Genomic DNA, 105,878 nt, shown 5'->3' with positions numbered 1-105,878 from the left:
AAAGATGATATTTATAACTCATGAGACTTTGTCAGTATTAGTATAGATAGAAGAAATAGATTAGATAGATAGATAGATAGATAATAGTAGGGAGGACAGGGTGAGTTGAAGATTAAGGGGTCATATCTGGAGAATAAAATTAAGGGATGAGAGAGGATTATACTGGAGAAAAGAAAGGGAGAGGTAGAATGGGGTAAATTATCTCACAAAAAAAACAAAGAAAAGAAAAGTCTCTTACAGTGGAGGGGAAACGGGGGGTGAGAGGGAATGAGTGAATCTTATTCTCATAGGATTTGGCTTAAGGAGGGAATAACATACACATTCAATTGGGTATGGAAATCTGTCTTACCCTACAGGAAAATAGGGGGAAAAGAGAGGATGATAGAGAGGAGGGCAGATTGGGAAAGGGGTAATCAGAAGCAAATACTTCTGAGGAGGGACAGGGTCAAAAGAAAGAATAGAATAAATGGGAGGGCAGGATAGGATTAAGGGAAATAGAGTTAGTTTTTCACAACATGTCTACTATGGAAGTGTTTTGCATAACTGTGTATAACCTATATTGAGTTGTTTGCCTTTTCAATGAGGGTGGGTGGGGAGGGAGGAAGGGAGAAAATTTAAAACCTAAAGTTTTAAAAACATATGTTTAAAAAAGTGTTTTCACATGCTACTGGGAAATAAGAAATACAGGAAATGGGGTACAGAAGTCTATCCTGCCCTACAGGAAAATAGAAGGGGAAGGGGATAAGAGAAGGGGGGAGAGATAGAAGAGAGGACAGACTAGGGGAAGGGATATTCAGAATGCATGCCATCTTGGGGTGGGGGGAGGGGTGAGATGGGGTGAAAATTTGGAACTCAAAATCTTGTGGAAGTAAATGTTGAAAACTAAAAATAAATAAATTTATATTTAAAAAAATTAAAAAAAATGAGGCAACTCAATGACTCAGTGGTCGCAGCTCTAGACCTGGAGTCAGACTAGATCTGAGTTCAAAGCTAGTTTCATATACTTACTAGCTGGGAGACACTAGGCAAGTCATTTAACCTCTCCCTCAGTTTCCTAATCTGTAAAATGGGGATAATAGTAGCACCTACTTCCAGGGTTATCACAAGGATAAAATGGCATAATACTTATACAACACTTGGCAAATCATGCTAATATGATGACTATGATCCCTCTAAGTTTTCTCTGCTCTAGTGCCTCCAGTGAGATCTCTATAGCATTGTTCTATGCAAACCCTCAGGAATAACCCAGAAAATTGCAGAGTAGCAAATGTGCTAGGATATTTAAAGGTTCTAGAGATTAGAAAGGCCACCATTGTTCAGAGAGTTTGGTGGATGTGGAGAATTATATATTGTGGTCTCCTTTGTCCTGTGTGACTGCCTGCCTTTTTATAAGCTGCTCTGCTACCAGAGCTGTCTTCTAGTTCAAGCCCTCTGAGTCCAAGGTAGAATTGATGGAGAATTAAGGGCATGCCACTAAGCTGAAATGAGAACCTCCACCATCCCAGTGGTGTAGACTAAGTCTGGCAGGGTCACAGAGCTAATAAGTATCTGATTGTGTGTGGCTTGTCAATAGGGAGTATATACAATATACAATAGAGAGTATATACAGCAGAGACTGAAAGATGCAATGTGAAAGTGGTGGCTGCATTATTTAGGCTTGTTTCTCTTCCCCTTATGTCAGCATTGTGGTGGTTTGGGGGTGGGGCAGAGGGGGAAGAGGGGAGTCATCCTGTGTTGCTACAGAGCCCATGGACATCATGCAAAGATGGAATGTAAACTCCTTGAGGGTGGGGATTGTTTCAATTTGTCTGTTTCCTCAGGACCCAATATGGTTGGCACATAGTAGACCCTTAATAAATGTTTTTTATTCAATAATCTAACTGTTGTTCATCCTTTGTTTTGGAGAGGACTGATGGCATCACAGGTGATGTCTTGACTTATAAATTGAATATTAAGTGAGGCAGAGTTGCACAAAGTCATCAGCCTCACTCTCTCTTCCAGAGTCATCGAAGTCCAGTGGCAGAATAAAAGTCAAGAAAACTGGTGATGATGGGGCAGCCAGGTGGTGCAGTGGATAGAGCACTGGCCCTGGATTCAGGAGGATGTGAGTTCAAATCCAGCTTCAGATACATAACACTAACTCTGTGACCCTAGGCAAGTCACTTAACCCCATTACCTAACCAAAACAAAAACAAAAACAAACAAGAAAACTGGTGATGGCCCAGGATGAAGTGGATGACCTTGGCATCTTCCGTATCTGACCAAGCTGTAAGCTCTACAGTAACTGCTTCAGTCATCTTCACAGCCATTGGAACAAATTGTTCTCATCTGCCTATTCTGCCAGGGGAAGTCTTCACATGCTTGGGTTAGACATCCCCCAACTCACCAAAAGGTTTGACACCTGTCAGTCACCTTCAACCTGGTTTAACCTGTCTGCTGAGACAGTTTTACTAGGGTGTGGCCACTGCACATGCTACAGCTTCTTGGAGCCACAGGTGGGAGTTCAGTGAAGGTAGACACCAAAGGTGGATGAGCAGCCCTGAAAAGGACTGGACAAGCCCTCACACCCAGAGGTGCTAGTCCTCCCAGAACACTCCATACACCCCAATAACCTAAGAAATATTTATGAAGTACAACTATGTCCCATAAACTGTGCTGAGAGCTGGGGATACGGTTAATAAAAAGAAAGACATTCCTTGCCCTCAAGGATCCTATACCTTTAAGGGGAAAACAACACAGAACGAGGCAGGAAAGCTGGCAGGTGAGGTGGGAAGGTGGGAGAGGGAGAAGACACCAGAGGGACCCAGTGCTAGGGCATTTTGTTCTTTGGAGTTGAAACAGGGCAGGGCAGCAGACGCAAAACAGAGTTTTTTGTTGATTGATTGATTGAATCATGATAGTAAGCAAGTAATGATGATGTTGTGGAATCATAGCCAGCCTAGGCTGTTTATCTAATTGGTGAGCTCACTTTTGGATCTGTCCCCTCTATAAGTGCGCTGGCAATTTCACTGGCAAAGGCAGAAGTCAGGTGACACAGAGACTTGATTCAATTGTCCTCATATCAATCACTAGGAGTTATGTACCACAGATAGACAGACAGACAGACAGACAGACAGACAGACAGACAGACAGACAGACAGATAGATAGATAGATAGATAGATAGATAGATAGATAGATAGATAGATAGATGGAGACTCTCTCTCTCTGGGTATATATATATATATATATACACACACACACATACATATATACATATATATATATACACATAAAGTATCTACAGAGAGAGAAAGAGAGAGAGCAAACATTCTTTAAGCATCTACTATATGCCAGTCACATTGATAAGTGTAGGGATGCAAATATTGTATAAGCAAATGAGACAATCTTTGCTGTCATGATGTCATAATGATGGCTAGCATTTATATAGAGCTTTAAGAAATACTAAAGCTCTATTAAAAACACTTTATGTATATCATTATCTCATTTGATCCTCACAACAATCCTGGGAGGTAGGTATATTATTATATCTCTTCTATAGGTAAGGAAACTGAAGCTGAAAAAGATTAAGTGATTTGCACAGGGTCACAGAGCTGATAAGTATCTGAGGCAGGATTTGAACTCAAGCCTTTCTAACCTCAACTGTCCTTCCATTATGGCACCAACTTAAGCTCAAGGACCTTACAGTCTCTGTTGTTGTTGTTGTTGAGTCATTTCAGTCATATCTGTGAACCCACTTGGGGTTTTCTTGGCAAAGATGCTGGGGTAATATGCCATTTCCTTCTCTAGCTCATTTTATAGAGGAGGAAACTGAGGCAAATAGGGTTAAATGACTTGTCCAAGGTCAAACAGCTAGTAAGTGTCTGAGGTCAGATTTGAACTCAAGAAGATGAGGCTTCCTGACTCCAAGCTCAGCACTCTACTGCACTACCTCGCTGCCCAGACAATATATAAAATACATAAAAACTGGAAAAGGGGGGAAAGAGGGGGAGTGGAGTGAAAATAGAGGTGGAGATTTACAAAGATGAAGTGTTCATCCTCATTTCAGTATAAAATTCTCAGAGCTGAGGGACCCAGAGACTGAGTCCAGGATATCAGTCAGTTGGAAGTGGAGTTGATGGTCTCACTAGAGGTAGCATAGTTTGAAGCAGATTGGGAAGTGATGAATCAAATGGAACTTAGGTAAGAATTCAAAATAAGACATAATTTGAAACCAGTGCAGAAGATGGCTATAAGTCACGATCTTAACCATAGAAGACATTTTAAGGCAACCAGTTGGACTCATTCTTGCTAGTCAGTGTTGTATGCACTGAAACATCTTCTTGCCTATTCTTAGCATCTAGTACTGGATAAGAGAGTAGTAGGAAGGGAGATAGTCCTAATGCTATCCCTTAATTTAAATTGCCACGTTAGATAGAGAACTGAATTTAGAATCAGGAAAACCTGAATTTGAATCCAGCCTCTGACACTTACTAGCTGTGTAACCCTGGGCAATTCACTTAACTGCTTTCAGACCATTTCCCCATCTTTAAAATGGGGATAATAATAGCATCAATCACAAAAGGTTGGCATGAAAATCAATGAAGATCATATATGCAACACACTTTGCAAATCTTAATGTGCAATCTTAATGTTGGCTATTATTATTATTATTATTAAAATATACTCCTATGGTGAATGATTAGAGTCAGTTACCTGACATCCATGAGATCCAACACCAGGGATCCAACATTCAAAGATTACTAAATATATTGTGGTCCCTAGGAGGCATGGAACTTGTGAGTCATGGGGATTAACCAGCTAAATATTGATGTTTATCTATATCTATAACCAAATTTGGTTATAGACTGAAATGTTCTCAGATTTTATATTAGAACTGGCCAGCAGTTCGTTCCAGTTCTATCCACAGCATAGGATGTATAGCAACTGCAATCAGCATGCCAAGTCAATGAAAGGATTTAGTGTCTAATTAAAATCACGAACTGTTAGAGCTGCCAGAGGCATTAGAGGTCTTCTAGTCTCATATTACAAATGAGGAATCTGAGGCCCAGAGAGGTGAAATAACAGAGGCAGTAAAGCAGTATGGTTCGGGGGAAAGAGTCCCATATTTGTCCCAGAAGACCTTGGTTCAAATACTGTCTTTGCTACCTACATGACATGAAACTAGTCACCTCCCTTCTATGCTTCTCAGTTTCATCATCTATAAAAAGGAATGCATCAATATGAAAAAATGCTCCAAATAACTATTAGAGACATATATATTTTAAAAAAACCTTTGAGGTTCTGCTTCACACCCATCAGATTGGCAAAGATCTATATAAAAAAGGAAAATGACAAGTGATGGGGGTGCTGTGGGAAAACAGGCACATCAATGCACTGTTGGCGGAGCTGTGACTTGGTCTAGCCTTTTGAGAAAACAATTTGGAGTCATTCCCCCAAAGTCACTAAATTGTGCATGCCCTTTGACCCAACAATACCACTACTAGGTCTATGAGGTCTATACCCTAAAGAGATCAAAGAAAGAGGGGAAAAGACTCATATGGACAAAAATATTTTAGCAACCTTTTGTAAGAACTGGAAATGAAAACGATGCCCATCAACTAGGGAATAGCTGAGAAAATTATGACTTATAAATGTAATGAAATGTTATTGTTTCATAAGAAATGATGAGCTAGGTTCAGAGAAACCTAGGAAGAGATATAGGAACTGATGCAAAGTGAAGTAAGTAGAACCAGCAGAACAATGTATACAACAACAAAATTGGAAAGACAAGCAATTTGGAAAGACTGAAGAACTCTGATCAATGCAGTTACCAACCATGATTCCAGAGGACTGGTGATCAAGCATGCTACCCAAGAAATGATGGACTCGAGATGCAGATGGAGACATACATTTTTGAGACATGACCAAAGCCAGAATTTCTTTAGCTTGGCAATATATATTTGTTACAAGGATTTTCTTTTGCTTTCTTCCTTTTTCCCAATGGTAGGGAAAGGTAGGAAGGAGAGAAAATAGGTGGTTGTTCATTGAAAAAAAATAATAAAACGAATGGGTTAAACTAGATGGTCTCTGAGGCCCCTTTCAACTCTAAATCTGTGATTCTATGATTTACCCAAGAACATGCAACTAGTAAGTGCCAAAGCAAAGATCTCTGCCATTCTTTCCACCATAAAGCAAAGGAATAAGCAATGTGCTAAGTACCACAAGGATGCTATGCCTGGCACCGTTTTGAACACTATCAGCCCCTGCCCTCCAGGAGTGGACAACATCACTGACAACAAAGACATTCAAGATGTAGATTAAATAAACATGCCTGTTAATCATTTTCATCATAATAAATCAGAAGGTTGAGCACAGAGAGGGAGATGAGTGAAGAGGGTGTGGTGGGAGTGCCAATCAAGCTGAGTTATGAAAGGTAACAGCCCTCATCTAGAAGTCGGGGGGAGTTGGAAGCACCTTACAATTATTGTGTCTTTTAATTACAATGTGACATTTGTCATGCAAAATTGTTTAAGAGAACCCTATGATTAGGCACATTAGATTGTTGACTTGAATGTTAACCTTCATGGCAAGGCCACTCCCTAGGACTATGACTAATGCCGAACCCAGCCACAGATTATTTATGTGTTTAATGTATGTCCCCAATCTATGAGTCCTGTTGTTTTGCCTTCAGAGCTATCTCTATGCATAAGCAGTATAGATGTCTGCCTGCATGATGTGCAATCAGAGACACAACAATTCCCGATTAAATGGAGCTCCACTAGGTCTGCTATAAATTCTAGAAGTTTCCAAGGTTCAGTTACTCATTGGAGTGGCTGTAGTCACTAAATCCTTTCACTGATTTGGCATGCTAATTGCAGTTGCTATACATCCTATGCTGTGGATAGAACTGGAGCTAACTGCTGGCCAGTTAATAAGGTAGTAAGGCTTCCAGAAAGCCTTGATTGAAATGCAAATAAGAGATAAACACATGAATCTATTAATATAGTAACACAATCTTTGCATATTAGATCTATTAGTTGTCATCTTAGAAAGTAGTATCTTCCTAAGGGATGCACTGTTGGTCAAGTAAAATTTGATCAGAGGGAAAGATGATTGATGTTTCTGATGGATTTGGGCACATCCTGGGGAGGGGGTATTATAGGAAACGAAGGGTCAGCTTGAGGTTGATTAGTTGTTGTCCTTTGTTCTTGAAGAGGACCAAAATGACAGTCAAATTACAGTGTATCTGACCATGACTGATCAGACCAATGTGAGCTCAGGAATGCTCTACCCCAGGTCGGGCACAAATAGTCCATGTGAACATTTGGGATGGATTCTCTAAATTTGTGCATCTTGCACTTCACATGACAAGGTGTACAAGGGTCTGAACAGATAAGGCAGTGAGAGTAAGATTGGAGGGGACAGATTCAAGAGATGTTCTGGAGATGAAACAGACTTAGCAAATGATGGGATATGAAAGGATGAAGAAGAAGGAAAACTAAGGTTTGAAGCATGGTTGACTGGGAGGATGGTAGTACCATCAACAGAAATAGAGGACTAAGGTGGAAGGGCAGGTTTTGGAGGGTAAGTGATGAATTCATAGAATGTAGAGTTGGAAAGCCCTTAGTCTCTGAAATGTTTGCACCAATCTACAGTACCACCAACAATGTATTGTTCGGTTGTTTCACTTGTGTCTGACTCTTCATGACCCTATTTTGGGGGGTTTCTTGGCAAAGATACTGGAATGGTTTGCCATTTCCTTCTCTAGATCATTTTACAGATAAAGAACTGAGGGTCACACAGCTAGTAAATGTCTAAGGCCAGATTTGAACTCATGAAGATGGAATTCCTGATTCTAGGCCCAGTGCATCATCCCCTGTACCACCTAGCTGCCCCAACAATACGTTAGGGTTTATTCTTGTTTTCTCATTTCTCCAAGATTCTTTTCTTATTTTTTATATTCTGGTAGTCATGTGGTAGTAACTTAAGGTTGTCTTGACTTGTTTTTCTTTGACAAACATTTTTTAATGTGGTTATTAGCAGTTTGTATTTACTTCTATGAAAACTGTTAATATCATTTGGGGAATATAGATCAACTTTATAGATGCCTGAATTTTTATAAGATACTTCTATTATATACAGGGTACTCTAAAATCAGTGCATTTTAAGTTAATAAAGCTATTAAATAGCTATTAAAGCTTAGAACTTCACTAAGACTTTCCTTGTGTCTATTGTTAATATTTTTTCACTATCTGTTTATTTTCCTTTAATTTTAAAGGTAGTGCTTTTGTCACATAACATTCCTTCGTGTATAATCAAACATCTAGTTTGCTTTCTGATAATTTCTACCTTTTGTTTGATAAAAATGTCCCTTCTCTTTCTAGTTGAAACAATTTCCTTCCCCCTCCCTAGTTTTCATTGGAGAACAGTCCATTTTAATTCAACTTTATAACTGAGTTTTATCTTTTTCAATCATTCTATCAGAAGGTGATACACACTTTCTCATTCTTATTCTTTTCTGTCCCCTCTCCTCAGATTAAGACATTTTAAATTTCCCTCTCTTCCTATCTACTCCGAAAATACATAATATCTGAGCTATTATAACATCTTCTCTGAATGACACTTTGTTAGTAAGAGCAGAAAAAATTTCCCTCTCTTGGTAGTAAAATTCCAAATGAGGAAATGTCCACATGTGACCCACGACCCAGGTCCACTTGCCTGTGTTCACATGGTTTAGGTTCTACCTTGTGGGGCAGCCAATGTCTAGGCAGCAAGGTGAGCAGTAAAGTGCTGGACATGGAGTCAGGAAGGCATGAGTTTCAAATTCTGACTTGGACCCTTATTCACTATGTGACCCCGGATGAGTACCTCCCTCAGCCTCAGCTTCCCCATCTATAAAATAAAATCTGCCTCACAGATGTTGTGTGAGGACAAACTAAATAGCATACGTAAAATGTTTTATAAACCTTAAAGCCCTATATATGTGCTAGTTATAATAATAGCTAGTAACAGTATAACATTAATAACAAGTAATATTAATTTATAATTAATGATACTACTACTAATAATGTTTCTTTGGCTTACTTTTCTACCATCCAGATTTGCTCTTGAGAAATTCAGACTATAATCAAATTTATCTCACATCTAGGACCCCAAAGATGCAAGTAAAAGGGTCCCCAACTCTTTTACAAACATTCAATAATAACACATATGGGGCACAAAATGGCCTTTATTTCACCTCACAGAAAAATGCAGAATGTTCCATAAATCATTCATACAATTCTCTCCCTCTCTGGTGAGTCCTGGACAGAGACAGAGACAGAGAGAGACAAAGACAGACAGACAGACAGAGACAGAGAGAAGAAGGGAGAGAGGGAGACAGGAGACACAGAAAGAGAGAAGAGAGAACAAACACAGAAAGAGAGAGAGAGACAGAGAGAGACAGAGAGAGAGAGAGAGAGAGAGAGAGAGAGAGAGAGACAGAGACAGAGACAGAGACAGAGAGACAGACAGAGACAGACAGAGAGCCAGAGAGAGAGAGATCCATGACCCTATTCAGTCTCCTAGGCTCCTAGTCCCCTCCTATTCTTTGGACTTCCTTTGGAAGATACATAAATTTGGAGTTGCTAGACAGGCAACCCCTTGGCATTTCAGTGAATCACTTCAGTGAATCATTCCAGAAAGCCATATAGCCCTCTAGCTTAATGGCATTGCCTTCTAAGGTTACCTTTCATCCATTCCGTATGTATCTTATATGTACCAATTTGAAAGGTAGCATGAATAGAGAGCTGTCTTTAGAACCATGACCACCCAAGTTCAAGTTCTTTCTCAGAAACATCCTTACAATATGACCCTGGATAAATTCCTTAAAGTTGCAATGCTCTAGGTCCCACAGTCCTGAGTCTAGGCTAGTGGTATGGTCTGGGAACCCATAGGGTCCTCAAGACCCTTTCAAGGGTCCTTGAGGTAAAAAAAATATTTTCATAATAATACTAAAGCATTTTAATTTCTAATATGGTAAGTATTGATTATATAATTCACATAAACAAAAACTCTTTGGAGGGTCTTCAAAAACTCTTAAGCATATAAAGTTCCTCACCAAGAGCTTTCTGTAAGAATAAAACCACAGGTCCAGTCTATATGTCTGTGTGCCCATTTATTTACATGATGTCTCCCCTGTTAGAATGTAAGCTCTTTGAGGGCAGGGACTGGTTTTTTTTTCTTTTCTTTGTATCTCTAATGCTTGGCAGAGTACCTGGCACATAGAACGTGTTTAATAAATGTGTGTTAATGGATTGGTAGATTAATTGATTGATTGGTATTACCCTAAAGGCTTGGACTCTCTATAGAAGGAAAGCAAACTTAGTGTTTCTGGAAAAACAATTCCCTTCCCAACAGAACTTCACTGTTCAAAAATTTGCAGTAATAGTGAAGGCCAAAGTCCAAGTCTCTTGCCACAATTCCAGCTCTGGAGACCACATGTGCAGGCTGCTTCTCTGCAAGGAGCTGGGAGCTGGTACTGCCCAGGAGCACAGCTCCCCTCTCTGTGTCTCCCCTCCCCTCCACCTCTCCCCCCCCCCCCGTCTCTGTTCTCTGTTCTCTCTTCTCTCGTTCTGTGTCTCTCTGTCTCCCTCCCTCTCTCTGTCTCTGTCTCTGTTTTTTCTTCTCTCTGGGTCTCTGTCTTTCTCTGTCTTTCTCTCCGTCTCTCTCTTTCTCTCTTCCTGTGTCTGTCTCTGTTCTCTTCTCTCTTTCTGTGTCTCTCTGTCTCTGTCTCTCTCCCTCTGTCTGTATGTCTCTGTCTCTCTCTACCTCTGTGTGTGTGTATGTCTGTTCTCTCTTTCTGTGTCACTGTCTCCCTCCCTCCCTCTCTCTGTATCTCTCTTTCTGGCTGGCATTCAGAATTCAGGAACTCTAGCTTCTCCACCACTGACTTGACCGATGCCATCTCTTGGGTCAATAGATCTTCAAGTTGAGGGGTAGAAGGGTGGAGGAGATCATTAGTAGGTCCCCTGAGGAGAGCTGTACCTCAGTTTGGTTAACCCTAAGGGACTATAGTCTACTCTCCAGGCTCTTACTTGTGCTAAATTCTCTAGATCTCTCTGACAAGGGAAAAAGGTAGGGGAAGGCAGGGAGAAAGACTGCTACTGACTCCCTTTTTATTGACCTAGCACCAAAAAATATCTCTGACAGAAAAAAAATGCATCAACTAATTTATCCCCAATTGATCCACAATGATCCAAGTCAATCATTGTTAATGAGATAAAATTAAAATCCTACTCAAAGACTTACCCCACTATAAGATCACTAAGTTCATCCCAGATCACCCCACTCTAAATATTTCTTTTTAATTTTTTTATTTTATTATGTGTCTAACAAACATCACCCAACATGAACATTTCAATAAACAAAGGACAAAGAAAGTAATGAGGACTGCACGTGAAACTATGAGCTTTGCTTTTTTTAAGCACCTACTACATTCAACATGATATTAACAAAACGGACCTTTTTTTATAAGCTTTCTAAGCTTCCTTCTGCTCTCTTTTGTGTATTTTTCAATGTTCTATTGATGTTCTTTTTTTTCCTTGCATTCTTGCCTACTATCTTGCTTCCCTGGCCTCAAATAGAAACTTTGCCTTTTAACCAATAAGTATAGTCAATGAATGAATAGATAAATAAATAAATAAATGAATAAACAAATAAACAATTAAATATCAGCTTTATCCATAAAATACATACATTGCTCTTTCTGCATGTCTACTACATCATCTTTATGCAAAGAAGTGGGAAGTATGCTATTCACGTCTTTGTTTGTTTGTTTTTAGGCAATTGGTGTTAAGTGACTTGCCCAGGGTCACACAGCTAAGAAGTGTCAAGTGTTGGTCTGAGGCTGGATTTGAACTCAGGTCCTCCTGACTTCAGGGCTGAAGCTCTATCCACTGTGCCACCCAGCTGCCCCTTATTCATGTCTTTTGAAGTCATGATTAGTCACTATATTGATCAGAACTCTGAAGTTTTGTCAAGTGAAAGATCCCTACGTTGGATCCACACATCTGAAAATGTATGTTCTATTCTGTACCCCTATTCTATTACTCCTGTGTTAAGAGGAAGGAGATGTACTTTATCATTGGTTTTCTGGAGTCATGAATGCTTTGATATAAGGTTTAAGTCTTTCCAATTTGTTTTCCTTTACATTACTGTGGAGTAATGTCCAATGAGACTAAAAAGGTAAATTGAGGCAAGGTTGTGAAGAGCTTCAATACTAAACAAAGGAGTTTATCTTTTTCACCTAGAGGCAACCGGAAGCTCCTGGATTTGATTGAATAGGGAATTTTATGGTTGGATCTGCTCTTAGTGAAAGGTTAAGACAAAGCATGGAGGTAGCTAGGTACGGGTCCTGGAATAAGGAAGATCAGAGTTAAAATTGGGCCTCAGCCACTTACTAGCTGTGTGACCGTGGGCAAGTCATTTACCTCCTATTTGCCTCAGTTCCTCATCTGTAAAATGGGTACACACTAGAGAAGGAAATGGCAAAGCACTCCAGTATCTTTGCCAAGAAAACCCCACGGATAAAAGTTTACAGGGTCACATAGAGTCAGACGTGACTGAATGATTGAACAACAACAAGACAAAGTATGGAGGCAGCAGTGGACAGAGCACTGGGCTTAGAGTTAGGAAGACCTGAGTTCAAATCCAGATTCACATTTACTAGCTGTGTGATTCTGGGCAAGTCAATTAACCTCTATTTGCCTCAATCCACTGGAGAAAGCAATGGTAAGCCACTCCAGTATCTTTACAAAGAAAACCCCATGGACAGGGTTGATGTGCTATGGTCCTCAGGGTCACGAAGAGTTAGATACAACCAAATAACAACAACAACAACAAAGTATAAGAAATAAAAAGGCCTTTTTTTCAAATTTTCACTTATTAATTAATCAATTTGTTTGTTTGTTTATTTATTTTGCTCTGTGAAAGGTGAGGTATCCTACCCCACCCTGCCTTTTCTTTAGAGGACTTGAACAGAAAGAAATCCTAAAGAGTATGCATACTCTCAGAGCAGTGTGATTCTTCTAAGGGAGAATATTCATAGCCAAGGACGTTATTGTAGCTGAACACCCACCGCCTCAACTTTGTGCTCATGTAGGGAAACTTTATGTCAGTCTCACACGTGCTGCTTCTCACTTCACTGAATCACAGACCTCACCTGGAAAACCTGAGAACTTCACCCTATAACAACACCCAGAGTGTTGTCACCAACTCTTCTTGCCAGCACGCAGCTCATAAAACACAGTGAGGGAAGGTTTATTCATAGGTTAAAGAAAGCAAATAGATCTCTTATCAGAGAGCATGAAAAACATTGTCATCTACCAATGAACAAAACTTCCCCAGTGACCTAGATAGCCTCAGTCATTTACAGTCATGCTGTACCAGGCATAGATAGCTTTAGGGATTTTCTCACATGGTACTGTGAGGGATGCTACTCAAATTAAAAAAAAACACAGAGGTATCCAAGGAGAAAAAGAAAGTTAATTTATTATTATTATTGTTTCAAATCTTGAAATTCAGGTGTCCCTCCACCAGTATACTCTGATGAAAGGAGAGAGTACAGAAGCTAAAAACCAAATCAAATAGCCCTTACGGGCAAATCCCCCCTTCCACCAACTGGCCAATGTTGTGGCTCACAATCTATGGAAACAGAAAACAAAACAAAGAGAACAATATACGTGTCTGTATTTAGCCCCTTAGTTTGCTGAAGTAATACCAAAGAAGCAATTAAAGATGTGCAGTCAAGCTAGACACAGTACTATATAGCCAGGTCACCATGACCGAAATATAGCAACAGGTACAAGAAGATACGGGGGGGGAGGGGTGTGGAGGGGTGTACTTCTTCAGGAGTTTCAGGGTTGGAAAACTTTAACTACTGAACAATGGCATGGGGCAGGGGGAGGGGTACTTGGGGTTGAATTCCTGTAAATTTCTAGTAAATCGAAACTTAGACCTGTTGGGCTGCTATGCCTGCCTTGAGTCTAATACAATTTCTATTTATTCTTCTAAGAAGTTTTCACAGGACCTCTCATCCCACTCAGCCTCATCCCAAGCCTTAATTACACTGAGGAGTCTTCACTGGGACATCCCATTCAGTACCTATGCAGATTTCTGCACAGTCATCATGGCAATAATCCCAGAAAACTCCCAGCAGCAACATTGTCGTTGCCTGCACTTTCTAGGCTCTTTTCAGCGTGGGTCAACACAGGCCCTTTTCCCAGAGAAAGTCTCGGTTACAATGTGGCAGAGGATAGATAGTATTTCCGTTTTCCTTCTGGCAATATCATAGTTCAAGTGAAGTAGAGTTCCCCGCCCTACTCCATTTTGAAGTTCCTCCCTCGTGCTCCTCCCTTGCTGACTGCTCACCTCACACAAAAGTGTACCAAGGAGTGAGAAATATGCTTTATCCCTTTCATCTTCTAGTCAGTCTCCATCACCCACTCTGGGTTGGGACAAGGTAACTTCACACTCCAAGGCCCCTTTTCCTCAACTCCTATGCAATGTGTTTCTCACCTTCTTCTGGACTTCCAATGAGCTTGCAAAAGTATCCCAGTTTCTTCCCATTTGCTTCTCAAATTAAGGAGTCTTTGTCATTCTATATATGTTCACAAGAGCAGTATTCAAAATCTCCTAACCTGCAAGAGGAGAATCTAGCTTTCCCTGGGAATTAATCCATCCTCAAGAAAGTAGAAGAAAGAAGGAAAAATGAAGTTCCTGATACATTTATTTTTTAAAATAAATTCTATCTTCTCTCTTTCAAACAGGCTTAGCAAGAAAGTGCGTATGTTCAGAGTTTTCCCTGATATTTGGAAATGGAAATGCTTGTAAATACCTCTTTCTTTGAGCTTTTTATTCCCATTGTATCTAAGGCTATTTGAGAACTTTGGGGGCAGCTGCATAGGTAGGTTGGGTGATGTTTGTCTAAGGCCATGAAAATTTATAGTTCTTTTCCTTAGCCTACTGAGAACACACCCACCCTACACAGCATGAGGTCCAAAGATAAAAGGAAAATGGGTCAACCTGGTCAGTAAGATAACCAAGGGGAGGGGACAGAAGAGATGGAGCCTGCCTGGGGCCCCAAAAGGGAAAGTGGAAACAAGACATTGACCTTCGAAGGCTCTTAAAGCGCATACTACCCCTTCAACTATCCGCCTGGACAACAAAGTGGCAGTCCAGAAACAATAGTCTGAGAGCCAGTGAGCTTCTTCTTAACAGCCAGATAGATAAAAGGAACTTGAAGACATGGGACAAGGTAAGCTGGATGTGAGGCCTATGTAGACTGTCTTTTGATACATGAGAAGTTACCATTAGAAGTAAAGATATCGATGGTAGTGATGGAATTGGGAGGTGAATTTCTCATCCTCATTTATGAGGAGTCAAAAATACTTAAGAAATTAAATATGAATGTATGTCTTTATCCTTTCTGGAGGTAGAGGAGGGTGGGGAATAAGGAGTAAAGAAAGGAACAGCAGACATTTGACACTTACTAGCTGTGTGACCCTGGGCAAGTCACTTCACCCGGATCGCCTCATCAAAAAGCAAAAACAAAACAAAACAAAAGAAAGGAACAGCAATGGTCTGCTGCCATGGAAATTGTCCAGAGAGTGACCTAGCTTTGTAGATATTTACCTGGACTACTTGATGGAAGCATTTGACCATGAGACTAACACTTAAGAGGGAAAACATAAATAAATGATATTGTAAAAATTCAGAATTATCTTGATTTAGTGTGCTATTTCTGACTGTTTTTTGTTTTTAATATGGTTAGTTATATTAATAATTTTTCTAATTTTGAACTATATACATATCTCTGATATAAATCTAATTTGATCATAGTAAGTATTTTTTGGAGATATTGCTGTAGTCTTTTTTGCTAGGATTTTATTTAAAATGTTAAAATAGATATTCATCATACTCTGTCTTTATTTTATCCTTCCTCGACTTGGAACTTTATTTGTCTCATTTTTAAAAAGGAGCTTGGTAGAGCACTTTCTATCTCAAATTTTTAGAAAAATATGCATTATATAGGTATTTATTTATTGTTTAAACATTTGGTAGTATTTGCCTGTAAATCTGTCTGGGCCACGGTCTTTTCTTTGGCAGTTCCTTTACAGTTATTTCAATTTCCTTTTCTGAAATTGAATTGTTTAAGGCACTCAGCTACTTCTGAACATAAAGGTGCATGTTAATATATTGACTTCACATTTATAAAGAAAAAAAAGACGAAAGTCTCTTACTAACAGTAGAGGTGTGTTAGATTGTAAACTCCTTGAGAATAGGGATTATCTTTTGTCTTTCTTTGTATCCCAGGGGATTAACATAGTGTTGTTGGGTCATTTCAGACTCTTTGTGGGTTTTATTGGCAAAAATACTGGAGCGGCTTGCTGTTTATTTTTCCAACAAATTTTACAGATAAGGAATGGAGGCAAAAAGGGTTAAGTGAGCTGCCCAGGGTCACACAACTAGTAAGCGTTTGAAGCCAGATTTGAACTCATGAAGATGAGTGTTCCTGAATCCAGACTCACGGCACCTTGAGAGTAGGGATTTTTTTTTTTTAAATCGGGGGATTAACGTAGTGCCTGGAACCTAGTACACACTTAATAACTGACTGCCCATTTAATTTAAAGTTTTGTGCCAAAGTGAAAATCCAAACACAGTAGAGAGAAGACCCCTGAAACTGTGATTTCATTGATGTTGAAGTCCTAATGTGGAAAGTCCCTCCACCTATACAGCTCTACAACGATTCTATAACTTGCGTTGTTGTTCAGTCCTGTGCCCATTCTTCTTTATGACCCCGTTTGGGGCTTTCTCGGCAAAGATACTATAGTAGTTTGCCATTTCCTTCTCCAGCCCACTTTACACATGAGGAACTGAAGCAGACAGGGTTAAGTGACTTGCCCAGGGTCACACAGCTAGTAAGTGTCTGAGCCAGATTGGAACTCAGGAAGATGAGTTTTTCTGACTTCAGGCCCAGCACTTCATCCACTGCATCATTTAGTTGGGGGCCATCTCCAGCTGTCCTGATCTATATCCTGCCACTGGACCCAGATGGCTCCGGAAGAGAAAGTGAGGGCAGTGACTTTGCACAGTCCTCCCTCACTTAAATCCAATTCACTTGTAAGTCATAGCATCATCTTCCTGTTGTCATGGTCCTCTTCGAGAACAAAAAATAAATAACAACCACAGCAGCAATAGTTGGCAATTACTAAACACCTGTGGATTACTTCATGACTATAAATACACAATGATCTGCTGACCCCTGGACTTCTTAGTTGTCATTACGAGTATGTCGTTACTTGTTCATGTCATTACAAGCTCATCACAGTGTCCTCCCACAGTAGAGGGAGGGCATCTTATCTAACTACCCAGGAGAAACCAATTCCCCACCTCCCTCTACTTCCTCTCCTTAGTCTGGAATCTTACACAATGAGAGTAGAGGAATGGAATAAGCATTTATTAAACATCTACTATGCTAAGCATTTTACAAATATTATCTCATTAGATAATAATAATTTAAAAATCCCTTGTTTTAAGCTATTGCTGACTCATACTCATTTGTCAAATTTCTGGCTCTCTCTCTGTCACGATTCCACAAAACCAATCCTGCCCAATCTTGCATTTGTATAATTTGTTTTTTCTACTTAAGTAAATTATCTGGCACCATCTGTCCCTATTTTCATCTTCTCTATCTGCCCAGTTCTCCAACTTACCAAGGTCATGTTTGAATTTAAATGTAATTCTCCAAGACAAGCCACTCTGCTCAATTTGGTATCACCAGCAAATTTATGGGCCTCTTTCATTAGCTACATCATCAATAAAAAGAGAAGGAGAAGAAAAAGGAAGAAAATGATAGATAAAAATTAAATGATTCACCCTCACTTTCTTAATCTCTAACCTCTTCACCTCTTTTTGTCATTCTTCTGGCTTAAAGGTAAAGAATTGCAGGGATTGTGAAAGATGCCAGTTTGAATGAGGTGGGCTCTTGAATTTGCCTTTTTTTATTTAATTTTTTTCAATAAACAAGCATTTATTTTTTTTCTCTCCACCTCCATCGAGCCATTAAAAAAAAACACAACACCTTGTATGTGTTATAAGGCCTGTCGGCCTACATCTAGCGTGTTAGTGCCATTGTGTGGCTTAAGGGAGGCAGAATGGTTTTCAGGTTTAATCTAATTTCTGATTGCTGTTTTATTATTGGGGGAAAAGAGGACTGACCTCAAGCTTTATATCGAAGGCTTGACTCTTTTCCCACCAAATACCAGTTCCACAATGAACACACATAAAGAAGAGGCAAGAAACCCATTTATCCAAATGGGTAGCAAAACAGAAATATTAGAAAGTATACATAGGAGACAATACAGAATAAAGGAACTCTTCCACTGGGAGTGAGGTAACTTAATTCAACCATGAGAGAGAGAGTCCTAGGTCTCCCTCAAAGTTCACCAAAACTTTGGAAGTTCACCAAAGTTTCTAGCTTAGCAAGCTGGGGACAGGGACATAATGGAAGCTGCCAGATCCTCTCATGTTGTCTTCTTCCCAGAGTCTTACTCACCTTTCAGCAACCTGAAGTGAGGTTGGTATCTTCCATCTTCTCTCTCGAGGCTGTAAGCCAAAAGAGCCTGCTGCAATTGCAGCACCTAAAGCTTGAAGAGAACTGAAGGGAAGGAAAATTTGAAGAGATCTTAAGCTCTCTTCTCTCATGTTCTTGTCAGCTCCACCAATCCTTCACACAGACACAGCGCATTGATCTCCACCAACAAGGAGAGAAGCCCATGCTAATGGGCTTTGGGACTGGGATTATATATGAAATATGCATAATTAAGAAAAATAAATTCCTGCATTGACCATGTGAAAACGTATGTCTCATTCTGCATTTTGAGTCCATCATCTCTCTGGCAAGATATGGGTAGCATCCTTTAACATCAGTCTTCTGAAATTGTGGCTGGTTGTTACATTTATCAGAGTTCTTATGTCATTCAAAGTTGTTGGTCTTTACATTGTTTCTCTTACTGTATAAATTGTTCCCTTGGATATGCTTACTTCACTCTGCATCAGTTCATGCAAATCTTCCCATGTTTCTCCCTAGGAACCATCCCTTTCATCATTTCTTATGGCACAATGATGTTCCATTCCATTCATATACCATAATTTGTTCATCCATTTCCCAGTTGATGGGCACCCTTCTAGATTCTAGCTCTTTCCTGCTATAAAAAGAGCTGCTATAAATATACTTGTACATGTAGGTCCTTTTCCTCTTTCATTGATCCCTTTGAGGTATAAATAAAAAAAATTTTTAAATTAAATTAAAATTTTAAATTAAATTAAAAAAGAATAAAATAAAGTAAACAGAAATAAATATTTAAGTGAAGAAAGAAAGAAAAACAAAACCCCTGTAACAAATATGCATAGTCAAGCAAAACCAATTCCCAAGTGGACCCTTGAATTTGCAGAGAGTTACCTTAAAGAAAAAAGAGATTTGCCCTCAGGGTTGTACTACCTCTCCAAAGCAGGCTAAGCAAAATCCATGCTTCCAGATCATTAGTGTTATGATTAAAATTAAGGTAAACTGAGGTACAAAGGTCTGAGAATGTTCAATTTATAAGCAAAGTATGAATTTACCAATAAATAGGATCTCAGCCTCCCTAGCAAAGCTGAGAATATGAATGAGGGGGAGAGCTTTCTTTTATAGTTTTGAGGAGTGCTAAAAATAGGAAGGCTAGCATCATTGATGGAAGAAAATATGAATGGATGGAACTTGGAAATGAGGGATAGTAACAACCTCCTCCTTCCCTCCTGTGACTAAGAAATGTTCATTGTCTAAGTACAGCTACATCCCCAAGGACCTCTAGAGATAGCAAACCTTTCTTTGGATAATGGACCAGACGTCTTTGAAGAATAGCTTGGTGGTGGGGCAGCTAGGTGGTGCAATGGATAGAGCATCAACCCTGGAGTCAGGACAACCTGAGTTCAAATCCAGCTTCAGACACATAACACTTACTAGCTGTGTGACCCTGGGCAAGTCACTTAACCCCATTGCCTAGCCATAAAAACAATAGGTTGGTGGTGTAAAAACACTACTAGACCAGACTCTCACGTGTCCACTTGCCCTCTTCAAGGATAACAGATTTCCTTGACACAAGAATAGAACAATGATTAACAGGAGAACTGGATTTCTAAACTTAACTCACTACAGGCCAGCTAATTTCTGAACTAAGTTCAGAGACAAAGAATCATAACTTAGGAAGTTACAGGACAAAATTAATTAACTATAAATAGGATCAATTTTATTTTATTTAATTTTGTTTTGTTAGGCAATGGGGTTTAGTGACCTGCCCAGGGTCACACAGCTAGTAAGTGTTATGTGTCTGAGGTCGGATTTGAACTCAGGTGCTCCTGAATCCAGGGCCAGTGCTCTATCCACTGAAACAGGATCAATTTTAAAAAGGCATAGAATGAATCTGATTATTTCATTAGCCAGATCCTAACTACAGCAGGAATAATTAGATAAATGCGAAAAGTGAGGCATATCCATTAGACCAATAAGTAAATGCCCAATTGCTTCCTCATCAAAAAGCTTATTGCTTCAGACTCTTAAAGCAATTCTTCTCTTCAGGAAAAAGCAACATCAAAAACAAAAACTTTCTAACATCAGCTTACACTGGACCCAGATGATTCTAGAGGAGAAACTGAGGCTGTAGACTTTGCCCAGCACTCCCTCACTTCAATCCAATTCACTTGCATGTAATAGCATCATCTCCTTAATGCTCCTCTTTGAGAATAAAGGACAAACAACATCTCCCATTCACCACTACCTCGGATTCACTGAGTTTCTTTCTTCTTTATTTCTCTTCATCCTCTCTCCTGGTGACCTCATCCACAGAATGAAAGGATTTAGAAATGGAATAAACATTGGAGGTCATCTTGTCCAGGCCTATCGTTTTAGAAGATCTTTGATCACAGGTCCTAGATTTAGAGCAGAAAGGGATCATAGAGGTCACCTGGTCCAACCTCTTCATTTTATAGATGAGGAAGATGAGACTCCGGGAAATTCAGTGACTTGCCCAACTTCCCATAGGGAATAAGTATCAGAGATACTTACTCTTTCCATTGTATCATTCTGAGTCATCATCATCATCACCACCATCACCACTACTACCACCACCACCATCATCATCATCATCAATTCTTCCTTATCCAATTCAATTCAATAAACATTTATTGAGCCTCTCCTGTTTGCTGGGCATTGTGCTAAGCCCTGGGGATGCAAAAAGCAGTAAAAGACAGTCCCTGTCCTCAAGAAGTTTACATTTTAATGAGAGGGATGACTGATTGTATAAGGTAAATAAATACAGAGGAGATGAAAGGGAATCTTAGAGGGGACAGCACCAGTAGCTAGGGGGAACCAGGAGAGGGTCCTTGAGGAGGTGAAGCTTGAACTGAATCTTAAAGTAAACCAGGGATTCTAGGAGTCAGAGGTTGGGGGTGAGCATTCAAGACATGGGCAGCAGCTGGTGTACATTAGATGGAGTGTTGTGTTCTAGGAAAAAAAAACACATAGACCAGTATTGCTGGACAATAGAGTATGTGAAGGGAAGACAATGTCAGAAAATCAGAAGGTCAGGAAGGACCCAGGTTGTGAAGAGCTCTAAATGACAAATAAAGGATTTTATATTTGATCTTGGAGGTAATAGGGAGCCACTGCAGTTTGCCAAGAAACAGGGAGATGACATGGTCAGACCTACACTTTAGCAAAGTCACTTTGGAAGCTAAGTGGAAGATGAATTATAGATAAACAAAAGAAAGAGAAAAGAAAGAAAAGAAACATTTTTAAATGCACAGAAGCAAATCGATCAATCATTAAACATTTATTAAGTGCCTACTACATGCCAGGCACTGCGCTAAAAAGAGGCAAAGATAGTCCCTGCCCTCTAGGAGCTTACAGTCTAATGGGGGAGACAGCATGCAAACAAACATACACTGCAGGCTAAATACAGGAGTGGTAGTAAATAATGAACAGAGGGAAGGCACTGAAAATAAGAGGTATTGGGGAAGCCTTTCTGTGGAAGATAGATTTTAGTCAGGGCTAAAAGGAAACCAGCAGTCAGAGTGGAGGAGGGAGAGCATTCCAGTCATAGAGGACAGTCAGAGAAAATATCCCATCCACATCCAATCAGTTCCTAAATTCAATTGATTTCCCACCAAACTATTTCTCTCTTCTCTCCTACCACCACCATCCTAGTTCAGCCGGTGAACTTGTCTGGACTATTGCAACATAATTGATCACCTTGTCTTTAGTCTGTCCCCTTGACAATCTATACATCACCACTATTAAAAATAACCTCCCAAGTGCATAGATCTGATCATATCACTCTCTTACTAAAGACCTTCATGGGGTTCCCATTGCTTCATGAATATAATACAAACTTTTTAGCCTGACATTCAAAGCTCTCCATAACCTGGCACCAAGTGCCCTTTCCATCTCTATTTCACACTAGTTTTCTTGGAGTTTTGTTGTTTTTAGTTTTCTGCCCATCAGAAATGTCATTTATTAAAGAAGTCAAAAGTGTGATCACCAGGGACAGTTATTATGGGGAGAAGAGAGGTAGATCAAGGCTTGAACTCTAATTGGTGGGGTGTCTCGTTAGTCCTCTTGAAAAGCACCTAAGTGGCAAAGTGGATAGAGCACTTAGCCTTGAGTCAGGAAGACCTCAGTTCAAATCTAGCCTCAAACACTTACTAGCTATGTGACCCTGGACAAGTTATTTAATCTCTGTCTGCCTCAGTTTCCTCAACTGTAAAATGGAGATCATAATAGCATGATAACTACCTCAGAAGGTTGTTCTAAAGATTAAATAAGATAATATTTGTAAAGTGTTTAACTCAGTGCCTGGCACACAGAAAGTGCTTAATAAATGCTTGGTTTTTTATGCACTTTTCTATGTTCAGGTCAAACTATTTTAATCCTTTCTTGCCCTCTTCTGCCTCTATATGATTGTATATACTGTCTCAGTGCCTGGAATGAACCTTCTTTCCCATCTTTTGAAGCCCTTCTCTTCTTTCAAGGCCCAGGTCAAACACCATCTCCTCCAAGAAGCCTTCCCTGATTCCTGCAATTAGAAATGATCTCTTTCCTCCTCAGCTCTTTTATACCACTCTGCTCGGACCTCTTCTATTTACTCAATCATGTTCTAACTGAGTAGGTGTCGAATCCTGTCTACTACACTATAAATTCCGTGAAAGCAAAGTCCCTGATCCATATTTTTTTTCTGAAATTTAAAATTCTATTGATATGTTTTACTTTTGTAAAACCTTCATTCCCCAATATATCCCCCTCCACTCATTTCCTCAGGAAGTCATCCCTTGCAACAAAGAATGAAAAAGAAAGACAAAAAAAGTCATTCCAAGAAAATGGATCAACATATCAGCTAAGTAAGACAGTATATTCAGTGCTGTAAACCCCTAGTCCCCCACCTGTGTAAAGAAGGAGGGAGCTGCATTTTCTCTTGGGGCAAGCTTGGTAACTATTACACAGGGTAGGGATTTTTTCCCTTTCCATACTTTTCTTAATATTTTTATCCATATATTTATTGTGGTTTAGTAATAGGCCCCTAGGTGGCGCAATTAGATTACAGCATTGAGCCTGGAGACAGGAAGACCTAAGTCCAAATCTAGCCACAGACATTTACTAACTGTGTGACCCTGGTCAAGTCACTTAACCTGTTTGCCTCAGTTTCCAACTATATAAAATGGGGACAATAATAGTACCTATCTCCCAGGGTTTTGGTGAGGATCAAATGAGATGATAATTGTGCAGGGCTTAGCACAGTACCTGGCACGTAGTACGTACTATAAAAATGTTAGCTGTTATTATATTATACTGCTACATTCGTAATACCTTAATTTTTTTAGATAACATCTCCTTTTATTTTATTTCTTGAGAAACATTACATTCCATGTATTAGGCATTTAATATATGTTTGTTAAATCAAAAGGAATAGACTCTAGTTATTTTGTTTTTCTCATCCATATAATGAGAATACCTATCAGCTAATTACAGTATTGGGCTACTGGGCACAGTAGAAGTCAGGAAGACCTGAGTTCAAATCCAGTCGCAGACACTTACTAGCTGTGTGACCCTAGGCAAGTCACTTAACTCTGTTTACCTCAGTTCCTCATCTGTACAGTGAGCTGGACAAGGAAATGGCAAACCACTCCAGTATCTTTGCCAAGAAAATCCCAAATGGGGTCACGAAGAGTGGGACACAACTGAAATAACTGAACAGCACCTCCAACAAATCATAATATTCCTTGCTCCTTCCCTACCTTGAAAAGCTACTGGGAGATGAATGAAATGTTCCTAAGGTGAAGTCCTGTGAGCATCTAGTCAAAGACAGCTAGCTACATGGCACAGCAGATAGAACAATGAGCCTGGAGTTGGGAAGACCTGAGTTCTAATTTAGTCTCAGATATTTATTAACTATGTAACTCTAGATCAGTCACTAAACTGCTATTTGCCTCAGTTTCCCCAGCTGTAAAATAGGAATAATAATAAAACCATCTGCCTATTGTAAAGATCAAATGAGGACATTTTTGAGGCTTTAATACAATGCCTGGCACATAATAGATGTTTAATAAATTCTTGCCCCTTCCCTCCCTTGGATAAATCACTTCACCCTCTTATTCACCTTTCAGTTTTTTCTCCTAGAAAATGGTCTCTAAGGCTCTCTTTAAGTCTACCTGATTCTGTGGTTCTGGGTCAATAGAAATACAGTTATCTCTTCCACACTGCGACTTTCCCTATCGTGGTTTCAATATATGCCGTGAGTTGGCATAAGAAATTAAATGGGAATTTGGGGGGAATTTTGTGGAAGCCACAGATAACATGCAACGGTCAGCAGATGACACAGAATTATGTTTTTTAATTTAACATTGACCTACACATAGCCTGTGACCCAATACTCAACCCAATTTTTACAATAAGGTACTGTAAACATCCCATAAAAGAAAAAGGAAAAATTCGGACTTCTTCTCTGGTATGAAGGGAGAGTCAAAAACCTTTACACAGATTTTCCAGATCGCAGGGGCACTGCACTTCTGACCCCCCTGATGTGGAAGAGATAACTGTGTAAGTATTAGTGATCCGAGGGGCTACAGGTCTCAGGATATAGGACGCCCGAGCTGCAGGCTGTAGGTTTTCCGGACTGTGGTCAGTGAAGATTGGCAGCAACTAGAATGAATGCGGTACTTGATCTAAGATATTGGCGCAAACCTCACAATGTCATTTCCCCTAAACAGCCCTGCGCACCCAGAGCTGTGACTTGCAGGTAGCCAGAAACAATGAGAAACATCACACCAAGGAGATTAGCTCCAGGCGCCTTGTCGTCCGCAGAGGACAACCCTTCACCATCACTCTGCACATCCACCCAGAGGTTCGAGGATTCCTTCGGATTTTAAAGAAGGTCACCCTCGTGGCTCAAACAGGTAGGTCACCTTGTCCAAGGCTGAACACACTTCCCATCTGGCTGGGAAATACTGCCCTTCTTGTCCATTTAGAGGCCACTAGGTGGTGCAGTAGATAGCTGGGCTTGTAGTAAGGAAGACCTGAGTTCAAACCTAACCTCAGATACTGGCTGTGTGACCCTGGACAAGTCACTTAATGTCCTTGGCACATAATAGGTGCTTAATAAGTACTTGTCCCTTTCCCTTTTCTTCTATATGTGGTAAGGCACTGAAAGGTAAAGGCACAATTACATCCAATATAAGACACTCTGCAGCTAGCAGATTGGCCCAAATCAATGATACCAGGCCGCTGGCTAGAGACTACAGGGCTATGAAACGTCCAAGTGACAGAACTTGTAGTGATGGGGAAGCCAGTTATTAGTGGTAGGATATCACTGAAAGGCAAAGGTGAGGACAGTTTAGCTCAAGAGAGTTTCGTGGCTCTACCCCTCACCCCTTTATTCTCTGGTTTAAAAAAGTACTGGCCGTAGGCAATCTCACCAGTACCCTGAGAGATACTCTGACCCTGACCATACTTTTAAATACTAAATTCCATTTTTCTGGATTAAAGGAAAAAGTAAACCAAGGGATGGATTGAGGTTGGAGGTTGGCAGGAGTGGGAGCGGGGCGGCAAGGAAAGAATGTGAAGAAAGTTAGGAAAATATGGGGCAGCTAGGTGGTGTGATGGATAGATCACTGAGCCTCGAATTAGGAGGACTTGAGTTCAAATCCAGCCTCAGATACTTACTAGCGGTGTGACTCTAGACAAGTCACCTACACTCTGTTTGCCTCAGTTTCCTCATCTGTAAAATGGGAGGATATCATCTACCTCCCAAGGTTGTGAAGATCATATAAGGTAATAATTACAAAAGCCTGGTCCAGAGTAAGTCCTAAATAAATGTCAGCTGTTATTGTCACTATTAACTGGGGCCTGAGCTGTTGAGCTGAGTACCACGGGAAAGTGGAAAGAGCACCAGACTGGGAGTCAGGGGACCTGAATTTTAGGCACAGCATCACTGCTAACTAGCCATATGACTGGGCAAGTCACTGTCTGGGCCTCAGTTTTCCCACCTGGCACACAGCCATAACGATAATACCTAGCCCACTTACCTTGAAGACTTTTGGAGAAGATCTAATGAAATAATAATGACCAACTTAAAGCTTGCTAAGTCAGTTCACCAAATTCTCTCATTTGAGCCTCATAATACAACCCTCATGAGGAAGTACTGTAGGTATGATGGCTCCCACTTTACAGGTAAGGAAACCATGGTCACACAACTGATAAATGCCTTTTTTTGTTTGTTTTTTATTTGTTTGGGTTTTTTTGGCAATTGGGGTTAAGTGACTTGCCCAGGGTCACACAGCTAGTAAGTGTCAAGTGTTTAGTCTGAGGCAGGATTTGAACTCAGGTCCTCCTGACTTCAGGGCAAGTGCTTTATCCACTGCCCCACCTAGCTGCCCCAATAAATGTCCAAAGAAAGATTTGAACCCAGGTCTTCCTGACTCAGTGGGCAGCTAGGTAGCACAGGGTATAGAGTGCTGGGCCTGGAGTCAGCAAGCCCTGAGTTCAAATCTGGCCTCAGACACTTACTAGCTGTGTGACCCTGGTCAAGTCATTTAACCTCTATTTGCCTCAGTTTCCTCATCTGTAAAATGGACTGGAGAAGGAAATGGCAAACACACCAGTATCTTTGCCAAGAAAATCCCAGATGGGGTCATGAAGGGTCGAACATAACTGAAACAACTGAACAACAACTTCCTGACTCAAAAGCCCAGTACTGTATTCTATGCTCTATATCAGGGGTGAGGAACCTTCAGCCTTGAGGTCACCTATGGCCCTCTAGGTCTTCAAGTGCGGCCCTTTGACTGAATCCAAACCTCACAGAACAAATCCCCTTAATAAAAGAATCTGTTCTGTAAAACCTGGACTCAGTCAAAAGGCTGCACCCGAGGACCTAGAGGGCCACAGGTGGCCTCGAGGCCTCAGGTTCCCCACCCCTGCTCTATATTATGCTTCTCATAATGATAGTAATATAGATGAAGACATTCTGAAAATTTTATTGTTATCGTTATTTGGGTTTGCTTTAGCAGCACTGACACAAAGACGTGTCATTTTTTGGTGAGGCAATTAGGGTTAAGTGACTTGACCAGGGTCAGACAGCTAGTAAGTGTTATGTATCTGAGGCTGGATTTGAACTCGGGTTCTCCTGACTCTAGGGCTGGTGCTCTATCCACTGAGCCACCTGGCTGCCCCCTATGAGGACATATTTTTTAAGCAGACCTGGTGTGGTGAGGAAGCTTCCTCTGCCAACATGGATCTATAATTGTTCTGGAAAGAGTCTTTGGGAGTTACCTGGAGGCCCTGAGAGATAACTTGTTCAATCCCAGAGCTGTTATGGGTCACATGCAGAACTTGAACCCAGGTCTCCCTGACTGATTCTGGTTCTCTACCCATTTCGCTACACTACCTCTCCAATGGGAAGATTACTTTTCTTTTCTTCTAGTCCAATTTTGATACCATCTTTGCAGAAGTTTGTTAGAGTCCTAACTGAGAACTTTTGGAGGTAATTAGGGTGAAGTGACTTGCCCAGGGTCACACAGCTGAGTGTCTGGGGCAAGATTTGAATTCGAGTCCTCCTGACTACAGGGCCAGCGCTCTATCCTTTGAGTCACCTGCCTGCTCCGGGTGAATTATATTTGAACACACGTCTCTCTATACCTCACTTCCCAATCTGCACGCACATTACCAACTTGTTGTTACTCTGTCCCTCTCGCTCTGAGTTATCACCAAAGGTACCAAGTGTCAGACTGATCTCTGTGTCACTTCAGGAAAGCAGCCTTCCAAGACAAACAAAACCAAAGTCAAGTTCCCCATCACCAGCCAGGGTAACCCTAAATGGTGGAGTGCAGCGGTAGAAGACAGAGATTTCCGTAGCTGGACCATATCGGTGACCACACCTGCGGATGCCATCATTGGTCACTATTCCCTCCTGCTGCGGGTCTCTCGAAGGACGGAACACCTCCTGGGCCGCTTCACACTGCTCTTTAATCCCTGGGAACGAGGTAAGTTCTGATTCCAGGGCATCAGCTCCCTGGAGAAGGATATGGGCCCAGAGGACCTGCACCTGGTGTATAGGCAAGTAGGTGGCATGGTAGATAGAGCACTGGGCCTGAAGTCAGAAAGACCTGAGTTCAAATTTGGCCTCTTACTAACTATATGATCCTGGTCACTTCATCTGTCTGCCTCAGTTTCTTCATTTGTAACATGGAGATAATAATAACATCTATCTCCCAGAGCTGGTGTGAGGCTAAAATAAGAAAATTGTGAGGACAAAAGAATAAGGAAAGATAAAGGAAGTTATGAAGAAAAATGACTTTTAATGGTTTTGTTGGGTTTTTTTTAACATTCATTTTAAAAACTTTGAGTTCCAAATTTCCTCCTTTCATCCAGCACCTCCCCCATCCACTGAGAAAGCAAGCAATATGATACTCAAGATGAGGTAACATTTGCAAAGCACTTTGCAACCTTAAAGTGCTTTATCCATGCTAGCTATCATCATCATCATCACACTATTATTATTATTATTATCATCATCATTAGCTCCCAGTTGAAGGAATTTCTACTAGAGAATGCTCTTTATCAGGTTCAGCAGCACAGCAAGTTGGGCGATGATCTTTAAAATCAATCCCAGAATTCAATGACTCTAAATGTTGTCTCTATTAACCAACTCATCATCCAGACTCTTCATTCATCTCCTCCTTTGGTTTCTTTTTTTTAAAAATTTATTTAATTTTTAACTTATGGAATAAAACATGAATTTCCATAACACAATATAATTAAAAAGATGATTGTACGTGAAATTGCAAATCTATTATGTACAACTTGCTATTCCTTTTAAATATATAATAAAGTTGTCGTGTACATTTCTTCCCTATGTCAATCCAGACATATCACTGTTGCCCATTATTATTCCTACAGAAGAGGAAGGTAGAAAATGCCAGAGGTTGGCCTCAGGAGGACCCAGTTCCACAGGCAGCCTCTTCCTTCTAAGGCTACATGCTGAGGTTCCTTCACTTCCCAAGAAAATGGAAGTTTAACCCATAAGGAAGTGTGGTCTGGTCAGGGGGATGTCGGTAAATGTTTAATAGTAAGTTCTTTGGGGAGGGGAAATGTACACATACACACTTTTAAGTTTAATCTGAACGATTAATATTTTCTCAATCACTTTCTTAAATCCAGACAATTTATAAAACAATAAGCCAAGCTCTAATTTGTAGCACTTACCTATTTCCAAGGAGTAAATGCTCACATCGAAGATAAATGACTGGTCTCAGCTGGTAACATCCACTTGCCTGGTGTTCACTGTATCTATCTCCGTGGAATTTGCTGATGACAGAAAGGTATGAAAGACAGAGACGCACTGGGCGATAGAGAGCTTAATGGGCTAGAACACTGGGCTGACTCTACTGAGATGGAATTCCAGAGGAATCAATGTAAAGTCTTACTCCTGGGTTCAAAAATTAATCGGTAAAAGTAATAGATGGAGCAGCATTGTTAGCAGTATGTCTGAAAACTACAACAGGGAAGGAGGGTTAAGTGAATTGCAAGCCAACTGTGAGACAGCTGTGTGTGACAACCAAAAAATGAATGTAATTTTGGGTTGAATCGAGAGGCGTAGTTTTCAGGAATAGAAGTGATAATCCCTTTGTACTCTGCCCCTGTCAGACCACATATGAAATATTGTGTTCTGGTTTTTTTGGGGGGACACCATTTGAAAAGGATACTGATAAACTGAGCATGCAGCAGAGGCCAACCAGAAGGGTGGCATGCCATTGGAGATGGCATGAAAGACCTGCAGATGGTCACATGGAGACGAGAATACCAGGAGGTGACATTAGTTGTATTCAAATATTTGAAGGACTGTTAAATGGAAGAAGGGTTAAGTTTCTCTCGCTTTACAGGGCAGGACCAAGAGCTTTTATGTTGTTATTGCTGACTCATTTCAGTCATGTCCAACTCTCTGGGACCCCATTTTGGAGTTTTCTTGGCAAAGATACTAGAGTGGTTTGCCATTTCCCTCTCCAGTTCATTTTATAGATAAGGAAACTGAGGCAAATAGAGTTAAGTGACTTGCCCAGGGTCACACAGCTAGTGTCTCAGACCAGATTTGAACTCAGGTCTTCCTGACTCCAGGCCCAGCACTTTATCCACTGTGTGACCTAGCTTCTCCTTGAACAAATCCAAGTATATATAAAATAAGCAGAATAAATCTGAATTAGTTAGGAAGAGCACAACTATTTGGCAGCATCAGGAAGGTCGAACACATTGGCTTGTTAGGATCTGCCTCCAGGAGCTTCTTCCTGTCTGCAATTGGAAGTGTCCATGTGGGTTTCAGCATTTTATTGACTTTTCTCATCTGCGGTGTAATTAAATTAATTGTTTTCAAAAATCCATTATAGATTCCAGGGACACATAAACCTCACTTGGGTACTGAATCATAAGTCATCTGTACTCATTAACTTATGGAGTGCTTGGAATTGTGTCCTCTTGACCTCAGCAGGAAATTTTAATCAAGATAATGAACAAACGGGTATCCTGATTTTAAGCCTAGAACTTTAAAAAAGGCATCATAGTCCATAATGAAGGAATGTAGCTATGTGTCTGGAAGTGAATATCTATAATGAGATAGCATTCTTTATCTGGAAGACTCCAAATTTCAGGAGCACCTTCAAACCTTGGCTTGAGGTTATTCTGAGAGTTGTTGAGCTATCTTCATAGAAGATACCCAGAATGAAGGGATTGATGGCCCAAAAGGAGAGTATGGGACATGGGGAACTGGAGAGAATTATTAGGATAAGCAGCTCCATTTCAGGGCCTTGGAACCATCCTTTGTAGATCCCTTCCTTCTCTGTATCCCTGGGGCCATTTTAATCACCTACATGGGTCTAGAGAGGAGGTAGGGCATCTGGACAACTAGAAATCAGCTCAAGGAGATGTGTATGCTGCCCTGGTTCTGAACTGCTTAGCAAATAGGACAGCCACCTTGATAAACATCCATATATTCTTCTTGGGTTCCCCAACCTGTCCTTTCAGGTTGGGAGAACTGGAACTCTTAGAAGAAGTCTATGAGGGTTCTATATCAACTTAGAACCCCCAGGGTAAAAGAACTCTAGCTCTCATTTCTCTCCTACCTCAATGGCATATACATCCCTTCTCCCCTCCCTCCACCCTCCCTGCCATGCTAGAGCAGAAGAGGCATACAGGGAGTTTCTCAGGATCCTATTCAGATATTATTTTTCCCCAGAAACACTTTTGTATCACAACTTGAACTTGATATTTCTTTGAGCATTTCTTTGAGAAGGATCATTTATTAACAAGCCCACTCAGAAGTCCATTGAGCTCCTGTCGTGCTGGTGCGATGCTATTTTCATCTCTTTAGGAGCTATCTGATGATGGTTTGTTCTACCTACTTACCTACCCATCACACTTGTTGTCAGCCAGGTGACTCTGTCCACAACACTACTCTGGGAAGGGCTGCTTAAGTTTGCTTTATCAGCCGGTAATGCTCCTGGATATTGAGGACGTGGCCATAAAATGTTGTGGGGGACCGAATCTGACTCGATAAAACAGACAAGCCTTTCTTTGAGATGGAGTAGGGGATGAGGGAGAGGCAGCTAGGTGGCACAGTGGATGAGTCTTACTGAGTTCAAATCTGGTCTCAAACACTTACTAGCTGTGTAACCCTGGGCAAGTCACTTAACCCTCTCTGCCTCGGTTTCTAATGTGTAAAATGTGATGGAGCAGAAAATGGCGAACCACCCCAGCATCTCATCCAAGAAAACCCCAGATGGAGTCATGAAGAGTCAGATACGCCTGAAACAACTGGATAACAACAAGGGAAAGAAGGGAGAAGGTGGTATTTCATGAGAACTAGTGAAATAAACCAATCAATCAACAAGAATTTATTTAGTGCTTACAGTGTCTCAGACACTGTGCTAAGCCCTGGGGAGACAAAGGAAAAGTTTAAAAAAAGAAAAAATTTAAAACCAGTCCCTGCCCACAAGGAGCTTACATTTCAAAGAAGGTGATGACAGATTATATAAGATAAATAAATACAGAGGAGATGAAAGGGCATCTTAAAGGGGATGGCACCAGAACTAGGGGGAGACAGGAAAGAGTCCTTGAGGAGGCGGTGCTTGAACTGAATCTTAAAGGAAACCAGGGATTCTAGGGGTCAGAGGTTGGGGGTGAGCATTCAAGACATGAGCAAATGTCTTGTGCAAATTAGCTGGTGCAAATTAGATGGAGTGTTGTGTTCTAGAAAAAACAAGCAGGCCAGTAGTACTGGACAATAGAGCATGTGAAGGGAGTACAATGTCAGAAAATCAGAAGATCAGGAAGGACCCAGGTCGTGAGGAGCTCTAAATGTCAAATAAAGGATTTTGTATTTGATCCTGGAGGTAATAGGGAGCCACTGCAGTTTGCCAAGAAGCAGGGAGCTGACATGGTCAGACCTACACTTTAACAAAGTCACTTTGGAAGCTAAGTGCAAGATGGATTGTAGACAAAGAAAAAAGAGAAAAGAAAGAAAAGAAACATTTTGAAATGCACAGAAGCAAATCAATCAGCCAATAAACTTTATGAAGTGCCTACTATGTGCCAGGCACTGTGCTAAGTGCTGGGGATACAAAAAGAGGCAAAAGACAGTCCCTGCCCTCAAGGAGCTTACAATCTAATGGGTGAGACAACATACAAACAAATACATACAAAGCAAGCTATATACTAGCTAAACAGGAAATAACAGAGGAAAAGCAATGGAATTAAGAGGGGACAGGAAAAGCTTCCTGAATAAGGTAGGATTTTAGTTGGTACTTAAAGGAAGTCAGGGAGGTCAGTAGTCAGACCAGAGAAGGGAGAATGCTCCTGGCATTGGAGACAGCCAGAGAAAATGTCCAGAGCTGAGAGATGGAATTTCTTAATCTTGGAACAGCCGGGACAACAGAAGGAAGGCCAGAAAGAATCACAAACAAGCAGGATAGCTTTGAAAGTTACATGTTAAATTTATTCTGCAAAAAGAAAAGTAAACTGTACGTAATAGAGATATGCAGTTTCATGTACATGCTTTCTCTGTTCCTCTATGTATGAGGAGTGCCCATTTTATTTGGTGTTTGTTAAGTTCAGAATTAAAAAAAAAATTCATGATGGAAAGTGCTATCCATATCCAGAGAAAGACCTATGGAATCTGAATGGAGATCAAAGCATACTATTTTCACTTTTTTGGTTTTTGTTTTTTCTTTCTCCTGGTTTTTCCCTTTTGCTCTGATTCTTCTTTCATAACATGACTAATGTGGAAATGTTTAACATGATTGTACGTGTGTAACCTAGATCAGACTGCTTGCTGTCTTGGGGTGGGGGAGGAAGAAAAATTTGGAACTCAAAAATTTTACAAAAATGAATGTTGAAAACTATCTTTACACATAACTGGAAAAATGACATACTATTAAGTGCAAAAAAAAAAAAAGATGGGTTAGAATGGGGAAAGTCAGAGAGCCCCATTAAAAGACTGTTGAAAGAGTCCAGCTGAGACTGGTGAGGGCCTGAATGGGGTTGGTAGCTGTGTGAGGGGAGAGGAAATTTTATATATATATATATATATATATATATATATATATATATATACACACACATATACACATATATGTGTGTGTGTGTATGTATATGTATATATATGAGATTTTATATAGAGAGATTTCAAGAGATCTTTGGGGAAAAGATTTTTGGGAAAATTTCTAAAAGTGCAAAGGTACATCAATCACAAACAACTTCTATAAAATATAATTTTAAGCAATCTTTCCAGATAAACCTACCTATTCCAACAAATAGGACTAAACCAGATAACACATCAGTACTTTTCCTAGGATCATCTTGGGTTTACTTGACACAAAGTCAGGTGGCCTACCAAATATGGTCTAAATATGGTCTAAACCCCAAATATGAGGATGAAAAGAAGGGAAGAGATAAAAAAGAGTAAAAAATATGGCCAGGCTATATCCTCTGCTGACCAAAAAAAAAGATAATGGACATCCTGTATATCTCTTCATTACGTCCTTCTCACTTCTTTTAGTCTAGTCAAGCCACTTGTGAGGGTCCAACAAAAATTACCTTTCTCCTTACTATCTTGTGCACTTGAGGGTTAGAGTCAAAACCATGCCTTCCAGAGGTCTATGCCAGACCCGATGCCAGGTCCACTTGGGGGTAACCCTTTTCAAGAGCTGTGTTGTCATTGAATCAAGAAAGTCCTGACCTATTCATAACAGAAAGATGCCACCTCAACCTAATCACAAAGTCCATCACTACCTGTTTTTCTGAGACCTACTATTCTAACTATAGTTGAAAGGGTTGGAGTGGGCATGGGAAGGAAGGGATATTTTTTTTCCTTCCCTCCAAATAGTCATAAAACTAATAATTATAATGTTAGAAGCCTCATAACATCCCTGATATCCTCCCCTGCTCTCTACTCAAGAAAGCAGGCCCACATAGCCTGCTCATTGTGGGAGTGGTAAGAGTGGGTCTTCTTATTTTCCTCAGGGCTGGGAAGACCTCTGCTGACCTTGGCCTTTTCCCCTTGAGTGAGTGGAGGTCATGACATTGAGAATAACTCTGGGAACCACACTTGCTTTGATCTTGTCCTCTTACCCTTCTAGAGGATGCAGTATTCTTGGAGAATGAGGCACAACGCAGAGAATATTTGCTGAACCAGAATGGCCTCATCTACCTGGGCACAGCAGATTGCATCCAGCCTCAGCCTTGGGACTTTGGCCAGGTACTGGGACTCTTAGGGTAGGAGGAACAGGGGCAATTGGGTTGCAAATCTCAGTGTCCATTTCAGAGGAAATTTCCAATTTCCTTGGCCTCAGTGCATCTCAGTAGGTCATCTCTTTCCTCAGTATTAACTTCTTGATGGACAAATACCTGCCAGATCATGGAAGAGGAAGAAGAAATAGGACCTAGCGAGAGTCCTTGATTGAACAGAGGGTGGAGAAGAAGGGCTGACTAGACTAGAGAAGGGGGAAAAATATTCTGGAGAAGGGTGAGGTGAAGGATATCTCAGATTAGGAGCCTATTTTATCTAGGACTCATTTGCTGAGTGAAGTGAGCAGAACCAAGAGAATATTGTGTACAGTAACAGCAACATTGTGGAATGACCAACTTTGATAGACTCAGCTCTTTTCAGCAATACAATGATCTAAGACAATTCCAAAAGACTCATGATGGAAAATGCTATCTACAGCCAGAGAAAGAACTGATGGAGTCTGAACACAGATTGAAGCATACTATTTTTTCTCTCTTTTTTTCTTTCTTGTGGTTTTTCCCTTTTGTTCTGATTCTTCTTTCACAACATGACTAATGTGGAAATATGTTTAACGTGATTGTGCATGTATAGCCTATATCATATTGGTGCCATTTTGGGGAGGGGGAATTAAGGGGGGGAAGATTTGGAACTCAAAATCTTATAAAAGTGAATGTTGAGGGGCAGCTGGGTAGGTGGCACAGTAGATACAGCACTGGCCCTGAAGTCAGGAGGACCTGAGTTCAAGTCCTGTCTCAGACATAGAGACATAGAACATTTACTAGCTGTGTGACTCTGGGCAAGTCACTTAGCCCCAGTTGCCACATACGCGCGCACACACACACACACACACACACATACACACACACACACACACACACACACATATCCACAAAAGTGAATGTTAAAAACTAAAAATTTAATTAATTAAAAAAAAACAACAAAGGACTCATTTAAGGGTCATTGACACATCCTCTTGTATTGCAATTACAGTTTGAGATCAATGTCATTGATCTCAGCCTGAGTTTACTGGAAGTAGATAAGGAAGTCAATCAGTGGAGCAATCCTGTACATGTGACCCGGGTACTTGGAGCCTTGGTAAGTGAATGGTATGGAGAAGCACAGTGTGTAAGTGTGTGTGTGTGTGTGTGTGTGTGTGTGTGTGTGTGTCTGTCTGTCTGTCTGTCTGTCTGTCTATGTCCATTTCTGTGTCTGTATTTAGAGGCTCCTTTTGTATAATTAAAAAATAAATATGAAGCAGTTAGGGAAGGGAGAGCACTAGCGGTTGCAGGGGGGGGGCAATGGTGGCAGAGGACAATCAGAAAAGGCTTCATGTAGAAAAAGGTGGTACCAAGCTTTGCATACCACTCTAGCACCTAGCACATGACTCTGTGCACAGTAGGTATTTACTAAATGTTGTTGATGACTCACTTTGGAAATAAGGGGGGGAAATAACCCAATTTTAAGTTCCTAGTTTTTAATCCCACTACCTTTTATTCCTTTTCCCTCCTAGAGGCTAGGGCTCTTGCAAAGTGTCTGTCTTTAATATGTGTTATTCACGTATTCAGAGATTTGGTTTTTTAATTGTACTTAAGAGTCTAAGGGCTGGGGCAGCTAGGTGGTGCAGTGGATAGAACACCAGCCCTGGAGTCAGGAGGACCCGAGTTCAAATGTGGCCTTAGGTACATAACACTCACTAGCCATGTGACTCTGGGCAAGTCACTTAACCCCAATTGCTTCACCAAAAAAAAATCATCTAAGGGTAGGGTCACCCACAATACCATTTCTTATAGATTCTCCTAGTGTTTTCCCCAGTCTGTCTAAAACCCTTCCAAAAGAATGACATTTTTCATGAGTGAATCTGGTCATCTTGATGAAGAGATGGGTGAGGGGCAGAGGTTTAGGCTAGGAAAAGACATAGAAGTGGCCTGATATAAATTAGGGGAGAAGGAGAAAGAGAAGAAGAAGGAGATGAGGCAGAGCAGAAATGGAGGGAGAGGAAAAGGAAGGAAGAAGGGAAAGAAGGAGGGAGAAAGAAGAGAAGACAAGAAATGAGGACAAAAAGAAAAACGAAGGCGGTTCTAGGGAACACCCAAACCTGGAAGTAGGACCTTTTCATATATCGCTTCCATATGGCACAGGGCCTTTCCCACTGAGGTGCCCTAAGAGATCAGTACTAACATCTCACTCTCATTCCCAATTCCTCAACAGTTGAATAACAGAAAGGAGAAAAGTATTCTGAACACACCCCAAACCCAAGATTCCTGGGACATGAGATTCCTGTATAAGCGCCGAGGGAGCTTGCCCATTCTCTGGCACTGGCTCACTGGCCAAGGGCGGCAGGTGCCTGATGGGCAGGGCTGGGTGTTGGCAGCTGTCATCTGCTCAGGTAAAAGTCACTTCCTACCTGCCTAGCTGTCAGAGCTCATGAGCTTCGCTGCTTTTCTATGCTTTGAAAGGAATACTCTCCCCTTCTCCTCAGAATATTATTATCTTCCTCCAAACACAGATACATTAACTTAACCCTACCTTCCTCAAGGCTCATTCTATTTCAGCATTCCCTAACACTCTCCATATGTAGATGTGGGATACACATATATATAGGCATACATATTTATGTATACATCTGAATTTATATTATATTACAATGTCTCTCCATGTGCTCTATATTAATTATTTTTGCATTTGTTTATATTAATTATTTTGCATTTTGCATTATTTGAAAGCCTTTTTTAAACATTTGTTTTTTGTTGTTACATTTTGAATTCCAAGTTGTCTCTCTCCCTCCCTCCCAACACAGGCCAAGATACACACACACACACACACACACACACACATAGGTAAAATACACATATATATGCATGTATGTATGTATGTATGTATAGTGCCATACAATATGTACTTCCATCTATCAATTCTTTGGTGGTGGGATAGCATTTTCCTTCACAAGTACTTTGTAATTGATTTGAATGTTCACATTACTCAGAATAAGGGCAGCTAGGTGGTTCAGTGGATAGAGTGCTGGGCCTGGAGTCCAAGTTCAAAACCAGCCTCAGATATCTACTAGCTGTGTGACCCTAGGCAATTCACTTAATCCTGTTTGCCTCAGTTTCCTTACCTGCAAAATGAGCTAGAGAAGGAAATAGCAAACCACTCTGTATCTTTGCCAAGAAAAACCCCAAATGAGGTCACAAAGAGTCAGACATGACTGAAATGACTGGACAACAACAAATTACTCAGAATAGCTTGGTCATTTACAATTTTACTCTTCAAACAATATTGCTGTTACTGTATACAACATTCTCTTAGTTCTGCTTGTTTCACTTCGCATTATTTCGTATGAGTCTTTTCATATTTTTCTAAAACCAACCTGCTCATCATTTCTTACAGCACAATAGTATTCTATCACAACCATATTCCACAACTTGTTTAGTCATTCCCCAGCTGACAGGCATCCCCTCAATTTCCAGTTCTTTGCCACCACAAAGAGAGATGCTATAAACATTTTAGAACATATAGGTTCTTTTCCTTTTTTCCTTGATCACCTTGGGAAACAGACCTAATAGTGGCATTGCTAGGTCAAAAGGTATACATGGTTTTGTAACCCTCTGGGCATAATTCCATATTTCTTTCTTTTTTGTTTTTTTTTTATAGTTTTTTTATTTTTTCAATTAATTTATTTTGATTTATCAACAATCACTTCCATAAATTTTTGAGTTTTAAATTTTTCTCCCCCCCCTCCCCAAGATGGCACACAACCTGATACAGGTTATACATATACATTCCTATTAAACATATTTTCACATTAGTGATGTTATAAGGAAGAATTAGAATCAATAGGAGGAACCACAAGAAAGAGAAAACAAAATACAACAGAAGAAAAAAATAGCAAATAGTATGCTTTGATCTGCATTCAAACTCCATAGTTCTTTCTTTGGATGTGGATAGCATTTTCCATCATGAGGCCTTTGGAGATGTCTTAGATCCTTGCATTGCTGAGAAGGGCTGTTACTGTGTACAACGTTCTCCTGGTTCTGCTCACTTCTGTCAGCATCCATAATTGCATATTTCAAAACCTTTATATGTTCTTTTCTTAAGTGTTGCTTCTGTTCAATTAGAGTATGAATTCCTTGAACTCTATCTTTTCCTTCTCTTGTGATCTCCACACCACTTGCAGATGTAATAAATATTCTTCTCCATGCCACCATGGGCCCAGACTTACCCACTATCCCCTTCTCCCATACAGTGCTGAGGTCCCTAGGTATTCCTGCCCGAGTTATCACAATCTTTGACTCAGCCCAGGACACAAAAGGCGACTTGACTGTGAATGAATATTATGATAAGGATGGACTTCAGACGGGAGAGAACCAAGGAAGTCGAATCTGGTAAGGAAACCCCAGAGGGTGAGAGGGTAGGGTGTGGGATAGAGGTTGAATAAGCCAAGGGGGTACATACAAATAAGCAGGCCATCCAGAGCCATCTGTCTCACCTCCTCTCACCACTGTGCCATGATAGGGTAGGAAACTGAGGGAAACAGCTAAGTGACTCAAGGGGTGAAGGCAAATAAGGCATCAACTACCCATAAATAAGCCTTATTCTTAGGCAGCCAATAAGCATTTACCAAGTGCTTACTATGGAGCAGGGACTGTGCTAACTGCTGGGAATACAAAGAAGGGCAAAAACAAGATGCCTAGAAACAACCCATCTCCAGCCTCCTTCTTGGATTTGTACAGCACTTCTGCTATATTCCATTCCTTCTTTAATAAAGGGCTATTTTGGGGCAGCTAGGTGGCACAGTGGATAGAGCACCGACCCTGGATTTAGGAGGACCTGAGTTCAAATCCAGCCTCAGACACCTTACTAGCTGTGTGACTCTGGGCAAGTCACTTAACCCCCATTGCCCAACCAAAAAAACCCCCAAAAACAAATAAAGGTCTATTTTGATGCATCTCCATGGTATAAAGGAAATCCTGAGTTCTCAAAGGCTGGGGCATAAAGACCAAAAGCTCTGATAGGACCTATGTAACTGCAAAAGCCTTGTGTTAATTATTCAGAGACCAACCTAAGTTCAAAAAGGGTCATCTCCAGAAAGTTGGCCACCAGGTGCTGACTCTTTTTTGACCACAGAAACAAGAAGAAGAAGGAGGAGGAGGAGGAGGAAGAGGAAGAAGAAGAAGATGATATGATGATGACGAAGGAGGAAAATGCAATGATGATGATGATGATGATGAATTTCCTAAGGTTTAGCAGGGCTTGGATCTGCACTAGTGGATAGAATACCTTCATTGAAAAAAAATCAGGGTTCCCTTAAACATTGAGGCCTCCTATTTCTAGAGCCTCATTAATGCTCCTTTCCCACTTCAGTTTTTCCCTTTTGCTATTCACAGCATCTTCCAAGTCTCAACTGAATGTTGGATGGCAAGACCGGATCTGCCCCCGGGTTATGGGGGATGGCAGATTGTGGACTCAAGCCTTCATAAAGAAGGTGGAGCTGATGGTAAGAATGGAAAACCAGTAAAGGATGAGGAAAGACAGAGGGAGAAAGACATGGTAAAATTAGCCGTGAAGTCCTTGTACTTATACTTCTCCATGTTTTTTTTTTGTGTCACCATCTTGAGAATACTTACAACCCACTGCATGGCACATCACCTCTTGATCAAAACAAAAAGGTTGATGTTTCTTGTTAGCCCTACCACCAAAGGTTTATAATACCCTTAGAAATTCCCTAACCCCCAGTTTCAGAAACTCTGTCCCCACTTGATCCCAGGATAAGGTGTGAGGGGAAGGAGGATTGAAAGGAATAGGGTGTGGGGAAAGTCAAGGAGACTTCTCTTGCTTTGGGGCAGCTCCTCTTCTTCAGGGGTGGCCAGAAGTTTTCTCTAGTCTAACCTGACCAGTTTCTCTCTTTCAGTCTTGGTGACCTGTGATCTAGTTCCAGTTAGGGCAATCAAGGAAGGGGCCCTGGAGCTGAGCCCTGTGGTGCCAGCCCTTTTTGCCTCACTCAATGCTTCTTGTGCAGTCTGGATGAAGGGCAGGGATGGGACGGTGGTTCGAGCTGATGCCAGCTCCAAGTACGTGGGAAACAACATCAGCACCAAGGGGGTCGGAGGGGATCGTTGTGAAGACATCACCCAAAACTACAAATGCCATGAAGGTACAAAGCTGGGCAGGGCAGGACCCTGACTCTCCTGACACCCAAAACAGGGCTTGAGGGGAAATGGTTAGAGGGAATCTTAATAGGGAATAACAACAATAATAATGACATAGTGCTTTAGGGTTTGCAAAGCACTTTACACATATCGTCTCATTTAATCTGATCAAATAAGAATAGGATGAAAGGCAGTTATAAACTAAATGACTAGTGTAGTGGTGCAGTGGATAGAGGGCTGAGCCTGGAGTCAGGAAGACCTAAGTTCAAATCCAGCCTCAGACATTTCCTAGCTGTGTGACTCTGGGCAAGTCACTTAACTCTGTTTGCCTCAAATTCCTTAACTGTAAAATAAGCTGGAAAAGGAAATAGCAAACCACTCCAGTATCTCTGCCAAGAAAACCTCCAATGGGGTCAAATAAAAAGTCAGATATGACTGAAGCAACTGAACAATAATGACAACAAAAGTGAAAATGGTCTTTGGAAGCAATGAAACCACAACTTTCTCTCTCGTCCTGAGAAACATGTTTTAAATATGAATACCTAACTCCATAGTATATCCACAGGTCAATTCTTTGTTCCTTTCCAATGATGGTAGTAATAATAATAATAATAATAATAATAATAATATTTTATTCAATTCAACCATCACCCAATTTATTTTCTCTTCATCTAATAGTACCACCTGATTTTTGTATAGATTTTTGTAGTTTTCAAAATGCTTTCACATTTGGCCCTCACAGCAACCATATATGTAGGGCTTTTGTTGGCAGAATCAACCAATCAACAGACATTTATTAAGTGCCCATGATGTGCCAGGCATTGTGTTAGGTACTAGAGGTACAAAGATGAAAATGAAATAGCCCTGCCTTCATGAAGCTTACATTCTATTGGAGGAAACAGCACACACAGAGAGACACACATATATGTATATGTGTATTACATGTATACACACATACACATATGCATATATATCAAGGAAAGGTAATATTCTCATTTTTACAGATGAGAAGGTTGAGATGTAAAGATTTGCTTAAGATCATAGAGCTAGTTAAGTGACAGAGGGGACTGGAATATGGCCTTCATTCCTATTTCAATGTCCATAGGATCACAGAAACTAGAGCTGGAAGGGACCTCAAAGTTTCTAAATTGTAAGGCAATTACATTCAATGAGCATTTATTAAGCACCTACTGAATGCAGAACACTATATTAGATGTTAGGGGAAAATAAAAGTTTCCAGACCTGATAAGGAAACTGAAATGATTTGCCCATAATCATGTGGTGAACTCTTATACTAGGCACCTTCATGGTAACCATGTTGGTGTCCTGTGAAGGTGTGCCAAATCCTAGAGAACACTCTATGGAAAAACTAGGGATGATGGGTAGAAACTATAGGGAGGTAGATTTCAGCCCAACACAAGAAAGAGCTTCCTAATAATTCTAGTTATCCCAATGTAGAATGAGCTGCCTCAAAAAGCAGAGAATCACTTTGAGAAATCTTCAAGCAAAGGCTTTAAGTAGATGACCACTTGTTGGAAACGTAAGGGGAATCATCATTCAGGGTTGGGCTAGATGACCTCTGATATACCTCCTTCAACTGCCAATTTTGTGATATTTGTGATATTGAAAAGGCCGCTCATTGACTTAGAAAGCTATGCTCTAGATCCTCAATGTGTAAGACTTTGATTGGCTTCTCTTCATTATATCAGACACTAGAACCCTAAAGAGCTTTTGTAACCCTGGCATTTGAGCGAATTTAAAACCACAATACATCTTAATTCAGATATTTTACTCAAGATCAACCATATCTCTATCTGCAGTCATAAAGGACCTTTGAGAACATCTAATCCAATGGTTCTTAACCTGGGGTCCGTGATCTTCCAAGAACTGCATTAGCAGATTTGTAAGAGTCCACAAACTTAGACAGAAAAAAATATTTTGACAATTGTATTTCAATATAATTGCTTTTTTGGGTAATCTTATGTATTTTATTTTATGCATCTAAAAACATTATTCTGAGAACTGGCCCATAGCCTTCACCAGGCTGCCAAAGGTCAGCCATGGCACACACACAAAAAAGGTTAAGAACCCTTGATCCAACATCTAAAGGTTGAGAGGTGAGTTTTCTATATCTTTCATCCTTCAGGATCTCCACAAAAAAGAGAACTATTGGAGAAAGTCTGGAAAGAGAGAGCTGAAACCGGGAAGATCAGTGGGCTCTCCCTCAGCCCAGAGACATCAGGTCATCTGTACATGCTCTTGTATTCATCTAGCTCCATGCCTTTGGATGGAGATTTTGAGTTAGCTGTGAAACTCTTTAACCACGCTAGCGAGGAGAAGGCTGTGGAGTTGGTGATAGGGATCCAAGCCATGGACTACAATGGAGTCACCAACACTCAGCTCTACAAAAAGAAGTTACTACTTACACTTCAAGAGAATGAAGGTAAAATTTATTTCCATAAAGCACAGTGCCCTCTGTCTTCCCTTGCAAAAGGAGAAATAGCCTCAAAGAAAGTTTTGGCAGGTCAATAAGACCTATAGTTCAAGTTGCCCTTTTTTTCACCTGTTTAGCAGATTTCTTCCATAGAGTAAACCTAAGCATGTTCTCAGTTTCCCACAAAGGATCACATTCAGTACTTCTCAAGCCATGGAAGCCCACTTCAATAATTTTATTAGGGTACTGGAAGTTTAAACATCCTGTAACTGTGTGTCTCATTTTAAAGGGTCTTCCTCCAACCTCTCACTCTCTTCCCTTGATCTTTATTCCTCTTGTGTTTCAGTTAGAACCATCAGTACCAGCTTGTCCTTTTCCCATTTCGTGCAAAGCCCTCCTGAGAACAGCATCCTGAGATTGACAGCTGTGGCCACCCACACAGATCCTGAGATTAGCTACTTTGCTCAACAGGACATTGCCATCTGTAAACCACAGCTCATTATTGAGGTTAGGGGTTGCTCCTTACTCGAGTTACTGACCTGAATTACTCTCTCCCATCAAATCAAAGCCTTGCTTCAAGAAATAGCATCTGGCCCTTTCAGGGAAAAGCAGAATGAGCAGAGAGTGCCACAGATTGAGCTGAGTGACAATTTTACTGTAATGGCTAGGTAGGAGACCCTCTGTACAGCAGGAGGTTTTCCTTCTGTGTCTCCTAGAGAGCCCTCCATCTTACCACGTAAAACCTAAACTTCTATCTTCCTCAATTGTGAAGATTTCCTTTTTGTTTTTTCTTTACTTTTTAAATTTTATTTTATTTTCAAGTCCAGATTCTCTCCCTCCTTTTTCTCCCTCCCCCAGCCATAGAGAAGGCAAGAAAACCAAAGCCAATTACAAATATGTGTAGTCATGCAAAATAAATTCCCTCATTACTTAGGAAGAAAGGAACAAACAATAGGAATGAAGGGAGGGAGGGAAAGAGAGAAAGAAAAAAAGGAAGAGAAAGACAGGGAAGAAGGGAGGAAGAAAGGAAGGGAAGAAGAGAAAGGAAGAGAGGGGGGAGGAAGAAAGGGGGAGGAAGGGAAGGAGAGAAAGAAATAAAAAGAAAGGAAGGAAAGAAGGAAAAAAGGAAATACGCTTCAATCTGCACTGTCCGTTGGTTTTCTATCTAGAGGTGAATAGCAGGATGGGAAGGAAGCATGTTTCATCATGAGTGAAGGTTTTCTTTAATTACAGACAACAGATGCTGGCCCTGTGCTGATTTCTTTTCTCTTTGTGTAGCATCTGGCCTTGAGCTCAGGCTGGTATTAGGGTTCAGACTGTGACCATGGCAGAAGCCAGGAGGGTATGTGGAGGCTGGCAGTATTGTGTTGATGTGAGGAAGGAGTAACTTTCATTCCCTCTAGTTCTTCACTTACAGTCACTGCCATGATAAACACGTCCTTGGTACATTCCAAGCCGGCCCTTTGTGGGTATGATGGGTTCTATTTCTCCCCACAGGTGCCAGAGATGGTGAGACTGTATGAACCAGTCATAGCCTCCATCTATGTTCAGAATAAGTTGGATTCTCCCATGGAAGATTGTGTGATCACAGTATTTGGAAGAGGACTCATTTACAGAGAGAGGCGCTATAGGTAAAAGGCTGCTAACAGAAGAGTGACAGTTCCTTTCTTCTTGCTAGTCAGAAACAATCAAAACTCCAAGACCATCAGAAGATTTAGGGCTGGTGACCAATAGCTATGACTCATGAGAACATAGCCCAAATGTCTTCCAGTTATTTATTTGTTCATTCATTTGTTTGTTCATTCGTTTATCTATTTGTTTGTTTAAAGGCTGCACTCCCTATCTCACCCAAGTTGGACGTGCAACAGCTATACCACTGATTGGGCATGGGAATTTTGACCTACTCCATTTCCAACCGAGGCAGATTCGCCTCTCCTGAGGCAACCCAGTGCTCTCCTACACACACTTCTGGGGGATTACCATATTAATGCTGAACTTAGTGTAGACACCAAATTGGAATACCCTATTGCAGCTCAGAAATCTGGAGCTCCAGAGATCCTCCAGTCTCAACCTTCTTAGTAGCTAGGATCATAGGCCCATTCCAACACGCTGGGCCTTTTACTTACTCTTCTATTGTAAAGTAAACTTGATGTTCAAGGTCACAAATATGATCTACCACATCTCCAGGGACTGAGAATGGATATACTTCAGACTTAGATGAGGCAATCTTGACAGCACCTTGACTCTGCCTTCTTTCCCACTGCAGGAGAGTTGTCCAGGGCATGGTGTGGTGAGGGAGCTGGGGCCAGTGCTTTGACATCCAAATTGGTTGTAAGAATCACAGGATATCATTGCTCCATGAGAACAGAATTTTGGTTTTAGCAAGTGAACATGACATTGTAGAATTTTTAAACTAAAATTGCAAGACCTAAGGACTTAAGAACAACAAAGGGTGGTGGATAGAGAGCTGGCCTCATTGTCAGAAGCACCTGGGTTTAAAACCTGACCTCTGATGTAAACTGACCATGTGACAGTAGTCAAAGCACTTAACCATTCAATGCCCCAAGCAATTCTAAATTTCAGAGGTATTGATTTCTGCCAGCAGAGAGAGTTTCCTGCTAAGGAAATGAAATCATAGATCTGAACCAAAAACCAATAACGTCTATAGATCATTTTAAGGCTAGGTAAGGTAATTTATGTTTCTGGCTCAGTTGAGCCTTCCCACCACTCCCTGTAGCGGTCCTAAGCCATGATGAAGAGACAGAGAGCCTTAGAGCCAGGATTGTTCTTCTTGTTGTTTGTCCTTCGTCCTTAAAGAGAGTTGCCTAGATTAGGACAATGAGGGGTTAAGTGACCTTCCCAGTATGTCAGAGATAGTCATTAAGCCCAGGTCTTCCTGGCTCTAACAAGGCCATCTGCAGTCATCCTGTTGTAAATCTGGCCACTGGACCCAGGTGGTTCTGAAGGAGAAAGTGAGGCTTTGCACAGCCCTGCCTCACTTAAATCCAATTCACTTGCATGTCATGGCATCACCTCCCTGATGTCATGGTCCTCTTCAGCCTCATAACCCTGAGAGGTAGGTGCTATTATTATCCCCATTTTACAGTTGAGGAAACTGAGGCAGAAGGAAGTTAAGTGATTTGCCTATAGCTAGAAAGTGTCTGAGGCTGGATTTGAACTCAGGCCTTCCTGACTCCCAAATTTTTCCACAGCTTCTAAGAAAAATAGAACTAAAACACAGCAACCTACTTTTTGCTTATTTGTTGTTGTAAATTTCAGATTAGGTACCGTCTGGCCTGGAAATTCTCTCTACTGCCAGATCCAGTTCACTCCAACCCGTGCAGGGCTCCAAAGACTCACCATGGAAGTGGATTGTAACATGTTCCAGAACCTAATAGGCTACAAGAGTATCAATGTGGTGCCTGTGTCTCCAGCTTAAGTTGGCCAGAACCACCTTCCCACCTACAGCTCTCTCCCTGGTTGTGAAATGACATGCCTGGAAACGCAAGAGGCACACCTTACCACAAGATTCTCTAATGCATTAATGTCATTTCAGGGTGGGAAGGTGCGTGCTTCTCTTGGCTCAAATCACTCCTAAGCCTCCAATATGAATAGAACAGACCTAACAGGGATGAATACGTAGGAAGGGGACTCTTACCATGCTGGACTACGACAGCCTTGGATATTCGGTGTATTATATAATTATAATAACTTTTTTTTAAACATGATGCTTTACAGCTTTCAGAACAAATAATAATAAAACAACAATAATGACAGCTAGCATTTATACTGCGCCTACTGTGTGCCAGGCACCGTGCTAAACACTTTACTACCATCATCTCATTTATCTTCACAACTCTGACAGGAGGGGAGGGAAGGAGGAAGGAGGGGAGAAGCAGGGATTGGAGAAGAGATTCAAATGTCAATTTTACACATTTGGCAAAACAAATACATCTCAGAACATTTTAAACTACTTCCCCAAAATTACATTTGGTGATAATTTAACCATGTGTCAATATCATCCCTGACCATTACCATAAACAATAGACGTAAATTGTACACAATGTAATAATAGTAATAGATAACATTTATACTGCACTCTTAACATTTTTTTTTTTGGCAAGGCAATTGAGGTTAAGTGACTTGCCCAGGGTCACACAGCTAGTAAGTGTCAATGTCAAGTGCCTGGTTTGAAACCACATTTGAACTCAGGTCCTCCTGACTCCAGGGCCAGTGCTTTATCCACTGTGCCACCTAGCTGCCGGGGCATGCTAACATTTTAAAATGCTTTATACACACTATCTTATTTGGGTCCAGCAAGAAGTCTGTGAGGTGGTGGGTCCTCTTATCTCCATTTTACAGATGAGAAAACAGGCTCAGGGACGTTGACTTCCCCGGGGGCAGTTTGGGTCCCACAGCTGAAGTCTGGCATACAGAACTAAGAAAAGTAGAAATCACCAAATATATAGGAAATGGAACATATAAAGCCATAAAGGACGTGGTTCCTTACCTTAGTTCAGCATTCTAACACTGCATCTTCATTTCCTTTCTGAACTTTCCCATTTTTGATTGTCCTTCATTCTCAAAGAGGACCACCCTTACCTACAGACAGCTAGGTGATGCAGTGGCTATAGAATGCTAGGCCTGGAGTCAAGAAGACCCCAGTTCAAATATGGCCTCAGACACTTACTAGTTGTGACCCTGGGCAAGTCACTTAACCCAGCTTGCCTCAGTTTCCTCATTTGTAAAAAGGAGCTGGAGAAGGAAATAGCAAACCACTCCAGTATCTCTGCCAAGAAAAGTCCAAATGAGGTCACGAAGAGTCGGACAGGACTAAAACGACTGAACAATCCTTACCTAAACTTCTCAAAACTACTAAATTGCCTTGTGTATTTTTTCCAATAAAATGAGAAACTGTAAATAAATGTTGAACTTTAATAACTTAAAACAAGACTTTTGGGACACCCTGTGTATAACGCACACCTGCCAATGTTTCTTATTTTAACAGTTCCCTGGGTTTCTGTTAACAAGTTAAAACAGCAGAGATTGGTTTACAGGATGAAAATAGACTAGGGGTGAGTCTGTGAGGAAAGCCTTTCCAACACATGAAAAAATGCTACTGAAATATCGTTCCATATTTACCTCATTCTAAGAAAATTTCACATATGAAGATGCAAATGTACACAAGCTTCCAAGGCCCTCCAGCACATTTCAAAGCACTTCGTTTACAAACCTTCATTACAGAGTAGGTTGTGGTACTAACAGTTCACAATTCTTCTTTCAATTCACAAAGTGCGTTGTATACATTCTTTCATTCTGTTCATACACGCCCTGCACGGCCGGCAGTGCCAATTCCAGTCACCCCTATTTTGCAAGGCAACTGGCTCAGATGGGGTCGAGTGGCTCACTTCTGGTCTCAGGGACAGAAAGGGATACAGACAAAAGCAAATGAAATCTCTGTTCAACAAAGCATCTTGAGCTCCTGCCAGCTGTCAACTTTGACACAGCGAAGTTCCAGTGTAACAGAGGAACCTCAACCATCCCTTGTCATGTGAAGTTGTGCCCAGAAGCTTCGCAGTAGGGAGAAGTCCACTGGTTCTCTACAGCTCCGGCCAGGAGAGCACAAGCTCTAACAGAGAGGTCCTATGCAAAGCAGGAAAGGCTTCAAGTCCTGGCTCAGGAAATGACTCTGGGTCTGCCATCCAAAGGCCAGCTGCCCTAAAGTTGAGAAAACTAACGCAGGTCACCATGTGTATTTTTTTCTTTCCTTTTTTGGGAGCTGGGGATAAGGAATAGGGGAAGAAGGCGTGGTGGCAGGTACAGTACAGTAACTGCTGAAGCCATCTATATCAAAGCACAGAAGGGTCACCACATGCATTAGCAAATGAAGTACAGACACATGAAATCCTAGTTACAGTGCAGTACTAGTCACAGCAAATGATGGCTCTGCTTTTACTGATAATAAAACCAAAGCAAATGAGCTCACAGTGATTTGGGTAAAGATGCCAGGAGCACACTCTCATTTTATGTGTGGCAAGATGTGGAGGACAAATATGAACTCCTCGGAAGTGGAGATTGCTTCCTATTTCATATCTGTATCCTCAGCACCTAGAATAGTGCTGGACACACAGTAGGCACTTAATACTCAATGACTAATAGACTCATAGAAGAATTGCCACTACGGACCTGGCATCGTCTCCAGAAACAAAAAAAAGATATTTTATTGTAAATAAAGAATATACAGGACAAAGCTCTCCAGGAATCTGAGAAGCATAAATAGAAGGTCATATAATCATCTTTTGTTTCTGCCCATAAAAAGCATGGAGCTCACATGGTTTGCACACACTTAACAGCCGTGGTTAGTTGATGGCCTTTGGACACAGCCTTCTTAAGTGCAGTCTCCAGCTCTCCTGACCCAGGAAGCTTGTTGGCTCCATCCTAACAGTTGACATCAGAGCCTGGCTGTGGCGCCATGAGAGGAAGAGGAAGAAGGCTCAAAGTTCACCCTGGGTAAGGTTCTTGATTTTGTTCATGTTGTGATCAATGGCACTTGAGAGAAACTGGATCCAGTTTTCTTCCTCATGGGGACATACATGACTTGCCCTGAAGAGTGTGGGGAGAAAAAGAAACTGAATTCTTGATAGTTTCAAAGGACAGCCTATCCTCAAATAACCTTTCCTAAAACACTTCCTGGGGGAGCAGAGAAACAAAGAGACTCACAATAGGACAGTTCTCACACGCATTCCACATCTACCATTATCTGCTCACAGAAATTAAAGATACGGTGTCTGAAAGAGGATAGCTCTGTACCCTCCTGCATGTTCTAAAAGGTTTTGGGAACTTCATACTTACTTTGTGATTTCAAGAACCTTTTTCAACACAGATGCAAGTTTTGCAGCCTATAAATTAAAAGCAGAGAAATAATTCATTCTGTCAGCAGAAAAGAAACGCAGAGTGAAGGGAGAGATATAGGAGTAAGCCAAGTCACAAAGGGTCGGCCCCACCTCACCTCAAGTCCCCCATTCTAGACAGCCTGGAATACACACACAGCTGTCCAGTGAGGTGACTGGTATTCCCTCTCACTTTTCCATCAACACACAGAATTTTTACCTGCACCAACATCAAGGTAACATGATGTACACCTGTATTACAAATTCTGTACATTTTAACGTTACCAAAGATTTAGAAGTATGTTGAGAGATAAGAAAGTACAAAGATCTTTAAAATTAAATGATATTTTAAAAGTAATTCAGCACTTGTAATTTTTTACTTGGCTAGACAGAAATAAGTATTCCAAAGAGAAATAAAGTATTTTTTCTAGCTCTACCAAATAATTTTTTGGTAGTTTGATTGGTATGGCACTGAATAAGTAAATCAGTTCAGGCACAATTGTCATTTTTATTATATTGGCTTGGCCTACCCACGAGCAATTGATATTTTTCCAATTGTTTAGATCTGACTTTATTTGTGTGAAGTGTTTTGTAATTGTGTTCATATAATTCCTGCTTTGTCAGCAGGCAGACTCCTAAATCTTTTATATTGTTTACAATTGGTCAATAGTCAAGCTGGGTTTATGAAAAAAAAACTTGCATTCAATTAGTTACATAGTTTTCTTCTTAATTTTCAAATTGGAAGTCTATGAGGGAAGGAGCTACTGGTATCTGCTATAGTCATGAACGCACACACTGCCCCTTTGAGAAAATCCTGCAGGGAACAAGAACACATGTCTGCTGAGTCTGTAGTTGCTCCTCCATCATTAATACCTACATTTAGTCGCACAGCCATCCGATTTAAAGGTGGATACATGCTCAGAGCCAACTCATCCACACTAGAAGTAGAAAGCAAGAAGAGTCACTAACAGCAAAACTGAAGACACAGGCCCAAATGGACATTGGTGAACAAAAGCATTTATAGTAAAGAAGAATAAATCAGGCTTAGACATTTAGGCTCTTCTCCCAAAACCTCCTGCCTCTGCTCCTTAAAAACACAAGGTTCCAGACAGGAGAATCCTGACAGAGCTCCTAGTAAGATGCAATTAAACTCAACACACACATATATATGTTATACATATAGTATGTGCCAACTATCTATTTGTGCAGCTGTAAAAATTCCACTTGCATTTTAGAGTGAAAGTGTCTGATCCACTACAGAAATGGGAGGATGACACCCCAAGCAGAGGCCAGGGTGCTAATGTATCCACAAATCGAGCTTCATTCATTTATTCATTCATTCAACAAATACCTATTACAGCCAGGTAGAGAAGATGGGTAAAGACCAATGATCTGTAACTTCAACAGAATAGGGCAAATTGAAGCAGAAGGGGAGCTGCCCAAAACACACAGACATTAAGTGACTTGCAGAGGGCCACAAAACTAATACATGTCAGAGATGAGCTATGTATTAAGTTCTTCGTGATCCCAAGGTCAGCATTCTAACCATTAAGCCACAATGCCTACTGGGGAGATGAAGATATACAAATGACTATAATATAATCTAAAATACGAAAAAGGAAAGGGAAGGTTAAACTTAGTGCTAAAGCAACATTTCTCAAATCAGTTTAGGATTGGAAGACTCTTTGTTTTCTCAAGTGATAAGAAGTACTTATGCGATATGCTGAAAAAATATTGTAGCCATTGCAGGACAACGAGGATATCATTATATTAATGGAATTTATAAATGCTGGCTCTGGGAGGCAGAATACCCTCAGGTTAAAAAGGGGTTGGAGAAATTCAGAGCAAAAGAGAGGGAAACTGAGCCTATTTTGAAACACTGTCATATGTAATAAGTCTTTTTCTGATATATACAAAATTCCATAGTTACTGTTTTTGAGGGAAAACTATCAAGATTTCCTCACACCATATAGATTCACACATTATGTGGAATGGCAAGGTTCCTTGGAAGTTTTAGGAAATGCTGTATTATGGGAGTTCAGAGGAGGGAAAGGATTTGTTTTGGGAACAAGAGGGAAGAAGAGACCCAGAGAAAGTTTCATGGAAGAATAAAAATCTTAAGGCAGAATTTAGGGGGGGTGGGGTGTGGAGAAGTATTCTATGGAATGGGAACAGAACAAACAAAAGCAAAGGGATGAAGTGCAGAGCAAGTCTGGAGACTAGCAAATAGTTGAATTTAGCTGCAGTGTAGCTTGTGTTAGGAAGAATGTGTGTGTGGGGGGAGCTTATGGAGGGGATGAAGAAAGCTGAAAAGGTCAAATATCTCAAGCTAAAGACTTACCTAGGGCTGATCTCATTGGAAATGTCTACAATGTCATCTAGCTGGGCAACCTGATCCGAGACAACTGTCTTCCCGTGGGTTTCCACTGATGACCTGACTTTCTTGAGGCAAGCTTTAGAGGCTTTCATCAGTCCCATACAAGGGGCTAAGAGCTGCTGGTCCTCCTCTGACCAGTATGTGTCCCTATTACCCCGAGATCCCAATTCATCATCTTCCAAGATGTCACTGTAAGGGTCTCCACCGTCCCCCTGTGCCTGGAAGACAGTATATTAAATGTGGACACTCGACTATATTAAATTTTCAGGAGAAAAGGCATCTGATTCTCTTTGGTTCAGAGCCCCACCCACTGCGAGCCAAGCTCACCTTCTATTCATCATCAAAACAAACCAAACCCCCCCCAAACTTCCCAACTGCTGACTGCTTTGGTAAGACTTACAAATATAAGCAATTATGCTATTGTTACAGTCATACAGTAAGTTTTAATAAATGGAATGGTAGAAAAAGTACTAGATCCAAATCCTGGCTCTTCCATTCACTAGCTAGATGGCTCTAGGCACATCATTTCATCCGAGCCACAGTTTCTCGATCTGTGAAACGGGTATAGTTATACTAGCTACTTTTTAAAAAAAGGTATTGTGAAGATCAAATGAGACAATGAACATCAAGTACTATACTGTTACTGAGCTGTTTCTATAATTAGTGATAAGGGAATTAGGTCACCAATTAAGCACAGAGTGAAACACAGGATAACAGAGATGAATTCCCTTTAAAGCTACTGGATTTCCAGTCATCTATTAACTAAGAGGTTATTTTCCAATGACTCGGCAGGAGCTGGATCTCCTTACCTGCTCCATTTCCTCAAGTGCATCCTTCACTACTCGCAGATAGGAAGCCAGCATTAAAAGGGCTGCTGCTTTGTTATCTATAAGCAGAGTAAGAGAAACCCAAATTAAAGGACCAACCCAACAAACCTCTACCATCCTGCTAAGGAGAACCAATGACAACTTCTCCACTTGTAGCAGCTCTAAGGAGAGGACAAATGTTTCCTTGTCATTAATTTTGTCAATGACATCACCATTCACCCAGGGTTCCACATTTGAAAGCTTAGTGCTATTTTTGACTCTCCCTTCCCTCTCTCAGCTTAGCAGGTACCAAGTAACATGGATTTTTACCTTAGTATATATCTCACATCTTTCCTTTAATCTCTATTCCTACCTTAATCACTCTAGTTGTCCAGTCATGTCCAATTTCTGTCCAACTCTTCGTATCTTGCAAAGATACAGGAGTGGTTTGTATTTCCTTCTCCAGTGGATTAAGGCAAATAGAGGTTAAGAGACTTGCCTAAGGTCACACAGCTAGTTAACTGTCTCAGGCCACATGTGAACTCAGATCTTCCTGACTCCAGGCCCAATGGTCTATCTAGTCAGTCACCCAGCTAATCACTCTAGTACAGGCCCTTATTACTATCTGCTTGGACTACTGAAATAATCTAATAATAGCTCTTCCTCCTCTATTTCATCCTTCATACTGCTGCTAGCATAATCTTTCTTTTGCTTAGATCTGGTCACCTCATTTCCTGCTTAAAAATCTTCAGCGGCTCATTAATAAATACTGGATAAATGTCAAATTCTTTGATCCAGCATTTAAAGACTTCTACCCTTTGGTGCCACCCTCCTTTTCCACTTTTCTTCCATAATACTCTTCTGCACATACTCTCTACTCTAGCCAAACTGAACTACTCACTGTCTGTCCCCTTTCATACCCCATGCTTTCCTGTTTCTCTTCTTTTTCTCTCATTGTTCAATTATGCTGTGAATGCCCTCCTTTGCTTATAAATTCCTGTTCATTCTTTAAAGCACAACTCAAATGCCATCTTCTCTGGGAAGTTTTCCTCTTATGTGCTTGCCATATTACTTTGTGTTAGATATGTGGAGATGTTATATGCATATCTCAGAGTTCTCCTACTTAACTGTAAATTCAACAGGTATAAGAACGCTGTCTTATGCAATCTTTATATTTCCCCTAGCACTGAGCAGAGGGCTTTGTACACAGGAGGCATTTAACAAAAGATTTCTGAGTTTGAATGTAAAACTCTTTCCAACAGATACACCCCTTTTTCAGTATCAGAATAAAGTTAAGTCCATACTCATTCCAAGAAAAACTGAAGTGCTTAAATCACGGCCCATTTGGAAATCACTTACTTTAGCCAAGAGTGTCCTGTCAGAAACACCTGGTTCTATCTAATGACTATTTCAATAATGTTCCTGACACTGTCTATGAGTAAAACTAAGTATATGTACTCCAAAGACTCAGTAAGTATTAAAAATCCCTAATGGAATTTGAATAGAAGGGTGAGGATACTTTGGGGCAATGAGAAAGGAACGATAATTGAGAAGACAGTAACACCAAATTTCCCTTTTCTAACTTTTAGCAATGATGGCTTATTCTTTAAAAATCTGTTACTTGTTAAATCTGGATTACATTAGGAACACTACAAAATTGGAAGTGATATGTGAAAAGTACTAATTTTCTCTCATCCAGCTGAATACAATCACCATACCTCCCACTACTTCACTCACCTTTTGGTAGATGAGACACCTGGTCACACGTTTCCCAGATACTGCCAGTTGATCTGAGATACTCATGCGTTATGCTGAAGAGCAAAAACAATGAGGATATCAACAACTCAAATCCCTATCTTCTAAAAAGGATCCTTCCTGCCTGCCCCATCCTGATGCCCAAAAGGAGACTCACAGGGTTTTCCTGCCTCCCCAGGCACTATGAGTCCCACCAAGTGACAGCCAGAACCAGGTCATTACCATTGAGGTCGAGCTCTAACAATCACCTCTGCAAGCTGGGCCATTCCCTCCACTACATCCACAACAGTATCTCGAACCATTTTTCGTAACGTGATACCTGCAACCAAAGCCAAGCTTTAAGCACTCTAGAGGTCTTTCAGGGAGAAATCATTTTCTTCTACTTACCTGAGTCTATACATTACAAGGCAGTAGGCAGTACCTATGCTTCACATACGACCTGCCTTCCTACTGCTCATCAATTCCCATTAATTTGGTAGTTTTCTCTGACTAGAGAGGTGGTAACGTTCTCTGTCCGAAGGAGATCTAACACAAGAATCTTGCTAGAGCTTTCACTCACTCCTTTAAAAATTATATCTTGAGTACTTGAGTACCTGAGTGTGCAAAATAGATTACCTTGGTCTTTAGGAAGCCAGTAGTATTCGGAAACCTCTGCCAACACAGCATTCTGGATACTTTCACAGAGTTTCCTGCAGTCCTACAAAAAACACAGTTCCATTCCAAAATGAAGAAGAAATTAAGAGTGACATGATGAAAAGCCACTGCCCTAGAGAAGAGCAGAGGTCCACCATCAACTTCATCGTCATCTATCAAGTATTTACTGATCACCCACTATATACCATCTAGGGTTTGGATATTACACAACAATACACCCCAGTCAACAAAATATCTACTGTATGGAAGAGAAAGAGTTAACACGCTATTCCAGGATGCTGGTGACATACTCTGAATCACACACACACAAATTTTGGATGGCACATTTTTGGGGAATCCCAACTTAAACCTGAAGGTAACTAGAATGGATGTAATACTCCTCCTGTCTATTTTCCATGTAATACTCCTCCTGTCTATTTTCCCACAATGAGCCTTTAGTCATCTCCTGCTCTTAATTGTATACTTCACAAACTTAATTCACTGCCATTATTCTTTCACTTTAGCACTCAATTCATATTAAGTAATAACATAATCAGACTAAAACACTTAATTCTTTCTCCCCTCCCCCATGTACTTAACATGTTGTGATTTCAAGAACAGAATTATCAAGTCTTTTTTGTAATTTCCTACAAGCAAAGCAATTCAAGTTAAAGAAGTTCCAGACTTCTGAAAGTTTATATATCAGAACACAGGCATAGGCACCAGCATATACACACACATACTGTAAACTATATGGAGACGTAGCATTAGAACAGGCTATAAACAAAATCCTACTTTTAATTTCCATCTTAGAGTGAAGAAAAACACTGCAGTGAATATCTATATTCACTTATATAGATTATATAGACAGATACATAGATATATCGATCTATATAAAATGTTATATTGTTTCTCCATGGTGTCCCTAGGATTTTACCAGCATACCATAAAGAGTTTTTAAAAGAACAGGAATTTTTTTTGGAGAAAAAACTCAACTACTACTACCACCTTGTATTTGTAGTGCGCTTTTTCTCCAAAGAACTCACGTACTTTCATATGCATCATCTCAACTTACTGCTGGCATGAAAGGTATGTATAGACAAGTTCATCACTGCAAGTAAGGTGAAAATGGGTAGGGGAAATAAACCGTATTTTGACGTTTGTATATATAGACTTACTTTCATATGGAAAGGAAAAGGAGGGCAAAGGCAGTGAAACTTGTGGATAACCTTACCCCAGAATTTGGTACTCGGCTCTGTAAAGACCTTGAGACCCCGCTGTCTTTCGTTTTAGAGAAAAGAACTGAAAGAAATAACCGGACGCCAAAGGGAGAAGAGCGGAGCCCGAGTGGGCAGCCCCAGAACGACCCAAGGCAAACCCACCTCTGGGGAAGGCAGGGGAGGTCTTGCGAAGGCCAGGCTCAGCTTCGTGGCTTCCTGGGACACCGCCAGAGCCCTCTGCCCTACGGGAAGGAAAGGGTGGATGGGGTGGGGGCAGAGCGGCAGCTGGCGCGGATAAGGCTGCACGTGGCGGGGCTACGCTCCGGCCGATAACCCCACAGGCGGCCCAGCCTCCTTCCGTCTGGGCACATTTTTCATCCCTCGGACACCCGCCCCCAGGACACCTGGGGCCCCTCCTCGGAGGAAGCCGACTCCGTCTCCCCGCTCCCGTCTGTGGGTCTGCCCGTCTCACAGAGGTGAGTGAGGGCAAGGGGGTCTTCCTGCTTCCAGGAGGGGATGTGGGACCCCCAAACGCCGGGGGTGAGACTCACTCACCGAGCTTGTCCCAAAATCTGTGCGCGTCGAACGCCTCCGCGGTCTCCCGGGCCTCGCCATCTGCGGGGGGACGGGGCGGGCCGTGAGAGGGGAAGGGAAAGAAGGGGCCCCAGCGCAGGCTCCCGCCCGCCACGGCCCCGGCCCGGGTCCTCACCCCGCACCCGCGGCAGCACGGAGCGCAGCGCCCCGATGAGCCTCCGCAGCTGCGCCATGGGCTCCTCCGGGCTCGGTCCCGCCGCCCCGAGATCCATTGCGTCGAGCCCCGACACGGTAGCAGCCGCTCGGCGGGTGCTCCACTAGAACGCCTTCAACTTCGGGAAGGGAAGCGCTGGACCTCGACTTCCGGCGCCCTCTGCCCGCTTCCGGCAATAGACTGAGGGGCCGGCTCGGCGGGGGACCGAGGGAGGACGCCCCGCTAGCAGACCGCTGGGCGTGTCTGGGGCGCCCGGTGACCAATGTCAGCTCTCCCTCCCCTTTGCCTCCGCCCCTCGACCGAGATACAGCACAGGATCGCAAACTGTTTATCCATTTATTTGATCAGTTTAGAACAATCCCACCACTGGAGGCAGAGACCCTAGAAAACCTGAGATTCAATTAAACCATCAACAACCCACGTGGTAGGCAGGACGCGGCCCGGTACTAGCCTCGGGGTCCGGAGCCCGGCACCACTCTCCCAACTGGCCTCCAGTCGGGAGGCGCCCTCACGGGCGCGACATTTTCATTCCACAAAGTTCAGTTCATCCCTTTGCTTCCATGGGGAATAAGCAGCAAGAATCAGCAATCACAGCATTAATTAGGGGCCATTTTTGGAGGTTCATTCTTAGAGAATCAGCATGTCGCCCACCAGCTACAGCGGGTCAAGGCTCTTCTCTAAGCAGCAGGGCCATACGGCCTTCTCATCGGCTTCGGGCGCAGCTTCCCTGGGCGGGCCTCCCCGGAGGGTGGCTGGGACCCCGGGGCAGCGGCGACAACCCCGGGCCCGAGCTCCGCCTGCACATCGGTCATTGCCTCTGGGAGCTCTGATGGCTTCTGAGTTCCACTATGAAGGTTCTGAGTTCCCTGGGGTTCAAGGTCCATGCCCAACGAACAAGAATTGGGAAAAACACCGCCAACCAGGTATATATGGGGGAGAAGAGAAGGGCCACAGCGCCATAGGCCTTCCCGAGCAAATAACAGCTACCAATTTGGCAGAAGTAGAACAGCAGCATGAGGCTATGGACAGGTAGAGTCTTGTGGTATCTTCCCTTGAGATGAGAGGTAAAGACATAACCCTGGCACCGCAGCAACAAGGTCCAGCACAGATAGACCAAAAGTGGTACATGAAAAAGCAGCATCTAGAAAAGGAAACAGAACAATTATCAGCATATGGCAAATCGCTAATAAGGGTGGAATCTAGCCAGTTCACGACCACAAAACTAATTCCGATATGTAACACCAATCTTATCTCTAAGAATTTTCACTGAGGATGGAGCACCCACCTACATCCTGCTTTAATCCTGGCTCTGCCACCAAGGAGCCATTATTACCATGTGGAAGTCATCGAAACTCACTGAGTCCAAGTTTCTTCATCAGTGAAAAAAGGATATTACTAATCCTACCTACTTCTCAGGGTTGGTGACATAAAATTTAAGGGTCAGTGCTTTTCTTTGTGAACTAGAAAATTCTTTCAAACAAAATTTTATTTTCATCACTATACGTTTTGTGAATTATCTGAAATCACATCAAGGCAACCAAACCAACTTGATTTTCAATCATCCAACAGTACTTATTCTAACAAGCAGCAAGGAATGTATATTAGAACTGAGAGATTTAAGTGCCTACTATGTGCAAGGCACTGTACCAAGTTAGACCTGGGATACAAAGACAAAATTCCTGTTCTCCACTAGTTTGCATTCTACTGAGAAGGGGGATCAGGAGAGACTTCTTTTAGGAGGGGGCACCTAAGGAGCACTCTGAAGGCAGGCAGGGATTATACAAGGTAGAGGTGAGAGGGAGGCCATGTGGCTTTGTGGATAGTGTGGGACCCAGAGTCAGGAAGACCTACGTTTAAATCCCACCATCCCAAATCAGATATTCACCATTTTGGACCCTGAACAATCCACTTAACCTCTCAGCTCCAGTTTTCTCATTTGTAAAATGGTGGATAGTAAACTACCATACAGGGTGGTTATGAGGGTCAAATGTGATCATAGATGCAATGTACTATGAAAATGTTAGCTATTATTAAGTTATGCAAAGGCCCAGAGGTAGGAGACAGAATGTTATGTATTGCAAGGGTGGGAAACCTGTGGCCCTGAGACCACATGTGGCCTTCTAGATCCTCAAGGGCGGCCCTTTGACTGAATCCAAACTTATTCGTTCTGTGAAGTTTGGATTTAGTCAAAGGGCCACCCTTGAGGACCTAGATGTCCACATGTGGCCTCAGGGCCAAAGGTTCCCCACCCCTGGTATGCAGGATAGCTAGAAGGCTAATTTCACCAGAACAGAAAATGCTTAAGGGGAGTAATATGAAATAAGATGGAAAAGAGGTAGGAGTCAGATTGTGGAGGATTTTAAATGCCGATTGAAGATTTTTATTCTATCCTACAGGCAACAGGGAGCCAATGAAGACTTTTAACTGGAGGGAAGCAGGAAAGACATTGTCAAATCTGTTTTATGAATATCGGTATGGCAACTACACGTAGAGGTTGGATTGTGGAAGGAAGAGAAGGGGATGGGGTGGGATGGGGCAGGAAGAATAATTAAGAGACTACTGCTTTCACTAGTCTAAGAGGTAATAAAGGTAGAGATTATATGAGTAGAAAGAAATAGATGGATGTATTAAGTAAGATTTAGCAACTGATTAGGGCAACTAGGTGGCACAGTGAATAGGGCACCAGGCATGGAGTCAGGAACTCATCTTTCTGAGTTCAAATCTGACATCAGACACTAGCTGTGTGACCCTGGGCAAGTCACTTAATCTTGTTTGCCTCAGTGTCCTCATCTGGAAAATGAGATGAGAAGGAAATGGCAAACTACTCCAGTATCTTTGCCAAGAAAACCCCAAATGGGATCACAAAAGAGTTGGACACAACTGAAAAGCAACTGACTGGATATGTGAATTGAGGAAGAGAGAAGAGTCAAGGATAACTTCAAGGCTGATAACCTCTAAGCTCATTCTGATGTTGTCATTTAAGGAAATAATACTTTAACGAGTATAAATGTAAATTAATTACTTTATATATTTCTCATATATACACACCTATCTCCAAATAGTGTTGTGACTTATATTTTCCATTTTGCTAGAATGCTTTTCAGTCTCTCAGTCCCCCAAGTCACATTAGGGTAACATTGGTACAGCTAAATGTTTTTATTCTCTCTTCACTCCTATGTGGTGAATGAGCTTAGGCATGGAAAAAGGAAGTATAGAAAGTTAAGTTAGAGGAGGAAGAGAGTTACCTCTGCTTTCTGGATAATATTTCTGAATAAGCTTAATGTGTTGCTTGGTGTTTGTTTCAGCAACCTTCATAAGCATTTACCCTTAGGGTTCAAATATCTAGTGGCTCTTATTATCTAAGAGCCATTAGAACTCCCTTTCTGGTTCAATATCCCCCATAAAGAGAACATAGAAAAAGGAAAGGTATAATGGAACTAAAGAACCAGTAATTCTCAGGGCAGCTAGGTGGTGCAGTGGATAGAGCACCGACCCTGGATTCAAGAGGACCTGAGTTCAAATCCAGCCTCAGACACATAACACTTACTAGCTGTGTGACGCTGGGCAGGTCACTTAACCCCATTGCCTAGCCAAAAAAAAAAAAGAATGGAAAAAAAAGAACCAGTAATTCTCTATCTGTGGTGAATGCTTTCCTCTCTAAATACTTTCTTTATAGATGTGCAACTTCTTTAATAATAATAGTGCTTCTAAAAGGAAGCCAAACTCTGAGTAATTGAAAAGCCAATAATGGTACCAGAGAACAGATAATAAAACATACCTCCCTCTGCAGAGAGGGAGGGGACTACAAAGGAAGAATGGAAATGGAAAATTTGTATACATTATCAGATGTGGTCACTGTACTGGGTTTGAGTTTTTGTATTTGGGGTTTGGGGTTTAGGGTTTTTTTTTTGGCTTAACTATTTTCCCTTGTTACAAGAGAGGCGTATTTTGGACTTGCATGGTAGAGTATATCGAGGAATTTTAGGGACATAGAAACAAAAGGTATTAATAAGATATTATTTTAAAATAGTAAAAATAATTATACATCATAGATAGGTGCAGGTTTTTAGCACAACCACTATTATCCCAATATAACATATCCTACAAATTTCCAAATAAAATTTAATTTTTGTAATTATTTCTCAATTCAAACATATCAGTAAATTATGTTTCTTAACCCTTTTTCCCTTAGAAAAAAAGGTTCTGAACATACAGCAACTGCTTTTCAGTGGTAGTGCTACAGAGCTAGATAAGGAAGCAATTTAGAGAGAATTAAACAGAACTAATGGATAGAGTGTTGTGCCTACAATCAAAAGATCTGAGTTCAGATCCTGCCTCAGCCACTTACTAGTTATGTGACCCTGGGCAAGTCACTTAACCTCTGTCTGCCTTATTTCCTCAACTATAAAATGGGCATTATAACAGCACCTAACTTGCAAGGCTCAAATGACATGTTTGTAAAGAACTTATAGCACAGTGCCTGGCATATCGTAGGTGCATAATGAATGCTCATTCTTTTTTCCCTTGCCCTAGTGTTCATGGTAAAGTTTTGTGGGGAGTATTTTGGTCAGGAGGAATCTCAGCACACCAAATGTTAAATTGGCAATACTATAAGAAGGGTTGGAGAGCTGTATACAGAGAGTGTCTCTTCAGGAACACCCATGCATATTGAGCTTTTTGTGAATTCAAGATCTGACATGTTTTGAGGTTAGTACACATGCATAATAGACAAGCTTTGTTTGCTTTTGTGAATATTACTGTGTGGGATAAGTAAATTTTATATTAAAGAAGATAATTGGCAGAAGCTAGGTGGCGCAGTGGATAGAGCACTGGCCCTGGATTCAGGAGGACCTGAGTTCAAATCCAGCCTCAGATACATAACACTTACTAGCTGTGTGACCCTGGGCAAGTCACTTAACTCTACTGCCTAGCCAAAAAAAAAAAAGATAATTTATTTTCTTTATCTGCTATCTGCAGTATCATAACATCCATAATTTTGGGGCACACCTAGCAAAACTCACAACACATACTTTGAGAAACATTACATTACAACAATGTAAATAGAATCAACAACAAAAAAGAAACTGAACACTGCGTAACTATAATGACCCAACTTGAAGAAATGAGAAAATACACGTCCCTTCCTTCTTACAGAAGTGAGGGAGTAGACTGGGTGTAGGATATGGCATGTACTGCTCAGTTCGGCTGATATGTCGATCACTTTTGTGAAACTGGTTCTTTTTCTCTTACTCATTTTTTTGTTTCTAGGTAGAGCCACTGGCTGGGCAGAGGAGAAGAGAAGGAAACATTCAGAAATGAAGATGATAAAAACAAAAGATATAAATAAACATTTAAACACTTTTTAAAGAAAACTTTAAAGAACTATGCATATTAACTATTATGACCATAATTTCACTTGCCTATATAAAATTAAACTCTGTGGATAAAACAAAGAGGCCACTGAAAAGGGCCAGCATGCTATGAGAAGTAAATACCCTCATGACAATCTGGGTTGAAGAGCTTAGAAAATCCCTTTTTCTGATGAAGGACTTTGATTCTTGGGATGTGATTGGTCAAAGAGAATAGAGAAAACTTAGTACCAGTGGTATAAAATTCTGCCAACTCACGTCAGGGGCAAAAGAACAAAGCCTTTGCACACATACCCTGCCCCCCCCCCCCTCCCATGACCACATAAATCATCTTTTGCAGCCACCACCAACAGGGGCTTTTAGGAAGGTCAAGGTGCCTCCTTGTTCCATAAGCTATGCCAGAACATGCATGGTTAACTTCAACTACATTTAGGTCATGGAGTTTAAATTCAATATTGGATTTTGCAAGTAATTGTTTTTCAGGGCTTTCTACCTGGCTTTTTTTTTTAAGGAAGTAAGTTTCATTCAGTACCACTGTTAATCTAATGTTCTCATTCTTGAATGTATTGTTCTTTTTTCTGGGCAGTAATCAATTTGGGCTACATTTTGGTCAAAAGGGAAAATATTCTCTGTATGTCTTCCTCACCACTCGTCCGTAACAGGGCCAAAGATCTCATAAATGTGTCAAATTATATGCCTCATTTTAATCCCAGCCCTATTTTAAAATATTTGTTATTCTAGTTTTCCCTTCTATTAAAAATCACATCTTTTATTGGAGGAAAAATTTTTCATGGCAGTATGCTTCCTGAATTTTAACCCACAACTCTTACCTGAATAATTCCAAATATAAATGTCATGCTGCCTTGAAAGAAATGCCCATCAACAAATACCCCAAAGGAAAAGCAGCAGCCCATTTTACCATCGATAATTTCACCAACAAACCACGGTCCTGAAAGGGACATTGGACAGGAAGGAAGAATAAATAGGTGACATTCAGTGACTCCTAAAGATGTATTTAGGAGAACGATGAAGACAAGAAACAACAGATTTCTGATGTTGGAGTAATTCCTGATATCAGCTTTCTAAGTACAGGAGGCCCATTGACTAGTTATTAGATCTAAGATTGGCATATTTGTGTGGTAACGATACGAAACATTTCATTTGTATCTTCTTCCCATGTGGCTTTTTTTTAGATTTAATCCCTGTAAGCCATATGTTTTAGGTAGCTAACTTCTTCAGTCTGTATAATGAAGCAACCCCTAAGCATGCTCTGATGAGATATCTTATGTTTTCAGTGAGTAGCCTTCAGACTCATCATTTTCCAGGAAAACTCTTTTTTTGAATAATGACCACAATATGATACTCAATTATCTAATTTATCTCATATCTCATTTATCAAATATCAGAAGGCAGTCTAGGGGATAGTTGCTGTGAATTTTCTAGGTAATTGAAATTTGCCCCTCCAGGTGTAAAAACCATTTATTTTAACCATTTCTGATTAAATTATTTCCTATAAATGAAACCTTTTTGATGACTAGTTATTTTTATGTACTTCTATTATTGTATAGTAATGTTTTCAAATTTTATTGATGCAGGTAGAACTCATCTTGCCCTTGCCTGTAATTCCCCAAGAATGCTGTGTTTTTCTAATAGATGGTTATTCTGTATGCTGTATTCGGTTGGCTGTTTTTTCTCACTATGCTGCTTTGGATCTTTCCAATAGCCTCAAAAGGGCTAAAGGAAAGTCAGTTCTATACATCTCTTCAGTCTCGGTCTTTCCCTGTGGTCTCAAAAAAAGTCAATTTTATATATCTCAAGATATTTTTTTATATATCTCAAGAGGAAAACATTAGTAATGCAAAGTGGTTCCTGTTGGCTAGGGAGAGTAGCTTTTTCAAAAGCACATACAATTTCTGCAGACTTACTTTTGTATAATCACCAATGAAGATATTGTAGCCTAAAAATGTTTTTCTTTATTTTCCAGCTTTGACAAAAGGAACAATTTCCAGATGATGTTCTCTAGCTCTATACTGTTTCTTTTTCCTTTTCTTTATGATTTCTTTTCATACACTGAGCTCTAAATAATCAGTTAGCTTCTCAGTGTTGGGGTGAAAAAAGGACCTGGACAACTTCATTCCTACCATTGATTCTTTCCAGAAGTTCAGAGTGGAAGAGTTTGCCCCCAGAAAGATTTTCTCAATGAATACTTTATATGGCCATTACACAGGATAGAGCCATGCACCAAACATTTTTGGGCAACCATACCTACTTTCTGTCTTCTCATGTTGAAACAAGAGGAAAAGATTGCAAAGGGGACAAAAAGTTTGTAAAAATTGCAACCTGTACTGAAACTATACAACTGTATAAATAAATGTTTCTGTGGAATAAATTAATCTGTTTCTGAAAATGAGCTTTTGGTCACCAAGCAACACTAGCAGACTTATGTAGGACTTGACGGACTGTTTTGTTTCTATCCAAACACAGTGACTTTCTTAAAGCCCTGGCAATAGTAGTAACTCCAGTGGCTCTCTATTACCTCCAGGATCAAATATAAAGTCCTGTTTGGCTTTTAAAACCCTTCACTGTTTGTCCTCTTCCACGTTTTCCAATCTTCTTGTATTTGACTCCCAGCCATGTACTCTATAGTCTAGCAGCTTCTCTGGCCCACTTGTGGTTCCAAAGACACTTCATGCCTTTGCACTGTCAGGCTCCCAGTCCTGGAAAGCTTTGCTCCTCCTCTTCCACCTCTGGGCTTCACTGGATTCCTTTAAGACTCAGCTCAAATCCCATCTCCTACAGAAGGCCTTGCCTTGCCTGGTCCCCCCAGCTGTTAGTGCCTTTCCTCTGAGATTACCTTCCATCTACTTAAACGTAGTATTTACAGGTTGACTCCTCCATTAGAATGTAAGGTCCTTGAGGCAGGGACCATGTTTCTTTTCATCCCCAATACAAAGAGCAGTGCCTGGCATATAGTAAGAGCTTAATAAATGCTTGTTAACTGATTAAATGCTTCAAAGATAGTTTGGATAGGATTTCAATTTACTGACCTCAGTTTCTTACTTATCTATGTTTTTTTTTTAGGTGGTACCCACAGGCAAATATTAAGGCTTATTTGCTATTTGGTTTTATACAAAGAAGTTCTTAGACTGTCTCCTTAATATCCTTGCAGTCAAACTGCCCTAAACTAATATACCCCTTTAAGCATTTTAGGTAACAGCTAGATGGTGCAATGAACAGAGCACTGGACCTATAGTCAGGGAGGTTCAAGTTCAAATCCAGCTTTAGACACTCACTAGCTGCCAGATAACAGGCAGTGACTTCCAGCAGTAACTAACAGGCAGATAACAGTGACTTCATGAACTCTCTTTTGGCTTGGTTTCCTGGTCTGTAAAATGGGCATAATAATAGCACCTACCTCCTGGGACTGTCATGAGGACCAAATGAGATAATATTTGTAAAACACTTAGCAAGGTGACTTCTGGCAGGTAGTAGATACTATATAAATGCCAGCTATGGTTATTGTTAGGAAAAAGCTAATCAGCCAAAACCATTATTCAAGGAAATGGCTTGTAAAGGTAAACACATATCACTCATTAAAGCAAAAACTCTATACAGGTGTTGAGAATTTTACTTAAATACCTTTCCATCATAATCTTCATAAGCATTTTGAAAGAATTTTCTAAAACCTCTGGTTCACTAGGCTACTTACCCAAAGCTGTATAGAAATTCAGGAATAACACAACGTAGTAGAAGGTATTTGTTTTGCTCAAGACATTAAAGGAAAATGTGGCCAGACTTATATACCCTGGAGCTCCTAAACAGAGTAAATTTGAAAAATCCAGTAAATATGAAGCGTAGTTCAATTTCTTTACAATATCTTCTAGAACAAAAGTGTTAAACTCAAATAGAAATGGATCCCTGCAGACAGCATATTGACTTAGAAAACCACAAATTAACATTATTTATGCTATATCGAGTTTTTGTTTTGTTAAACATTTCTCAATTACATTTTGATCTGATTTGGGCTTCTGGGTGAGTTTGACACCTCTGTTCTAGAAGAATATAGTCTGTAATGTTTTCTGTTGTATATCTATGTTTTAATAAGATGATTAAATATCTCATTAAATGTTTCTTGTTGCCTCTAGAAATGCAACAAAATCAACTTCAACCACTCCTTTCTTTGCTTTCCCAAAGAGACGCTGTGAGCCATCTTTCCATTTTTATGTTCTGGTTTCAATTATAGTGATTATGTCAAGATTGAGGTGATTTAGTTGCTCCAATAGTATGTGTAGCCAGTCACCGGACAAGGCCCTTACATTTCAGAGGACGAATAGCTAAGTCAATATTTACAGACAGTCTAAAAGCTGTGTGTGATTCTCAGTACCTTTTGATATTTTTTCCACCCTGTGACACCATCACTGCAAAGACATGGAAGGGAGAAGTATAGGACTGAGGGGCAATTTTGTAATTTTCTTTGCCATGTAATACACTAGAGAAGCAGCATAAAGGATGCCAACCAGAGAGACAGATGAGCAGACAAAGTAAAGCCAATCTTGTCCTGGGAGTGGGGATAACCAAAGGGCAGCTCTCATGCTCCACTGGTATGCTTGCCACATGAAGGGGTCTACAGGAAGCCCCTAGCACATTGGACAATCCCATCCAGGATTTCTGGCAGAACAAGAAGTCCACATTTCACTCAGTAAAAAATAAGGAGGTACTAAAGATTTCTGCATAGAAGATTGATATGTCAGATTGATGTATAAAACAGATAAGTTGGGTAAAGGTAAGAAGCATGGCTGAAGAAGGGAGAGTAGAGGGGGGAAAGTATCTTATATGGGCTTCAAGAAGGCATTTCTAGCGGTTTCAATGACCGCTGCTTAATTAACAAAACTTTAACATTTGTGCTTGAAGTTGGGTTGAAAAGAATGAGTCTTACATAAGATTTTTCAGGAGTAGGTTCATTAAAAGACTTAAAGACTGGCTGGCAGTGCCTCCCACCCCTCAGTAACATCAATAAGATATTCATCCACCTAGATGAATGTCTGGAAAACAAAGAGGGCTCACTACTAAAGAGATGAAGTATCAGTATCAGTCAGGAGCAGATTCAGAACTGGAAGAAACCTTAGAGGTCATATAGCTTGCTGCTTCATTTTACAGAGGAGGAAACTGAAGAAAAAGGTTAAGTGATTTGCCTATGGTCACATGGCTAGCAGGTGGCTGGCTAAGATTTGGATCTGGGTCCTAGGACTAAAAATCTGGTTGTTCTTCCCATTATGCTGTTTTTAATCATCCTGGGCTGCCCATACCTTACCTTTAGGGGGCCCAATACTATCTGAATAGAACCCATGCAACTTGACGTGGAGCTAGGAGATGAGATGGTGAATACGCTACACAAGAATTCAGATCCAAAAAGATTATGACGGAAAAGGTATTGAGGTAAACATCTACAGAACCTTTGCTTCAAAATTGGTAAATTACAATAGTGGATTGCCAGTTCAATATGAGTCAACAATATATGGCAGCAAAAAAAGCTTGTGCTTTCTTAGGTTGCAACATGAGATGCAGGGTCTCAAATGAAGGAGGTATAGTGCCATTATATTCAGACCTAGTCAGAACTCCACAGTCCAGAGTATATGTTCAGTATATCTTAGGAAAATTAAAGACAAGTTGGAGCATGTCCAGAAGATGGTAACTGGGATGATGAGAGGATTTAGAGAACATATGGAAAGAACTGGAGATGTTTAGCCTTGAGAAGGTTTGAGGATCAAATACAAACTCCTTTAATTAGTCACAGGACGCAGTCCATCTTCCCTCACTAGAAATCTTCAAGAAAAGACTGGATGGTCACTTGTTGGGGATATTATAAAATGGACTCTTACTAAGTTATAGGTTGGACTAGAAGGTCTACAAAGGCCCTTCCAACTCTCAGATTCTGTGACTCACTCATAGTTCAGTTCATAGCCATTTAAATGAGAAAGTCTCATGATGAAAGAAAAGTTTGCTTTTACTGTGACACCCCCTACCACGTAGCAAGGCATGGTCCCAAGAAGACCAGAGTTAGTTCCCATCATTGTCTGCTCTAGATGTTAGCTCTGTTGGGACAATGAAAAGAGAAGGAACCGAAATAGCACAAATATTTCCTGGTCAGCTAATTGAAACCCACAATATGGCCATAACTTCCATCTCGCTGCCCTCCCCAACTTTCAGCCTGGTACTGGTGCTGTTTCTTGAGGGTATGTACAGCTAGTGTTATCAAAAGACTATGTGGAACACACAAAAAGGTAAATGGCCTTTAGGACTTTGGCAGAATATATTGTCCAGGGTGTGATGGAAACATATTTGTCAGAAGGGTGTCCCAGAGTGTGTCCCCAGAGGGGAATTGGTTGGCAAGAGTCTAGGACACAAGGAAAGTGCACAACTTTCCTCCAAGTTGGGAAAATGCTTGTCTAATTTCTCTCTCAAAATGGCAGACATGGCCTTATTAGGAGTTCTTAACCTTGGGTCCACAAACTTTTTAAAAACACATTTTAATGAGTGTATTTTAATACAATTGGTTTCATTTGTCATCCTACATCCTTTAATTTTTTCACTTAAAAATATCATTCTGAGAAGGGGCCCATGGATAGCACCTGCTTGCAAAAGGGGTTCATGACACACAAAAATTAAGAACTCTTACTTTTGATTGAATGTGCTGACCTGCTTATAAAAATATAAGCCTTTGGAGGATTGGCAGATTAGGCTTTTCTTAGATTACTAGTTGACTTTGCAATTATAGCAATTCAATTCAATTCAGCAAGCATTTATTATATACCTACTAAGCACAAAGCATGATACTAGGCTCTGGAGGTAAAAGATTAAAAAACAAGCCCCAAAGGAGCTATTGGAATGAACCAATATGTAGAGAGATAAGTAAATTTAGAGTATATAATGAGCGAATAAAAAGTAATTCAGGTGTGCATGGAGAGCAATAAAAACTAGGGTAAGGAATGACTCCATTTAAGAGGTAGTGCTTGAGCTGAGCCTTTAACAGACCTAGGTGTCCCAAGCGGCTGAAGGTAAGAAGGGAGAACACTCCAGGCATAGTGCATACCTGGGATGAGGGCACCGAGGTGGAAGATGGAATGTCATTTATAGAAATCCACAAGGAAAGCCAGTTTGACAAAAACAGAGAAAGCATGAGGAAGAGTAATGTGAATCAGTCTAGCAGGATGGCCTGGAACAAGATTATGAAAGGCTTTAAATGCTAGAAGTCTGTATTTTTTCCTAGAGATAATAGTGAGCCACTGAAACTTCTCGAGCATGATCAGATTTGTGCTTTAGAAAAAATATCAGCTTGGCAGCTGACTGAAGAATAGATGGGAGAGAAGGGACAATGAGAGCAGGGAAACCAATTTTCAGACTACTGCAGTAGTTCAGGTGATAGGTAATGAGGCCCAAACAAAGTTGGTGGGTGTGTGAGGAAAGAGACAAGAATAAACAGCACAGGGGCAGCTAGGTGGTACAATGGATACAGCACTGGCTTTGGAGACAGGAGGACCTGAGTTCAAATGTGACCTCAGACACTTGACACTTACTAGCTGTGTCTCCCTGGGCAAGTCACTTAACCCCAATTACCTCACAAAAAAAAAAAAAGAATAAACAGGACAGGTGAAGAAAGATGTAGAGGAAGAATCAACATGCTTTGGAAATGTAGCCAACTAGTCATTCTTCCAAAAATAGTTTACCTGGGATTTACATTAAATAATTATAGTTACATTGGCCATTTTAAATTGTTATGTGACTCTATAATATTCAGATTGTGGATTTATTGCCAGCAAACAAAAAAATTAGAAATTTTCTTCAAGGCAAGGTGTTTTAGAATAAGATAGAAGTTTAAAGGAAGAAACTAAAACTCTCAAGAGCTCATACCAAGACAAAATATATTAAGATTTATTACCTTACAATAGAGTTGGCATTCAGTTTACTCATCTGTAAAATGGGGATAATAATAGCACTTACTTTACAGATTTGTTATAAGGACCATATGCGATAACATATGTGAAGTTCTTTGAAAGTCCTATCGTGCTATGTGTTAGTTTTATTATTATTATTATTATTTAGTTAAAATGATATTTTAAAATAATGTCTTCTTAGCACCAAATTTTGTAGTTTTATAAAAGCAGTAAATCTTACCTTTCAGTTTTATTTTTCTGAAGTACCTGAAAGCAACAAGGAGGAATTGTGGGACTATCACAATCAAAATGAAAATGATCCGAGCCTACAAAGAAATACATGTTAACATGAATTACATAAGTTCTATAAATTCAAGTTAGAGCAGGTACAGATTTTTAATATTTCAAATGGAAATAGCATCATTTATAAAGACCAAAAAAGGAAGTAATAGAGTCAGAAAGAAACAAGTAATTCCAAACATCCTCCCATCAAAGAAAAATTTCAACAACTTGTTTCAATATTAAAATTTACAAAACCTCTTGACTTTCAATAGAGGTGGGGCATTAGGGATGGCCATGGAATGTTGCATAGTCTATGCTGTCAGACAATCACTATGATGATTCATTTAATTTAAATTATTCTTTGTTAAAAAGTTAAAAGTAGGGAGTAAGTTTAAGGGAAAATCAGTGAGGTATGTAAATAAAAGGTAACAATAAAATTTGTGCAGTCAATTGATTTTCTACTGTTATTCTGTTCCTAAACAATCACAAAGTAGCTCACTTTAGGTTGGACTGAGAGATTTGGGGTTTTTTGTTTTATTTTATAAAATGAAGTTCTATGAGGGTAAATAACATTTATATTTAAGGCAGAGATTTTTTTTTTAAGATAGTACTTATGTCAACAAATATATACTTGCAGATTTGATTGCTTAACTGATTTGGAGTCAGCACATACAACATAGAAAACTACAATATTAAAAATCCTTCATCTAAGCCAACACTACCTAAAATTCCTGGAATTTATGGCACTTAGAACTAGCAACCATTATCAACATACTCAGCATCTGTATAAATAGTCCTGCAGAGTTTACAAAGTGCTTTCACATCTATTCACTTGATTGTCAAAATTTTGTTGTGTTTATTCCAAGAGCTCCTTGTCCATATGTTTGCTTCTAATTTAAAGAATCGTCAGAATCTAATTTTATTCACATTCGTTTTAAGACAAGTTCCTTCCATTACAGTTTTCTTCTTTTATGCCCTCTTTCAAATTTCACTGGTATAACAGAGTGACCACCTTCTTTAGGAACTTAAAAGTTGCAAAATTCAACATGACTATAAACAGACATATATAAAAACACACAGAGACACATCTGGCTGAATACACCTACCACGATATAGTGATCAGTTAGGAGAATGAATGATGGCATAAAGTCAAATTTGATAGGAATGTCTCCTTTTATAGAAAATATGTGGTTAACAGTGTTATTTCTTCCAGTGGAATCCTAGGTATAAAGACAATACAAAATCATCTTTCACACTCATTTAATATACTTTACAATGGACCAAAAATATTTATAAGAATACTTCCCACAAAAGCAGTAATAGTTCTCACTAAATCTATTAAATTTGTTCTTTTATTCCTTTGCCTCTTTATAAACGCATCCAAACAGTGGCTCCTATATTGGTGCTACTTAATTTCTTGCTTAAACTTTATTGCTTGAAATGTGACAGTGCCTTTAAAACTGAGGTGTGAAAATCACTTTAGTCTTTTGAGTTAGTAAAAGGAAGCTAGTCGAAGCATCTAGAACCTACTATGTTTGCAGAACCTTACAGGGAATGAATGGTTAATATGTGGCATGTAAAAAGGTATAAAGAGGTAAAATTCAGTTTTGAATCTTGAATTCAATTTTAATTTATCAGTACTGTATGTTGAAAGCTGGGATTCTTCCATTGTATGAGAGGGCTGATAAAAACCTTCTTCTGGTACATGATTTCATATTTCCTTGAGGATACAGCTAAGTAGACAATAAGGTCTCTTCTTTGCCTCAATTTTTTCTTTTCTTCAAAAAACATGTCTTATTTATTTTAACATTCTTTTCTTTTTAAGTTTTGAGTTCCAAATTCTCTCTCTTTTTCTGTCTCTCCCCTTTTTGCCCCTCTCCCACCCACTGAGAAGACAAGCTATATGATATCAATTATACATGTGAAATCATGAAAAGCACATTTCCATATCAGCCATATCACAAAAAAGGAAGAAAAATAAAGAAAGAAAACTACTTCAATTTGCATTGTTCATCAGTCTTTCCTCTGAAGATGGACAGCATTTTGCATCATGACTCCTTTGGAATTGTTTTGGATCATTGTATTGATTATAGTAACTAAGTCTTTCATAGTTAATCATAATTACAACATTGCCGTTACTGTGTACAATGATCTCCTGGTTCTACTCACTTTATTGTGCATCAGTTCATAAAGGTCTTGCAAAGTTTTTTCTAAAACCACCCCCCTCAACATTTCTTATAGCACAATTGTATTCCATCACAATCATATGCCACATTTTATTCAGCTATTCCCTAACTAATATGTCCTTTCAATTTCCAATTCTATACTACCACAAAAAGAGCTGCTATAAATATTTTTGTACATATAGGTCCTTTTCCTTTTTGTTTTTTATCTCTTTTGGGATATAGACCTAGTAGTGGTATTGCTAGGTCAAAGGGTATGCATGGTTTTAAAACCCTTTGGGCATAGTTCCAAATTGCTCTACAGAATGCTTGAATCAGTTCACAACTCCACCAACAGTGCATTAATGCACCATTTTTCCCACATGCCCTCCACCATCTATCATTTACCTTTTTTGTCCTATTAGCCAATCTAATAGGTATGAGGTAGTACTTCAGAACTGTTTTAATTTGCATTTCTCCAATCATCAGCGAGGGCATTTTTTCCTATGGCTAATAGATAGCTTTGATTACTTCATCTGAAAACCCTTCATATCTTTTAATCATTTATCAATTAGTGAATGGCTATTATTTTTATAAATTTGACTGTTCACTGTATATTTGATAAATGAGTCCTTTATCAGAAAAACCTGCTTCAAAATTTTTTTCAGTTACTATTGCTAACTGTAGTTCCCTCCTTCCTATTCCTCCACTCCCATTCATTCTATTCTCTCTCCTTTCACCCAGTCTTTCCTCAAGTGTTTTTTCTGATTACCCCCTCCCTCAATCTGTCCTCCCTCCTACCACACCCCGCCTTTTCTTATCCCCTTCCCCTCCTACTTTCCTGTAGGGCAAGATAGATTTCTATGCCCAAATGAGTGTGTATATTATTCCTTCTTTGGAATTGCTCTTATTTTTATAAATTTGAGAAAAGAGACTTTTATCAGAGAAACTTGCTGTAAGCATTTTTTTTTGATATTACTTCATTGTCTATGATATTTTTAAGCAAAATGTAGTTTCCCTGATTATCTTGTTAAATTAGGTCTATCTGTGCTTTCACTTTGTCTGAGAGCATGATTGCTTTGCTGTTGTTCAGTCGTGTGAATCATGTCTGAATCTCTGTGACCCCATTTGGGGTTTTCTTGGCAGAGATACTAGAGTGGTTTGCCATTTCCTTCATTTTACAGATGAGGAAACTGAGGCAAACAGGGTTAAGCAACTTGCCCAGGGTCACACAGCTAACAAGTGTCTGGGGCCAGATCTGGACCCAGGAAGATGAGTTTTCCTGATTCCAGGTCTAGCACCCTATCCACCATGCCACCTAGCTGCCTCATGACGGCTACTTCTGCCTTTTTTACTTTTTACTTCAGCTGAAGCATAACAGATTCTAGTTCAGCCTTTTATTTTAAATCTGCGTGTACTGTGTTTCAAATGTGTCTCTTTGTTTGATTCTGTTTTCTAATTCATTCTGCTGCCCACTTCTGTTTTATGGATGAGCTCATCCCAGTCAAATTCACAGCTATAATTACTGTGTATTTCTCTCCATCCTATTTTTGTCTGCTTATCCTTCTTTCTCTTTTTAACCTGTCCCTCCTCAAAAGTTTGTTTTGCTTCTGATCCCTGCCTCCCTTAATCTTTCCTCTCTTTCATCATCTTATCCTCTTCCTCTTATCCCCTTCCCATCCTATTTCCCTACTGGGTAAGATAGATTTCTTTATACAACTGAGTGTGTATGTATGTGTGTATATATATATATATGTATGTGTATATGTGTGTGTGTGTGTGTGTGTGTACGTGTGTATGTGTGCATTTTTTCTTCCCTCTTTGAATCAATTCTGATGAGAGTGAAGTTCAAGCATTGCCTGCTACCACTACCCACTTTACCCCCTTGACCTTGTGAGCCTCTTTTATGTGAGAAAAGTTTCCCCATTCTACCTCTCTCCTTCCCTTTTTTCCAGTGCATCCCTCTTGCACACACCTCCATTTTTAAAAAAAGTCATCCCAACATAATTGACTCACTCCCTTGCCCTCTGTCTATGTGAATTCCTTCTAATTATCCCTCTAATGATAAAGTTCTTAGGAGTTATATGTATCATCTTCCCATATAATTTAAACAGTTTAACTTTATTGAGTCCCTTATGAATACTCTCACGTTTACCTTTTTATGCTTTTGAGTCTTCCACTAGGTCAAAATTTTTTTATTTAGCTCTGGTCTTTTCATCAAGAATTCTCAAAAGTCCTTTATTTCATTAAATGTCTATTTTCCCCTCGAAGGATTATACTCAGTTTTGCTTGGTAGGTTATTCTTGGCTGTGATCCTAGTTCCTTTGCCTTCCAGAATATCCTATTCCAAGCCTTCAGCTCCTTCGATACGGAAACTGTAAAATCTTGTGTGATCCTGACTATACAGTGCTTCCAAGGTGGTGTGATCCAGGGAGAGGTGTGGTCACTGCTTTCCACCCACTAAGGACCCCTGCTGCCCTGCTGCCAGAAGCATTAATTTCCTCTCTGCCTTGGAACTGTGACCAGGATCCCTGCTCTCTTGTGACTGACCACAAGGGCTCCTCTCCACCCTGGAGCTGTGACCCAGAACTGAGTATGAGCAATAGAGTTGCTAATCAGTGCGAACTGAACCCAATACCAGCAAAAGATCTCCTGTAATCTCTTTCTGACAAGTTGTCTGACTCTCTTAATGCCTCTGAACTGAGAGCTCCCCAAGCTGCCGCCACCACCGCCACTGTTATAGCTGCCTCTGAGGCCCACGGCTGGTGCTGCTATCACACGCTGGGGCTGGCTTGCACCCTGGTGTCACAGACCTCTCCTGCTGACCTCCTAAATTGTTTTAAGCTGCAAAATATGTCTCATTCTGACCTTTTGTTGGCTCTGCCACTCCACAATCTGATTTGAGGTATTATTTTAAAGTTGTTTGGAAGGCAATGTTGGAAGAGTACTCCGCCATCTTGGTTCCACTTCCTGACAATGGGCTTTCAGTGCTGGCAAATTCGAACTGATTCACTGGAGCCTGATAGGATTGGAGTGGGGGCGGGGGGGGAGAAGTGGTATAGTGTTCAGTATTCTGGGGCTCCTGAACGTATATCTTTTGCCTATGTATATATCTGACGGTTCTGGAGTTGTCCTTGGATGTAGGTACTATACAATTCAGGAATCAAGACAGACTCACTACTGGGGAGTGCTAAGTGGTAATGACCTCTGTCCCAAGTTCAGGTTAGAGCTATTTATCAGACTTTGCTGACATATCCCACTCTCTTATTCCTTAGCATTTCATGAGGACCACTAGATGGAATAATTAACATAGTAAATCCTTAGTCATTTAGAGATTAGCCTTTTGGAATCCTTGAGGATCTGAAATATAGTTTTGAGAACCCAAAATAAGCCCTTCAAAAAAGTAATAACAAAAAACTACTCCTTGAACAAGCAACAATGGAAATAGCTGTTATCTTCTGAAGGATTACTTTAGTATTTCAACCTGATTTGGCTTTAGAAGACTAGCTATAACCAATTTAAAATAGTTAACAAATTGCAAGGCAAAGACAAACCCAGGAACTATATGAACACCATTACAAAACACTTTTCACACAAATAAAGTCAGATCTGAATTGGAAAAAATATTAATTGCTCAAGAGTAGGCCAAGCCAATATAATAAAAATGACAATTCTACCTAAATTAATCTACTTATTTAGTACCATACTAATCAAAGTACCAAAAATAAAAACTTACAGAGCTAGAAAAAAATAACATCTGGAAGAAAAAAAGGTCAAGAATATCAAGGGAATTAATGAAAAAAAAAAGTGAAGGAAGGTAGCCTAGCCATATTAGATCTTAACAAACTGTATTACAAAGTGGTAATCATCAAAAGAATCTAGTACTGGCTAAGAAACAGAGTGGTGGATCAGTAGAACAGATTAGGTACACAATACACAGTAGGTAATGACCACAGTAATCTAGTGTTGGATAAATTCGAAAATCCCAGTTTTGGGGACAAGAACTCACTATTTGACAAAAACTGCTAGGAAAACTGAAAGCAGTTTGGCAGAAACTAGGAAAAGACCAACATCTCACAACATATACCAAAATAAAGTCAAAATGGGTACATGATTTAGTCATAAAGGGTGACACTATAAGCAAATTACGGGAGCACAGAATAATTTACCTTTCAGATCTGTGAAGGGAATAATTTATGACCAAAAAAGAGATAGAGAACATTACAAGAAATAAAATGGATAATTTTGGTTACATTAAATTAAAAATGTTTTGCACAAACAAAACCAATGCAGCCAAGATTAGAAGGAAAGCAGAAAACTGGGGGAAAAAATTTATAGCAAGTTTCTCTAATAAAGGTCTTATTCTCAAATATATAAAGAACTGAATCAAATTTATAAAAAAAATATGAGTCATTCCCCAATTGATAAATGGTCAAAGGATATGAACAGGCAGTCTTCAGATAAGAATAAATCAAAGTTACCTATAGTCATATGAAAAAATGCTCTAAATTACTACTGATTAGAGAAATATAAATTAAAATAACTCTGAGGTACCACCTCACACCTATGAGATTGGCTAATGTGACCAAAAAGGAAAATGATTAATGTTGGAAGGAATATAGAAAAATTGGGACACTAATGCACTATTGGTAGAATTTTGAACTGATCCAAACCGTTCTGGAGAGCAATTTGGAACTACACTCAAAGGGCTATAAAACTGTGCATACCCTTTGACCCAGCAATACCACTACTAGGTCTATATCCCAAAGAGATTTAAAAAAAAAAAGGACCTTTATGTGAAGAAATATTTATAGCAGCTTTTTTTGTAGTGGCAAAGAATTGAAAATTGAGGAGAATGACCATCAATTGGGGAATAGCTGAATGAGCTGTGGTATATGATTGTGGTGGAATACTATTGTCTTATAAGCTGTCTGATTTGAGCAGGCTGATTTCAGAAAAGCCTGGAAAGATTTACATGAACTGATGCAAATTGAAGTGAGCAAAACCAGGAGAACATCGTACACAGTACAATCAATATTGTACGATGATTAACTGTGAATGACTTAGCTATTCTCAGCAATACAAAGATCCAAGACCAATCTGAAGGACTTATGATGCAAAATGCTATCCACCTCCAGAGAAAGAACTGATGAAGTGTGAATGCAGATTGAAACATATTATTTTTTACTTTCTTTTTTTTTTTTGTAATTTTTTATCTGTATTTTCTTTCACAACATGTCTAATATGGAAATATGTTTTGCATGACTGTACATATGTGATTATTGTTCAGTTGTTTCAGTCACATCTGACTCTTCATGACCCCATTTGGGTTTTGGGGTTTTTTTTGCAAAGACACTAGAGTGGTCTGCCATTTCCTTCTCCTTCATTTTACATATGTAACTTATATCATATTACTTGCTTTCTCAATGAGAAGAGGGGAAGGAGGGAGAGAAAGAATTTGGAACTTAAAAGAATGTTAAAAATCATTTTTATGTGTAATTGCAGAAAAAATTAAAAAAGCAAATTGCAAGGCAAAAGAAAAATGGTATCAATCTTTCAGTTTCTGAGCACAGCTAAAGTCAAATACTGAGAGCTTTAAAAGACTATGACTGGAATTATGTCTGTAAATAAGTCTTTTTTTTTGTCTATTGAAGAAAAAGTCTTTAGAGTCTTACTTGAAATAAGTACAAGTTCTTGAAATGGGGTGGAAAAACTTTGCCTTTACATTCTATGATCACTGAGTGAAAAATGAGAAAATCACAGTATCATATATTTAATGTTGAAATGGACAATAGAGACCACCTAATCCAAACCCCTCATTTTACATATAAGGATATCAAAGCCTAGAATTTCAGTGACCCACCAAAGGGGACATTGGTAACTCAAGGCTTAGTCTAACAAAGAGCTGCCTATAATTACTTTTATTAGTGACATAAAAAACAAATGATAATTTGAATGTTGCTGATAGGTCATAAAACACTGAAAGCCACAGGAAAAATAAAAATTATTATTTTTGCAGGATGGTCAAGAGAACTACTTGGGAGAAAGCTACTTCAATCTTTGATTTACAAATTAATTTTATTCAAAGGCAAAATTTATATTGGCTATCTTTATATTGCTCCAAAGTTCAGATAGTTGCTTAGCCTTCACTTCACTTTTATGAAAGGACAATGGCCAAAAAGTAAGTTTATTTCGAGGAGTTCTTGAAGAAATCAAGCTTGTATGAGAATACCATACAAATTCAGCTCAATGTCCCACACCATTTACAACTACAGCTATTGGCACACAGTAAAATAAAATGTGTGTGTGTGTGTGTGTGTGTGTGTGTGTGTGTGTATGTGTGTTATATATATATATATATATGTAATGTTGAATATGACTCCTCTGAGACAAAGCTCTTATTCTCAGTATATTCTGAGAAAGCAGAAAAAAAAATTACATCTTTAAAGACTTGTATCAAAAAATGTTTTAGATAGCTGAAGGTCAAAGTGCTGGGACTTTTTTTATCTATGAAATTTTTATCCAAACTGAGTCCTTCTTTAATGATACCAGATAACTGAAATTTATTGTATTATATTTTGGGTATGTTACAGATTAAATAGGTTTTTTTTGTGTGTGGTACCTATCATTTATAGAACTGTTTCTATGGGAAAATGTATTCTGAGTTCCAGATGGCCAACTCAGAGAACACTGTTAGGACAGTTCGTCAGTAACATAATAACCATGATTTGGGAAAACACTTCTAGGAGAAAAAAGAATTGTCACCACAGTGATTTTCCGAGAAACTTTTTTTTTTCATTTTTTTCTTTCTCTTCTATTTTCTCCTTTTCCACCACTTCTCTCATCCCCTCTGTCTATTCCTTTCTAGTTTAGGTTGCAAAGAGATGAGAAAGCTATCTCTAGATAACATAAAATTCTCACAAAGCAAAGCCCTTGCTATCAAAAGACCATAGTTTAGTAGCTCCTCTGATTTCTCCTTTCTTCTCCCAGTGTTCAATTTAAAGCAGTCTAAAGTTTTTTTGTATGTCATAGAAGCCTCTTCTTAGAATGTTTTTAAATGCATAAAATAAAATGCATAGGGTAATAAAGGAATCCTGTTACATTGAAATACAGTTATCAAAATATTAAAAAAAAAAAGTTAGACAAGGACACAAGACAATTTCAAAGGACTCATAAAAAAATGCTATCCACCTCCAGAGAGAGAACTAATGAATTCTGAGTGCTGATCGAAGCATAATTCTTTTATTTTATTTTTCTTGGAATTTTTTTGTATTTTCTTCTGTAACATGACTAATATAGAAATATCTTTTTGCATGACTTCATACATATATAATCATTATCATACTGCTTGCTTCCTCAAGGTGTGGGGGAGGTACAGGAGGGAGAGAATTTGGAACTCAAAATTTTAAAAAATGAATGTTAAAATTTTTTTATATGTAATTTGGAAATATTTAATAAGGTAAGTAAAAATATATGTTAAAAATAAACAAAACGGGGCAGCTAGGTGGCACAGTAGATAGAGTGCCAGCCCTACAGTCAGGAGGACCTGAGTTCAAATCTGGCCTCAGACACATAACACTCACTAGCTGTGTGACTCTAGGCAAGTCACTTAACCCCAACTGCCTCACAAAAACAAAAAAGAAAAATAAACAAGACACAAATTCATGGACCCCTGCATTAAGAACCTTTAGTCTGAAACTATGATTTTTCGTTTGTTTCTCTTCAGTACAAAATGAACATGATGTATAAACAGACTAATGATAAAATCAAATTTTTTTTCCCATTTGATGAGAAAATTTGCAAAGTATAGTTAAAGGTAAATTCAACTCAAACTATTAGCTTAAGTATGTGTATACGGTGCAAATTAGGGAAAAACAAAGACCTTACCTGAACATTTACCTCTATCATATGGGACTCTTCACTATAATTTCTAGGATTCCACTTCAGTATGAAAATAGGACCAGACAGATGAACAGCATTCCCCAAATAAACATTATTAATCTTAACTGTGACAGAGGTAATGGAGGATGGTGAGAAGGCCAAGATTCTAAAATGAGAATATGCATACATGTATGATGTTAAGAATTTGGGTCTCTTTTTCTTAGAAAGGATGTAGTCTGATACGGGTATACTGAAAAGGCACAGCTGAGAAAAAGGGTTTTGTTTTTCTGCTTTCTGGGAAAAATAGAAACAGTTTACTTTGGACAAAGCTGAATTACTTAGTTAGGCTGGATCAAATGCTGTTGAGGACCTTGAACATGAAAACTAACTTCTTGCTCAGGATCTATAATCCTATGATTCAAATCCTGAGTTGCATCTAAAATTAGGTGGGTAAGTCAAGATAGGGCAGCTGCAGCAGTCAAGATTTAAGTTCAAATCCAGCCTCAAATACTTACTAGCTGTGGGATCTTGGGCAAGTCACTTAATCCTGTTTGCCTCAGTGTCCTCAGCTGCAAAATGAGCTGGAGAAGAAAATGGCAAACCAGTATAGCATTTTTGGCAAGAAAACCAAAAATGTGGTCACAAATAGTTGGATGTGACTGAAACAACTGAACAACAACAACAAAGTGAAAGAGGAATGATTTGGATAATCGGTTTTAACCTAAAGAGGAGCTGGTTGGTACTTCTCACATTAATCATGCTTCTGAAGCTTTTAATACACAGCCTAAGGTTCCATACTTTTGATAACATATTATAAATTGGTTTGCCATTGGAGGGTCTATGGTCCAGAAGAAAAAGAATGGACTTACAAAAGAAGTTATTTCAGACACCATCACTAACTGGGATCTCAGTGTAACCTAGGTGAATCTTGTGACTGTTCTACCTTTTCATTTCATGTAACTCTTCCAAGTGTGGGAAACATTGGGGCCCACTGGCTACATTTAGCTTATTTAGTTCACAAGTATTAAGAAATTTATTTTAATTATGCCCAAGGTGTGATTCCATATGACCTTAAAAACTTTTTGCTATGGTATTCTAAAAGACCAAGATATGAATGCTATTCTATGAAGATAGTCTTTTCTCTATGAGATGACATTCCTCAATTTCCAAAGCAGATAGCGCCTAATGTATAGTAATAATAAATGCTTATTGACTGATCAGGCTTAGAAACAAAGAAAAGACAAAATTTTTAGAATTCTTGTACATCAAACATTAGAGATTAAAATGCTATAATTATGGCAAGCTTATCTATTTTTCTTAAATAAAGGAGGTGTAATTTTTTTTCAAAATAATAGTATTAGTAAATGATCACTGCTCCAAATGACTAATAAAGGAAATACAAATTAAAACAACTCTGAAGTTTCATTTCATATATTGGCAAGATGGCAAAGGAAAGAAATAGTCAACATTGGAGGGGCTGAAGAAAGACACACAAACAGACTTTTGTTGGAGTTGTGAATTGATCCATCCAATTTGGAATACAATTAGGAATCATGGGAGAAAGAAGTCACAAAACTGTTCCTACTCTTTGACTCACTACTTAGCATGTATCCCCAAGTAGGTCAGAAGGGCCTCATGTACGCCAAAATATGCGTAGCAACACTATGTTGCTTGTAGCAAAAAACTGGAAAGAAAGTAGGTGCTCATTGATTGGGTAACAGTTGGAAAAAATTAGTTCTATAATTGAAATATTTCACTGTAAAAAATGGAAAACAGGAGAGTTACATGAGAAAATTTGAATGAACTAATGGAGAGTCAAAGACAGCAGAACCAGAAAAGATACACAATGACTAAAAATAACGTAAATGAGAAGAACACTAAAACCATTCAACACTGAGTAACTGGCTCTGAAAGAGATGAGAAAATGCTTCTCTGCCCTCAGTATAGAAGAGGGGACTATAGTGTGTCACTTGGCTTTGCTCTGTTGCAAGGGAAAGAGCTCATCTGGACATGAGTAGGGTAGATTGAAACAATTGTAACAGAAAATAAAGGCATCAGGAAAACGATTTTTTAAAAAAATGTCTTTGCCTCACAAAGTTTTCAAGTTTGAATTTCTGTCTCTATAGAACAGTTCACTATCTTTCCCATCCCTAACTCCTTTTCCTTCCCTTCAACTAACCCTCACATAGAACTAAAATAAATTTTTATTATTTCACTGAACAAATGTTTACTATACTGCATTGCTGCTTACAACAGAATTTAATGTTGGCCTCTGAATTTTTTTTTAATATGGGTTATGAGTTCCTTACAGAAAACAGATTACTATGATAAAACATACCTAAGGCCTTTTGAGCAAAGGCATGCTCAAAGTTTCAATTACGCTATTGTTTATTTTTGCAAAACGGTTTTTCTTTGCTACAATGGGAGTCTAATTATGGGTCACAAGAAGTGGTAGATGCAGAAATGACAGTTATGCAAAAATAAAAGTTATCCAGAAATGACAGTTATGCAAAAAAAAGTTACCAATAAAAAACTATTTCTAAATGAAAAAAATTGAAAAAGAAGAGGTTTCTAAAAATATGAAATACTGAAATTTTAAGTCATAAATAATACTTTCTGCTTTATAACTAGCACTGGGATTTCAGTTTAGTCCTCTTAAGAAACATTTTATTTAGCTAGTAATTTCACACTAGCTTCTGCTTTGAACGTACCAAAAAGTTACCCTATATAATCTTAGATAAATAGTACTCAAGACTAAAAAGATTAAGAACCTCTCTAAGAGCATTATTACCAATGTCCTACCGATATACTATGAATTTTTATTAACTGTTACAATGAAGAGCTCAGGAGAAAGGCGAGTTAGTGGGAATTGGCAATGCTATAAAGAATATCAATAAAATATATTTTTAAAGTATATAGTTTATCCTTAAAATATTCAGAGAAATTCCTCTAGGAAACTGATACAACGATAAATGTTTGTTAGAATTTATATTTAATTGTAAAATCAATATTTATCATTGGGATCAACTGTACCAATCAGAAAAAACACTGACTTGTCTAAAAAAACCAAACATTTTTATTATCATATTTTGCTAGTGAGTCCAGTCTCATCACAACAAAATTTGTATTGTACTTTCTGAATAAAGAAGAAAGTTACTCAATGTATGAAATGTAAGGAAAGAGAATAACTGACTGGATTTGAGTAAGCCTTAAAATTTACCATTGCCAGGTTCCTCTCTAGCTAAAAGATCAATGACTTACTTGACTGCAGAAGAGGCTACAATGATCCCCATTAGCACTAGGGAGAGACAACTGATTCCCCTCTAGCTGCCTTCTCCTGCTCCTTTCTGCACTTCAGGTACCATCAACCAGCAGCAATTACTGCATAGTTATCCTTTACAAAGCGCTTTCCTAGCTGCAGTGAGGAAGTACAAAGGAAGACACAGGCACTGTCCCTCAAGGAGCTTATTTAAATTAAAAAAACCATAAACTGACAGCAAATCTCTCTAGGAGTATTAATTTATTAGCAGCAGCATACACGTCCTCCAACATGTCCTGAAGGTCTGTTAAGAGTGGTTGAAAAGAGGCAGCTAGGCAGTGTAGTGGATAGAGCACCAGCACTGGAGTCAGGAGGATCTGGGCTCAAATCCAGCCTTGGACCAGACACTTGACTCTTAATAGCTTGTGATCCTGGGCAAGTCACTTAACCCAGATTGCCTCACCAAAAAAAAAAAACCCAAAAACAAAACAGTGGTTGAAGAAACTGATTATATATGACTAGTAGAATACTGTTGCAATGTAAGAAATTATAAATATAAGGAATTCAGAGAAACCAGGAAAGATAAGACTTGTATGAACTGATATAGGGAGAAGTATGCAGAACTAGGAGAATAACAAATATAACAACTACCATAATATAAAAGAAAACAACACTAAAAAGATATCTGAATTCAGATTAAATGCAATGAACGATCTCTGACCCAGAGAACGAGGATGAAATTAACTTCCCAATGGCAAGAAAGAAATATTGTACATAACAGAGGTAGGTTTTGCTTAAAGGTTTTTCTTTATTACCAAGAAAGGCTGGGAAGAATGTGGTTAAATGCGGAAATAACTGTAGTGTTTTAAAATGGCATCAATAAAATTTTTTAAAAGAGTGGTTGAAATATGCTTATTTAAACATAGTTTATTTAAATTATTAAATTTTTATTTTAATAGTAAATTATTAAAACATAGTTTTGCCAATGCTTTTGCCAAATCTTTAGATTAGAAGACAGCTGTTACTTACAACTGCTTTCCAATGTGAGGGGAAATTATGCTGGGAGAAGAAAAATGAGGGTGAAGTGACAGTCAAAAGTCCCATGGAAATAGAGGCAGCTATGTGGTGCACTGGCCCTGGAATTAAGAGGATCTAAGTTAAAATCTGACCTCATACATTTACTAGCTGTGTGACCCTGGGCAAGTTACTTAACCCCAACTGCCTAAAAAAAAAAGTCCTATAGAAAAATCAATTAAAACAATTAGAGGTATGAAAGTTCAAGGAAAAAAAATTAAATTCAGGAAGAAAATTTGATTACTTATACCTCCCTTCCCAGTGCTCTCCAGCTAAGACCATTAATAACCAACGCAAAATTTAACTCTTACATACTAATTGAAAGCTTAATGGAAAAGGCAGAGTAAGAAAATCCTTGGATGTTGTTCATGTTACCTAGAAGAAGTTAAGCTTGGGAAACATAAAGTATTCATGTGGAAGTTCATTCCCAATGGCCTATTCCTTTAAATACTAATCTGAAAAAAACTCAAGCTTTTTCTGTACCTGATGTGTGTGGAGTAGAGGAGTCTCTCTAGAGGCTCATGTGTGGAGCTGCTGTAGAGAAATGACTTGGGGTTTGTGATGAGCACTACTGGCCACTTGTCAAAAACCAAATCTGCAAAGCTAAAGAGGTCATGGTCAAAAGCAAAGATCCGGTACCTGAAGGCCAAAAGTTAAAAAGGTAATTTAGTTACATGAGATCAATGATAGATATTATTTATCATATTAAAGAAAGATATCACATCTATTCTTTCTAATGTTTTAGCATCAATGAGTATTTTATCAAAGACCTTTTCTGAGTCTAATGATAAGATCATGAGATGAATACTTTGTATGGGATATACTGAAATTACTTTTCCTAATGCTGTCATTTTTAAGTATCACCCACTTATTCATGATTTTTAAAATGAATTTGCTTGCATATTTTGATGTATCCAATTTGCTAATATGTAACAGAATACATCCATTCTCATTTGCAAAATTGGCCCATAATTTTTTATTTACAATGCTGCCTTATTAAACATAATATTTTAAAAATCTAAGTACAGTCTCTTGCTGTTAAATACTTTCTTACTAACTCAGTAGTCAGAGGAATTCTCAGTATCTATATGTGATACAACTGTGCAATTATTTTAAAACTTGTTACTTTGTTACATTACAAATGCTCATTAAAAGCAGCTTAATACAGTAGACAAAAGCTTTTATCAAAAAGCCTTTGAAGTTCAACTACTTCCTCTGACACATACTAGTTGTGTGTTCCTTGGCAAGTAGTTTAACTTCTTAATGCCTCAGACCATTTACTAGGAGTTAAAGTTACAGATGAGACCCAGATGTGATTTGCACAAGTGGAAGAATACAAAGTTGAAACCACAGATTTGAACAAATAAATAAATGTTCATAAAATCTTGTCCCTTTAAAAGCAGAAACCCTGACAAGAACACAGGGAGAAGCACTTTGGCTTAATGAAAAACTTGGCATTACGCCAAAATGTATCTTCTGGTTGAGAAAAGGGACATATTAGAGACAAATTAGTAGGGAGTGATCTAACAGTATTGACACCCACCATCTAGAGCCTTAAGAATTGTATCAAGTCTTAGAATAATTATAACCTTAAGATACTTCCTGTGATGTCATTTCCAGGGTCACCACAGGAATCAAGCTGCTGCCCAGATCTGTAGCCATTTTTCATCTTCTAAACCTTAAAAAATGAGTCCTAGACTAGCTGTATAGCGGAGTAGAGGAAGTTTCAAAACCACCTACTAACAGCTGCTGATGTTGAGAGGCAGTATAGTAGATACCTTTTTTAAAAACTTTGTTCTGTACAATAGAATACTTCTCTTTATAGAGATCAGTTACCTATGGTTTTTAACAGAGCTCTTTTTTATGTTGGCAGAAATGGAGACAAATAGGCAAATTAATTTTTTGCTGGCAGAATGGTCAATCTGTCCAGTCAAAATTTAGAATTTTGCAATAAAACTTACAGAATTGTTCATTTTTTTGACCAAGTGATCCTATTAACGATTTTATACCTTGAAAAAATTGATGACAAGAAAGATATCTGTACAAAAATATTCATAGTAGCACTATCTATAACAGCAAAAGAGTAGAGCTTGTATGCTCAACAATCAGGGAATAGCTAAAAGATCATGGTAATATATTACTATACAGTAGGGAATGACAAATATGAAATGTGGGAAGACTCACTCAAATATTGGTAGACATATAGTGATGCAAAGTGAACACAAGAAAATCAATACACACTATTGCTGAATTGTGTGAATAAAAGCAACTTTAAATAGCAACAATTCTCAGATCAGAAACATTAGACCACGTTGGCATTAATCCCCACCTTTTAGCAAATGGAAAACTACTAAATTGTAAAACTACAAATACTACCATTTTTATATTTTATTTAATGGTTTTTAGGAATTAAAGAGAATTCAAGTGGGGAATATGCATAGGTTTTTTGTGTAATATATCAAAATGATTCATCAATAAACATATTTTTATAGATTTATATCTTCAATTAAAGTAGCTTTATCCTGATATTTTATCACATATATCTAAAGATAAGTAAACTGGGTGATCAAAATTCCATACTCCAAAGTTCTACCCCAACCCAGCAGCCTATTAGAAAGCTGGCATCAAGTTCAGGAAAGAACATAGCAGCCTCTTGCTGGTTTCTATGGTTCTCTCACCTCCTGTTTTCCTTCCAATCTCCTAGCTCTAGTTCCAGAGTGCCCTTCGGATGTCGAGTGTGCAAAACAGGCATCAGTCCACCAAGTAAATGGAGATGGCCACAGAAATATGCTACGGCAGAACTAAATGAAAAAAAAACAAAGAATATTTATAGGCTAGGTAAAATATCATTATCTTGGGATGATCCCACAGAATAATGGAATGAAAAGGTATCAAGCCTAAACTACCAATTTTGGATCTATAAGTTCTGCCTTACCTCATTAATGGCCGTATTCCTGGAGCTGGAGAGATGATAGTAGATGTTGGATAATGTCCAAACCAAATACTATGGTTGCTATGCCTACTCTGCTTAGCCAGTAAATCAAGTGCCCTCATTTGTCTCTGAAATGGGATGGAAATCACATGATCTTTCGTTAGTGCCCAAGCTGAAATATGCCAAATTTACATAAAATTTATATTTTTCTAAGTGTTTTCCTGTATAATCTCTTATGTGGTCCTAACCATAATTCTGTGAATAGCACAGTTACTACAAAAATTTTACAAAGATAGAAATATAAAACTGTGACTTGTCTAAGGTCAAAAAGTAACTCAGTGACCCTGCAGAAAAAAGAATCTAGTTCTCCTGTTTAATCTGCTTCACTAAGCTTCCTAAAAGAAAACCTGTAAGCAGACTTTTAAAATAAAATAACTAGTATTTATAAGACTATCTCCACACTGAGATACGGGGGCAACAGTCTATACATAGTTCTGCTATTCTGCTGATACTTCTAAAATCATTAAAAACTAAAACCCTCATTTAGGTGCCAGAGAAGGTATATATGTGGCTGAAACCTAAATATTTTTTTATACAGCAAATCATCCATTTTCTCTAAGAAATTATTAATATGTAGGTTTTATGGCAAAATTTTACCTAGAGCTATTTAATAACTAATAGCCAAGATCCGACTTCAGTGATTCTCAAATGTGAACACTACACAAATATAGTGCAGTAATAGTTGATAGCTAACTTTGCAACAACAACAAAAAAGCTTTAACTATTTGCTTAGCGTAAAATACAGTCCATAAGTAGAAAGTGGCAATAGATGGGGGTTAAACAGTATGAGAGGGCACTATATACCAGGCACTGCATTATAAACAGCAACTGCTATAACCAGAGTGAAAATTTAAGAACCCATAGATAAGGTCTCATTCACCAGTACAGCTCAAGAAAGTCCGATGTACCCAAGCCAGTTAAAATGAGTAGATTATGAAGAGAACTAAGACTTTTACTATACCTTATTTAGTATTCCATAGAAATTAAAGGGTTTCTTGGGCCCTGGGGTGATGGTAGCATCCACATAGATGAAAGAGTAGTTTCCAAAAGGGGTCTTATGGAGGTAATGCATAGGGCCATGCCTACGTAAGGCAGAGTATCTCCTACAGAAATAAGATAGGGATGTTTTCAGAGCAATCCAAAAAGAACAGAATTTATATTTTCACTCTGAGATCACGCTAGATTTCACTTCCTAATCAAAGGAATAATTTAGCATATAACAGACAAGAAGCAGCTAAAATGAATTCTAAAAATTGTCTGGAGTGACTTTTCACATTCTCTATACAAATATTCCTTTGAAGTAAAATGCCAAGCCCACAAGAGATATGCATCACACATCTTGTGGTTCACAACTATACAGTGCCTATTGTTGTTGTTCAGTCATTTTTCAGTTGTGTCCAACTTTTCATGACCCCATTTGTAGTTTTCTTGGCAGAAGTGGTTTGCCATTTCCTTCTCTAGTTCATTTTACAGATGAGGAAACTGAGGCAAAGAGGGTTAAGTGACTTTCCCAGGCCACACAATTAGGGTCTGAGGCCAGATTTGAACTCGGGAAGAAGAGTCTTCCTGACTCCGGGCCTGGCACATTGGTACACAGTGCAGAGGAAGTCTTATTTACAGTATAATTCTCATACGTACTGGAACACAATGTGGTAGAGATGCAATTGATTATTCCAGCATGCATTCACTTTAATTTTTTTTCTTACTACTATTGAACTTTTCTTTAAAAAGCATCCCATCCCATGATGTACTGAACATCCTATTGATCATAGAGAAGATACAATTCCTGTCCTCTAGAATCTATCATTCTAAAGAGACAAAGTATAGGTAGTAAATATGCTTTACTGAATGTCAAAATTTCAGCAACAAATTCAGTAATTTGGCCAACACTCCTTAAGTATCTACCATGTACATAACCTCTACTGTCCAACACTAACCCCTCAAAGTGGTGTAGTGATAACCCGGGGTTCACAAAGACTATACCAATAGAATGCAAACTTTAAGGCCTAGCAACCGATGAGCTTTCTGGTATCAGAGGACCACTCTAAATAAGTCTGAAATGACTCAAGAGGGTTGGCCACCTGGTGATACATTTTTTCATCCCCAACAACTCATGAAGATCATTTTCTAGAGCATAGAAGGAATGGTAATCTGTAATGGTGAAAAGAATATCCACACTGACAAAATCACAGATCCTTTAAATATCTGAAGAAGCAGGAATATCACTGTGCTAAGTGGTAGGGAAATGAAAGTTTAGATATGATCTGTACCCTCACAGGGCTAATCGTCTAGGGGAGGGATTTGATACAAATAATGATGATAAAAAATACTACATGATAAGTCTATCAGGGAGGGACAAAAATATCAGTGTTATATGAGAGCTACAGAGGAAAAGGTCATTTTGGAGGAAAAGAAGATATCGTAAGCATAAAGAATAATGGGTGGGATGGGGGCGGGGGAGAAGCATGCAGGGAAGGCAGGAAAATGCAGGATGTATAAGGGGAAAAGTCTAATTTGGCTACAGTATCACAGAACATGGAAGTGAAAGTAGTACGAGATAAGACCAGAAAGGGAGGATGATACTAGACTATAGAGGGCTTTGAATGCCAGGCAAAGGAATATGAACTTAATTTGACAGACAACAGACGGCTACTGAGGTCTTTTGAATTGAGGAGCAACATGACCCAGTCATGTTCCCATGATCCATGTCTGATAGAGGTCTCTCCACTGATTGGAGCAAGGAAAGAGTCCTGGTAGGAAGGTTCAATGCCACAGAACAGGTAATTATAACTCTCAGGAGGGCAAATAAAACTGACAGGCCATAGCTTACTCTTGGATATACCTAACATTTGAATAGTCAAGTGTCAGAAAACAATTTGGAATTAATGTGAGAAAAGTGATTAAACCATTCATATCGTTTGACCAAGAGACCCATCCCATAGCTGTGTATATCTTCCAAAGAGGTCAGACAGAAACAAAAATCCTATATATACTAAAATATTTTTAGCGGTACTTTTTGTGATAGAAAAAAAAAAGTTGGAAAGGTCAGTAATCAATTGGGAAATAGCTCAACAAATTGTGATGTATGAATATACTGCATTGTTATTGCACCATAAGCTTAAATGAATATACGTGATTATTTCAATAATACAAAAGAAGAGAATACTAAGCTGAAGACAAATTCTGTGTAACTTGAATGACAAGTCTTGGTCTCAGAGAAGAACTAAGAGAATGCACCTCCTTTCTTTCCATGGGGAGAGGGACAAAGGCTCAAAGAGATGCTTTCAGTACAAAATATTGCCTATAGTGCCAGACGGTTGTTATGCCTTCCGATTTTTGCTTAATCTTTTTTCTTTGTTTCAAGGTAAGATGGGTAGAGTGGGGTGGAATAGGAATGTCTCAAGAATGACTTTAATGTAAAAACAAAAAACATGAGTAACACCTTTAAAAATTAAAATGAAATTAAATGTGTTAACTTCCAAGTTATTAGACAGATTAAATGGTATATGTCTTTCAATAACTAATTTCTATGTTTTCAGTTTGCATATAAAGATTCCTATGTGTAAGAGGTGTTTGGGTGTTTGTGTGTGTGTCTGTGTATATATTTTTTATTTTGTTTTTGACTTCTTCCTTCAGTTTAGGTAGGTGTTTTCATCTTGGGATCTATGGTGTCGGTGCTTTTTAAAAATCTTTTGACATCTGTATTTCAGCATAATGGGTTTCCTTGGCAATCCTATGTATTTCCTATGTTTATGCATTAAATACATTATTCCAAGAATGGGTCCATAGGCTTCACCAGAATTCCAAAGGCATCTCTAACACAAAAAAGATTAAGAACCCTTACTCTATGGTGTTTTATTCAGTAAACCTTTTTTTGTTTGTCAAATAATAAAAATTATCATTCCTCTTTCTTTTGTAAATGGAAATTCCAAACAAGAGACCTTCCATTAAAAAAGGTTCTATGAAAAGGTGGTAATAATTGCTCATATTTATGTGGTGATTTTCAGTTTATAAAGCATTTTCCTTACATCAACCTCAATGAAAGGTCACTGAAGTATTAAAATGGCCATTTTATATATGAAGAGACTGAGTTTTAGAAAAATGAAGTAATTTGCCTGAAGTCACAGAATTAGAAAGTGGCAAAAATGGGATTCCTGCTCAAGTCTTCAAAAACTCTGGGAAATAGTTTACTCAACAACAAATAAGAAAAATGACAAAGAAATTTCTAAAACTTGAAATTAACAGCCTTTCCCACAGCTATCTTTAAGCCATAGGACCTATGAAATATGTCTCAAAGTAAATATTTACTTGAGAAATTGTCAGTAATGTTAGAAAACTAGTGTATTTTTGAAGTAAAGTATAATTTAAACAAAGGCAGCATATTCTACTGTCTTTCCTCTCTAATACGTTTTAGATCTCTCCTTTAGGATTTTTTCTCCATTTCTGTCTTCATTAAAATTTTTTATTATTTATTGTATTTTCATTGTTATTCCTAAGAATTTCATGATCGCTTATTTACTGTCCTTATACATCTTCAGACATGTTAAGACAGAATCTGAAACCAGAGATTAAAATATAGCATTAGTATGCCTATAAATATTATTGATATTAGCATAGCATGTACTCTAAACAAGAAAACTGCACTTGTAAGATTAGAACTTTCAGATGTGCATGTATTTTTACAATATCTCTCTGTGTGTGAATATATGTGGGTCTATCTATCTATCTATCTATAAATACACATAAAGACAGAGATATTTTGATGTAATGCAGAAAATAAATCATTGATGCACTGGAGGATGGAAAATTAAATTCTCAATTTTTAAAAACATAAAGGCAAGAAATCCTGGTAGCGCTCTTTGATTTTATATTTTCCTTTAACCTCAATATCCAGTTAGTCCTATCATACCACTCAAAATGACTCTTTGTTCCATTCCTGCTTCCATTACCCTCACTCAGGTCCTCATCAAATCATGCCTAAATGATCACTGTAACCTTCTAACCAGTTTCTCTGCCTCCAATCTCTCTTCAGTACATTGCTGTCAGGTAAATCTTTGTAAAACACCATTTTTGTTATGCTATTCTCCTGGTCAGAACATGCAAGGTTTATTATTGCCTGTAATACTAAAGCCAAACTCCTCTGCTGAGTCACTCAACATCATCTATAATCTGACTCCACTCTAATATTATTTCCTATTATTGAACAGGAGCCTTCTAGATTTGCCTCAGTTTCCTCAACAGTAAAATGGGGACAATAATAGCGCCTACCTCACAGGATTGTTGTGAGGATCAAACGATATAAAACTTGTAAAGTGCTGTGCCTGCCACATAGTAGGTGCTATGTATATTGAATATATGAATATTTGAACATATATATAAATATTAGTTTATATTCTTCTTATTATTATTATTATTAGAAATGGACACTAATATACAGTTGGTAGAGCTCTAAACTGTCCAACTACTCTAGAAATCAAACTAGAATTATGTGAGAAAAGCGACTAACCCTTCATACCTAGCAACTTTTCTACTGAGCACATACCCAAGGATATGTAGCAGAAAGGTCTTATACATAACAAAATATGCAACAAAATATTTACAGCAGTACTTTTTGTGGTAGTAAAAAAGCTGGAAATAAAATGAGTGAGCATCAACTAGACAACGGCTGGACAAATTGTGGCATATGAATATGACGAAATGTTATTTCACTAGTAATTAAATTAATAAGGAAGTCAGAGAAACAAGGGTATATATGATGCAAGGGGAAGAAAACAACCCAAAGAACAATAAACACAATGACGATAATTATACAAATACTAACAACACTAAAACACAATCACACAAATGAATTTTAATGAACAATCTAGGTCCTAGAAAACTGATAAGGAATTTCACCTTATTTCTCTCAATACAGGGGTGGGGACTATGGACATATATTATAGTATACAATACTAGAGGTGATTTCTGGGGCTAGTGACTTTGGGGTTTTTTGTTTGTTTATTTGTTTTTTGTTAAAAGGAAGAATTCAATGTAAAGGAAAGAAGTTTAAGGGGATATGACTAGTAGAAAAACAAAGGTAACAATAAAACTTTTTAAAAAATGAATACAGGAAGCTTTTGTCTTAGTAAAGACAATCTCCTTATCACTCTCCATATGGTCATCTGTGCTTCTGGGTCTTCATTCATGCTTTCCCTCTTTCTCTAATGCCTTTCCCTATCCTCTTCAAATCATAACCATTCATCAAGGTCCAGATCAAACTCCTTGAAAAGTTTCCTCCTTAATGATCCCTTAAGATCCCTTTTATCATTTCCTAAAGCATTTATAGCTTGTAAGACATAATTTAGTACTAGATCATATTCTTTCTTACGTTGTTTTTTGATGTTTTCTTAAGCATGTTTTATTTCCTCAATTGGACTAGAAGCTCCTTGAGGACAGAGATCATGTCTTATACTATTCTTGTATCCCTCACAGGGATCACCCCAATGTTGAGCACAAAAGCGAAAATTAGTAAATACTTATTGTTTTAGTTAATAGGTGCAGGGTAATACTACTGTCACTGTGAAATGTATTAAAAGATGAATCCCTAATCCAGGAAAAGAAAGAAATAACTGGCTAAAGAAATGTTGCTGAAAGGCAATGGCGAAAAAAGACTTTAAGGTGTACTACAGTAAACAGGTAGAGTAAGCATAACATTATGAGAATTTTTTTTAAATGCACACAACTAAACAGAAATCCTCTGTTCTCTGCTTTCCTTATAGTCACAAAAGAGGTAACTCTCTTCACTTAATAATACAAAAGCCTCTATATCTGGATATAAAAAGAACATTTGCCAATCAGTGCTTCCCCCTTCATACTTTGTATCCCCAGTGCCTGACACAACACCTGGAACAAAACAGGCACTCAACAAATGCTTGTTGATTGATTGATATTCTCTCCAAATTGACTTTACTCTCCCCAAATCACTGTCCACACACAGTGACAAATCTATCTCCAGTTCATTTCAGTACCTGTAATAATTCTGGCTACTCTCCAGACTTGGAATGTTGAATGCATCTATAGGGGGGGAAAAAAATCAAAACAAACAAAAAACTCACACAACGGTTAATGATCAGATAAAAATTATTATTATATCTCTATAAGCACTTTATACAATAGAATGCCAGTCACTCAACTAGGAAATTAATGAAAAAGATGGTATTTTGTTACCAGGTAACAAAAGACCTGAAAAACTCTGAACTGAATACAGGTAATATGAAAATTTTATTAACAAATAAAAGGGCATATAATTGACTGAGGAATGATGAAAGCTAATATGGACCTAAAAAAAGTTTAGGGTTTGTTTTTAGCGGGGGAGGGTAATTCAGTTTTTTTTTACTTGTGACAAGGAATAGGTTTTATTTACTACATTTATGCAATCACATACTTAGGGTAAATACAGTTTTTCTGAACTGCAGATCATGTATATCTACAATAAATGCTTCCTTTGTATAAAGTACTCTACCAGGCAATGGAGGATTAGGGACCTATCCTCTCCCTATCTGACCCATAAAGAAACTCTAGGAGTTAGATGTGTTAGAATGGGTTAGAATAGATTACAGATCCTTTGTATATTCATCTGGGGATGTTGTGATTTCAAAGAAACTAGATGCTTGGTTTCCTTGCCAAAACTATTGCTCACTTTTGTCCTCTGGGAATCTATTAAATCTTCATTAACCTTGAGAACAGGCTGAAAATCCAATTGAGGCCAACAATGAAATTAAGCTAATAAGTCTCAGGATCACTTTTAACAACCCTCCTGCCAAATGAAGGAACAGTCTTCAAAACCTCTTGAGAGAAACAAACTCAGCCCTCTTAACTAGTGTGAAGGGTTCACAAGACCTAGAAGAAATTCCATAATTTCATTCTAGCAAACACTCTTTAGCATTGAGTGTTTTCACAGCTATCAAAAGTTATTTCCTATCTGAAAAAAAAAGGAGATGAAGCACAAAATTTTCATAAACTCATTCCCAGGGGAAAGGCCCTTGGGTCTGAAAACACCTAGGAGATGTATAAATCTGAGAAGAAAAAAGGTATAGTATAATATTTATTTTTATCACCTTAGCATGTAAACTATGAGAAAAAGGGCAATGACCTTTTTTTTTGTTTGTCACAAATTCACTATAGGATTTACACAAGAAAACAGATGAGATATAGTTCCAGTCCTCAAGAAGTTTATGATCTAAGGAGGAAATATATTGAGTACATAGGGATACAGGATTATAGATTTAGAGCTGGAAAGGTCCTTTGAAGCCAACAATTCAGCCTAACTACAGGTATGCTCATATCTATGTTTACGTTATTGTAATTCCAAAGGACAACTCAAATTATTTAATTGTACTAGAATCTGTTTTATTGAATATTATTTGCAGTAAATGACTCAGTTTTTGGCCTGAAAATGTTTGTTACATAGATTTATTATTTACTGCAAAAGAATCTCATGGATACCACCCATAAAAATCAGAAAAAGGCAGAAATTGACTTTATCCTCAGAGAATTACAGCTTAGGTATATTTGAACTAAACTTTGACAGCTTCTTTATAAAATGATTTATATGTAGAATATTATATCATCAAACAGACAATTATGCATTTCATGTAATAAGATAATCTCAGGATTGACTCCCAAAACTGTTAGAACTGCAAGGACCCTCAGAAATCAACCAGTCTAACCCCTTCATTTTAGAGATTTTGAGTAACCTGATACTTAGCCTTTCCCAAATTCATATACCTACTAAGTGAAAGGGCTGGAACTTCACCTCATTCTTTTGATTCCAAGCATGGGCTAGGATGCCTCTCTGATATAAAGGATAATTCTTATGGATATACACTCATTAACAATGAATAGAATAATAATTTAGACTAAAATACATACCTCAATTGGCCAATTAAGACAAATAATCTTTAAAAAGGGCACAAGTATTTTTAGGGAGGTTTATATACAAATATCTTAATTTGCCATGAATGGCCATGTATAAGAATAGTCACTAAAATAATTTCATCCCATATAATAATTTTAAAGCAACTACATTTTCACTTGGTATTAAGATTATCATGCCCCTTAGGGGATAACAATGTCATATAAGGTTTTTTACTACACATTCTGTTGTGTCTCACACAACCAGATTTGAACTTCAGCATTCAAATCTGTGTAAGAATGACCAATTTTGTAACTTAGTTCAGTTGTATTAGAGCTGGAAAACACAAACTCCAGGAGAAATGTTAGCTTCAATGACACCCAAGGGTTGGCTCCCTCTTACCATGATTTCCTCTGATATCTAGCCACTTGGTTTTTTCCATGACCCTAGTTCTCTTCAAGACAGCATGATAAGTTTGCCATTCCACTTCAAATTGCTTGGAACCCCAATGATCACTTCTTAAGCTATCTGTGAGGTCACCTGTAAGTATACAAAAAAGTCATTGATCATCCTAAAATAAATTCTAGAGGGTCAGGCAATTGTATAATTGTATAATAAACAGGATTGAGGTACCCAACACCTACCTGACTAGGAGACCACCTGCATTCAAAGCTACAGACTAAAACAGGCAAAAATTTTTAGCATAGGTTCTATTTATAAAGTCATAAATTATCTGTTTTAGGTAGATAGGAACAGAAATAATAACTGGACCTTCAACTACAGTGGTATAAGGAACTCCTGAATGAGGAAACTCCCTCTACCAATGTAGACTGGCACTTTATCTGCAACATTTAGTCTTATGTTTGTAGTTGTTTGTAGTTGTTGAGTTGTTTCAGAAGTGTCTGACTCTCCATGACCCCATCTGGGCTTTTCTTGGCAAAGATATTGTAGTGGTTTTCCGTTTCTTTCTCCAGCTCATTTTACAGATAAGGAAACTGAAGCAAACAGAGTTAAGTGACTTGCCCAGGGTCACACAGCTAGTAAGTATCTGAGGCTGCATTTGAACTCAGGTCTTCCTGACTTTAGGGCTGGTGCTCTGAGAAGTTAAATGACTTGCCTAGGGTCAGTATGTATCAGAGCACAACTTGAGCCAAGGTCTTCCTGGCTCCCAATCCAGCATCCACTGTGGATACCTTACATAACTTCTAGTTCAGGAAAACCCCAACCATCTTCTTCCACAGCCTTGCCAACCATTTTACAGGGACCATAACCTAGAACAGAGGTTCATAACCTTTTCTGTGTCATGAATTGCTTTGGCAATCTGGTGAAACCTAGGGACTCCCTTCTTAGGATAATGTTTTTAAATGCATAAAATACATAGGATTACAAAAGAAACCAGTTATACTGAAATGCAACTATTAAAATATTTTTAAAGAAAAAGTTCACACAACCAGCTGAAGAAGATCATAGAGAATTTTCTACCCTGGAATCCCCCTGTCCTGACTGATGACTGCCTCAGTTTAACAGGGGTGGGGAATCTGAGGCCTCCAGGCCACATGTGGCCCTCTAAGTCTTCAAGTGCAGCCCTGTGAATCCAAACTTCACAGAACAAATCCCCTCAATAAAAGGATTTGTTCTGTAAAACTTGGCCTCAATCAAAAGGCTGCACTCAAGAAGGCCACATGTGGCCTAGAGGCTGCAGGTTCCCCACCTCTGTACCTCTGTTTCATCTATCCTTGCTTTCCCCACTCCCACTCCACTCCTTTCCACTTCCAGAGTCAAGAACCATGATCAAATGTTACTGTTCCTGAATGGGGTGTGCTAACCTGTTTACCTATGATCTCAGTAACTTATTCCTCCCTATCTCTACCATTAGAAAGTAAGCTCTTTAAGGGTAGAGACTGTCTTTGCTTTTGTATTTGTATAGCCAACACAATACAATGCACTTTTTAAATCATTAAAATAATAACTAACATTTATATAACAGTTGGCAAAACATTTAATCCTCATTTAATGGGAGGTAGGCACTATTATTATTCCCATTTTATAGACAGAGAAACTGAGGCAGACAGATGTTAAATGACTTGCCAGGGCCACAGTATGTGTGAGACAGAATTTGAACTCAGGTCTTCCTGACTCCAATCCACTATTCCACCTAACAGCTACTGAGCTGTGAAATAACCTCTTCAAAGAGGACGGCACAAATTTCATTACAAGGTTCTAATAGAAAAAAAAATTATTAAGAAGACTAGCTGAAAATTTGTTTTGCTTGATGATACCTATTTGTACTTTTTTTCCCTCTTGCCTTTTCAATGAATGAAGGAGTGGGAGGTGGAAGGATAAGAATTCAAAACTGAAAATAAAATAAAACTGAACTTTAAAAAATCATAAAAGTGATCTAGGCAAGTATCAGATATACCCATCAAAGGTTCCACCTTAGGGGATATTAGTCAGGTTTCCTAAGGGTACTCTGTCAGCACCAGGGAGAGATGACAGAAAGATCGACCTTCAAATGACTATGCCAATAAAGAGTTTAGAGTATATTATTTGAGTCAGTCACTCAACCAGCTTTTTTTTCCCCACTAGCATTTATTAAGTACCTACTGTGTACCAGGCATAGTGCTAATAGATCAACTATTAAGTAATTGAGCCAGAATCACAGAAACTAAGGGATCAGGCAACAAGTCTTGAATCAGACATTTCAATCTTCAATAGTTCACAATTTAGAAAGAAGACTGTAGACTAGTAGAGTTAGTCCCCACAAAAAGCTCTCTTGCTCTATACTCAGTTCATTTATTCAACAAATATTCATTAATATTTGTCACAGTTACTATGTGCAGAGAACTTCACTAAGGAAAATACAACATTTGGATAGAATATAATCCCTGTCTCACAGAGTTTACCATGTAATGGGGATATGACAAGACATAAACACAGAAAATGCATAGTACCTATTAAAATAAAGGTAATTCCACCTCCTTTCTCTTAGATTCAGAATCAAAAATTCAGAAACCAAAAACAACAGAAATGTACACTCTAGACTCAAGTGTCTACATGTCTATTGTGTTTGTTACTTTGTTATAGCATCTGTGAGGTGACCTGTATGTATACAAAAAAGTCCTATCTCATTTTAAAATAAATTCCAGAGGGTCAGGCAAATACCAGGCTTACCATGAGGAGGTCGGTTGCATTTTGTCTTTCTCCCTTATAACTTCGTTATAATATGGATATTTTCTTATCATAAAGGTATGATATATGTGTGTGTGTATTATGATACAGAGATTTAAAATTTCCCAAGTGAAACACTGTAAATACAATATACTTTAGGTTCCTTAAATTTTGTTAGTGTGGCTGTTCCCTCTAATAGATAGTATGCATTATTTGTGTTTATCATAACCCTAGATAGTTTTTTTAAACCATTCCTATTTTTTGAGTTCCAAATTCTTTCCCTCCTTCACCCATTGAGAAGGCACGCAATATGAGACCCATTTTACAGATGAAGTCCTGCAAAACATTTTTCCATATTAGCGCCCTCTACACTTTAATTAGAGGAGTGGTCTTAACTAAGATAATGATTAGGATGAGGACGAGGAAGATGAGGAGGAGGAGGATAATGATGGTGATGATGATATCATCTATCACCCCACACCAACCTTCCCAGAACTGTCCAAACTCAGCTAACACCTGTCCTTGGACAACATGCTTTTCATCACCAGCTGTATTCAATGTCGATATATCTCAGCAGGACCTAGCAGAGCTTATCTATGACAGGCTGGTGGGCCCCCGGAGGACCCAGCATTGCCAAAGGCAGAGCAGCACAGCATTCCAGGCCCGGACGGCAAGGAACCACCGCTTACCCGTGGCTAAGACGACAGCAGGCTGGATGACATCGACGGTTTCCGAACAAAACTTCTCCAAGTCTGTGCCTCGGCCTGGATCATAGAACTTGCTGATGTGGAGGTCCGAGATCTGCAAAGCAGTGGTTGACATGAAACAGGGGCCCGTTGGGGAGGGGAAGCACGTCGGGCCGAGCGGCTGAGCGAGCATGGGGATGGCAAGGCCTCCCCTGGGCTAAGTCCCCACACGGGGGCTCCCTTCCCGGCCGGCGCTCCTCCCGCTGCCCGCGCTCCTCACCTGCAGGCCCCAGAAGATGTTGGTGGCCTCGGCCCCGGGCGCCGGGAAGGGTCTCTGGGAGGCTTGGGGTCGTACGGGCCATGGCGAGGACATGCCCACCAGGCCATAATGGTCGAGCAGCACGGCTGCCAGGGTCGCGGCCGCCAGCCCGGCCACCACTTTGAGCGCCAAGCCCACGGACATCCAGCCTCCGCTCAGCTCGGGCCGGCTGACAGACAGCCCGCGGTCCCCGGGAGCCGCTCTGCCGCGCACTTCCGGGGACTCTATGATCCGCCTGGGCTGGAGCCCGGCTGAAGGCCGAAGCGCCGCCCGTCCGCCAACCGCTCCGGCCGCCCTGACCTTGGGCGCTTTGTCGGGCTCGTAGGAAAAAAACTCTGTGATCTTGGTCTTGACCTTTTTACGAATCAGGAGGCAGGGGTGTGACTTGTCCAGGTCACACAGACAGGAGCATAGATCTAGTGCTGGAGGGAACCTCAAAGACGATCTAGAACATCTGCAAATAAGGAGATTGAACTCCAAAGAAGTGACTTGTCTAGGTCATACAAATTACTGGCAAAGGAAACAGGAATGACAGAAACATAGATCTAGAGCAGGAAGGACCCTCAGAGGCAACATAGTCCATTATACACATAAGGAAACTGAGGGAGGTCACAGATCGAGACCTAGACCTAGATCTGGAGAGAACTTCAGAGACCATCTAGGCCATTGGCAGCTAAGGAAATTGAGGGGAATAAGGTGCCTTACCAGAGGTCACACAGATAGTTGGCATAGGCAACAGGGCATTACAGGATCCTAGATTTAGAGCTAGAAGGGATCTCTAAAACTAAGTAGTTCAACATCATTTTACAGATGAAGAAACTGGCATAGGGAGGGTAAGCCATTTGCCCAAGACCATATACATAGAGATGTGAACCTGGGTTCTTTCCAGTAGGTCCCAGTGGAGCAAATCACTGCCCAGTTTTTCCCTCCTAAACCAAGACTGCTGAACATTTGTGAAGCTCCAGCAGCCAGCAACTTTGGATCTGACACCGGCCCCCAAATAAAAAAAGTACAATCCCCCAAACTCATTTTTCCAAGTACAATTTCCTTAAGTGTTGTAAATGTCATAGTCATAGATGTAGAGCTGGAATGACTGTAGAGGTCATCCAGTTCAACCCCCTCATTTTTTGTTGTTCAGTCCTGTCCTCGCCGTGGAGGCACCTGATGTGAGTTCCTCATCTCTAAAAATGAGCTGGAGAAGGAAATGGCTAACCACTCTAGTATCTCTGCCAAGAAAACCCCCAATGGGGTACACATCAGGTGTACTTGATTTCATTCATTTTAGCAAGAACATTGATAAGTTGTAGAGTTTAAAGGATGACATCCAAGATGTGAAGGGCCCAGATTTCATGCCATATGAGGATCAGTAGAGTGAGCTGGGAATGTTTAGCTTGGAGAAGACTTAGTAGGGGCATGACAGTTTGAAGGGTTTTCACCTAGGAGAGGAAATAGAGTGGTTCTGCTTGGCTTCAGAGAGAGCTAAGAGAGGCAAATTTAGGTTTGATTTAAACATCCTAACAATTAGGACTATATAAAAGTAGAATTAGTTGCCTCCAGAGGTAGTGGGTTCTTCATCAAAAGTCTTCAACCAAGGCTAGATGATCACTTGAAAGTATATTGTGGAGTCAATTCTTTTTCAGATATGGATTGGAAAAGGTTCTTTCCAACTCTAAAATCCTGTAATTCTGTGGCGATACTCAGATAGTGAGATCAAAGGACATCAGAATCATTACTGCAAAGTCTTTCTGCCTATCTATCTATCTACCTACCCACCTATTAAAACTGTTAACACATAATAGCCTACTGCTATTTCTCAAAGCCACTCTGACCACATGAACTCTGACTAGCAGTTCAGGTTTGCCAGAGCAAGGTTATTGATCCCCTTAGAGTCCTAGGGATAAGGGATTGGGTTTTTTCTCTAGTAATATCATTCTCGTTTCCACCCAGTGTGTTGCCTTCAGTATGATCTCTAGTTGCCATCTCTCTAATATCAATTGCTAGTCAAAAATTTCCCATTGTTATTTAACTAGTAATTATTCTAAATTTAACACCAAAAAGAGTATTTTCATATATATGTATATATATGTACCTATAAATCTGAACAAAAAAGAGGATGAATATCCATTTGTTACTTCTTGCTTTAAAAAAAAAAGTATTTGATAAATTCCACATGTTGTTTCCAAAACTATCTGGGTCTGTGCTTCCTTCGGAACTTTCTGTACTTTTATTAAAATGTTTCAATGGTTCTCTTTTTAAATTGACTATTGTCAACCCTCCTTCTCCTCCTATCCCCCCAGTTGAAAAACAGAGCAAAGGGAGGAAACGCTTTATAACAAATAAATATAATTATTTACAAGGAATCCACACACTAGCCATATCCAAAAATGTATGTCTTTTTCCATACCTTAAAGGAGTTTATTGGATAGATGAAATGGATAACATGCTTCCTCATATGTCCTCTAGAGACATAGTTGGTCACTGCATTGATCAGAGTTCTTAAGTCTTTCAAAGCTATTTTTTCCCCTTTTTAATGTTGTTTTCCTTATGTAAATTGTTCTCCTGGTTCTGCTTACTTCACTCTCGTAGTTCACATTACCCAGGATTCTCTATAACCATATTTTTATTAATTTCTTACAATGCAATATTCTATTACATTCATATACCACAATTTCTTCAGCCATTTCTGTATTGAAAAGCACTCCCGTAGATTCTAGTTCTAGCTTTTATTTTTTTTCCCTTTTAATCCTGCCCTGGCCCACCAGGATTAGGAAGTTTGTTTTTCTTGAAGCTATTCCCTGTCTGTTATTAGCCTCCCTCTTATTCCCTCTTCACCATACTCTGTGTGTATGTGTGTGTTTAATTCTTTTTTGACCATTTTAGATGAATGATGTTCATTTCTCCTACCCCTTCTTCTAATGTTTGCAAACTCTTCTCCTTAGGAAGAGTATTCTTCTTAAGAATATGAGAAATTCTCCCTCATTATGAAAAATAACATGTTCCACTCTCTTGCTCCTCCATTCTACACTAGCATATTTGTATTGTTCTCCCTTCTGTTTTTCCTCTTCATACCCTTAAAACTGGACCAGTCTTTTCCCCATAATAGAGTAATAATAATAGCTAGCATTAATATAGCACTTTAAGGTTTGCAAAGCACTTAACATATATTATCTTCTTTGATACTCACAATGATCCTGTGAGGTGAGTGCTATTATTCTACTCATTTTACAGATTAGGAAACTAAGACTGACAGGTTAAATTTTATGGCCAGGGTCACCTTTTTTTTTTTTTCAAATGTTTGTTGTAATCTAATAAAATTCAATCCAAGAACACAATTCTAGAAAATAGCCTTTGGAACATGTTTAATACATTTTCCATATATGTGTAGTTTTATACAGAAGCATTTCAATAATCTTAGTGTGTAAAAATTGGGAAACTATCACGTATATTGGAAAGAGAATTTCATTGGGCATCAGAAAG

At 39.2% G+C, this 105,878-nt stretch overlaps 3 protein-coding genes and 1 long non-coding RNA gene across 8 annotated transcripts; 2 read left to right on the top strand and 2 right to left on the bottom strand.

Annotated features, from left to right (window-relative positions):
• Nucleotides 1-15,085: 15,085 nt before the first annotated feature.
• EPB42 (erythrocyte membrane protein band 4.2) lies at nucleotides 15,086-48,907 on the top strand. Its single transcript, XM_021009393.2, has 13 exons — nucleotides 15,086-15,275; nucleotides 25,319-25,504; nucleotides 28,352-28,585; nucleotides 35,228-35,346; nucleotides 36,367-36,471; nucleotides 37,585-37,762; nucleotides 39,620-39,758; nucleotides 40,761-40,870; nucleotides 41,285-41,527; nucleotides 43,669-43,965; nucleotides 44,303-44,463; nucleotides 45,454-45,587; nucleotides 47,236-48,907. Exons 1-13 carry the CDS (start codon nucleotides 15,266-15,268, stop codon nucleotides 47,393-47,395), a joined length of 2,076 nt encoding a protein of 691 aa, XP_020865052.1. The 5' UTR covers nucleotides 15,086-15,265; the 3' UTR covers nucleotides 47,396-48,907.
• Nucleotides 48,908-50,153: 1,246 nt separating this feature from the next.
• On the bottom strand, nucleotides 50,154-58,534 carry CCNDBP1 (cyclin D1 binding protein 1). Its single transcript, XM_021009254.2, has 11 exons — nucleotides 58,347-58,534; nucleotides 58,193-58,252; nucleotides 57,800-57,879; nucleotides 56,400-56,481; nucleotides 56,007-56,103; nucleotides 55,767-55,840; nucleotides 54,033-54,109; nucleotides 53,188-53,441; nucleotides 51,724-51,784; nucleotides 50,809-50,855; nucleotides 50,154-50,559 (listed from the first exon to the last, which is right to left on the bottom strand). The coding sequence occupies exons 1-11, from the start codon at nucleotides 58,441-58,443 to the stop codon at nucleotides 50,451-50,453; spliced, it is 1,038 nt and encodes a 345-aa protein (XP_020864913.1). The 5' UTR covers nucleotides 58,444-58,534; the 3' UTR covers nucleotides 50,154-50,450.
• LOC110223626 (uncharacterized) lies at nucleotides 57,928-66,143 on the top strand. Of its 2 annotated transcripts, XR_013485407.1 has the most exons (3): nucleotides 57,928-58,113; nucleotides 60,782-60,857; nucleotides 63,654-66,143. It is a non-coding gene; the product is annotated as an uncharacterized LOC110223626 (long non-coding RNA). The 2 variants fall into 2 exon arrangements; XR_002328748.2 differs by lacking the exon at nucleotides 57,928-58,113 and having other exon boundaries at nucleotides 60,599-60,857.
• Nucleotides 58,708-103,308, bottom strand: TMEM62 (transmembrane protein 62). Of its 4 annotated transcripts, XM_021009250.2 has the most exons (15): nucleotides 102,363-103,174; nucleotides 102,086-102,197; nucleotides 98,631-98,768; nucleotides 96,343-96,388; nucleotides 90,297-90,438; nucleotides 89,279-89,403; nucleotides 89,022-89,144; nucleotides 86,827-86,982; nucleotides 82,017-82,176; nucleotides 73,074-73,187; nucleotides 71,927-72,011; nucleotides 67,464-67,568; nucleotides 64,585-64,703; nucleotides 63,538-63,666; nucleotides 58,708-59,526 (listed from the first exon to the last, which is right to left on the bottom strand). In XM_021009250.2, exons 1-15 carry the CDS (start codon nucleotides 102,543-102,545, stop codon nucleotides 59,194-59,196), a joined length of 2,070 nt encoding a protein of 689 aa, XP_020864909.1. In that variant the 5' UTR covers nucleotides 102,546-103,174; the 3' UTR covers nucleotides 58,708-59,193. The 4 variants fall into 4 exon arrangements, with proteins under 4 accessions (XP_020864909.1, XP_020864911.1, XP_020864910.1 ...); XM_021009252.2 differs by lacking the exon at nucleotides 86,827-86,982 and having other exon boundaries at nucleotides 102,363-103,308; XM_021009251.2 differs by lacking the exon at nucleotides 63,538-63,666 and having other exon boundaries at nucleotides 102,363-102,636.
• Between the last annotated feature and the right edge of the window lie 2,570 nt (nucleotides 103,309-105,878).

Source organism: Phascolarctos cinereus, unplaced genomic scaffold (genome assembly GCF_003287225.1).
Source record: "Phascolarctos cinereus isolate Bilbo 61053 unplaced genomic scaffold, phaCin_HiC Scaffold_3;HRSCAF=262, whole genome shotgun sequence".
NCBI lineage: Eukaryota > Metazoa > Chordata > Mammalia > Diprotodontia > Phascolarctidae > Phascolarctos > Phascolarctos cinereus.
The sequence above is the reverse complement of the archived record's forward strand: the minus strand, read 5'-3'. Positions and strand labels throughout refer to the sequence as shown.

Excerpts from the sequence above, each read along its gene's own strand:
- EPB42 (XM_021009393.2), top strand. Across the intron at positions 36,472-37,584 it reads CCCGGGTACTTGGAGCCTTG|TTGAATAACAGAAAGGAGAA; the intron begins GTAAGTGAATGG and ends ATTCCTCAACAG. Across the intron at positions 39,759-40,760 it reads AACCAAGGAAGTCGAATCTG|CATCTTCCAAGTCTCAACTG; the intron begins GTAAGGAAACCC and ends TGCTATTCACAG.
- CCNDBP1 (XM_021009254.2), bottom strand. The coding sequence starts at position 58,443 with ATGGATCTCGGGGCGGCGGGACCGAGCCCGGAGGAGCCCATGGCGCAG. Across the intron at positions 55,841-56,006 it reads GTTAGAGCTCGACCTCAATG|CATAACGCATGAGTATCTCA; the intron begins GTAATGACCTGG and ends TTTGCTCTTCAG. Across the intron at positions 50,856-51,723 it reads GGATGGCTGTGCGACTAAAT|GCTGCAAAACTTGCATCTGT; the intron begins GTAGGTATTAAT and ends TTTAATTTATAG.
- TMEM62 (XM_021009250.2), bottom strand. The coding sequence starts at position 102,545 with ATGTCCGTGGGCTTGGCGCTCAAAGTGGTGGCCGGGCTGGCGGCCGCG. Across the intron at positions 82,177-86,826 it reads CTCTACTCCACACACATCAG|AATCTTGGCCTTCTCACCAT; the intron begins GTACAGAAAAAG and ends TTCTCATTTTAG. Across the intron at positions 59,527-63,537 it reads CAGTCTACTCCCTCACTTCT|ATGCTGCTTTTTCATGTACC; the intron begins GTAAGAAGGAAG and ends TTCCTTTTCTAG.